Here is a 144179-nt window from a genome sequence, read left to right as displayed (position 1 = left end):
GCCTGGAGACAGATGTAGAGGATAGCAGGCTCGAAAGGCATTCATGAGACATATTGAACCTCGCTGATACTAGCAGAAACATACGGAGGGCCACCGTGGACTGGAGGAAGTTCCTCAATTCTCTGCTCCAAGAACGGGTCCAAGATCCCTGACGTCTACAGAGAAGAGATGGCAGAGATGATAAAAACGCTCATGTTCTTGAAAGAGGTCAGATAATCCACACGACCCAAGGGGCAATTCCAAGCCATTCAGATCAAAGTGCACCAAGCCCAGGTAAGCCTTTTCCCAGGTTTGGGCCTAGCTATCAAGCACTTGCTCTTCCCTCCCCTCCACTCAGGCATCCATTTTGAGGGATCAGTACCTGAGCTGCAATGAAGCCAGTAAGAGAAGAGCAAGCCCCTCCTAGAATCAGAGTTCCTCTAGCTTCATCCTCTGTGAACAACAGGGAACCCCATAAAGGTCAAATACTCTCGTATGAAATAGATAGGAATTGAATACTTAGCTCCCACAAAGAAACGATGGCCTTCCGCTAGATTCAGCAAATGCTGGGATTATGTCCTCTCTGGGGTGAAGGGAGTGTGGTAAGTGAGGGGAATCTTTGACTCAACTTGAATCTGTATTAGGCCTCCGTTTTTCAAGACAGTCTAGGTAAATATTAGAAGTCAGATAGTGAACGGAACTGTAAAAGTCGCCAATGACATGAAAGACACAGCTTATGTGGACCGTCTTTCAATTGAGTCAAGCCCCCGGGGGCAATCTATCATGGGGGTGCAGACTTGGTTGCATTCAAGTGCTTTACCCAACATGATCGGATGATTAAGCGTTCTCATCACTGATAGAAGAACACCTGGTTCTCAGTAGCCTAGCATAGCTGCAGCAGGGTTCTCATAGCTATAATGCCTCTAGGTTCTTTGGATTCAAAGCTAAATGTATATATTTAGTTCGTTTCCTCTTGTATTTTCCTTGAGAGGGATGTTACACCTTGAAATGCCAACATTGACCAGTAGGTGTCATCGGGAGTAAAGGGCACCACATGCACAAGGGAATCCAAGCTTGGGGGTTATTTCATGTTTCCATTAGTTATTTCATGGTTCCTGTTGGTTTCGGAGGCTTCAACAGTAAAGAGCTGACATGACCCCTTTAACAGTTCGGACTGCTAGTTTGCATTCTATCTGTCTATGTTTTCCTTAGAGCTGACAAAATGTTACCGAAATTGACAAGTCTGGCTTCTAGGTCGATTTAGTATGTTTCAGAAACTAACTTCATTTTCGTATAACTCCCAAAACATTTATATCAATTCTATTAAATTTTTAAAGACTGCAAATGAGATATCAACACAATGTCAAAACTGGAGTCTTCGGACAATCCCTCCCACCACGGCTGTATAGAAACAAAGAGATAAAAAAAAATCACATTTCTGTGAAATGTATCTGGAAAGTGTTGATTCATCGATGCCCAGTTGACAGAGAAGCAGTGCAACCTGCGCTCACTCGCTCCCATGAACACAGCAATGGAAACATCCACTCACCCAGCCCTTGGCACAGGACACTTGCCGAAGAGAGGTCTGTTACTTCCAAAGACAGGATGAGGCCTCAGAACACCTGGAAGCAGGAGAAGGAAAAGCAGGGAATGGATACCAGTGCATGGTCTGAGCCCTGTTGATGGAGCAGTAAAGGTGAAACTCTCTTTAACTTGGACGCACACTCTCAAGCGGACAGGAGACATGGGATTGAAGGTGATGCGCTGAGTGTTAGAAGAGTGCACAGCAGATGCTTGGCTGACAGAACTCAAAGAATCCAGTGCAAAATATCCCCACAGTTGATTCTGAGACCAAGCTCCGAGCTGCCAAATTTGAGGTAGCAGAGGCAGCGTTCAGGGAGGGATAGGGCTACGGATGGTGGCACACGCTGAGTCTCAGGGATCTGGAGTGCGTTGTGGGATGTGGTGGGTCCTATCAAGAGAGCAAACCGACCTGGGACCCCAATGAGCAAGCAACCACCCTGGCGCGCGCAGTTGAAATTATCGATATGTCCCATGGCCACACCCAGTGCATCTGCAGGACCAGAGACGAATTTGGCCTTTTGCCAATAGAGCATGTGTGGGGCTGAATCAGAGATATTGTGCATCGGGTCTGAGGGATCCAGGGGGCCTTGGGTTTGAATTCAGAATGAAAAGCCTTAGGATCTGCTACATTCATAACCTGGGCTGTGATTATGGTTTGGTTTGAGGCACAGGGTGTGCAACAGCTCTGTGGTTGCCTTCGTGCACCCGTGCCACAAGGATGAGAGGACAAGGAAGTGTGGTCCAAGACCACAGCGTGAGAAGAGGAAGGATTTCCTTCAGTTTATCTCTCAAAAGCGGATGCTACATTTTGGATGGCACCGGCACGGTTCGGCAGCGAGGACACCAAGTTCGGGCTGCGGGATCATTCCAGCAGGCCCTGATGTGTGACATCCATAGATATGCTTCCACTGGTGTTTCTGTAGACAGAGAAGCTCTTGGAAGAACTGGTTTCAGTGGGACATTCCCGTGGCACTACAAAGCACAAGCGCACTCACACTCTGCTCTTCTGGAAACACTCCAAAATAACAGAGAGTAGAATGCAGAGCTGAGAACCTTGAGAAGCTCCATTTCCACCAGAGGAAGTGTCCTGTGCTCTTTCAGATTTGTGAGATAAGCGTAATCAAAATGAGGTTATCCTAATCGAAATAGTATGGGGGGTTCATCACAACAAAGGCAACACCAGCAATTGGAGATAGACCAGACAACACACACAGGAACAGGACATGGCATCAATGTCTAGGAAAATTTGTCCTCACAGAAATCCCATGCAATTGTGTAGAGCCAAGTGTCTAAAGTTTTCACTTAACCAAGCCCTAGAAGTCTACATTAGATACCTGAAATTACCTGACCAGTAGAGATGAAGAAATACAGTAAAAGGAAAAGGAAGTACCATTTTCAGTTCCAAAGAGATTGAAGGCCCTAAAGATAAGCTTTCAGACAACTAGACTGCAAAACGCTCTCCAGAGCAAGTATTGAAAATGGAGGTGAGGGAAACACTGAAGAACAACAGTGTCTCAGAATCACAAAAGGCAGAATACCAGAAAAGGGGAAGAGAAAGCCTAAAGACGAGCCAAATAATATCAGAAAACTCAGTGGATGAGAAAATATCAGGGCTAACATTCCGTCCTAAGCAGACGAGATATTGCAGAGGGACGCGTGAATGACTTTGAAGACAGGGGAACAGAAATCCCTCGGTCAGAAGCACACATAGGAAAGCAAGTGCAAACCAATGAAAACATTGCTGTTGAATCCTGGTTGAAGACAAGGCATGAAAGACTAAAATTCGAAAGAGTCCCAGATGGAAAAGCAAGAGATAAAGAAACAAACAATGTTTGAAAAGTGATGTGTAGAAAAATCAGACTGAAACTTGCTGAAAGCCAAGATAGAATCATCTAGGCGAATTCAGGAAGTACACAGCGTCCAAAAGAGGTGGAATCCCAATAGACTTAGCAGCAGCTGTATGATCCAAATCAACAAAGTTCATGAGCATCCCAGTGATTTAAAATGCGCCTGGAGGAAAGCAACATAGTCACAAGAGAACCTCCAGAGGGGTTTCAGCTGCTATCTCAGCAGCAATACTGCAGGACAGGGAGGAGTGCCAGGACATAGACCATAGCTTGAATGGCAAAATGCTGCCATCTAGGGTAGCCTATGCCACATGACCACCATTTCTAATAACAGCAGAGCTAGAGAATGCCACAGACCTGCAAATCTTAAAAGAATTCAGCAGTTCGAAACTTATCCTAAAAGAAAGGTTGAGAATTCTCCCCTGAAGGGATAAGCAGCAAGATGAAATGGAAAGAAGAAAACCCGTATTGGAAATGCAAGAAGAGCATGAGTGGAAAAGAAGAAACAAGAAGAAGGCAAGGAGGACATCAAAACCCTAAAGATGGGAGAGGGAAGCAGGAAATCATAGGGGATTGGAAGCACTCTCTTAAGGGAGTCAGCTTATATGACTCTCTGTTGGAAGCAAACGGAGAGATGCATGGCCTGACGTGTTTGCAAAGCAAACGAGAAGCAGACCAAGAAAGAATCAAACAAACAAACAACACAAAAAGGGTAGGGTAACATGAATATTCAAAAGAAATTACTCAAGGTGATGTCAAGGATCATTCAGTACGCATCGACCCAGTATCGCGGCTTGAATGTACTCAGCACACCTGTATTCGGAAATCAGAGGCGTGCATTTATATTCGTAAATATTGATTCATATGAGCATATCGTGACCTAACCCAAATGCCGCTTTGGAATCCAATGGATTCCTAGTCCGTGATATAGACTTGCAAGTCTTCCAACAGGATGAATGAATGCCATCTTCTACACTACGTCGAGAAGAAATGGCACAAGCCTATAACAAGGAAAAGTAGCTCCGCAAAAGTGTACTAAGATCAAAAGAGACAGGCAGTAAAGTGCACATTGGGGATTGTATCAGTCCTAGGAATTTCAGCCCCCTTGAAACAAATGGATAGATGTCCTGTGAATGCGGGTGTTTCAGCAGAAATCAACCGACGGCTATGTATTGCGGGTGTGCCCATATTACAGGAACAATAGTTTCCCTTAGTGGGTCTCTGTGTACTGTGAACTGTTAGAAAGTTTAAAGACGTGTGAAACATTCAACTGAAAATGGACACACTTCCCTCCGTTGCTACAGTGCATACAGATCTGAACAAAAGGAAAGAGGGAAGAACAAAGGCCCATGGGACGCTAGTGGGTAGAATCACATTTACCTTAGGAACCTCTCGTCGGATGCAGCCCCTCCCCCAACACTGACAAGATGCAGCAGCCATTGGGGATGGCAGTTAGCGGTTGGATTCCAGGTGGAATGTTGGTGTGTACCGCGAGGCTTGTTGTGGCTGGTGGATCCTAGGTAACCGGGCAGAGTTCTGTGGGTGGATCAGTGCGATGGAGGGGCTGCCGCCCTCTGTGGAGCTTGGCTTAGGTCTTTGGTCCGGGAAGCTGTGTCAGTTCGAGATACTGCTGCTGCCCAAAGACCTGAGTTCACGGGTCAGTTTCCAGAACCTGAAAGGGCAGACAGTGGAAGATCTGCCTGTCTTCAGCTTACTGGAGAGGCTCCGAGGTCCTTTCAGACTTGCCCAGTCCTGTTGAAGTCGACTTTATGGGAGACACGAAGAGAAGCTGGCCGAAAACATGGCTGCACGGATTGAGGAGAGATGCGAACACATTGATGAGAGATGTTCTGCTACAATAGAGAATACTGGCCTGGAGACAGCTGTAGAGGATAGCAGGCTCGAAAGGCATTCATGAGACATATTGAACCTCGCTGATACTAGCAGAAACTTACGGAGGGCCACCGTGGACTGGAGGAAGTTCCTCAATTCTCTGCTCCAAGAACGGGTCCAAGATCCCTGACGTCTACAGAGAAGAGATGGCAGAGATGATAAAAACGCTCATGTTCTTGAAAGAGGTCAGATAATCCACACGACCCAAGGGGCAATTCCAAGCCATTCAGATCAAAGTGCACCAAGCCCAGGTAAGCCTTTTCCCAGGTTTGGGCCTAGCTATCAAGCACTTGCTCTTCCCTCCCCTCCACTCAGGCATCCATTTTGAGGGATCAGTACCTGAGCTGCAATGAAGCCAGTAAGAGAAGAGCAAGCCCCTCCTAGAATCAGAGTTCCTCTAGCTTCATCCTCTGTGAACAACAGGGAACCCCATAAACGTCAAATACTCTCGTATGAAATAGATAGGAATTGAATACTTAGCTCCCACAAAGAAACGATGGCCTTCTGCTAGATTCAGCAAATGCTGGGATTATGTCCTCTCTGGGGTGAAGGGAGTGTGGTAAGTGAGGGGAATCTTTGACTCAACTTGAATCTGTATTAGGCCTCCATTTTTCAAGACAGTCTAGGTAAATATTAGAAGTCAGATAGTGAACGGAACTGTAAAAGTCGCCAATGACATGAAAGACACAGCTTATGTGGACCGTCTTTCAATTGAGTCAAGCCCCCGGGGGCAATCTATCATGGGGGTGCAGACTTGGTTGCATTCAAGTGCTTTACCCAACATGATCGGATGATTAAGCGTTCTCATCACTGATAGAAGAACACCTGGTTCTCAGTAGCCTAGCATAGCTGCAGCAGGGTTCTCATAGCTATAATGCCTCTAGGTTCTTTGGATTCAAAGCTAAATGTATATATTTAGTTCGTTTCCTCTTGTATTTTCCTTGAGAGGGATGTTACACCTTGAAATGCCAACATTGACCAGTAGGTGTCATCGGGAGTAAAGGGCACCACATGCACAAGGGAATCCAAGCTTGGGGGTTATTTCATGTTTCCATTAGTTATTTCATGGTTCCTGTTGGTTTCGGAGGCTTCAACAGTAAAGAGCTGACATGACCCCTTTAACAGTTCGGACTGCTAGTTTGCATTCTATCTGTCTATGTTTTCCTTAGAGCTGACAAAATGTTACCGAAATTGACAAGTCTGGCTTCTAGGTCGATTTAGTATGTTTCAGAAACTAACTTCATTTTCGTATAACTCCCAAAACATTTATATCAATTCTATTAAATTTTTAAAGACTGCAAATGAGATATCAACACAATGTCAAAACTGGAGTCTTCGGACAATCCCTCCCACCACGGCTGTATAGAAACAAAGAGATAAAAAAAAATCACATTTCTGTGAAATGTATCTGGAAAGTGTTGATTCATCGATGCCCAGTTGACAGAGAAGCAGTGCAACCTGCGCTCACTCGCTCCCATGAACACAGCAATGGAAACATCCACTCACCCAGCCCTTGGCACAGGACACTTGCCGAAGAGAGGTCTGTTACTTCCAAAGACAGGATGAGGCCTCAGAACACCTGGAAGCAGGAGAAGGAAAAGCAGGGAATGGATACCAGTGCATGGTCTGAGCCCTGTTGATGGAGCAGTAAAGGTGAAACTCTCTTTAACTTGGACGCACACTCTCAAGCGGACAGGAGACATGGGATTGAAGGTGATGCGCTGAGTGTTAGAAGAGTGCACAGCAGATGCTTGGCTGACAGAACTCAAAGAATCCAGTGCAAAATATCCCCACAGTTGATTCTGAGACCAAGCTCCGAGCTGCCAAATTTGAGGTAGCAGAGGCAGCGTTCAGGGAGGGATAGGGCTACGGATGGTGGCACACGCTGAGTCTCAGGGATCTGGAGTGCGTTGTGGGATGTGGTGGGTCCTATCAAGAGAGCAAACCGACCTGGGACCCCAATGAGCAAGCAACCACCCTGGCGCGCGCAGTTGAAATTATCGATATGTCCCATGGCCACACCCAGTGCATCTGCAGGACCAGAGACCAATTTGGCCTTTTGCCAATAGAGCATGTGTGGGGCTGAATCAGAGATATTGTGCATCGGGTCTGAGGGATCCAGGGGGCCTTGGGTTTGAATTCAGAATGAAAAGCCTTAGGATCTGCTACATTCATAACCTGGGCTGTGATTATGGTTTGGTTTGAGGCACAGGGTGTGCAACAGCTCTGTGGTTGCCTTCGTGCACCCGTGCCACAAGGATGAGAGGACAAGGAAGTGTGGTCCAAGACCACAGCGTGAGAAGAGGAAGGATTTCCTTCAGTTTATCTCTCAAAAGCGGATGCTACATTTTGGATGGCACCGGCACGGTTCGGCAGCGAGGACACCAAGTTCGGGCTGCGGGATCATTCCAGCAGGCCCTGATGTGTGACATCCATAGATATGCTTCCACTGGTGTTTCTGTAGACAGAGAAGCTCTTGGAAGAACTGGTTTCAGTGGGACATTCCCGTGGCACTACAAAGCACAAGCGCACTCACACTCTGCTCTTCTGGAAACACTCCAAAATAACAGAGAGTAGAATGCAGAGCTGAGAACCTTTAGAAGCTCCATTTCCACCAGAGGAAGTGTCCTGTGCTCTTTCAGATTTGTGAGATAAGCGTAATCAAAATGAGGTTATCCTAATCGAAATAGTATGGGGGGTTCATCACAACAAAGGCAACACCAGCAATTGGAGATAGACCAGACAACACACACAGGAACAGGACATGGCATCAATGTCTAGGAAAATTTGTCCTCACAGAAATCCCATGCAATTGTGTAGAGCCAAGTGTCTAAAGTTTTCACTTAACCAAGCCCTAGAAGTCTACATTAGATACCTGAAATTACCTGACCAGTAGAGATGAAGAAATACAGTAAAAGGAAAAGGAAGTACCATTTTCAGTTCCAAAGAGATTGAAGGCCCTAAAGATAAGCTTTCAGACAACTAGACTGCAAAACGCTCTCCAGAGCAAGTATTGAAAATGGAGGTGAGGGAAACACTGAAGAACAACAGTGTCTCAGAATCACAAAAGGCAGAATACCAGAAAAGGGGAAGAGAAAGCCTAAAGACGAGCCAAATAATATCAGAAAACTCAGTGGATGAGAAAATATCAGGGCTAACATTCCGTCCTAAGCAGACGAGATATTGCAGAGGGACGCGTGAATGACTTTGAAGACAGGGGAACAGAAATCCCTCGGTCAGAAGCACACATAGGAAAGCAAGTGCAAACCAATGAAAACATTGCTGTTGAATCCTGGTTGAAGACAAGGCATGAAAGACTAAAATTCGAAAGAGTCCCAGATGGAAAAGCAAGAGATAAAGAAACAAACAATGTTTGAAAAGTGATGTGTAGAAAAATCAGACTGAAACTTGCTGAAAGCCAAGATAGAATCATCTAGGCGAATTCAGGAAGTACACAGCGTCCAAAAGAGGTGGAATCCCAATAGACTTAGCAGCAGCTGTATGATCCAAATCAACAAAGTTCATGAGCATCCCAGTGATTTAAAATGCGCCTGGAGGAAAGCAACATAGTCACAAGAGAACCTCCAGAGGGGTTTCAGCTGCTATCTCAGCAGCAATACTGCAGGACAGGGAGGAGTGCCAGGACATAGACCATAGCTTGAATGGCAAAATGCTGCCATCTAGGGTAGCCTATGCCACATGACCACCATTTCTAATAACAGCAGAGCTAGAGAATGCCACAGACCTGCAAATCTTAAATGAATTCAGCAGTTCGAAACTTATCCTAAAAGAAAGGTTGAGAATTCTCCCCTGAAGGGATAAGCAGCAAGATGAAATGGAAAGAAGAAAACCCTTATTGGAAATGCAAGAAGAGCATGAGTGGAAAAGAAGAAACAAGAAGAAGGCAAGGAGGACATCAAAACCCTAAAGATGGGAGAGGGAAGCAGGAAATCATAGGGGATTGGAAGCACTCTCTTAAGGGAGTCAGCTTATATGACTCTCTGTTGGAAGCAAACGGAGAGATGCATGGCCTGACGTGTTTGCAAAGCAAACGAGAAGCAGACCAAGAAAGAATCAAACAAACAAACAACACAAAAAGGGTAGGGTAACATGAATATTCAAAAGAAATTACTCAAGGTGATGTCAAGGATCATTCAGTACGCATCGACCCAGTATCGCGGCTTGAATGTACTCAGCACACCTGTATTCGGAAATCAGAGGCGTGCATTTATATTCGTAAATATTGATTCATATGAGCATATCGTGACCTAACCCAAATGCCGCTTTGGAATCCAATGGATTCCTAGTCCGTGATATAGACTTGCAAGTCTTCCAACAGGATGAATGAATGCCATCTTCTACACTACGTCGAGAAGAAATGGCACAAGCCTATAACAAGGAAAAGTAGCTCCGCAAAAGTGTACTAAGATCAAAAGAGACAGGCAGTAAACTGCACATTGGGGATTGTATCAGTCCTAGGAATTTCAGCCCCCTTGAAACAAATGGATAGATGTCCCGTGAATGCGGGTGTTTCAGCAGAAATCAACCGACGGCTATGTATTGCGGGTGTGCCCATATTACAGGAACAATAGTTTCCCTTAGTGGGTCTCTGTGTACTGTGAACTGTTAGAAAGTTTAAAGACGTGTGAAACATTCAACTGAAAATGGACACACTTCCCTCCGTTGCTACAGTGCATACAGATCTGAACAAAAGGAAAGAGGGAAGAACAAAGGCCCATGGGACGCTAGTGGGTAGAATCACATTTACCTTAGGAACCTCTCGTCGGATGCAGCCCCTCCCCCAACACTGACAAGATGCAGCAGCCATTGGGGATGGCAGTTAGCGGTTGGATTCCAGGTGGAATGTTGGTGTGTACCGCGAGGCTTGTTGTGGCTGGTGGATCCTAGGTAACCGGGCAGAGTTCTGTGGGTGGATCAGTGCGATGGAGGGGCTGCCGCCCTCTGTGGAGCTTGGCTTAGGTCTTTGGTCCGGGAAGCTGTGTCAGTTCGAGATACTGCTGCTGCCCAAAGACCTGAGTTCACGGGTCAGTTTCCAGAACCTGAAAGGGCAGACAGTGGAAGATCTGCCTGTCTTCAGCTTACTGGAGAGGCTCCGAGGTCCTTTCAGACTTGCCCAGTCCTGTTGAAGTCGACTTTATGGGAGACACGAAGAGAAGCTGGCCGAAAACATGGCTGCACGGATTGAGGAGAGATGCGAACACATTGATGAGAGATGTTCTGCTACAATAGAGAATACTGGCCTGGAGACAGCTGTAGAGGATAGCAGGCTCGAAAGGCATTCATGAGACATATTGAACCTCGCTGATACTAGCAGAAACTTACGGAGGGCCACCGTGGACTGGAGGAAGTTCCTCAATTCTCTGCTCCAAGAACGGGTCCAAGATCCCTGACGTCTACAGAGAAGAGATGGCAGAGATGATAAAAACGCTCATGTTCTTGAAAGAGGTCAGATAATCCACACGACCCAAGGGGCAATTCCAAGCCATTCAGATCAAAGTGCACCAAGCCCAGGTAAGCCTTTTCCCAGGTTTGGGCCTAGCTATCAAGCACTTGCTCTTCCCTCCCCTCCACTCAGGCATCCATTTTGAGGGATCAGTACCTGAGCTGCAATGAAGCCAGTAAGAGAAGAGCAAGCCCCTCCTAGAATCAGAGTTCCTCTAGCTTCATCCTCTGTGAACAACAGGGAACCCCATAAACGTCAAATACTCTCGTATGAAATAGATAGGAATTGAATACTTAGCTCCCACAAAGAAACGATGGCCTTCCGCTAGATTCAGCAAATGCTGGGATTATGTCCTCTCTGGGGTGAAGGGAGTGTGGTAAGTGAGGGGAATCTTTGACTCAACTTGAATCTGTATTAGGCCTCCGTTTTTCAAGACAGTCTAGGTAAATATTAGAAGTCAGATAGTGAACGGAACTGTAAAAGTCGCCAATGACATGAAAGACACAGCTTATGTGGACCGTCTTTCAATTGAGTCAAGCCCCCGGGGGCAATCTATCATGGGGGTGCAGACTTGGTTGCATTCAAGTGCTTTACCCAACATGATCGGATGATTAAGCGTTCTCATCACTGATAGAAGAACACCTGGTTCTCAGTAGCCTAGCATAGCTGCAGCAGGGTTCTCATAGCTATAATGCCTCTAGGTTCTTTGGATTCAAAGCTAAATGTATATATTTAGTTCGTTTCCTCTTGTATTTTCCTTGAGAGGGATGTTACACCTTGAAATGCCAACATTGACCAGTAGGTGTCATCGGGAGTAAAGGGCACCACATGCACAAGGGAATCCAAGCTTGGGGGTTATTTCATGTTTCCATTAGTTATTTCATGGTTCCTGTTGGTTTCGGAGGCTTCAACAGTAAAGAGCTGACATGACCCCTTTAACAGTTCGGACTGCTAGTTTGCATTCTATCTGTCTATGTTTTCCTTAGAGCTGACAAAATGTTACCGAAATTGACAAGTCTGGCTTCTAGGTCGATTTAGTATGTTTCAGAAACTAACTTCATTTTCGTATAACTCCCAAAACATTTATATCAATTCTATTAAATTTTTAAAGACTGCAAATGAGATATCAACACAATGTCAAAACTGGAGTCTTCGGACAATCCCTCCCACCACGGCTGTATAGAAACAAAGAGATAAAAAAAAATCACATTTCTGTGAAATGTATCTGGAAAGTGTTGATTCATCGATGCCCAGTTGACAGAGAAGCAGTGCAACCTGCGCTCACTCGCTCCCATGAACACAGCAATGGAAACATCCACTCACCCAGCCCTTGGCACAGGACACTTGCCGAAGAGAGGTCTGTTACTTCCAAAGACAGGATGAGGCCTCAGAACACCTGGAAGCAGGAGAAGGAAAAGCAGGGAATGGATACCAGTGCATGGTCTGAGCCCTGTTGATGGAGCAGTAAAGGTGAAACTCTCTTTCACTTGGACGCACACTCTCAAGCGGACAGGAGACATGGGATTGAAGGTGATGCGCTGAGTGTTAGAAGAGTGCACAGCAGATGCTTGGCTGACAGAACTCAAAGAATCCAGTGCAAAATATCCCCACAGTTGATTCTGAGACCAAGCTCCGAGCTGCCAAATTTGAGGTAGCAGAGGCAGCGTTCAGGGAGGGATAGGGCTACGGATGGTGGCACACGCTGAGTCTCAGGGATCTGGAGTGCGTTGTGGGATGTGGTGGGTCCTATCAAGAGAGCAAACCGACCTGGGACCCCAATGAGCAAGCAACCACCCTGGCGCGCGCAGTTGAAATTATCGATATGTCCCATGGCCACACCCAGTGCATCTGCAGGACCAGAGACCAATTTGGCCTTTTGCCAATAGAGCATGTGTGGGGCTGAATCAGAGATATTGTGCATCGGGTCTGAGGGATCCAGGGGGCCTTGGGTTTGAATTCAGAATGTAAAGCCTTAGGATCTGCTACATTCATAACCTGGGCTGTGATTATGGTTTGGTTTGAGGCACAGGGTGTGCAACAGCTCTGTGGTTGCCTTCGTGCACCCGTGCCACAAGGATGAGAGGACAAGGAAGTGTGGTCCAAGACCACAGCGTGAGAAGAGGAAGGATTTCCTTCAGTTTATCTCTCAAAAGCGGATGCTACATTTTGGATGGCACCGGCACGGTTCGGCAGCGAGGACACCAAGTTCGGGCTGCGGGATCATTCCAGCAGGCCCTGATGTGTGACATCCATAGATATGCTTCCACTGGTGTTTCTGTAGACAGAGAAGCTCTTGGAAGAACTGGTTTCAGTGGGACATTCCCGTGGCACTACAAAGCACAAGCGCACTCACACTCTGCTCTTCTGGAAACACTCCAAAATAACAGAGAGTAGAATGCAGAGCTGAGAAGCTTGAGAAGCTCCATTTCCACCAGAGGAAGTGTCCTGTGCTCTTTCAGATTTGTGAGATAAGCGTAATCAAAATGAGGTTATCCTAATCGAAATAGTATGGGGGGTTCATCACAACAAAGGCAACACCAGCAATTGGAGATAGACCAGACAACACACACAGGAACAGGACATGGCATCAATGTCTAGGAAAATTTGTCCTCACAGAAATCCCATGCAATTGTGTAGAGCCAAGTGTCTAAAGTTTTCACTTAACCAAGCCCTAGAAGTCTACATTAGATACCTGAAATTACCTGACCAGTAGAGATGAAGAAATACAGTAAAAGGAAAAGGAAGTACCATTTTCAGTTCCAAAGAGATTGAAGGCCCTAAAGATAAGCTTTCAGACAACTAGACTGCAAAACGCTCTCCAGAGCAAGTATTGAAAATGGAGGTGAGGGAAACACTGAAGAACAACAGTGTCTCAGAATCACAAAAGGCAGAATACCAGAAAAGGGGAAGAGAAAGCCTAAAGACGAGCCAAATAATATCAGAAAACTCAGTGGATGAGAAAATATCAGGGCTAACATTCCGTCCTAAGCAGACGAGATATTGCAGAGGGACGCGTGAATGACTTTGAAGACAGGGGAACAGAAATCCCTCGGTCAGAAGCACACATAGGAAAGCAAGTGCAAACCAATGAAAACATTGCTGTTGAATCCTGGTTGAAGACAAGGCATGAAAGACTAAAATTCGAAAGAGTCCCAGATGGAAAAGCAAGAGATAAAGAAACAAACAATGTTTGAAAAGTGATGTGTAGAAAAATCAGACTGAAACTTGCTGAAAGCCAAGATAGAATCATCTAGGCGAATTCAGGAAGTACACAGCGTCCAAAAGAGGTGGAATCCCAATAGACTTAGCAGCAGCTGTATGATCCAAATCAACAAAGTTCATGAGCATCCCAGTGATTTAAAATGCGCCTGGAGGAAAGCAACATAGTCACAAGAGAACCTCCAGAGGGGTTTCAGCTGCTATCTCAGCAGCAATACTGCAGGACAGGGAGGAGTGCCAGGACATAGACCATAGCTTGAATGGCAAAATGCTGCCATCTAGGGTAGCCTATGCCACATGACCACCATTTCTAATAACAGCAGAGCTAGAGAATGCCACAGACCTGCAAATCTTAAAAGAATTCAGCAGTTCGAAACTTATCCTAAAAGAAAGGTTGAGAATTCTCCCCTGAAGGGATAAGCAGCAAGATGAAATGGAAAGAAGAAAACCCGTATTGGAAATGCAAGAAGAGCATGAGTGGAAAAGAAGAAACAAGAAGAAGGCAAGGAGGACATCAAAACCCTAAAGATGGGAGAGGGAAGCAGGAAATCATAGGGGATTGGAAGCACTCTCTTAAGGGAGTCAGCTTATATGACTCTCTGTTGGAAGCAAACGGAGAGATGCATGGCCTGACGTGTTTGCAAAGCAAACGAGAAGCAGACCAAGAAAGAATCAAACAAACAAACAACACAAAAAGGGTAGGGTAACATGAATATTCAAAAGAAATTACTCAAGGTGATGTCAAGGATCATTCAGTACGCATCGACCCAGTATCGCGGCTTGAATGTACTCAGCACACCTGTATTCGGAAATCAGAGGCGTGCATTTATATTCGTAAATATTGATTCATATGAGCATATCGTGACCTAACCCAAATGCCGATTTGGAATCCAATGGATTCCTAGTCCGTGATATAGACTTGCAAGTCTTCCAACAGGATGAATGAATGCCATCTTCTACACTACGTCGAGAAGAAATGGCACAAGCCTATAACAAGGAAAAGTAGCTCCGCAAAAGTGTACTAAGATCAAAAGAGACAGGCAGTAAAGTGCACATTGGTGATTGTATCAGTCCTAGGAATTTCAGCCCCCTTGAAACAAATGGATAGATGTCCTGTGAATGCGGGTGTTTCAGCAGAAATCATTCGACGGCTATGTATTGCGGGTGTGCCCATATTACAGGAACAATAGTTTCCCTTAGTGGGTCTCTGTGTACTGTGAACTGTTAGAAAGTTTAAAGACGTGTGAAACATTCAACTGAAAATGGACACACTTCCCTCCGTTGCTACAGTGCATACAGATCTGAACAAAAGGAAAGAGGGAAGAACAAAGGCCCATGGGACGCTAGTGGGTAGAATCACATTTACCTTAGGAACCTCTCGTCGGATGCAGCCCCTCCCCCAACACTGACAAGATGCAGCAGCCATTGGGGATGGCAGTTAGCGGTTGGATTCCAGGTGGAATGTTGGTGTGTACCGCGAGGCTTGTTGTGGCTGGTGGATCCTAGGTAACCGGGCAGAGTTCTGTGGGTGGATCAGTGCGATGGAGGGGCTGCCGCCCTCTGTGGAGCTTGGCTTAGGTCTTTGGTCCGGGAAGCTGTGTCAGTTCGAGATACTGCTGCTGCCCAAAGACCTGAGTTCACGGGTCAGTTTCCAGAACCTGAAAGGGCAGACAGTGGAAGATCTGCCTGTCTTCAGCTTACTGGAGAGGCTCCGAGGTCCTTTCAGACTTGCCCAGTCCTGTTGAAGTCGACTTTATGGGAGACACGAAGAGAAGCTGGCCGAAAACATGGCTGCACGGATTGAGGAGAGATGCGAACACATTGATGAGAGATGTTCTGCTACAATAGAGAATACTGGCCTGGAGACAGCTGTAGAGGATAGCAGGCTCGAAAGGCATTCATGAGACATATTGAACCTCGCTGATACTAGCAGAAACATACGGAGGGCCACCGTGGACTGGAGGAAGTTCCTCAATTCTCTGCTCCAAGAACGGGTCCAAGATCCCTGACGTCTACAGAGAAGAGATGGCAGAGATGATAAAAACGCTCATGTTCTTGAAAGAGGTCAGATAATCCACACGACCCAAGGGGCAATTCCAAGCCATTCAGATCAAAGTGCACCAAGCCCAGGTAAGCCTTTTCCCAGGTTTGGGCCTAGCTATCAAGCACTTGCTCTTCCCTCCCCTCCACTCAGGCATCCATTTTGAGGGATCAGTACCTGAGCTGCAATGAAGCCAGTAAGAGAAGAGCAAGCCCCTCCTAGAATCAGAGTTCCTCTAGCTTCATCCTCTGTGAACAACAGGGAACCCCATAAACGTCAAATACTCTCGTATGAAATAGATAGGAATTGAATACTTAGCTCCCACAAAGAAACGATGGCCTTCCGCTAGATTCAGCAAATGCTGGGATTATGTCCTCTCTGGGGTGAAGGGAGTGTGGTAAGTGAGGGGAATCTTTGACTCAACTTGAATCTGTATTAGGCCTCCGTTTTTCAAGACAGTCTAGGTAAATATTAGAAGTCAGATAGTGAACGGAACTGTAAAAGTCGCCAATGACATGAAAGACACAGCTTATGTGGACCGTCTTTCAATTGAGTCAAGCCCCCGGGGGCAATCTATCATGGGGGTGCAGACTTGGTTGCATTCAAGTGCTTTACCCAACATGATCGGATGATTAAGCGTTCTCATCACTGATAGAAGAACACCTGGTTCTCAGTAGCCTAGCATAGCTGCAGCAGGGTTCTCATAGCTATAATGCCTCTAGGTTCTTTGGATTCAAAGCTAAATGTATATATTTAGTTCGTTTCCTCTTGTATTTTCCTTGAGAGGGATGTTACACCTTGAAATGCCAACATTGACCAGTAGGTGTCATCGGGAGTAAAGGGCACCACATGCACAAGGGAATCCAAGCTTGGGGGTTATTTCATGTTTCCATTAGTTATTTCATGGTTCCTGTTGGTTTCGGAGGCTTCAACAGTAAAGAGCTGACATGACCCCTTTAACAGTTCGGACTGCTAGTTTGCATTCTATCTGTCTATGTTTTCCTTAGAGCTGACAAAATGTTACCGAAATTGACAAGTCTGGCTTCTAGGTCGATTTAGTATGTTTCAGAAACTAACTTCATTTTCGTATAACTCCCAAAACATTTATATCAATTCTATTAAATTTTTAAAGACTGCAAATGAGATATCAACACAATGTCAAAACTGGAGTCTTCGGACAATCCCTCCCACCACGGCTGTATAGAAACAAAGAGATAAAAAAAAATCACATTTCTGTGAAATGTATCTGGAAAGTGTTGATTCATCGATGCCCAGTTGACAGAGAAGCAGTGCAACCTGCGCTCACTCGCTCCCATGAACACAGCAATGGAAACATCCACTCACCCAGCCCTTGGCACAGGACACTTGCCGAAGAGAGGTCTGTTACTTCCAAAGACAGGATGAGGCCTCAGAACACCTGGAAGCAGGAGAAGGAAAAGCAGGGAATGGATACCAGTGCATGGTCTGAGCCCTGTTGATGGAGCAGTAAAGGTGAAACTCTCTTTAACTTGGACGCACACTCACAAGCGGACAGGAGACATGGGATTGAAGGTGATGCGCTGAGTGTTAGAAGAGTGCACAGCGGATGCTTGGCTGACAGAACTCAAAGAATCCAGTGCAAAATATCCCCACAGTTGATTCTGAGACCAAGCTCCGAGCTGCCAAATTTGAGGTAGCAGAGGCAGCGTTCAGGGAGGGATAGGGCTACGGATGGTGGCACACGCTGAGTCTCAGGGATCTGGAGTGCGTTGTGGGATGTGGTGGGTCCTATCAAGAGAGCAAACCGACCTGGGACCCCAATGAGCAAGCAACCACCCTGGCGCACGCAGTTGAAATTATCGATATGTCCCATGGCCACACCCAGTGCATCTGCAGGACCAGAGACCAATTTGGCCTTTTGCCAATAGAGCATGTGTGGGGCTGAATCAGAGATATTGTGCATCGGGTCTGAGGGATCCAGGGGGCCTTGGGTTTGAATTCAGAATGAAAAGCCTTAGGATCTGCTACATTCATAACCTGGGCTGTGATTATGGTTTGGTTTGAGGCACAGGGTGTGCAACAGCTCTGTGGTTGCCTTCGTGCACCCGTGCCACAAGGATGAGAGGACAAGGAAGTGTGGTCCAAGACCACAGCGTGAGAAGAGGAAGGATTTCCTTCAGTTTATCTCTCAAAAGCGGATGCTACATTTTGGATGGCACCGGCACGGTTCGGCAGCGAGGACACCAAGTTCGGGCTGCAGGATCATTCCAGCAGGCCCTGATGTGTGACATCCATAGATATGCTTCCACTGGTGTTTCTGTAGACAGAGAAGCTCTTGGAAGGACTGGTTTCAGTGGGACATTCCCGTGGCACTACAAAGCACAAGCGCACTCACACTCTGCTCTTCTGGAAACACTCCAAAATAACATAGAGTAGAATGCAGAGCTGAGAACCTTTAGAAGCTCCATTTCCACCAGAGGAAGTGTCCTGTGCTCTTTCAGATTTGTGAGATAAGCGTAATCAAAATGAGGTTATCCTAATCGAAATAGTATGGGGGGTTCATCACAACAAAGGCAACACCAGCAATTGGAGATAGGCCAGACAACACACACAGGAACAGGACATGGCATCAATGTCTAGGAAAATTTGTCCTCACAGAAATCCCATGCAATTGTGTAGAGCCAAGTGTCTAAAGTTTTCACTTAACCAAGCCCTAGAAGTCTACATTAGATACCTGAAATTACCTGACCAGTAGAGATGAAGAAATACAGTAAAAGGAAAAGGAAGTACCATTTTCAGTTCCAAAGAGATTGAAGGCCCTAAAGATAAGCTTTCAGACAACTAGACTGCAAAACGCTCTCCAGAGCAAGTATTGAAAATGGAGGTGAGGGAAACACTGAAGAACAACAGTGTCTCAGAATCACAAAAGGCAGAATACCAGAAAAGGGGAAGAGAAAGCCTAAAGACGAGCCAAATAATATCAGAAAACTCAGTGGATGAGAAAATATCAGGGCTAACATTCCGTCCTAAGCAGACGAGATATTGCAGAGGGACGCGTGAATGACTTTGAAGACAGGGGAACAGAAATCCCTCGGTCAGAAGCACACATAGGAAAGCAAGTGCAAACCAATGAAAACATTGCTGTTGAATCCTGGTTGAAGACAAGGCATGAAAGACTAAAATTCGAAAGAGTCCCAGATGGAAAAGCAAGAGATAAAGAAACAAACAATGTTTGAAAAGTGATGTGTAGAAAAATCAGACTGAAACTTGCTGAAAGCCAAGATAGAATCATCTAGGCGAATTCAGGAAGTACACAGCGTCCAAAAGAGGTGGAATCCCAATAGACTTAGCAGCAGCTGTATGATCCAAATCAACAAAGTTCATGAGCATCCCAGTGATTTAAAATGCGCCTGGAGGAAAGCAACATAGTCACAAGAGAACCTCCAGAGGGGTTTCAGCTGCTATCTCAGCAGCAATACTGCAGGACAGGGAGGAGTGCCAGGACATAGACCATAGCTTGAATGGCAAAATGCTGCCATCTAGGGTAGCCTATGCCACATGACCACCATTTCTAATAACAGCAGAGCTAGAGAATGCCACAGACCTGCAAATCTTAAAAGAATTCAGCAGTTCGAAACTTATCCTAAAAGAAAGGTTGAGAATTCTCCCCTGAAGGGATAAGCAGCAAGATGAAATGGAAAGAAGAAAACCCGTATTGGAAATGCAAGAAGAGCATGAGTGGAAAAGAAGAAACAAGAAGAAGGCAAGGAGGACATCAAAACCCTAAAGATGGGAGAGGGAAGCAGGAAATCATAGGGGATTGGAAGCACTCTCTTAAGGGAGTCAGCTTATATGACTCTCTGTTGGAAGCAAACGGAGAGATGCATGGCCTGACGTGTTTGCAAAGCAAACGAGAAGCAGACCAAGAAAGAATCAAACAAACAAACAACACAAAAAGGGTAGGGTAACATGAATATTCAAAAGAAATTACTCAAGGTGATGTCAAGGATCATTCAGTACGCATCGACCCAGTATCGCGGCTTGAATGTACTCAGCACACCTGTATTCGGAAATCAGAGGCGTGCATTTATATTCGTAAATATTGATTCATATGAGCATATCGTGACCTAACCCAAATGCCGATTTGGAATCCAATGGATTCCTAGTCCGTGATATAGACTTGCAAGTCTTCCAACAGGATGAATGAATGCCATCTTCTACACTACGTCGAGAAGAAATGGCACAAGCCTATAACAAGGAAAAGTAGCTCCGCAAAAGTGTACTAAGATCAAAAGAGACAGGCAGTAAAGTGCACATTGGGGATTGTATCAGTCCTAGGAATTTCAGCCCCCTTGAAACAAATGGATAGATGTCCCGTGAATGCGGGTGTTTCAGCAGAAATCATCCGACGGCTATGTATTGCGGGTGTGCCCATATTACAGGAACAATAGTTTCCCTTAGTGGGTCTCTGTGTACTGTGAACTGTTAGAAAGTTTAAAGACGTGTGAAACATTCAACTGAAAATGGACACACTTCCCTCCGTTGCTACAGTGCATACAGATCTGAACAAAAGGAAAGAGGGAAGAACAAAGGCCCATGGGACGCTAGTGGGTAGAATCACATTTACCTTAGGAACCTCTCGTCGGATGCAGCCCCTCCCCCAACACTGACAAGATGCAGCAGCCATTGGGGATGGCAGTTAGCGGTTGGATTCCAGGTGGAATGTTGGTGTGTACCGCGAGGCTTGTTGTGGCTGGTGGATCCTAGGTAACCGGGCAGAGTTCTGTGGGTGGATCAGTGCGATGGAGGGGCTGCCGCCCTCTGTGGAGCTTGGCTTAGGTCTTTGGTCCGGGAAGCTGTGTCAGTTCGAGATACTGCTGCTGCCCAAAGACCTGAGTTCACGGGTCAGTTTCCAGAACCTGAAAGGGCAGACAGTGGAAGATCTGCCTGTCTTCAGCTTACTGGAGAGGCTCCGAGGTCCTTTCAGACTTGCCCAGTCCTGTTGAAGTCGACTTTATGGGAGACACGAAGAGAAGCTGGCCGAAAACATGGCTGCACGGATTGAGGAGAGATGCGAACACATTGATGAGAGATGTTCTGCTACAATAGAGAATACTGGCCTGGAGACAGCTGTAGAGGATAGCAGGCTCGAAAGGCATTCATGAGACATATTGAACCTCGCTGATACTAGCAGAAACATACGGAGGGCCACCGTGGACTGGAGGAAGTTCCTCAATTCTCTGCTCCAAGAACGGGTCCAAGATCCCTGACGTCTACAGAGAAGAGATGGCAGAGATGATAAAAACGCTCATGTTCTTGAAAGAGGTCAGATAATCCACACGACCCAAGGGGCAATTCCAAGCCATTCAGATCAAAGTGCACCAAGCCCAGGTAAGCCTTTTCCCAGGTTTGGGCCTAGCTATCAAGCACTTGCTCTTCCCTCCCCTCCACTCAGGCATCCATTTTGAGGGATCAGTACCTGAGCTGCAATGAAGCCAGTAAGAGAAGAGCAAGCCCCTCCTAGAATCAGAGTTCCTCTAGCTTCATCCTCTGTGAACAACAGGGAACCCCATAAACGTCAAATACTCTCGTATGAAATAGATAGGAATTGAATACTTAGCTCCCACAAAGAAACGATGGCCTTCCGCTAGATTCAGCAAATGCTGGGATTATGTCCTCTCTGGGGTGAAGGGAGTGTGGTAAGTGAGGGGAATCTTTGACTCAACTTGAATCTGTATTAGGCCTCCGTTTTTCAAGACAGTCTAGGTAAATATTAGAAGTCAGATAGTGAACGGAACTGTAAAAGTCGCCAATGACATGAAAGACACAGCTTATGTGGACCGTCTTTCAATTGAGTCAAGCCCCCGGGGGCAATCTATCATGGGGGTGCAGACTTGGTTGCATTCAAGTGCTTTACCCAACATGATCGGATGATTAAGCGTTCTCATCACTGATAGAAGAACACCTGGTTCTCAGTAGCCTAGCATAGCTGCAGCAGGGTTCTCATAGCTATAATGCCTCTAGGTTCTTTGGATTCAAAGCTAAATGTATATATTTAGTTCGTTTCCTCTTGTATTTTCCTTGAGAGGGATGTTACACCTTGAAATGCCAACATTGACCAGTAGGTGTCATCGGGAGTAAAGGGCACCACATGCACAAGGGAATCCAAGCTTGGGGGTTATTTCATGTTTCCATTAGTTATTTCATGGTTCCTGTTGGTTTCGGAGGCTTCAACAGTAAAGAGCTGACATGACCCCTTTAACAGTTCGGACTGCTAGTTTGCATTCTATCTGTCTATGTTTTCCTTAGAGCTGACAAAATGTTACCGAAATTGACAAGTCTGGCTTCTAGGTCGATTTAGTATGTTTCAGAAACTAACTTCATTTTCGTATAACTCCCAAAACATTTATATCAATTCTATTAAATTTTTAAAGACTGCAAATGAGATATCAACACAATGTCAAAACTGGAGTCTTCGGACAATCCCTCCCACCACGGCTGTATAGAAACAAAGAGATAAAAAAAAATCACATTTCTGTGAAATGTATCTGGAAAGTGTTGATTCATCGATGCCCAGTTGACAGAGAAGCAGTGCAACCTGCACTCACTCGCTCCCATGAACACAGCAATGGAAACATCCACTCACCCAGCCCTTGGCACAGGACACTTGCCGAAGAGAGGTCTGTTACTTCCAAAGACAGGATGAGGCCTCAGAACACCTGGAAGCAGGAGAAGGAAAAGCAGGGAATGGATACCAGTGCATGGTCTGAGCCCTGTTGATGGAGCAGTAAAGGTGAAACTCTCTTTAACTTGGACGCACACTCACAAGCGGACAGGAGACATGGGATTGAAGGTGATGCGCTGAGTGTTAGAAGAGTGCACAGCGGATGCTTGGCTGACAGAACTCAAAGAATCCAGTGCAAAATATCCCCACAGTTGATTCTGAGACCAAGCTCCGAGCTGCCAAATTTGAGGTAGCAGAGGCAGCGTTCAGGGAGGGATAGGGCTACGGATGGTGGCACACGCTGAGTCTCAGGGATCTGGAGTGCGTTGTGGGATGTGGTGGGTCCTATCAAGAGAGCAAACCGACCTGGGACCCCAATGAGCAAGCAACCACCCTGGCGCGTGCAGTTGAAATTATCGATATGTCCCATGGCCACACCCAGTGCATCTGCAGGACCAGAGACCAATTTGGCCTTTTGCCAATAGAGCATGTGTGGGGCTGAATCAGAGATATTGTGCATCGGGTCTGAGGGATCCAGGGGGCCTTGGGTTTGAATTCAGAATGTAAAGCCTTAGGATCTGCTACATTCATAACCTGGGCTGTGATTATGGTTTGGTTTGAGGCACAGGGTGTGCAACAGCTCTGTGGTTGCCTTCGTGCACCCGTGCCACAAGGATGAGAGGACAAGGAAGTGTGGTCCAAGACCACAGCGTGAGAAGAGGAAGGATTTCCTTCAGTTTATCTCTCAAAAGCGGATGCTACATTTTGGATGGCACCGGCACGGTTCGGCAGCGAGGACACCAAGTTCGGGCTGCGGGATCATTCCAGCAGGCCCTGATGTGTGACATCCATAGATATGCTTCCACTGGTGTTTCTGTAGACAGAGAAGCTCTTGGAAGAACTGGTTTCAGTGGGACATTCCCGTGGCACTACAAAGCACAAGCGCACTCACACTCTGCTCTTCTGGAAACACTCCAAAATAACAGAGAGTAGAATGCAGAGCTGAGAAGCTTGAGAAGCTCCATTTCCACCAGAGGAAGTGTCCTGTGCTCTTTCAGATTTGTGAGATAAGCGTAATCAAAATGAGGTTATCCTAATCGAAATAGTATGGGGGGTTCATCACAACAAAGGCAACACCAGCAATTGGAGATAGACCAGACAACACACACAGGAACAGGACATGGCATCAATGTCTAGGAAAATTTGTCCTCACAGAAATCCCATGCAATTGTGTAGAGCCAAGTGTCTAAAGTTTTCACTTAACCAAGCCCTAGAAGTCTACATTAGATACCTGAAATTACCTGACCAGTAGAGATGAAGAAATACAGTAAAAGGAAAAGGAAGTACCATTTTCAGTTCCAAAGAGATTGAAGGCCCTAAAGATAAGCTTTCAGACAACTAGACTGCAAAACGCTCTCCAGAGCAAGTATTGAAAATGGAGGTGAGGGAAACACTGAAGAACAACAGTGTCTCAGAATCACAAAAGGCAGAATACCAGAAAAGGGGAAGAGAAAGCCTAAAGACGAGCCAAATAATATCAGAAAACTCAGTGGATGAGAAAATATCAGGGCTAACATTCCGTCCTAAGCAGACGAGATATTGCAGAGGGACGCGTGAATGACTTTGAAGACAGGGGAACAGAAATCCCTCGGTCAGAAGCACACATAGGAAAGCAAGTGCAAACCAATGAAAACATTGCTGTTGAATCCTGGTTGAAGACAAGGCATGAAAGACTAAAATTCGAAAGAGTCCCAGATGGAAAAGCAAGAGATAAAGAAACAAACAATGTTTGAAAAGTGATGTGTAGAAAAATCAGACTGAAACTTGCTGAAAGCCAAGATAGAATCATCTAGGCGAATTCAGGAAGTACACAGCGTCCAAAAGAGGTGGAATCCCAATAGACTTAGCAGCAGCTGTATGATCCAAATCAACAAAGTTCATGAGCATCCCAGTGATTTAAAATGCGCCTGGAGGAAAGCAACATAGTCACAAGAGAACCTCCAGAGGGGTTTCAGCTGCTATCTCAGCAGCAATACTGCAGGACAGGGAGGAGTGCCAGGACATAGACCATAGCTTGAATGGCAAAATGCTGCCATCTAGGGTAGCCTATGCCACATGACCACCATTTCTAATAACAGCAGAGCTAGAGAATGCCACAGACCTGCAAATCTTAAAAGAATTCAGCAGTTCGAAACTTATCCTAAAAGAAAGGTTGAGAATTCTCCCCTGAAGGGATAAGCAGCAAGATGAAATGGAAAGAAGAAAACCCGTATTGGAAATGCAAGAAGAGCATGAGTGGAAAAGAAGAAACAAGAAGAAGGCAAGGAGGACATCAAAACCCTAAAGATGGGAGAGGGAAGCAGGAAATCATAGGGGATTGGAAGCACTCTCTTAAGGGAGTCAGCTTATATGACTCTCTGTTGGAAGCAAACGGAGAGATGCATGGCCTGACGTGTTTGCAAAGCAAACGAGAAGCAGACCAAGAAAGAATCAAACAAACAAACAACACAAAAAGGGTAGGGTAACATGAATATTCAAAAGAAATTACTCAAGGTGATGTCAAGGATCATTCAGTACGCATCGACCCAGTATCGCGGCTTGAATGTACTCAGCACACCTGTATTCGGAAATCAGAGGCGTGCATTTATATTCGTAAATATTGATTCATATGAGCATATCGTGACCTAACCCAAATGCCGATTTGGAATCCAATGGATTCCTAGTCCGTGATATAGACTTGCAAGTCTTCCAACAGGATGAATGAATGCCATCTTCTACACTACGTCGAGAAGAAATGGCACAAGCCTATAACAAGGAAAAGTAGCTCCGCAAAAGTGTACTAAGATCAAAAGAGACAGGCAGTAAAGTGCACATTGGGGATTGTATCAGTCCTAGGAATTTCAGCCCCCTTGAAACAAATGGATAGATGTCCCGTGAATGCGGGTGTTTCAGCAGAAATCATCCGACGGCTATGTATTGCGGGTGTGCCCATATTACAGGAACAATAGTTTCCCTTAGTGGGTCTCTGTGTACTGTGAACTGTTAGAAAGTTTAAAGACGTGTGAAACATTCAACTGAAAATGGACACACTTCCCTCCGTTGCTACAGTGCATACAGATCTGAACAAAAGGAAAGAGGGAAGAACAAAGGCCCATGGGACGCTAGTGGGTAGAATCACATTTACCTTAGGAACCTCTCGTCGGATGCAGCCCCTCCCCCAACACTGACAAGATGCAGCAGCCATTGGGGATGGCAGTTAGCGGTTGGATTCCAGGTGGAATGTTGGTGTGTACCGCGAGGCTTGTTGTGGCTGGTGGATCCTAGGTAACCGGGCAGAGTTCTGTGGGTGGATCAGTGCGATGGAGGGGCTGCCGCCCTCTGTGGAGCTTGGCTTAGGTCTTTGGTCCGGGAAGCTGTGTCAGTTCGAGATACTGCTGCTGCCCAAAGACCTGAGTTCACGGGTCAGTTTCCAGAACCTGAAAGGGCAGACAGTGGAAGATCTGCCTGTCTTCAGCTTACTGGAGAGGCTCCGAGGTCCTTTCAGACTTGCCCAGTCCTGTTGAAGTCGACTTTATGGGAGACACGAAGAGAAGCTGGCCGAAAACATGGCTGCACGGATTGAGGAGAGATGCGAACACATTGATGAGAGATGTTCTGCTACAATAGAGAATACTGGCCTGGAGACAGCTGTAGAGGATAGCAGGCTCGAAAGGCATTCATGAGACATATTGAACCTCGCTGATACTAGCAGAAACATACGGAGGGCCACCGTGGACTGGAGGAAGTTCCTCAATTCTCTGCTCCAAGAACGGGTCCAAGATCCCTGACGTCTACAGAGAAGAGATGGCAGAGATGATAAAAACGCTCATGTTCTTGAAAGAGGTCAGATAATCCACACGACCCAAGGGGCAATTCCAAGCCATTCAGATCAAAGTGCACCAAGCCCAGGTAAGCCTTTTCCCAGGTTTGGGCCTAGCTATCAAGCACTTGCTCTTCCCTCCCCTCCACTCAGGCATCCATTTTGAGGGATCAGTACCTGAGCTGCAATGAAGCCAGTAAGAGAAGAGCAAGCCCCTCCTAGAATCAGAGTTCCTCTAGCTTCATCCTCTGTGAACAGGGAACCCCATAAAGGTCAAATACTCTCGTATGAAATAGATAGGAATTGAATACTTAGCTCCCACAAAGAAACGATGGCCTTCCGCTAGATTCAGCAAATGCTGGGATTATGTCCTCTCTGGGGTGAAGGGAGTGTGGTAAGTGAGGGGAATCTTTGACTCAACTTGAATCTGTATTAGGCCTCCGTTTTTCAAGACAGTCTAGGTAAATATTAGAAGTCAGATAGTGAACGGAACTGTAAAAGTCGCCAATGACATGAAAGACACAGCTTATGTGGACCGTCTTTCAATTGAGTCAAGCCCCCGGGGGCAATCTATCATGGGGGTGCAGACTTGGTTGCATTCAAGTGCTTTACCCAACATGATCGGATGATTAAGCGTTCTCATCACTGATAGAAGAACACCTGGTTCTCAGTAGCCTAGCATAGCTGCAGCAGGGTTCTCATAGCTATAATGCCTCTAGGTTCTTTGGATTCAAAGCTAAATGTATATATTTAGTTCGTTTCCTCTTGTATTTTCCTTGAGAGGGATGTTACACCTTGAAATGCCAACATTGACCAGTAGGTGTCATCGGGAGTAAAGGGCACCACATGCACAAGGGAATCCAAGCTTGGGGGTTATTTCATGTTTCCATTAGTTATTTCATGGTTCCTGTTGGTTTCGGAGGCTTCAACAGTAAAGAGCTGACATGACCCCTTTAACAGTTCGGACTGCTAGTTTGCATTCTATCTGTCTATGTTTTCCTTAGAGCTGACAAAATGTTACCGAAATTGACAAGTCTGGCTTCTAGGTCGATTTAGTATGTTTCAGAAACTAACTTCATTTTCGTATAACTCCCAAAACATTTATATCAATTCTATTAAATTTTTAAAGACTGCAAATGAGATATCAACACAATGTCAAAACTGGAGTCTTCGGACAATCCCTCCCACCACGGCTGTATAGAAACAAAGAGATAAAAAAAAATCACATTTCTGTGAAATGTATCTGGAAAGTGTTGATTCATCGATGCCCAGTTGACAGAGAAGCAGTGCAACCTGCGCTCACTCGCTCCCATGAACACAGCAATGGAAACATCCACTCACCCAGCCCTTGGCACAGGACACTTGCCGAAGAGAGGTCTGTTACTTCCAAAGACAGGATGAGGCCTCAGAACACCTGGAAGCAGGAGAAGGAAAAGCAGGGAATGGATACCAGTGCATGGTCTGAGCCCTGTTGATGGAGCAGTAAAGGTGAAACTCTCTTTAACTTGGACGCACACTCACAAGCGGACAGGAGACATGGGATTGAAGGTGATGCGCTGAGTGTTAGAAGAGTGCACAGCGGATGCTTGGCTGACAGAACTCAAAGAATCCAGTGCAAAATATCCCCACAGTTGATTCTGAGACCAAGCTCCGAGCTGCCAAATTTGAGGTAGCAGAGGCAGCGTTCAGGGAGGGATAGGGCTACGGATGGTGGCACACGCTGAGTCTCAGGGATCTGGAGTGCGTTGTGGGATGTGGTGGGTCCTATCAAGAGAGCAAACCGACCTGGGACCCCAATGAGCAAGCAACCACCCTGGCGCACGCAGTTGAAATTATCGATATGTCCCATGGCCACACCCAGTGCATCTGCAGGACCAGAGACCAATTTGGCCTTTTGCCAATAGAGCATGTGTGGGGCTGAATCAGAGATATTGTGCATCGGGTCTGAGGGATCCAGGGGGCCTTGGGTTTGAATTCAGAATGAAAAGCCTTAGGATCTGCTACATTCATAACCTGGGCTGTGATTATGGTTTGGTTTGAGGCACAGGGTGTGCAACAGCTCTGTGGTTGCCTTCGTGCACCCGTGCCACAAGGATGAGAGGACAAGGAAGTGTGGTCCAAGACCACAGCGTGAGAAGAGGAAGGATTTCCTTCAGTTTATCTCTCAAAAGCGGATGCTACATTTTGGATGGCACCGGCACGGTTCGGCAGCGAGGACACCAAGTTCGGGCTGCAGGATCATTCCAGCAGGCCCTGATGTGTGACATCCATAGATATGCTTCCACTGGTGTTTCTGTAGACAGAGAAGCTCTTGGAAGGACTGGTTTCAGTGGGACATTCCCGTGGCACTACAAAGCACAAGCGCACTCACACTCTGCTCTTCTGGAAACACTCCAAAATAACATAGAGTAGAATGCAGAGCTGAGAACCTTTAGAAGCTCCATTTCCACCAGAGGAAGTGTCCTGTGCTCTTTCAGATTTGTGAGATAAGCGTAATCAAAATGAGGTTATCCTAATCGAAATAGTATGGGGGGTTCATCACAACAAAGGCAACACCAGCAATTGGAGATAGGCCAGACAACACACACAGGAACAGGACATGGCATCAATGTCTAGGAAAATTTGTCCTCACAGAAATCCCATGCAATTGTGTAGAGCCAAGTGTCTAAAGTTTTCACTTAACCAAGCCCTAGAAGTCTACATTAGATACCTGAAATTACCTGACCAGTAGAGATGAAGAAATACAGTAAAAGGAAAAGGAAGTACCATTTTCAGTTCCAAAGAGATTGAAGGCCCTAAAGATAAGCTTTCAGACAACTAGACTGCAAAACGCTCTCCAGAGCAAGTATTGAAAATGGAGGTGAGGGAAACACTGAAGAACAACAGTGTCTCAGAATCACAAAAGGCAGAATACCAGAAAAGGGGAAGAGAAAGCCTAAAGACGAGCCAAATAATATCAGAAAACTCAGTGGATGAGAAAATATCAGGGCTAACATTCCGTCCTAAGCAGACGAGATATTGCAGAGGGACGCGTGAATGACTTTGAAGACAGGGGAACAGAAATCCCTCGGTCAGAAGCACACATAGGAAAGCAAGTGCAAACCAATGAAAACATTGCTGTTGAATCCTGGTTGAAGACAAGGCATGAAAGACTAAAATTCGAAAGAGTCCCAGATGGAAAAGCAAGAGATAAAGAAACAAACAATGTTTGAAAAGTGATGTGTAGAAAAATCAGACTGAAACTTGCTGAAAGCCAAGATAGAATCATCTAGGCGAATTCAGGAAGTACACAGCGTCCAAAAGAGGTGGAATCCCAATAGACTTAGCAGCAGCTGTATGATCCAAATCAACAAAGTTCATGAGCATCCCAGTGATTTAAAATGCGCCTGGAGGAAAGCAACATAGTCACAAGAGAACCTCCAGAGGGGTTTCAGCTGCTATCTCAGCAGCAATACTGCAGGACAGGGAGGAGTGCCAGGACATAGACCATAGCTTGAATGGCAAAATGCTGCCATCTAGGGTAGCCTATGCCACATGACCACCATTTCTAATAACAGCAGAGCTAGAGAATGCCACAGACCTGCAAATCTTAAAAGAATTCAGCAGTTCGAAACTTATCCTAAAAGAAAGGTTGAGAATTCTCCCCTGAAGGGATAAGCAGCAAGATGAAATGGAAAGAAGAAAACCCTTATTGGAAATGCAAGAAGAGCATGAGTGGAAAAGAAGAAACAAGAAGAAGGCAAGGAGGACATCAAAACCCTAAAGATGGGAGAGGGAAGCAGGAAATCATAGGGGATTGGAAGCACTCTCTTAAGGGAGTCAGCTTATATGACTCTCTGTTGGAAGCAAACGGAGAGATGCATGGCCTGACGTGTTTGCAAAGCAAACGAGAAGCAGACCAAGAAAGAATCAAACAAACAAACAACACAAAAAGGGTAGGGTAACATGAATATTCAAAAGAAATTACTCAAGGTGATGTCAAGGATCATTCAGTACGCATCGACCCAGTATCGCGGCTTGAATGTACTCAGCACACCTGTATTCGGAAATCAGAGGCGTGCATTTATATTCGTAAATATTGATTCATATGAGCATATCGTGACCTAACCCAAATGCCGATTTGGAATCCAATGGATTCCTAGTCCGTGATATAGACTTGCAAGTCTTCCAACAGGATGAATGAATGCCATCTTCTACACTACGTCGAGAAGAAATGGCACAAGCCTATAACAAGGAAAAGTAGCTCCGCAAAAGTGTACTAAGATCAAAAGAGACAGGCAGTAAAGTGCACATTGGGGATTGTATCAGTCCTAGGAATTTCAGCCCCCTTGAAACAAATGGATAGATGTCCCGTGAATGCGGGTGTTTCAGCAGAAATCATCCGACGGCTATGTATTGCGGGTGTGCCCATATTACAGGAACAATAGTTTCCCTTAGTGGGTCTCTGTGTACTGTGAACTGTTAGAAAGTTTAAAGACGTGTGAAACATTCAACTGAAAATGGACACACTTCCCTCCGTTGCTACAGTGCATACAGATCTGAACAAAAGGAAAGAGGGAAGAACAAAGGCCCATGGGACGCTAGTGGGTAGAATCACATTTACCTTAGGAACCTCTCGTCGGATGCAGCCCCTCCCCCAACACTGACAAGATGCAGCAGCCATTGGGGATGGCAGTTAGCGGTTGGATTCCAGGTGGAATGTTGGTGTGTACCGCGAGGCTTGTTGTGGCTGGTGGATCCTAGGTAACCGGGCAGAGTTCTGTGGGTGGATCAGTGCGATGGAGGGGCTGCCGCCCTCTGTGGAGCTTGGCTTAGGTCTTTGGTCCGGGAAGCTGTGTCAGTTCGAGATACTGCTGCTGCCCAAAGACCTGAGTTCACGGGTCAGTTTCCAGAACCTGAAAGGGCAGACAGTGGAAGATCTGCCTGTCTTCAGCTTACTGGAGAGGCTCCGAGGTCCTTTCAGACTTGCCCAGTCCTGTTGAAGTCGACTTTATGGGAGACACGAAGAGAAGCTGGCCGAAAACATGGCTGCACGGATTGAGGAGAGATGCGAACACATTGATGAGAGATGTTCTGCTACAATAGAGAATACTGGCCTGGAGACAGCTGTAGAGGATAGCAGGCTCGAAAGGCATTCATGAGACATATTGAACCTCGCTGATACTAGCAGAAACATACGGAGGGCCACCGTGGACTGGAGGAAGTTCCTCAATTCTCTGCTCCAAGAACGGGTCCAAGATCCCTGACGTCTACAGAGAAGAGATGGCAGAGATGATAAAAACGCTCATGTTCTTGAAAGAGGTCAGATAATCCACACGACCCAAGGGGCAATTCCAAGCCATTCAGATCAAAGTGCACCAAGCCCAGGTAAGCCTTTTCCCAGGTTTGGGCCTAGCTATCAAGCACTTGCTCTTCCCTCCCCTCCACTCAGGCATCCATTTTGAGGGATCAGTACCTGAGCTGCAATGAAGCCAGTAAGAGAAGAGCAAGCCCCTCCTAGAATCAGAGTTCCTCTAGCTTCATCCTCTGTGAACAACAGGGAACCCCATAAAGGTCAAATACTCTCGTATGAAATAGATAGGAATTGAATACTTAGCTCCCACAAAGAAACGATGGCCTTCCGCTAGATTCAGCAAATGCTGGGATTATGTCCTCTCTGGGGTGAAGGGAGTGTGGTAAGTGAGGGGAATCTTTGACTCAACTTGAATCTGTATTAGGCCTCCGTTTTTCAAGACAGTCTAGGTAAATATTAGAAGTCAGATAGTGAACGGAACTGTAAAAGTCGCCAATGACATGAAAGACACAGCTTATGTGGACCGTCTTTCAATTGAGTCAAGCCCCCGGGGGCAATCTATCATGGGGGTGCAGACTTGGTTGCATTCAAGTGCTTTACCCAACATGATCGGATGATTAAGCGTTCTCATCACTGATAGAAGAACACCTGGTTCTCAGTAGCCTAGCATAGCTGCAGCAGGGTTCTCATAGCTATAATGCCTCTAGGTTCTTTGGATTCAAAGCTAAATGTATATATTTAGTTCGTTTCCTCTTGTATTTTCCTTGAGAGGGATGTTACACCTTGAAATGCCAACATTGACCAGTAGGTGTCATCGGGAGTAAAGGGCACCACATGCACAAGGGAATCCAAGCTTGGGGGTTATTTCATGTTTCCATTAGTTATTTCATGGTTCCTGTTGGTTTCGGAGGCTTCAACAGTAAAGAGCTGACATGACCCCTTTAACAGTTCGGACTGCTAGTTTGCATTCTATCTGTCTATGTTTTCCTTAGAGCTGACAAAATGTTACCGAAATTGACAAGTCTGGCTTCTAGGTCGATTTAGTATGTTTCAGAAACTAACTTCATTTTCGTATAACTCCCAAAACATTTATATCAATTCTATTAAATTTTTAAAGACTGCAAATGAGATATCAACACAATGTCAAAACTGGAGTCTTCGGACAATCCCTCCCACCACGGCTGTATAGAAACAAAGAGATAAAAAAAAATCACATTTCTGTGAAATGTATCTGGAAAGTGTTGATTCATCGATGCCCAGTTGACAGAGAAGCAGTGCAACCTGCGCTCACTCGCTCCCATGAACACAGCAATGGAAACATCCACTCACCCAGCCCTTGGCACAGGACACTTGCCGAAGAGAGGTCTGTTACTTCCAAAGACAGGATGAGGCCTCAGAACACCTGGAAGCAGGAGAAGGAAAAGCAGGGAATGGATACCAGTGCATGGTCTGAGCCCTGTTGATGGAGCAGTAAAGGTGAAACTCTCTTTAACTTGGACGCACACTCACAAGCGGACAGGAGACATGGGATTGAAGGTGATGCGCTGAGTGTTAGAAGAGTGCACAGCGGATGCTTGGCTGACAGAACTCAAAGAATCCAGTGCAAAATATCCCCACAGTTGATTCTGAGACCAAGCTCCGAGCTGCCAAATTTGAGGTAGCAGAGGCAGCGTTCAGGGAGGGATAGGGCTACGGATGGTGGCACACGCTGAGTCTCAGGGATCTGGAGTGCGTTGTGGGATGTGGTGGGTCCTATCAAGAGAGCAAACCGACCTGGGACCCCAATGAGCAAGCAACCACCCTGGCGCACGCAGTTGAAATTATCGATATGTCCCATGGCCACACCCAGTGCATCTGCAGGACCAGAGACCAATTTGGCCTTTTGCCAATAGAGCATGTGTGGGGCTGAATCAGAGATATTGTGCATCGGGTCTGAGGGATCCAGGGGGCCTTGGGTTTGAATTCAGAATGAAAAGCCTTAGGATCTGCTACATTCATAACCTGGGCTGTGATTATGGTTTGGTTTGAGGCACAGGGTGTGCAACAGCTCTGTGGTTGCCTTCGTGCACCCGTGCCACAAGGATGAGAGGACAAGGAAGTGTGGTCCAAGACCACAGCGTGAGAAGAGGAAGGATTTCCTTCAGTTTATCTCTCAAAAGCGGATGCTACATTTTGGATGGCACCGGCACGGTTCGGCAGCGAGGACACCAAGTTCGGGCTGCAGGATCATTCCAGCAGGCCCTGATGTGTGACATCCATAGATATGCTTCCACTGGTGTTTCTGTAGACAGAGAAGCTCTTGGAAGGACTGGTTTCAGTGGGACATTCCCGTGGCACTACAAAGCACAAGCGCACTCACACTCTGCTCTTCTGGAAACACTCCAAAATAACATAGAGTAGAATGCAGAGCTGAGAACCTTTAGAAGCTCCATTTCCACCAGAGGAAGTGTCCTGTGCTCTTTCAGATTTGTGAGATAAGCGTAATCAAAATGAGGTTATCCTAATCGAAATAGTATGGGGGGTTCATCACAACAAAGGCAACACCAGCAATTGGAGATAGGCCAGACAACACACACAGGAACAGGACATGGCATCAATGTCTAGGAAAATTTGTCCTCACAGAAATCCCATGCAATTGTGTAGAGCCAAGTGTCTAAAGTTTTCACTTAACCAAGCCCTAGAAGTCTACATTAGATACCTGAAATTACCTGACCAGTAGAGATGAAGAAATACAGTAAAAGGAAAAGGAAGTACCATTTTCAGTTCCAAAGAGATTGAAGGCCCTAAAGATAAGCTTTCAGACAACTAGACTGCAAAACGCTCTCCAGAGCAAGTATTGAAAATGGAGGTGAGGGAAACACTGAAGAACAACAGTGTCTCAGAATCACAAAAGGCAGAATACCAGAAAAGGGGAAGAGAAAGCCTAAAGACGAGCCAAATAATATCAGAAAACTCAGTGGATGAGAAAATATCAGGGCTAACATTCCGTCCTAAGCAGACGAGATATTGCAGAGGGACGCGTGAATGACTTTGAAGACAGGGGAACAGAAATCCCTCGGTCAGAAGCACACATAGGAAAGCAAGTGCAAACCAATGAAAACATTGCTGTTGAATCCTGGTTGAAGACAAGGCATGAAAGACTAAAATTCGAAAGAGTCCCAGATGGAAAAGCAAGAGATAAAGAAACAAACAATGTTTGAAAAGTGATGTGTAGAAAAATCAGACTGAAACTTGCTGAAAGCCAAGATAGAATCATCTAGGCGAATTCAGGAAGTACACAGCGTCCAAAAGAGGTGGAATCCCAATAGACTTAGCAGCAGCTGTATGATCCAAATCAACAAAGTTCATGAGCATCCCAGTGATTTAAAATGCGCCTGGAGGAAAGCAACATAGTCACAAGAGAACCTCCAGAGGGGTTTCAGCTGCTATCTCAGCAGCAATACTGCAGGACAGGGAGGAGTGCCAGGACATAGACCATAGCTTGAATGGCAAAATGCTGCCATCTAGGGTAGCCTATGCCACATGACCACCATTTCTAATAACAGCAGAGCTAGAGAATGCCACAGACCTGCAAATCTTAAAAGAATTCAGCAGTTCGAAACTTATCCTAAAAGAAAGGTTGAGAATTCTCCCCTGAAGGGATAAGCAGCAAGATGAAATGGAAAGAAGAAAACCCTTATTGGAAATGCAAGAAGAGCATGAGTGGAAAAGAAGAAACAAGAAGAAGGCAAGGAGGACATCAAAACCCTAAAGATGGGAGAGGGAAGCAGGAAATCATAGGGGATTGGAAGCACTCTCTTAAGGGAGTCAGCTTATATGACTCTCTGTTGGAAGCAAACGGAGAGATGCATGGCCTGACGTGTTTGCAAAGCAAACGAGAAGCAGACCAAGAAAGAATCAAACAAACAAACAACACAAAAAGGGTAGGGTAACATGAATATTCAAAAGAAATTACTCAAGGTGATGTCAAGGATCATTCAGTACGCATCGACCCAGTATCGCGGCTTGAATGTACTCAGCACACCTGTATTCGGAAATCAGAGGCGTGCATTTATATTCGTAAATATTGATTCATATGAGCATATCGTGACCTAACCCAAATGCCGATTTGGAATCCAATGGATTCCTAGTCCGTGATATAGACTTGCAAGTCTTCCAACAGGATGAATGAATGCCATCTTCTACACTACGTCGAGAAGAAATGGCACAAGCCTATAACAAGGAAAAGTAGCTCCGCAAAAGTGTACTAAGATCAAAAGAGACAGGCAGTAAAGTGCACATTGGGGATTGTATCAGTCCTAGGAATTTCAGCCCCCTTGAAACAAATGGATAGATGTCCCGTGAATGCGGGTGTTTCAGCAGAAATCATCCGACGGCTATGTATTGCGGGTGTGCCCATATTACAGGAACAATAGTTTCCCTTAGTGGGTCTCTGTGTACTGTGAACTGTTAGAAAGTTTAAAGACGTGTGAAACATTCAACTGAAAATGGACACACTTCCCTCCGTTGCTACAGTGCATACAGATCTGAACAAAAGGAAAGAGGGAAGAACAAAGGCCCATGGGACGCTAGTGGGTAGAATCACATTTACCTTAGGAACCTCTCGTCGGATGCAGCCCCTCCCCCAACACTGACAAGATGCAGCAGCCATTGGGGATGGCAGTTAGCGGTTGGATTCCAGGTGGAATGTTGGTGTGTACCGCGAGGCTTGTTGTGGCTGGTGGATCCTAGGTAACCGGGCAGAGTTCTGTGGGTGGATCAGTGCGATGGAGGGGCTGCCGCCCTCTGTGGAGCTTGGCTTAGGTCTTTGGTCCGGGAAGCTGTGTCAGTTCGAGATACTGCTGCTGCCCAAAGACCTGAGTTCACGGGTCAGTTTCCAGAACCTGAAAGGGCAGACAGTGGAAGATCTGCCTGTCTTCAGCTTACTGGAGAGGCTCCGAGGTCCTTTCAGACTTGCCCAGTCCTGTTGAAGTCGACTTTATGGGAGACACGAAGAGAAGCTGGCCGAAAACATGGCTGCACGGATTGAGGAGAGATGCGAACACATTGATGAGAGATGTTCTGCTACAATAGAGAATACTGGCCTGGAGACAGCTGTAGAGGATAGCAGGCTCGAAAGGCATTCATGAGACATATTGAACCTCGCTGATACTAGCAGAAACATACGGAGGGCCACCGTGGACTGGAGGAAGTTCCTCAATTCTCTGCTCCAAGAACGGGTCCAAGATCCCTGACGTCTACAGAGAAGAGATGGCAGAGATGATAAAAACGCTCATGTTCTTGAAAGAGGTCAGATAATCCACACGACCCAAGGGGCAATTCCAAGCCATTCAGATCAAAGTGCACCAAGCCCAGGTAAGCCTTTTCCCAGGTTTGGGCCTAGCTATCAAGCACTTGCTCTTCCCTCCCCTCCACTCAGGCATCCATTTTGAGGGATCAGTACCTGAGCTGCAATGAAGCCAGTAAGAGAAGAGCAAGCCCCTCCTAGAATCAGAGTTCCTCTAGCTTCATCCTCTGTGAACAACAGGGAACCCCATAAAGGTCAAATACTCTCGTATGAAATAGATAGGAATTGAATACTTAGCTCCCACAAAGAAACGATGGCCTTCCGCTAGATTCAGCAAATGCTGGGATTATGTCCTCTCTGGGGTGAAGGGAGTGTGGTAAGTGAGGGGAATCTTTGACTCAACTTGAATCTGTATTAGGCCTCCGTTTTTCAAGACAGTCTAGGTAAATATTAGAAGTCAGATAGTGAACGGAACTGTAAAAGTCGCCAATGACATGAAAGACACAGCTTATGTGGACCGTCTTTCAATTGAGTCAAGCCCCCGGGGGCAATCTATCATGGGGGTGCAGACTTGGTTGCATTCAAGTGCTTTACCCAACATGATCGGATGATTAAGCGTTCTCATCACTGATAGAAGAACACCTGGTTCTCAGTAGCCTAGCATAGCTGCAGCAGGGTTCTCATAGCTATAATGCCTCTAGGTTCTTTGGATTCAAAGCTAAATGTATATATTTAGTTCGTTTCCTCTTGTATTTTCCTTGAGAGGGATGTTACACCTTGAAATGCCAACATTGACCAGTAGGTGTCATCGGGAGTAAAGGGCACCACATGCACAAGGGAATCCAAGCTTGGGGGTTATTTCATGTTTCCATTAGTTATTTCATGGTTCCTGTTGGTTTCGGAGGCTTCAACAGTAAAGAGCTGACATGACCCCTTTAACAGTTCGGACTGCTAGTTTGCATTCTATCTGTCTATGTTTTCCTTAGAGCTGACAAAATGTTACCGAAATTGACAAGTCTGGCTTCTAGGTCGATTTAGTATGTTTCAGAAACTAACTTCATTTTCGTATAACTCCCAAAACATTTATATCAATTCTATTAAATTTTTAAAGACTGCAAATGAGATATCAACACAATGTCAAAACTGGAGTCTTCGGACAATCCCTCCCACCACGGCTGTATAGAAACAAAGAGATAAAAAAAAATCACATTTCTGTGAAATGTATCTGGAAAGTGTTGATTCATCGATGCCCAGTTGACAGAGAAGCAGTGCAACCTGCGCTCACTCGCTCCCATGAACACAGCAATGGAAACATCCACTCACCCAGCCCTTGGCACAGGACACTTGCCGAAGAGAGGTCTGTTACTTCCAAAGACAGGATGAGGCCTCAGAACACCTGGAAGCAGGAGAAGGAAAAGCAGGGAATGGATACCAGTGCATGGTCTGAGCCCTGTTGATGGAGCAGTAAAGGTGAAACTCTCTTTAACTTGGACGCACACTCACAAGCGGACAGGAGACATGGGATTGAAGGTGATGCGCTGAGTGTTAGAAGAGTGCACAGCGGATGCTTGGCTGACAGAACTCAAAGAATCCAGTGCAAAATATCCCCACAGTTGATTCTGAGACCAAGCTCCGAGCTGCCAAATTTGAGGTAGCAGAGGCAGCGTTCAGGGAGGGATAGGGCTACGGATGGTGGCACACGCTGAGTCTCAGGGATCTGGAGTGCGTTGTGGGATGTGGTGGGTCCTATCAAGAGAGCAAACCGACCTGGGACCCCAATGAGCAAGCAACCACCCTGGCGCGCGCAGTTGAAATTATCGATATGTCCCATGGCCACACCCAGTGCATCTGCAGGACCAGAGACCAATTTGGCCTTTTGCCAATAGAGCATGTGTGGGGCTGAATCAGAGATATTGTGCATCGGGTCTGAGGGATCCAGGGGGCCTTGGGTTTGAATTCAGAATGAAAAGCCTTAGGATCTGCTACATTCATAACCTGGGCTGTGATTATGGTTTGGTTTGAGGCACAGGGTGTGCAACAGCTCTGTGGTTGCCTTCGTGCACCCGTGCCACAAGGATGAGAGGACAAGGAAGTGTGGTCCAAGACCACAGCGTGAGAAGAGGAAGGATTTCCTTCAGTTTATCTCTCAAAAGCGGATGCTACATTTTGGATGGCACCGGCACGGTTCGGCAGCGAGGACACCAAGTTCGGGCTGCGGGATCATTCCAGCAGGCCCTGATGTGTGACATCCATAGATATGCTTCCACTGGTGTTTCTGTAGACAGAGAAGCTCTTGGAAGGACTGGTTTCAGTGGGACATTCCCGTGGCACTACAAAGCACAAGCGCACTCACACTCTGCTCTTCTGGAAACACTCCAAAATAACATAGAGTAGAATGCAGAGCTGAGAAGCTTGAGAAGCTCCATTTCCACCAGAGGAAGTGTCCTGTGCTCTTTCAGATTTGTGAGATAAGCGTAATCAAAATGAGGTTATCCTAATCGAAATAGTATGGGGGGTTCATCACAACAAAGGCAACACCAGCAATTGGAGATAGACCAGACAACACACACAGGAACAGGACATGGCATCAATGTCTAGGAAAATTTGTCCTCACAGAAATCCCATGCAATTGTGTAGAGCCAAGTGTCTAAAGTTTTCACTTAACCAAGCCCTAGAAGTCTACATTAGATACCTGAAATTACCTGACCAGTAGAGATGAAGAAATACAGTAAAAGGAAAAGGAAGTACCATTTTCAGTTCCAAAGAGATTGAAGGCCCTAAAGATAAGCTTTCAGACAACTAGACTGCAAAACGCTCTCCAGAGCAAGTATTGAAAATGGAGGTGAGGGAAACACTGAAGAACAACAGTGTCTCAGAATCACAAAAGGCAGAATACCAGAAAAGGGGAAGAGAAAGCCTAAAGACGAGCCAAATAATATCAGAAAACTCAGTGGATGAGAAAATATCAGGGCTAACATTCCGTCCTAAGCAGACGAGATATTGCAGAGGGACGCGTGAATGACTTTGAAGACAGGGGAACAGAAATCCCTCGGTCAGAAGCACACATAGGAAAGCAAGTGCAAACCAATGAAAACATTGCTGTTGAATCCTGGTTGAAGACAAGGCATGAAAGACTAAAATTCGAAAGAGTCCCAGATGGAAAAGCAAGAGATAAAGAAACAAACAATGTTTGAAAAGTGATGTGTAGAAAAATCAGACTGAAACTTGCTGAAAGCCAAGAGAGAATCATCTAGGCGAATTCAGGAAGTACACAGCGTCCAAAAGAGGTGGAATCCCAATAGACTTAGCAGCAGCTGTATGATCCAAATCAACAAAGTTCATGAGCATCCCAGTGATTTAAAATGCGCCTGGAGGAAAGCAACATAGTCACAAGAGAACCTCCAGAGGGGTTTCAGCTGCTATCTCAGCAGCAATACTGCAGGACAGGGAGGAGTGCCAGGACATAGACCATAGCTTGAATGGCAAAATGCTGCCATCTAGGGTAGCCTATGCCACATGACCACCATTTCTAATAACAGCAGAGCTAGAGAATGCCACAGACCTGCAAATCTTAAAAGAATTCAGCAGTTCGAAACTTATCCTAAAAGAAAGGTTGAGAATTCTCCCCTGAAGGGATAAGCAGCAAGATGAAATGGAAAGAAGAAAACCCGTATTGGAAATGCAAGAAGAGCATGAGTGGAAAAGAAGAAACAAGAAGAAGGCAAGGAGGACATCAAAACCCTAAAGATGGGAGAGGGAAGCAGGAAATCATAGGGGATTGGAAGCACTCTCTTAAGGGAGTCAGCTTATATGACTCTCTGTTGGAAGCAAACGGAGAGATGCATGGCCTGACGTGTTTGCAAAGCAAACGAGAAGCAGACCAAGAAAGAATCAAACAAACAAACAACACAAAAAGGGTAGGGTAACATGAATATTCAAAAGAAATTACTCAAGGTGATGTCAAGGATCATTCAGTACGCATCGACCCAGTATCGCGGCTTGAATGTACTCAGCACACCTGTATTCGGAAATCAGAGGCGTGCATTTATATTCGTAAATATTGATTCATATGAGCATATCGTGACCTAACCCAAATGCCGATTTGGAATCCAATGGATTCCTAGTCCGTGATATAGACTTGCAAGTCTTCCAACAGGATGAATGAATGCCATCTTCTACACTACGTCGAGAAGAAATGGCACAAGCCTATAACAAGGAAAAGTAGCTCCGCAAAAGTGTACTAAGATCAAAAGAGACAGGCAGTAAAGTGCACATTGGTGATTGTATCAGTCCTAGGAATTTCAGCCCCCTTGAAACAAATGGATAGATGTCCCGTGAATGCGGGTGTTTCAGCAGAAATCATCCGACGGCTATGTATTGCGGGTGTGCCCATATTACAGGAACAATAGTTTCCCTTAGTGGGTCTCTGTGTACTGTGAACTGTTAGAAAGTTTAAAGACGTGTGAAACATTCAACTGAAAATGGACACACTTCCCTCCGTTGCTACAGTGCATACAGATCTGAACAAAAGGAAAGAGGGAAGAACAAAGGCCCATGGGACGCTAGTGGGTAGAATCACATTTACCTTAGGAACCTCTCGTCGGATGCAGCCCCTCCCCCAACACTGACAAGATGCAGCAGCCATTGGGGATGGCAGTTAGCGGTTGGATTCCAGGTGGAATGTTGGTGTGTACCGCGAGGCTTGTTGTGGCTGGTGGATCCTAGGTAACCGGGCAGAGTTCTGTGGGTGGATCAGTGCGATGGAGGGGCTGCCGCCCTCTGTGGAGCTTGGCTTAGGTCTTTGGTCCGGGAAGCTGTGTCAGTTCGAGATACTGCTGCTGCCCAAAGACCTGAGTTCACGGGTCAGTTTCCAGAACCTGAAAGGGCAGACAGTGGAAGATCTCCCTGTCTTCAGCTTACTGGAGAGGCTCCGAGGTCCTTTCAGACTTGCCCAGTCCTGTTGAAGTCGACTTTATGGGAGACACGAAGAGAAGCTGGCCGAAAACATGGCTGCACGGATTGAGGAGAGATGCGAACACATTGATGAGAGATGTTCTGCTACAATAGAGAATACTGGCCTGGAGACAGCTGTAGAGGATAGCAGGCTCGAAAGGCATTCATGAGACATATTGAACCTCGCTGATACTAGCAGAAACATACGGAGGGCCACCGTGGACTGGAGGAAGTTCCTCAATTCTCTGCTCCAAGAACGGGTCCAAGATCCCTGACGTCTACAGAGAAGAGATGGCAGAGATGATAAAAACGCTCATGTTCTTGAAAGAGGTCAGATAATCCACACGACCCAAGGGGCAATTCCAAGCCATTCAGATCAAAGTGCACCAAGCCCAGGTAAGCCTTTTCCCAGGTTTGGGCCTAGCTATCAAGCACTTGCTCTTCCCTCCCCTCCACTCAGGCATCCATTTTGAGGGATCAGTACCTGAGCTGCAATGAAGCCAGTAAGAGAAGAGCAAGCCCCTCCTAGAATCAGAGTTCCTCTAGCTTCATCCTCTGTGAACAGGGAACCCCATAAAGGTCAAATACTCTCGTATGAAATAGATAGGAATTGAATACTTAGCTCCCACAAAGAAACGATGGCCTTCCGCTAGATTCAGCAAATGCTGGGATTATGTCCTCTCTGTGGTGAAGGGAGTGTGGTAAGTGAGGGGAATCTTTGACTCAACTTGAATCTGTATTAGGCCTCCGTTTTTCAAGACAGTCTAGGTAAATATTAGAAGTCAGATAGTGAACGGAACTGTAAAAGTCGCCAATGACATGAAAGACACAGCTTATGTGGACCGTCTTTCAATTGAGTCAAGCCCCCGGGGGCAATCTATCATGGGGGTGCAGACTTGGTTGCATTCAAGTGCTTTACCCAACATGATCGGATGATTAAGCGTTCTCATCACTGATAGAAGAACACCTGGTTCTCAGTAGCCTAGCATAGCTGCAGCAGGGTTCTCATAGCTATAATGCCTCTAGGTTCTTTGGATTCAAAGCTAAATGTATATATTTAGTTCGTTTCCTCTTGTATTTTCCTTGAGAGGGATGTTACACCTTGAAATGCCAACATTGACCAGTAGGTGTCATCGGGAGTAAAGGGCACCACATGCACAAGGGAATCCAAGCTTGGGGGTTATTTCATGTTTCCATTAGTTATTTCATGGTTCCTGTTGGTTTCGGAGGCTTCAACAGTAAAGAGCTGACATGACCCCTTTAACAGTTCGGACTGCTAGTTTGCATTCTATCTGTCTATGTTTTCCTTAGAGCTGACAAAATGTTACCGAAATTGACAAGTCTGGCTTCTAGGTCGATTTAGTATGTTTCAGAAACTAACTTCATTTTCGTATAACTCCCAAAACATTTATATCAATTCTATTAAATTTTTAAAGACTGCAAATGAGATATCAACACAATGTCAAAACTGGAGTCTTCGGACAATCCCTCCCACCACGGCTGTATAGAAACAAAGAGATAAAAAAAAATCACATTTCTGTGAAATGTATCTGGAAAGTGTTGATTCATCGATGCCCAGTTGACAGAGAAGCAGTGCAACCTGCGCTCACTCGCTCCCATGAACACAGCAATGGAAACATCCACTCACCCAGCCCTTGGCACAGGACACTTGCCGAAGAGAGGTCTGTTACTTCCAAAGACAGGATGAGGCCTCAGAACACCTGGAAGCAGGAGAAGGAAAAGCAGGGAATGGATACCAGTGCATGGTCTGAGCCCTGTTGATGGAGCAGTAAAGGTGAAACTCTCTTTAACTTGGACGCACACTCACAAGCGGACAGGAGACATGGGATTGAAGGTGATGCGCTGAGTGTTAGAAGAGTGCACAGCGGATGCTTGGCTGACAGAACTCAAAGAATCCAGTGCAAAATATCCCCACAGTTGATTCTGAGACCAAGCTCCGAGCTGCCAAATTTGAGGTAGCAGAGGCAGCGTTCAGGGAGGGATAGGGCTACGGATGGTGGCACACGCTGAGTCTCAGGGATCTGGAGTGCGTTGTGGGATGTGGTGGGTCCTATCAAGAGAGCAAACCGACCTGGGACCCCAATGAGCAAGCAACCACCCTGGCGCACGCAGTTGAAATTATCGATATGTCCCATGGCCACACCCAGTGCATCTGCAGGACCAGAGACCAATTTGGCCTTTTGCCAATAGAGCATGTGTGGGGCTGAATCAGAGATATTGTGCATCGGGTCTGAGGGATCCAGGGGGCCTTGGGTTTGAATTCAGAATGAAAAGCCTTAGGATCTGCTACATTCATAACCTGGGCTGTGATTATGGTTTGGTTTGAGGCACAGGGTGTGCAACAGCTCTGTGGTTGACTTCGTGCACCCGTGCCACAAGGATGAGAGGACAAGGAAGTGTGGTCCAAGACCACAGCGTGAGAAGAGGAAGGATTTCCTTCAGTTTATCTCTCAAAAGCGGATGCTACATTTTGGATGGCACCGGCACGGTTCGGCAGCGAGGACACCAAGTTCGGGCTGCAGGATCATTCCAGCAGGCCCTGATGTGTGACATCCATAGATATGCTTCCACTGGTGTTTCTGTAGACAGAGAAGCTCTTGGAAGGACTGGTTTCAGTGGAACATTCCCGTGGCACTACAAAGCACAAGCGCACTCACACTCTGCTCTTCTGGAAACACTCCAAAATAACATAGAGTAGAATGCAGAGCTGAGAAGCTTGAGAAGCTCCATTTCCACCAGAGGAAGGGTCCTGTGCTCTTTCAGATTTGTGAGATAAGCGTAATCAAAATGAGGTTATCCTAATCGAAATAGTATGGGGGGTTCATCACAACAAAGGCAACACCAGCAATTGGAGATAGGCCAGACAACACACACAGGAACAGGACATGGCATCAATGTCTAGGAAAATTTGTCCTCACAGAAATCCCATGCAATTGTGTAGAGCCAAGTGTCTAAAGTTTTCACTTAACCAAGCCCTAGAAGTCTACATTAGATACCTGAAATTACCTGACCAGTAGAGATGAAGAAATACAGTAAAAGGAAAAGGAAGTACCATTTTCAGTTCCAAAGAGATTGAAGGCCCTAAAGATAAGCTTTCAGACAACTAGACTGCAAAACGCTCTCCAGAGCAAGTATTGAAAATGGAGGTGAGGGAAACACTGAAGAACAACAGTGTCTCAGAATCACAAAAGGCAGAATACCAGAAAAGGGGAAGAGAAAGCCTAAAGACGAGCCAAATAATATCAGAAAACTCAGTGGATGAGAAAATATCAGGGCTAACATTCCGTCCTAAGCAGACGAGATATTGCAGAGGGACGCGTGAATGACTTTGAAGACAGGGGAACAGAAATCCCTCGGTCAGAAGCACACATAGGAAAGCAAGTGCAAACCAATGAAAACATTGCTGTTGAATCCTGGTTGAAGACAAGGCATGAAAGACTAAAATTCGAAAGAGTCCCAGATGGAAAAGCAAGAGATAAAGAAACAAACAATGTTTGAAAAGTGATGTGTAGAAAAATCAGACTGAAACTTGCTGAAAGCCAAGATAGAATCATCTAGGCGAATTCAGGAAGTACACAGCGTCCAAAAGAGGTGGAATCCCAATAGACTTAGCAGCAGCTGTATGATCCAAATCAACAAAGTTCATGAGCATCCCAGTGATTTAAAATGCGCCTGGAGGAAAGCAACATAGTCACAAGAGAACCTCCAGAGGGGTTTCAGCTGCTATCTCAGCAGCAATACTGCAGGACAGGGAGGAGTGCCAGGACATAGACCATAGCTTGAATGGCAAAATGCTGCCATCTAGGGTAGCCTATGCCACATGACCACCATTTCTAATAACAGCAGAGCTAGAGAATGCCACAGACCTGCAAATCTTAAAAGAATTCAGCAGTTCGAAACTTATCCTAAAAGAAAGGTTGAGAATTCTCCCCTGAAGGGATAAGCAGCAAGATGAAATGGAAAGAAGAAAACCTGTATTGGAAATGCAAGAAGAGCATGAGTGGAAAAGAAGAAACAAGAAGAAGGCAAGGAGGACATCAAAACCCTAAAGATGGGAGAGGGAAGCAGGAAATCATAGGGGATTGGAAGCACTCTCTTAAGGGAGTCAGCTTATATGACTCTCTGTTGGAAGCAAACGGAGAGATGCATGGCCTGACGTGTTTGCAAAGCAAACGAGAAGCAGACCAAGAAAGAATCAAACAAACAAACAACACAAAAAGGGTAGGGTAACATGAATATTCAAAAGAAATTACTCAAGGTGATGTCAAGGATCATTCAGTACGCATCGACCCAGTATCGCGGCTTGAATGTACTCAGCACACCTGTATTCGGAAATCAGAGGCGTGCATTTATATTCGTAAATATTGATTCATATGAGCATATCGTGACCTAACCCAAATGCCGATTTGGAATCCAATGGATTCCTAGTCCGTGATATAGACTTGCAAGTCTTCCAACAGGATGAATGAATGCCATCTTCTACACTACGTCGAGAAGAAATGGCACAAGCCTATAACAAGGAAAAGTAGCTCCGCAAAAGTGTACTAAGATCAAAAGAGACAGGCAGTAAAGTGCACATTGGGGATTGTATCAGTCCTAGGAATTTCAGCCCCCTTGAAACAAATGGATAGATGTCCCGTGAATGCGGGTGTTTCAGCAGAAATCAACCGACGGCTATGTATTGCGGGTGTGCCCATATTACAGGAACAATAGTTTCCCTTAGTGGGTCTCTGTGTACTGTGAACTGTTAGAAAGTTTAAAGACGTGTGAAACATTCAACTGAAAATGGACACACTTCCCTCCGTTGCTACAGTGCATACAGATCTGAACAAAAGGAAAGAGGGAAGAACAAAGGCCCATGGGACGCTAGTGGGTAGAATCACATTTACCTTAGGAACCTCTCGTCGGATGCAGCCCCTCCCCCAACACTGACAAGATGCAGCAGCCATTGGGGATGGCAGTTAGCGGTTGGATTCCAGGTGGAATGTTGGTGTGTACCGCGAGGCTTGTTGTGGCTGGTGGATCCTAGGTAACCGGGCAGAGTTCTGTGGGTGGATCAGTGCGATGGAGGGGCTGCCGCCCTCTGTGGAGCTTGGCTTAGGTCTTTGGTCCGGGAAGCTGTGTCAGTTCGAGATACTGCTGCTGCCCAAAGACCTGAGTTCACGGGTCAGTTTCCAGAACCTGAAAGGGCAGACAGTGGAAGATCTGCCTGTCTTCAGCTTACTGGAGAGGCTCCGAGGTCCTTTCAGACTTGCCCAGTCCTGTTGAAGTCGACTTTATGGGAGACACGAAGAGAAGCTGGCCGAAAACATGGCTGCACGGATTGAGGAGAGATGCGAACACATTGATGAGAGATGTTCTGCTACAATAGAGAATACTGGCCTGGAGACAGCTGTAGAGGATAGCAGGCTCGAAAGGCATTCATGAGACATATTGAACCTCGCTGATACTAGCAGAAACCTACGGAGGGCCACCGTGGACTGGAGGAAGTTCCTCAATTCTCTGCTCCAAGAACGGGTCCAAGATCCCTGACGTCTACAGAGAAGAGATGGCAGAGATGATAAAAACGCTCATGTTCTTGAAAGAGGTCAGATAATCCACACGACCCAAGGGGCAATTCCAAGCCATTCAGATCAAAGTGCACCAAGCCCAGGTAAGCCTTTTCCCAGGTTTGGGCCTAGCTATCAAGCACTTGCTCTTCCCTCCCCTCCACTCAGGCATCCATTTTGAGGGATCAGTACCTGAGCTGCAATGAAGCCAGTAAGAGAAGAGCAAGCCCCTCCTAGAATCAGAGTTCCTCTAGCTTCATCCTCTGTGAACAACAGGGAACCCCATAAAGGTCAAATACTCTCGTATGAAATAGATAGGAATTGAATACTTAGCTCCCACAAAGAAACGATGGCCTTCCGCTAGATTCAGCAAATGCTGGGATTATGTCCTCTCTGGGGTGAAGGGAGTGTGGTAAGTGAGGGGAATCTTTGACTCAACTTGAATCTGTATTAGGCCTCCGTTTTTCAAGACAGTCTAGGTAAATATTAGAAGTCAGATAGTGAACGGAACTGTAAAAGTCGCCAATGACATGAAAGACACAGCTTATGTGGACCGTCTTTCAATTGAGTCAAGCCCCCGGGGGCAATCTATCATGGGGGTGCAGACTTGGTTGCATTCAAGTGCTTTACCCAACATGATCGGATGATTAAGCGTTCTCATCACTGATAGAAGAACACCTGGTTCTCAGTAGCCTAGCATAGCTGCAGCAGGGTTCTCATAGCTATAATGCCTCTAGGTTCTTTGGATTCAAAGCTAAATGTATATATTTAGTTCGTTTCCTCTTGTATTTTCCTTGAGAGGGATGTTACACCTTGAAATGCCAACATTGACCAGTAGGTGTCATCGGGAGTAAAGGGCACCACATGCACAAGGGAATCCAAGCTTGGGGGTTATTTCATGTTTCCATTAGTTATTTCATGGTTCCTGTTGGTTTCGGAGGCTTCAACAGTAAAGAGCTGACATGACCCCTTTAACAGTTCGGACTGCTAGTTTGCATTCTATCTGTCTATGTTTTCCTTAGAGCTGACAAAATGTTACCGAAATTGACAAGTCTGGCTTCTAGGTCGATTTAGTATGTTTCAGAAACTAACTTCATTTTCGTATAACTCCCAAAACATTTATATCAATTCTATTAAATTTTTAAAGACTGCAAATGAGATATCAACACAATGTCAAAACTGGAGTCTTCGGACAATCCCTCCCACCACGGCTGTATAGAAACAAAGAGATAAAAAAAAATCACATTTCTGTGAAATGTATCTGGAAAGTGTTGATTCATCGATGCCCAGTTGACAGAGAAGCAGTGCAACCTGCGCTCACTCGCTCCCATGAACACAGCAATGGAAACATCCACTCACCCAGCCCTTGGCACAGGACACTTGCCGAAGAGAGGTCTGTTACTTCCAAAGACAGGATGAGGCCTCAGAACACCTGGAAGCAGGAGAAGGAAAAGCAGGGAATGGATACCAGTGCATGGTCTGAGCCCTGTTGATGGAGCAGTAAAGGTGAAACTCTCTTTAACTTGGACGCACACTCACAAGCGGACAGGAGACATGGGATTGAAGGTGATGCGCTGAGTGTTAGAAGAGTGCACAGCGGATGCTTGGCTGACAGAACTCAAAGAATCCAGTGCAAAATATCCCCACAGTTGATTCTGAGACCAAGCTCCGAGCTGCCAAATTTGAGGTAGCAGAGGCAGCGTTCAGGGAGGGATAGGGCTACGGATGGTGGCACACGCTGAGTCTCAGGGATCTGGAGTGCGTTGTGGGATGTGGTGGGTCCTATCAAGAGAGCAAACCGACCTGGGACCCCAATGAGCAAGCAACCACCCTGGCGCGCGCAGTTGAAATTATCGATATGTCCCATGGCCACACCCAGTGCATCTGCAGGACCAGAGACCAATTTGGCCTTTTGCCAATAGAGCATGTGTGGGGCTGAATCAGAGATATTGTGCATCGGGTCTGAGGGATCCAGGGGGCCTTGGGTTTGAATTCAGAATGAAAAGCCTTAGGATCTGCTACATTCATAACCTGGGCTGTGATTATGGTTTGGTTTGAGGCACAGGGTGTGCAACAGCTCTGTGGTTGCCTTCGTGCACCCGTGCCACAAGGATGAGAGGACAAGGAAGTGTGGTCCAAGACCACAGCGTGAGAAGAGGAAGGATTTCCTTCAGTTTATCTCTCAAAAGCGGATGCTACATTTTGGATGGCACCGGCACGGTTCGGCAGCGAGGACACCAAGTTCGGGCTGCGGGATCATTCCAGCAGGCCCTGATGTGTGACATCCATAGATATGCTTCCACTGGTGTTTCTGTAGACAGAGAAGCTCTTGGAAGGACTGGTTTCAGTGGGACATTCCCGTGGCACTACAAAGCACAAGCGCACTCACACTCTGCTCTTCTGGAAACACTCCAAAATAACATAGAGTAGAATGCAGAGCTGAGAAGCTTGAGAAGCTCCATTTCCACCAGAGGAAGTGTCCTGTGCTCTTTCAGATTTGTGAGATAAGCGTAATCAAAATGAGGTTATCCTAATCGAAATAGTATGGGGGGTTCATCACAACAAAGGCAACACCAGCAATTGGAGATAGACCAGACAACACACACAGGAACAGGACATGGCATCAATGTCTAGGAAAATTTGTCCTCACAGAAATCCCATGCAATTGTGTAGAGCCAAGTGTCTAAAGTTTTCACTTAACCAAGCCCTAGAAGTCTACATTAGATACCTGAAATTACCTGACCAGTAGAGATGAAGAAATACAGTAAAAGGAAAAGGAAGTACCATTTTCAGTTCCAAAGAGATTGAAGGCCCTAAAGATAAGCTTTCAGACAACTAGACTGCAAAACGCTCTCCAGAGCAAGTATTGAAAATGGAGGTGAGGGAAACACTGAAGAACAACAGTGTCTCAGAATCACAAAAGGCAGAATACCAGAAAAGGGGAAGAGAAAGCCTAAAGACGAGCCAAATAATATCAGAAAACTCAGTGGATGAGAAAATATCAGGGCTAACATTCCGTCCTAAGCAGACGAGATATTGCAGAGGGACGCGTGAATGACTTTGAAGACAGGGGAACAGAAATCCCTCGGTCAGAAGCACACATAGGAAAGCAAGTGCAAACCAATGAAAACATTGCTGTTGAATCCTGGTTGAAGACAAGGCATGAAAGACTAAAATTCGAAAGAGTCCCAGATGGAAAAGCAAGAGATAAAGAAACAAACAATGTTTGAAAAGTGATGTGTAGAAAAATCAGACTGAAACTTGCTGAAAGCCAAGAGAGAATCATCTAGGCGAATTCAGGAAGTACACAGCGTCCAAAAGAGGTGGAATCCCAATAGACTTAGCAGCAGCTGTATGATCCAAATCAACAAAGTTCATGAGCATCCCAGTGATTTAAAATGCGCCTGGAGGAAAGCAACATAGTCACAAGAGAACCTCCAGAGGGGTTTCAGCTGCTATCTCAGCAGCAATACTGCAGGACAGGGAGGAGTGCCAGGACATAGACCATAGCTTGAATGGCAAAATGCTGCCATCTAGGGTAGCCTATGCCACATGACCACCATTTCTAATAACAGCAGAGCTAGAGAATGCCACAGACCTGCAAATCTTAAAAGAATTCAGCAGTTCGAAACTTATCCTAAAAGAAAGGTTGAGAATTCTCCCCTGAAGGGATAAGCAGCAAGATGAAATGGAAAGAAGAAAACCCTTATTGGAAATGCAAGAAGAGCATGAGTGGAAAAGAAGAAACAAGAAGAAGGCAAGGAGGACATCAAAACCCTAAAGATGGGAGAGGGAAGCAGGAAATCATAGGGGATTGGAAGCACTCTCTTAAGGGAGTCAGCTTATATGACTCTCTGTTGGAAGCAAACGGAGAGATGCATGGCCTGACGTGTTTGCAAAGCAAACGAGAAGCAGACCAAGAAAGAATCAAACAAACAAACAACACAAAAAGGGTAGGGTAACATGAATATTCAAAAGAAATTACTCAAGGTGATGTCAAGGATCATTCAGTACGCATCGACCCAGTATCGCGGCTTGAATGTACTCAGCACACCTGTATTCGGAAATCAGAGGCGTGCATTTATATTCGTAAATATTGATTCATATGAGCATATCGTGACCTAACCCAAATGCCGATTTGGAATCCAATGGATTCCTAGTCCGTGATATAGACTTGCAAGTCTTCCAACAGGATGAATGAATGCCATCTTCTACACTACGTCGAGAAGAAATGGCACAAGCCTATAACAAGGAAAAGTAGCTCCGCAAAAGTGTACTAAGATCAAAAGAGACAGGCAGTAAAGTGCACATTGGGGATTGTATCAGTCCTAGGAATTTCAGCCCCCTTGAAACAAATGGATAGATGTCCCGTGAATGCGGGTGTTTCAGCAGAAATCAACCGACGGCTATGTATTGCGGGTGTGCCCATATTACAGGAACAATAGTTTCCCTTAGTGGGTCTCTGTGTACTGTGAACTGTTAGAAAGTTTAAAGACGTGTGAAACATTCAACTGAAAATGGACACACTTCCCTCCGTTGCTACAGTGCATACAGATCTGAACAAAAGGAAAGAGGGAAGAACAAAGGCCCATGGGACGCTAGTGGGTAGAATCACATTTACCTTAGGAACCTCTCGTCGGATGCAGCCCCTCCCCCAACACTGACAAGATGCAGCAGCCATTGGGGATGGCAGTTAGCGGTTGGATTCCAGGTGGAATGTTGGTGTGTACCGCGAGGCTTGTTGTGGCTGGTGGATCCTAGGTAACCGGGCAGAGTTCTGTGGGTGGATCAGTGCGATGGAGGGGCTGCCGCCCTCTGTGGAGCTTGGCTTAGGTCTTTGGTCCGGGAAGCTGTGTCAGTTCGAGATACTGCTGCTGCCCAAAGACCTGAGTTCACGGGTCAGTTTCCAGAACCTGAAAGGGCAGACAGTGGAAGATCTGCCTGTCTTCAGCTTACTGGAGAGGCTCCGAGGTCCTTTCAGACTTGCCCAGTCCTGTTGAAGTCGACTTTATGGGAGACACGAAGAGAAGCTGGCCGAAAACATGGCTGCACGGATTGAGGAGAGATGCGAACACATTGATGAGAGATGTTCTGCTACAATAGAGAATACTGGCCTGGAGACAGCTGTAGAGGATAGCAGGCTCGAAAGGCATTCATGAGACATATTGAACCTCGCTGATACTAGCAGAAACCTACGGAGGGCCACCGTGGACTGGAGGAAGTTCCTCAATTCTCTGCTCCAAGAACGGGTCCAAGATCCCTGACGTCTACAGAGAAGAGATGGCAGAGATGATAAAAACGCTCATGTTCTTGAAAGAGGTCAGATAATCCACACGACCCAAGGGGCAATTCCAAGCCATTCAGATCAAAGTGCACCAAGCCCAGGTAAGCCTTTTCCCAGGTTTGGGGCTAGATATCAAGCAGTTGCTCTTCCCTCCCCTCCACTCAGGCATCCATTTTGAGGGATCAGTACCTGAGCTGCAATGAAGCCAGTAAGAGAAGAGCAAGCCCCTCCTAGAATCAGAGTTCCTCTAGCTTCATCCTCTGTGAACAACAGGGAACCCCATAAAGGTCAAATACTCTCGTATGAAATAGATAGGAATTGAATACTTAGCTCCCACAAAGAAACGATGGCCTTCCGCTAGATTCAGCAAATGCTGGGATTATGTCCTCTCTGGGGTGAAGGGGGTGTGGTAAGTGAGGGGAATCTTTGACTCAACTTGAATCTGTATTAGGCCTCCGTTTTTCAAGACAGTCTAGGTAAATATTAGAAGTCAGATAGTGAACGGAACTGTAAAAGTCGCCAATGACATGAAAGACACAGCTTATGTGGACCGTCTTTCAATTGAGTCAAGCCCCCGGGGGCAATCTATCATGGGGGTGCAGACTTGGTTGCATTCAAGTGCTTTACCCAACATGATCGGATGATTAAGCGTTCTCATCACTGATAGAAGAACACCTGGTTCTCAGTAGCCTAGCATAGCTGCAGCAGGGTTCTCATAGCTATAATGCCTCTAGGTTCTTTGGATTCAAAGCTAAATGTATATATTTAGTTCGTTTCCTCTTGTATTTTCCTTGAGAGGGATGTTACACCTTGAAATGCCAACATTGACCAGTAGGTGTCATCGGGAGTAAAGGGCACCACATGCACAAGGGAATCCAAGCTTGGGGGTTATTTCATGTTTCCATTAGTTATTTCATGGTTCCTGTTGGTTTCGGAGGCTTCAACAGTAAAGAGCTGACATGACCCCTTTAACAGTTCGGACTGCTAGTTTGCATTCTATCTGTCTATGTTTTCCTTAGAGCTGACAAAATGTTACCGAAATTGACAAGTCTGGCTTCTAGGTCGATTTAGTATGTTTCAGAAACTAACTTCATTTTCGTATAACTCCCAAAACATTTATATCAATTCTATTAAATTTTTAAAGACTGCAAATGAGATATCAACACAATGTCAAAACTGGAGTCTTCGGACAATCCCTCCCACCACGGCTGTATAGAAACAAAGAGATAAAAAAAAATCACATTTCTGTGAAATGTATCTGGAAAGTGTTGATTCATCGATGCCCAGTTGACAGAGAAGCAGTGCAACCTGCGCTCACTCGCTCCCATGAACACAGCAATGGAAACATCCACTCACCCAGCCCTTGGCACAGGACACTTGCCGAAGAGAGGTCTGTTACTTCCAAAGACAGGATGAGGCCTCAGAACACCTGGAAGCAGGAGAAGGAAAAGCAGGGAATGGATACCAGTGCATGGTCTGAGCCCTGTTGATGGAGCAGTAAAGGTGAAACTCTCTTTAACTTGGACGCACACTCACAAGCGGACAGGAGACATGGGATTGAAGGTGATGCGCTGAGTGTTAGAAGAGTGCACAGCGGATGCTTGGCTGACAGAACTCAAAGAATCCAGTGCAAAATATCCCCACAGTTGATTCTGAGACCAAGCTCCGAGCTGCCAAATTTGAGGTAGCAGAGGCAGCGTTCAGGGAGGGATAGGGCTACGGATGGTGGCACACGCTGAGTCTCAGGGATCTGGAGTGCGTTGTGGGATGTGGTGGGTCCTATCAAGAGAGCAAACCGACCTGGGACCCCAATGAGCAAGCAACCACCCTGGCGCGCGCAGTTGAAATTATCGATATGTCCCATGGCCACACCCAGTGCATCTGCAGGACCAGAGACCAATTTGGCCTTTTGCCAATAGAGCATGTGTGGGGCTGAATCAGAGATATTGTGCATCGGGTCTGAGGGATCCAGGGGGCCTTGGGTTTGAATTCAGAATGAAAAGCCTTAGGATCTGCTACATTCATAACCTGGGCTGTGATTATGGTTTGGTTTGAGGCACAGGGTGTGCAACAGCTCTGTGGTTGCCTTCGTGCACCCGTGCCACAAGGATGAGAGGACAAGGAAGTGTGGTCCAAGACCACAGCGTGAGAAGAGGAAGGATTTCCTTCAGTTTATCTCTCAAAAGCGGATGCTACATTTTGGATGGCACCGGCACGGTTCGGCAGCGAGGACACCAAGTTCGGGCTGCGGGATCATTCCAGCAGGCCCTGATGTGTGACATCCATAGATATGCTTCCACTGGTGTTTCTGTAGACAGAGAAGCTCTTGGAAGGACTGGTTTCAGTGGGACATTCCCGTGGCACTACAAAGCACAAGCGCACTCACACTCTGCTCTTCTGGAAACACTCCAAAATAACATAGAGTAGAATGCAGAGCTGAGAAGCTTGAGAAGCTCCATTTCCACCAGAGGAAGTGTCCTGTGCTCTTTCAGATTTGTGAGATAAGCGTAATCAAAATGAGGTTATCCTAATCGAAATAGTATGGGGGGTTCATCACAACAAAGGCAACACCAGCAATTGGAGATAGACCAGACAACACACACAGGAACAGGACATGGCATCAATGTCTAGGAAAATTTGTCCTCACAGAAATCCCATGCAATTGTGTAGAGCCAAGTGTCTAAAGTTTTCACTTAACCAAGCCCTAGAAGTCTACATTAGATACCTGAAATTACCTGACCAGTAGAGATGAAGAAATACAGTAAAAGGAAAAGGAAGTACCATTTTCAGTTCCAAAGAGATTGAAGGCCCTAAAGATAAGCTTTCAGACAACTAGACTGCAAAACGCTCTCCAGAGCAAGTATTGAAAATGGAGGTGAGGGAAACACTGAAGAACAACAGTGTCTCAGAATCACAAAAGGCAGAATACCAGAAAAGGGGAAGAGAAAGCCTAAAGACGAGCCAAATAATATCAGAAAACTCAGTGGATGAGAAAATATCAGGGCTAACATTCCGTCCTAAGCAGACGAGATATTGCAGAGGGACGCGTGAATGACTTTGAAGACAGGGGAACAGAAATCCCTCGGTCAGAAGCACACATAGGAAAGCAAGTGCAAACCAATGAAAACATTGCTGTTGAATCCTGGTTGAAGACAAGGCATGAAAGACTAAAATTCGAAAGAGTCCCAGATGGAAAAGCAAGAGATAAAGAAACAAACAATGTTTGAAAAGTGATGTGTAGAAAAATCAGACTGAAACTTGCTGAAAGCCAAGATAGAATCATCTAGGCGAATTCAGGAAGTACACAGCGTCCAAAAGAGGTGGAATCCCAATAGACTTAGCAGCAGCTGTATGATCCAAATCAACAAAGTTCATGAGCATCCCAGTGATTTAAAATGCGCCTGGAGGAAAGCAACATAGTCACAAGAGAACCTCCAGAGGGGTTTCAGCTGCTATCTCAGCAGCAATACTGCAGGACAGGGAGGAGTGCCAGGACATAGACCATAGCTTGAATGGCAAAATGCTGCCATCTAGGGTAGCCTATGCCACATGACCACCATTTCTAATAACAGCAGAGCTAGAGAATGCCACAGACCTGCAAATCTTAAAAGAATTCAGCAGTTCAAAACTTATCCTAAAAGAAAGGTTGAGAATTCTCCCCTGAAGGGATAAGCAGCAAGATGAAATGGAAAGAAGAAAACCCTTATTGGAAATGCAAGAAGAGCATGAGTGGAAAAGAAGAAACAAGAAGAAGGCAAGGAGGACATCAAAACCCTAAAGATGGGAGAGGGAAGCAGGAAATCATAGGGGATTGGAAGCACTCTCTTAAGGGAGTCAGCTTATATGACTCTCTGTTGGAAGCAAACGGAGAGATGCATGGCCTGACGTGTTTGCAAAGCAAACGAGAAGCAGACCAAGAAAGAATCAAACAAACAAACAACACAAAAAGGGTAGGGTAACATGAATATTCAAAAGAAATTACTCAAGGTGATGTCAAGGATCATTCAGTACGCATCGACCCAGTATCGCGGCTTGAATGTACTCAGCACACCTGTATTCGGAAATCAGAGGCGTGCATTTATATTCGTAAATATTGATTCATATGAGCATATCGTGACCTAACCCAAATGCCGATTTGGAATCCAATGGATTCCTAGTCCGTGATATAGACTTGCAAGTCTTCCAACAGGATGAATGAATGCCATCTTCTACACTACGTCGAGAAGAAATGGCACAAGCCTATAACAAGGAAAAGTAGCTCCGCAAAAGTGTACTAAGATCAAAAGAGACAGGCAGTAAAGTGCACATTGGGGATTGTATCAGTCCTAGGAATTTCAGCCCCCTTGAAACAAATGGATAGATGTCCCGTGAATGCGGGTGTTTCAGCAGAAATCAACCGACGGCTATGTATTGCGGGTGTGCCCATATTACAGGAACAATAGTTTCCCTTAGTGGGTCTCTGTGTACTGTGAACTGTTAGAAAGTTTAAAGACGTGTGAAACATTCAACTGAAAATGGACACACTTCCCTCCGTTGCTACAGTGCATAGAGATCTGAACAAAAGGAAAGAGGGAAGAACAAAGGCCCATGGGACGCTAGTGGGTAGAATCACATTTACCTTAGGAACCTCTCGTCGGATGCAGCCCCTCCCCCAACACTGACAAGATGCAGCAGCCATTGGGGATGGCAGTTAGCGGTTGGATTCCAGGTGGAATGTTGGTGTGTACCGCGAGGCTTGTTGTGGCTGGTGGATCCTAGGTAACCGGGCAGAGTTCTGTGGGTGGATCAGTGCGATGGAGGGGCTGCCGCCCTCTGTGGAGCTTGGCTTAGGTCTTTGGTCCGGGAAGCTGTGTCAGTTCGAGATACTGCTGCTGCCCAAAGACCTGAGTTCACGGGTCAGTTTCCAGAACCTGAAAGGGCAGACAGTGGAAGATCTCCCTCTCTTCAGCTTACTGGAGAGGCTCCGAGGTCCTTTCAGACTTGCCCAGTCCTGTTGAAGTCGACTTTATGGGAGACACGAAGAGAAGCTGGCCGAAAACATGGCTGCACGGATTGAGGAGAGATGCGAACACATTGATGAGAGATGTTCTGCTACAATAGAGAATACTGGCCTGGAGACAGCTGTAGAGGATAGCAGGCTCGAAAGGCATTCATGAGACATATTGAACCTCGCTGATACTAGCAGAAACATACGGAGGGCCACCGTGGACTGGAGGAAGTTCCTCAATTCTCTGCTCCAAGAACGGGTCCAAGATCCCTGACGTCTACAGAGAAGAGATGGCAGAGATGATAAAAACGCTCATGTTCTTGAAAGAGGTCAGATAATCCACACGACCCAAGGGGCAATTCCAAGCCATTCAGATCAAAGTGCACCAAGCCCAGGTAAGCCTTTTCCCAGGTTTGGGCCTAGCTATCAAGCACTTGCTCTTCCCTCCCCTCCACTCAGGCATCCATTTTGAGGGATCAGTACCTGAGCTGCAATGAAGCCAGTAAGAGAAGAGCAAGCCCCTCCTAGAATCAGAGTTCCTCTAGCTTCATCCTCTGTGAACAACAGGGAACCCCATAAAGGTCAAATACTCTCGTATGAAATAGATAGGAATTGAATACTTAGCTCCCACAAAGAAACGATGGCCTTCCGCTAGATTCAGCAAATGCTGGGTTTATGTCTTCTCTGGGGTGAAGGGGGTGTGGTAAGTGAGGGGAATCTTTGACTGAACTTGAATCTGTATTAGGCCTCCGTTTTTCAAGACAGTCTAGGTAAATATTAGAAGTCAGATAGTGAACGGAACTGTAAAAGTCGCCAATGACATGAAAGACACAGCTTATGTGGACCGTCTTTCAATTGAGTCAAGCCCCCGGGGGCAATCTATCATGGGGGTGCAGACTTGGTTGCATTCAAGTGCTTTACCCAACATGATCGGATGATTAAGCGTTCTCATCACTGATAGAAGAACACCTGGTTCTCAGTAGCCTAGCATAGCTGCAGCAGGGTTCTCATAGCTATAATGCCTCTAGGTTCTTTGGATTCAAAGCTAAATGTATATATTTAGTTCGTTTCCTCTTGTATTTTCCTTGAGAGGGATGTTACACCTTGAAATGCCAACATTGACCAGTAGGTGTCATCGGGAGTAAAGGGCACCACATGCACAAGGGAATCCAAGCTTGGGGGTTATTTCATGTTTCCATTAGTTATTTCATGGTTCCTGTTGGTTTCGGAGGCTTCAACAGTAAAGAGCTGACATGACCCCTTTAACAGTTCGGACTGCTAGTTTGCATTCTATCTGTCTATGTTTTCCTTAGAGCTGACAAAATGTTACCGAAATTGACAAGTCTGGCTTCTAGGTCGATTTAGTATGTTTCAGAAACTAACTTCATTTTCGTATAACTCCCAAAACATTTATATCAATTCTATTAAATTTTTAAAGACTGCAAATGAGATATCAACACAATGTCAAAACTGGAGTCTTCAGACAATCCCTCCCACCACGGCTGTATAGAAACAAAGAGATAAAAAAAAATCACATTTCTGTGAAATGTATCTGGAAAGTGTTGATTCATCGATGCCCAGTTGACAGAGAAGCAGTGCAACCTGCGCTCACTCGCTCCCATGAACACAGCAATGGAAACATCCACTCACCCAGCCCTTGGCACAGGACACTTGCCGAAGAGAGGTCTGTTACTTCCAAAGACAGGATGAGGCCTCAGAACACCTGGAAGCAGGAGAAGGAAAAGCAGGGAATGGATACCAGTGCATGGTCTGAGCCCTGTTGATGGAGCAGTAAAGGTGAAACTCTCTTTAACTTGGACGCACACTCACAAGCGGACAGGAGACATGGGATTGAAGGTGATGCGCTGAGTGTTAGAAGAGTGCACAGCGGATGCTTGGCTGACAGAACTCAAAGAATCCAGTGCAAAATATCCCCACAGTTGATTCTGAGACCAAGCTCCGAGCTGCCAAATTTGAGGTAGCAGAGGCAGCGTTCAGGGAGGGATAGGGCTACGGATGGTGGCACACGCTGAGTCTCAGGGATCTGGAGTGCGTTGTGGGATGTGGTGGGTCCTATCAAGAGAGCAAACCGACCTGGGACCCCAATGAGCAAGCAACCACCCTGGCACGCGCAGTTGAAATTATCGATATGTCCCATGGCCACACCCAGTGCATCTGCAGGACCAGAGACCAATTTGGCCTTTTGCCAATAGAGCATGTGTGGGGCTGAATCAGAGATATTGTGCATCGGGTCTGAGGGATCCAGGGGGCCTTGGGTTTGAATTCAGAATGAAAAGCCTTAGGATCTGCTACATTCATAACCTGGGCTGTGATTATGGTTTGGTTTGAGGCACAGGGTGTGCAACAGCTCTGTGGTTGCCTTCGTGCACCCGTGCCACAAGGATGAGAGGACAAGGAAGTGTGGTCCAAGACCACAGCGTGAGAAGAGGAAGGATTTCCTTCAGTTTATCTCTCAAAAGCGGATGCTACATTTTGGATGGCACTGGCACGGTTCGGAAGCGAGGACACCAAGTTCGGGCTGCGGGATCATTCCAGCAGGCCCTGATGTGTGACATCCATAGATATGCTTCCACTGGTGTTTCTGTAGACAGAGAAGCTCTTGGAAGAACTGGTTTCAGTGGGACATTCCCGTGGCACTACAAAGCACAAGCGCACTCACACTCTGCTCTTCTGGAAACACTCCAAAATAACAGAGAGTAGAATGCAGAGCTGAGAACCTTTAGAAGCTCCATTTCCACCAGAGGAAGTGTCCTGTGCTCTTTCAGATTTGTGAGATAAGCGTAATCAAAATGAGGTTATCCTAATCGAAATAGTATGGGGGGTTCATCACAACAAAGGCAACACCAGCAATTGGAGATAGACCAGACAACACACACAGGAACAGGACATGGCATCAATGTCTAGGAAAATTTGTCCTCACAGAAATCCCATGCAATTGTGTAGAGCCAAGTGTCTAAAGTTTTCACTTAACCAAGCCCTAGAAGTCTACATTAGATACCTGAAATTACCTGACCAGTAGAGATGAAGAAATACAGTAAAAGGAAAAGGAAGTACCATTTTCAGTTCCAAAGAGATTGAAGGCCCTAAAGATAAGCTTTCAGACAACTAGACTGCAAAACGCTCTCCAGAGCAAGTATTGAAAATGGAGGTGAGGGAAACACTGAAGAACAACAGTGTCTCAGAATCACAAAAGGCAGAATACCAGAAAAGGGGAAGAGAAAGCCTAAAGACGAGCCAAATAATATCAGAAAACTCAGTGGATGAGAAAATATCAGGGCTAACATTCCGTCCTAAGCAGACGAGATATTGCAGAGGGACGCGTGAATGACTTTGAAGACAGGGGAACAGAAATCCCTCGGTCAGAAGCACACATAGGAAAGCAAGTGCAAACCAATGAAAACATTGCTGTTGAATCCTGGTTGAAGACAAGGCATGAAAGACTAAAATTCGAAAGAGTCCCAGATGGAAAAGCAAGAGATAAAGAAACAAACAATGTTTGAAAAGTGATGTGTAGAAAAATCAGACTGAAACTTGCTGAAAGCCAAGATAGAATCATCTAGGCGAATTCAGGAAGTACACAGCGTCCAAAAGAGGTGGAATCCCAATAGACTTAGCAGCAGCTGTATGATCCAAATCAACAAAGTTCATGAGCATCCCAGTGATTTAAAATGCGCCTGGAGGAAAGCAACATAGTCACAAGAGAACCTCCAGAGGGGTTTCAGCTGCTATCTCAGCAGCAATACTGCAGGACAGGGAGGAGTGCCAGGACATAGACCATAGCTTGAATGGCAAAATGCTGCCATCTAGGGTAGCCTATGCCACATGACCACCATTTCTAATAACAGCAGAGCTAGAGAATGCCACAGACCTGCAAATCTTAAAAGAATTCAGCAGTTCGAAACTTATCCTAAAAGAAAGGTTGAGAATTCTCCCCTGAAGGGATAAGCAGCAAGATGAAATGGAAAGAAGAAAACCCGTATTGGAAATGCAAGAAGAGCATGAGTGGAAAAGAAGAAACAAGAAGAAGGCAAGGAGGACATCAAAACCCTAAAGATGGGAGAGGGAAGCAGGAAATCATAGGGGATTGGAAGCACTCTCTTAAGGGAGTCAGCTTATATGACTCTCTGTTGGAAGCAAACGGAGAGATGCATGGCCTGACGTGTTTGCAAAGCAAACGAGAAGCAGACCAAGAAAGAATCAAACAAACAAACAACACAAAAAGGGTAGGGTAACATGAATATTCAAAAGAAATTACTCAAGGTGATGTCAAGGATCATTCAGTACGCATCGACCCAGTATCGCGGCTTGAATGTACTCAGCACACCTGTATTCGGAAATCAGAGGCGTGCATTTATATTCGTAAATATTGATTCATATGAGCATATCGTGACCTAACCCAAATGCCGATTTGGAATCCAATGGATTCCTAGTCCGTGATATAGACTTGCAAGTCTTCCAACAGGATGAATGAATGCCATCTTCTACACTACGTCGAGAAGAAATGGCACAAGCCTATAACAAGGAAAAGTAGCTCCGCAAAAGTGTACTAAGATCAAAAGAGACAGGCAGTAAAGTGCACATTGGGGATTGTATCAGTCCTAGGAATTTCAGCCCCCTTGAAACAAATGGATAGATGTCCCGTGAATGCGGGTGTTTCAGCAGAAATCAACCGACGGCTATGTATTGCGGGTGTGCCCATATTACAGGAACAATAGTTTCCCTTAGTGGGTCTCTGTGTACTGTGAACTGTTAGAAAGTTTAAAGACGTGTGAAACATTCAACTGAAAATGGACACACTTCCCTCCGTTGCTACAGTGCATACAGATCTGAACAAAAGGAAAGAGGGAAGAACAAAGGCCCATGGGACGCTAGTGGGTAGAATCACATTTACCTTAGGAACCTCTCGTCGGATGCAGCCCCTCCCCCAACACTGACAAGATGCAGCAGCCATTGGGGATGGCAGTTAGCGGTTGGATTCCAGGTGGAATGTTGGTGTGTACCGCGAGGCTTGTTGTGGCTGGTGGATCCTAGGTAACCGGGCAGAGTTCTGTGGGTGGATCAGTGCGATGGAGGGGCTGCCGCCCTCTGTGGAGCTTGGCTTAGGTCTTTGGTCCGGGAAGCTGTGTCAGTTCGAGATACTGCTGCTGCCCAAAGACCTGAGTTCACGGGTCAGTTTCCAGAACCTGAAAGGGCAGACAGTGGAAGATCTGCCTGTCTTCAGCTTACTGGAGAGGCTCCGAGGTCCTTTCAGACTTGCCCAGTCCTGTTGAAGTCGACTTTATGGGAGACACGAAGAGAAGCTGGCCGAAAACATGGCTGCACGGATTGAGGAGAGATGCGAACACATTGATGAGAGATGTTCTGCTACAATAGAGAATACTGGCCTGGAGACAGCTGTAGAGGATAGCAGGCTCGAAAGGCATTCATGAGACATATTGAACCTCGCTGATACTAGCAGAAACATACGGAGGGCCACCGTGGACTGGAGGAAGTTCCTCAATTCTCTGCTCCAAGAACGGGTCCAAGATCCCTGACGTCTACAGAGAAGAGATGGCAGAGATGATAAAAACGCTCATGTTCTTGAAAGAGGTCAGATAATCCACACGACCCAAGGGGCAATTCCAAGCCATTCAGATCAAAGTGCACCAAGCCCAGGTAAGCCTTTTCCCAGGTTTGGGCCTAGCTATCAAGCACTTGCTCCTCCCTCCCCTCCACTCAGGCATCCATTTTGAGGGATCAGTACCTGAGCTGCAATGAAGCCAGTAAGAGAAGAGCAAGCCCCTCCTAGAATCAGAGTTCCTCTAGCTTCATCCTCTGTGAACAACAGGGAACCCCATAAAGGTCAAATACTCTCGTATGAAATAGATAGGAATTGAATACTTAGCTCCCACAAAGAAACGATGGCCTTCCGCTAGATTCAGCAAATGCTGGGTTTATGTCTTCTCTGGGGTGAAGGGGGTGTGGTAAGTGAGGGGAATCTTTGACTGAACTTGAATCTGTATTAGGCCTCCGTTTTTCAAGACAGTCTAGGTAAATATTAGAAGTCAGATAGTGAACGGAACTGTAAAAGTCGCCAATGACATGAAAGACACAGCTTATGTGGACCGTCTTTCAATTGAGTCAAGCCCCCGGGGGCAATCTATCATGGGGGTGCAGACTTGGTTGCATTCAAGTGCTTTACCCAACATGATCGGATGATTAAGCGTTCTCATCACTGATAGAAGAACACCTGGTTCTCAGTAGCCTAGCATAGCTGCAGCAGGGTTCTCATAGCTATAATGCCTCTAGGTTCTTTGGATTCAAAGCTAAATGTATATATTTAGTTCGTTTCCTCTTGTATTTTCCTTGAGAGGGATGTTACACCTTGAAATGCCAACATTGACCAGTAGGTGTCATCGGGAGTAAAGGGCACCACATGCACAAGGGAATCCAAGCTTGGGGGTTATTTCATGTTTCCATTAGTTATTTCATGGTTCCTGTTGGTTTCGGAGGCTTCAACAGTAAAGAGCTGACATGACCCCTTTAACAGTTCGGACTGCTAGTTTGCATTCTATCTGTCTATGTTTTCCTTAGAGCTGACAAAATGTTACCGAAATTGACAAGTCTGGCTTCTAGGTCGATTTAGTATGTTTCAGAAACTAACTTCATTTTCGTATAACTCCCAAAACATTTATATCAATTCTATTAAATTTTTAAAGACTGCAAATGAGATATCAACACAATGTCAAAACTGGAGTCTTCGGACAATCCCTCCCACCACGGCTGTATAGAAACAAAGAGATAAAAAAAAATCACATTTCTGTGAAATGTATCTGGAAAGTGTTGATTCATCGATGCCCAGTTGACAGAGAAGCAGTGCAACCTGCGCTCACTCGCTCCCATGAACACAGCAATGGAAACATCCACTCACCCAGCCCTTGGCACAGGACACTTGCCGAAGAGAGGTCTGTTACTTCCAAAGACAGGATGAGGCCTCAGAACACCTGGAAGCAGGAGAAGGAAAAGCAGGGAATGGATACCAGTGCATGGTCTGAGCCCTGTTGATGGAGCAGTAAAGGTGAAACTCTCTTTAACTTGGACGCACACTCACAAGCGGACAGGAGACATGGGATTGAAGGTGATGCGCTGAGTGTTAGAAGAGTGCACAGCGGATGCTTGGCTGACAGAACTCAAAGAATCCAGTGCAAAATATCCCCACAGTTGATTCTGAGACCAAGCTCCGAGCTGCCAAATTTGAGGTAGCAGAGGCAGCGTTCAGGGAGGGATAGGGCTACGGATGGTGGCACACGCTGAGTCTCAGGGATCTGGAGTGCGTTGTGGGATGTGGTGGGTCCTATCAAGAGAGCAAACCGACCTGGGACCCCAATGAGCAAGCAACCACCCTGGCGCGCGCAGTTGAAATTATCGATATGTCCCATGGCCACACCCAGTGCATCTGCAGGACCAGAGACCAATTTGGCCTTTTGCCAATAGAGCATGTGTGGGGCTGAATCAGAGATATTGTGCATCGGGTCTGAGGGATCCAGGGGGCCTTGGGTTTGAATTCAGAATGAAAAGCCTTAGGATCTGCTACATTCATAACCTGGGCTGTGATTATGGTTTGGTTTGAGGCACAGGGTGTGCAACAGCTCTGTGGTTGCCTTCGTGCACCCGTGCCACAAGGATGAGAGGACAAGGAAGTGTGGTCCAAGACCACAGCGTGAGAAGAGGAAGGATTTCCTTCAGTTTATCTCTCAAAAGCGGATGCTACATTTTGGATGGCACCGGCACGGTTCGGCAGCGAGGACACCAAGTTCGGGCTGCGGGATCATTCCAGCAGGCCCTGATGTGTGACATCCATAGATATGCTTCCACTGGTGTTTCTGTAGACAGAGAAGCTCTTGGAAGGACTGGTTTCAGTGGGACATTCCCGTGGCACTACAAAGCACAAGCGCACTCACACTCTGCTCTTCTGGAAACACTCCAAAATAACATAGAGTAGAATGCAGAGCTGAGAAGCTTGAGAAGCTCCATTTCCACCAGAGGAAGTGTCCTGTGCTCTTTCAGATTTGTGAGATAAGCGTAATCAAAATGAGGTTATCCTAATCGAAATAGTATGGGGGGTTCATCACAACAAAGGCAACACCAGCAATTGGAGATAGACCAGACAACACACACAGGAACAGGACATGGCATCAATGTCTAGGAAAATTTGTCCTCACAGAAATCCCATGCAATTGTGTAGAGCCAAGTGTCTAAAGTTTTCACTTAACCAAGCCCTAGAAGTCTACATTAGATACCTGAAATTACCTGACCAGTAGAGATGAAGAAATACAGTAAAAGGAAAAGGAAGTACCATTTTCAGTTCCAAAGAGATTGAAGGCCCTAAAGATAAGCTTTCAGACAACTAGACTGCAAAACGCTCTCCAGAGCAAGTATTGAAAATGGAGGTGAGGGAAACACTGAAGAACAACAGTGTCTCAGAATCACAAAAGGCAGAATACCAGAAAAGGGGAAGAGAAAGCCTAAAGACGAGCCAAATAATATCAGAAAACTCAGTGGATGAGAAAATATCAGGGCTAACATTCCGTCCTAAGCAGACGAGATATTGCAGAGGGACGCGTGAATGACTTTGAAGACAGGGGAACAGAAATCCCTCGGTCAGAAGCACACATAGGAAAGCAAGTGCAAACCAATGAAAACATTGCTGTTGAATCCTGGTTGAAGACAAGGCATGAAAGACTAAAATTCGAAAGAGTCCCAGATGGAAAAGCAAGAGATAAAGAAACAAACAATGTTTGAAAAGTGATGTGTAGAAAAATCAGACTGAAACTTGCTGAAAGCCAAGATAGAATCATCTAGGCGAATTCAGGAAGTACACAGCGTCCAAAAGAGGTGGAATCCCAATAGACTTAGCAGCAGCTGTATGATCCAAATCAACAAAGTTCATGAGCATCCCAGTGATTTAAAATGCGCCTGGAGGAAAGCAACATAATCACAAGAGAACCTCCAGAGGGGTTTCAGCTGCTATCTCAGCAGCAATACTGCAGGACAGGGAGGAGTGCCAGGACATAGACCATAGCTTGAATGGCAAAATGCTGCCATCTAGGGTAGCCTATGCCACATGACCACCATTTCTAATAACAGCAGAGCTAGAGAATGCCACAGACCTGCAAATCTTAAAAGAATTCAGCAGTTCGAAACTTATCCTAAAAGAAAGGTTGAGAATTCTCCCCTGAAGGGATAAGCAGCAAGATGAAATGGAAAGAAGAAAACCCGTATTGGAAATGCAAGAAGAGCATGAGTGGAAAAGAAGAAACAAGAAGAAGGCAAGGAGGACATCAAAACCCTAAAGATGGGAGAGGGAAGCAGGAAATCATAGGGGATTGGAAGCACTCTCTTAAGGGAGTCAGCTTATATGACTCTCTGTTGGAAGCAAACGGAGAGATGCATGGCCTGACGTGTTTGCAAAGCAAACGAGAAGCAGACCAAGAAAGAATCAAACAAACAAACAACACAAAAAGGGTAGGGTAACATGAATATTCAAAAGAAATTACTCAAGGTGATGTCAAGGATCATTCAGTACGCATCGACCCAGTATCGCGGCTTGAATGTACTCAGCACACCTGTATTCGGAAATCAGAGGCGTGCATTTATATTCGTAAATATTGATTCATATGAGCATATCGTGACCTAACCCAAATGCCGATTTGGAATCCAATGGATTCCTAGTCCGTGATATAGACTTGCAAGTCTTCCAACAGGATGAATGAATGCCATCTTCTACACTACGTCGAGAAGAAATGGCACAAGCCTATAACAAGGAAAAGTAGCTCCGCAAAAGTGTACTAAGATCAAAAGAGACAGGCAGTAAAGTGCACATTGGGGATTGTATCAGTCCTAGGAATTTCAGCCCCCTTGAAACAAATGGATAGATGTCCCGTGAATGCGGGTGTTTCAGCAGAAATCAACCGACGGCTATGTATTGCGGGTGTGCCCATATTACAGGAACAATAGTTTCCCTTAGTGGGTCTCTGTGTACTGTGAACTGTTAGAAAGTTTAAAGACGTGTGAAACATTCAACTGAAAATGGACACACTTCCCTCCGTTGCTACAGTGCATACAGATCTGAACAAAAGGAAAGAGGGAAGAACAAAGGCCCATGGGACGCTAGTGGGTAGAATCACATTTACCTTAGGAACCTCTCGTCGGATGCAGCCCCTCCCCCAACACTGACAAGATGCAGCAGCCATTGGGGATGGCAGTTAGCGGTTGGATTCCAGGTGGAATGTTGGTGTGTACCGCGAGGCTTGTTGTGGCTGGTGGATCCTAGGTAACCGGGCAGAGTTCTGTGGGTGGATCAGTGCGATGGAGGGGCTGCCGCCTTCTGTGGAGCTTGGCTTAGGTCTTTGGTCCGGGAAGCTGTGTCAGTTCGAGATACTGCTGCTGCCCAAAGACCTGAGTTCACGGGTCAGTTTCCAGAACCTGAAAGGGCAGACAGTGGAAGATCTGCCTGTCTTCAGCTTACTGGAGAGGCTCCGAGGTCCTTTCAGACTTGCCCAGTCCTGTTGAAGTCGACTTTATGGGAGACACGAAGAGAAGCTGGCCGAAAACATGGCTGCACGGATTGAGGAGAGATGCGAACACATTGATGAGAGATGTTCTGCTACAATAGAGAATACTGGCCTGGAGACAGCTGTAGAGGATAGCAGGCTCGAAAGGCATTCATGAGACATATTGAACCTCGCTGATACTAGCAGAAACATACGGAGGGCCACCGTGGACTGGAGGAAGTTCCTCAATTCTCTGCTCCAAGAACGGGTCCAAGATCCCTGACGTCTACAGAGAAGAGATGGCAGAGATGATAAAAACGCTCATGTTCTTGAAAGAGGTCAGATAATCCACACGACCCAAGGGGCAATTCCAAGCCATTCAGATCAAAGTGCACCAAGCCCAGGTAAGCCTTTTCCCAGGTTTGGGCCTAGCTATCAAGCACTTGCTCTTCCCTCCCCTCCACTCAGGCATCCATTTTGAGGGATCAGTACCTGAGCTGCAATGAAGCCAGTAAGAGAAGAGCAAGCCCCTCCTAGAATCAGAGTTCCTCTAGCTTCATCCTCTGTGAACAACAGGGAACCCCATAAAGGTCAAATACTCTCGTATGAAATAGATAGGAATTGAATACTTAGCTCCCACAAAGAAACGATGGCCTTCCGCTAGATTCAGCAAATGCTGGGTTTATGTCTTCTCTGGGGTGAAGGGGGTGTGGTAAGTGAGGGGAATCTTTGACTGAACTTGAATCTGTATTAGGCCTCCGTTTTTCAAGACAGTCTAGGTAAATATTAGAAGTCAGATAGTGAACGGAACTGTAAAAGTCGCCAATGACATGAAAGACACAGCTTATGTGGACCGTCTTTCAATTGAGTCAAGCCCCCGGGGGCAATCTATCATGGGGGTGCAGACTTGGTTGCATTCAAGTGCTTTACCCAACATGATCGGATGATTAAGCGTTCTCATCACTGATAGAAGAACACCTGGTTCTCAGTAGCCTAGCATAGCTGCAGCAGGGTTCTCATAGCTATAATGCCTCTAGGTTCTTTGGATTCAAAGCTAAATGTATATATTTAGTTCGTTTCCTCTTGTATTTTCCTTGAGAGGGATGTTACACCTTGAAATGCCAACATTGACCAGTAGGTGTCATCGGGAGTAAAGGGCACCACATGCACAAGGGAATCCAAGCTTGGGGGTTATTTCATGTTTCCATTAGTTATTTCATGGTTCCTGTTGGTTTCGGAGGCTTCAACAGTAAAGAGCTGACATGACCCCTTTAACAGTTCGGACTGCTAGTTTGCATTCTATCTGTCTATGTTTTCCTTAGAGCTGACAAAATGTTACCGAAATTGACAAGTCTGGCTTCTAGGTCGATTTAGTATGTTTCAGAAACTAACTTCATTTTCGTATAACTCCCAAAACATTTATATCAATTCTATTAAATTTTTAAAGACTGCAAATGAGATATCAACACAATGTCAAAACTGGAGTCTTCGGACAATCCCTCCCACCACGGCTGTATAGAAACAAAGAGATAAAAAAAAATCACATTTCTGTGAAATGTATCTGGAAAGTGTTGATTCATCGATGCCCAGTTGACAGAGAAGCAGTGCAACCTGCGCTCACTCGCTCCCATGAACACAGCAATGGAAACATCCACTCACCCAGCCCTTGGCACAGGACACTTGCCGAAGAGAGGTCTGTTACTTCCAAAGACAGGATGAGGCCTCAGAACACCTGGAAGCAGGAGAAGGAAAAGCAGGGAATGGATACCAGTGCATGGTCTGAGCCCTGTTGATGGAGCAGTAAAGGTGAAACTCTCTTTAACTTGGACGCACACTCACAAGCGGACAGGAGACATGGGATTGAAGGTGATGCGCTGAGTGTTAGAAGAGTGCACAGCGGATGCTTGGCTGACAGAACTCAAAGAATCCAGTGCAAAATATCCCCACAGTTGATTCTGAGACCAAGCTCCGAGCTGCCAAATTTGAGGTAGCAGAGGCAGCGTTCAGGGAGGGATAGGGCTACGGATGGTGGCACACGCTGAGTCTCAGGGATCTGGAGTGCGTTGTGGGATGTGGTGGGTCCTATCAAGAGAGCAAACCGACCTGGGACCCCAATGAGCAAGCAACCACCCTGGCGCGCGCAGTTGAAATTATCGATATGTCCCATGGCCACACCCAGTGCATCTGCAGGACCAGAGACCAATTTGGCCTTTTGCCAATAGAGCATGTGTGGGGCTGAATCAGAGATATTGTGCATCGGGTCTGAGGGATCCAGGGGGCCTTGGGTTTGAATTCAGAATGAAAAGCCTTAGGATCTGCTACATTCATAACCTGGGCTGTGATTATGGTTTGGTTTGAGGCACAGGGTGTGCAACAGCTCTGTGGTTGCCTTCGTGCACCCGTGCCACAAGGATGAGAGGACAAGGAAGTGTGGTCCAAGACCACAGCGTGAGAAGAGGAAGGATTTCCTTCAGTTTATCTCTCAAAAGCGGATGCTACATTTTGGATGGCACCGGCACGGTTCGGCAGCGAGGACACCAAGTTCGGGCTGCGGGATCATTCCAGCAGGCCCTGATGTGTGACATCCATAGATATGCTTCCACTGGTGTTTCTGTAGACAGAGAAGCTCTTGGAAGGACTGGTTTCAGTGGGACATTCCCGTGGCACTACAAAGCACAAGCGCACTCACACTCTGCTCTTCTGGAAACACTCCAAAATAACATAGAGTAGAATGCAGAGCTGAGAACCTTTAGAAGCTCCATTTCCACCAGAGGAAGTGTCCTGTGCTCTTTCAGATTTGTGAGATAAGCGTAATCAAAATGAGGTTATCCTAATCGAAATAGTATGGGGGGTTCATCACAACAAAGGCAACACCAGCAATTGGAGATAGACCAGACAACACACACAGGAACAGGACATGGCATCAATGTCTAGGAAAATTTGTCCTCACAGAAATCCCATGCAATTGTGTAGAGCCAAGTGTCTAAAGTTTTCACTTAACCAAGCCCTAGAAGTCTACATTAGATACCTGAAATTACCTGACCAGTAGAGATGAAGAAATACAGTAAAAGGAAAAGGAAGTACCATTTTCAGTTCCAAAGAGATTGAAGGCCCTAAAGATAAGCTTTCAGACAACTAGACTGCAAAACGCTCTCCAGAGCAAGTATTGAAAATGGAGGTGAGGGAAACACTGAAGAACAACAGTGTCTCAGAATCACAAAAGGCAGAATACCAGAAAAGGGGAAGAGAAAGCCTAAAGACGAGCCAAATAATATCAGAAAACTCAGTGGATGAGAAAATATCAGGGCTAACATTCCGTCCTAAGCAGACGAGATATTGCAGAGGGACGCGTGAATGACTTTGAAGACAGGGGAACAGAAATCCCTCGGTCAGAAGCACACATAGGAAAGCAAGTGCAAACCAATGAAAACATTGCTGTTGAATCCTGGTTGAAGACAAGGCATGAAAGACTAAAATTCGAAAGAGTCCCAGATGGAAAAGCAAGAGATAAAGAAACAAACAATGTTTGAAAAGTGATGTGTAGAAAAATCAGACTGAAACTTGCTGAAAGCCAAGATAGAATCATCTAGGCGAATTCAGGAAGTACACAGCGTCCAAAAGAGGTGGAATCCCAATAGACTTAGCAGCAGCTGTATGATCCAAATCAACAAAGTTCATGAGCATCCCAGTGATTTAAAATGCGCCTGGAGGAAAGCAACATAGTCACAAGAGAACCTCCAGAGGGGTTTCAGCTGCTATCTCAGCAGCAATACTGCAGGACAGGGAGGAGTGCCAGGACATAGACCATAGCTTGAATGGCAAAATGCTGCCATCTAGGGTAGCCTATGCCACATGACCACCATTTCTAATAACAGCAGAGCTAGAGAATGCCACAGACCTGCAAATCTTAAAAGAATTCAGCAGTTCGAAACTTATCCTAAAAGAAAGGTTGAGAATTCTCCCCTGAAGGGATAAGCAGCAAGATGAAATGGAAAGAAGAAAACCCTTATTGGAAATGCAAGAAGAGCATGAGTGGAAAAGAAGAAACAAGAAGAAGGCAAGGAGGACATCAAAACCCTAAAGATGGGAGAGGGAAGCAGGAAATCATAGGGGATTGGAAGCACTCTCTTAAGGGAGTCAGCTTATATGACTCTCTGTTGGAAGCAAACGGAGAGATGCATGGCCTGACGTGTTTGCAAAGCAAACGAGAAGCAGACCAAGAAAGAATCAAACAAACAAACAACACAAAAAGGGTAGGGTAACATGAATATTCAAAAGAAATTACTCAAGGTGATGTCAAGGATCATTCAGTACGCATCGACCCAGTATCGCGGCTTGAATGTACTCAGCACACCTGTATTCGGAAATCAGAGGCGTGCATTTATATTCGTAAATATTGATTCATATGAGCATATCGTGACCTAACCCAAATGCCGATTTGGAATCCAATGGATTCCTAGTCCGTGATATAGACTTGCAAGTCTTCCAACAGGATGAATGAATGCCATCTTCTACACTACGTCGAGAAGAAATGGCACAAGCCTATAACAAGGAAAAGTAGCTCCGCAAAAGTGTACTAAGATCAAAAGAGACAGGCAGTAAAGTGCACATTGGGGATTGTATCAGTCCTAGGAATTTCAGCCCCCTTGAAACAAATGGATAGATGTCCCGTGAATGCGGGTGTTTCAGCAGAAATCAACCGACGGCTATGTATTGCGGGTGTGCCCATATTACAGGAACAATAGTTTCCCTTAGTGGGTCTCTGTGTACTGTGAACTGTTAGAAAGTTTAAAGACGTGTGAAACATTCAACTGAAAATGGACACACTTCCCTCTGTTGCTACAGTGCATAGAGATCTGAACAAAAGGAAAGAGGGAAGAACAAAGGCCCATGGGACGCTAGTGGGTAGAATCACATTTACCTTAGGAACCTCTCGTCGGATGCAGCCCCTCCCCCAACACTGACAAGATGCAGCAGCCATTGGGGATGGCAGTTAGCGGTTGGATTCCAGGTGGAATGTTGGTGTGTACCGCGAGGCTTGTTGTGGCTGGTGGATCCTAGGTAACCGGGCAGAGTTCTGTGGGTGGATCAGTGCGATGGAGGGGCTGCCGCCCTCTGTGGAGCTTGGCTTAGGTCTTTGGTCCGGGAAGCTGTGTCAGTTCGAGATACTGCTGCTGCCCAAAGACCTGAGTTCACGGGTCAGTTTCCAGAACCTGAAAGGGCAGACAGTGGAAGATCTCCCTGTCTTCAGCTTACTGGAGAGGCTCCGAGGTCCTTTCAGACTTGCCCAGTCCTGTTGAAGTCGACTTTATGGGAGACACGAAGAGAAGCTGGCCGAAAACATGGCTGCACGGATTGAGGAGAGATGCGAACACATTGATGAGAGATGTTCTGCTACAATAGAGAATACTGGCCTGGAGACAGCTGTAGAGGATAGCAGGCTCGAAAGGCATTCATGAGACATATTGAACCTCGCTGATACTAGCAGAAACATACGGAGGGCCACCGTGGACTGGAGGAAGTTCCTCAATTCTCTGCTCCAAGAACGGGTCCAAGATCCCTGACGTCTACAGAGAAGAGATGGCAGAGATGATAAAAACGCTCATGTTCTTGAAAGAGGTCAGATAATCCACACGACCCAAGGGGCAATTCCAAGCCATTCAGATCAAAGTGCACCAAGCCCAGGTAAGCCTTTTCCCAGGTTTGGGCCTAGCTATCAAGCACTTGCTCTTCCCTCCCCTCCACTCAGGCATCCATTTTGAGGGATCAGTACCTGAGCTGCAATGAAGCCAGTAAGAGAAGAGCAAGCCCCTCCTAGAATCAGAGTTCCTCTAGCTTCATCCTCTGTGAACAACAGGGAACCCCATAAAGGTCAAATACTCTCGTATGAAATAGATAGGAATTGAATACTTAGCTCCCACAAAGAAACGATGGCCTTCCGCTAGATTCAGCAAATGCTGGGTTTATGTCTTCTCTGGGGTGAAGGGGGTGTGGTAAGTGAGGGGAATCTTTGACTGAACTTGAATCTGTATTAGGCCTCCGTTTTTCAAGACAGTCTAGGTAAATATTAGAAGTCAGATAGTGAACGGAACTGTAAAAGTCGCCAATGACATGAAAGACACAGCTTATGTGGACCGTCTTTCAATTGAGTCAAGCCCCCGGGGGCAATCTATCATGGGGGTGCAGACTTGGTTGCATTCAAGTGCTTTACCCAACATGATCGGATGATTAAGCGTTCTCATCACTGATAGAAGAACACCTGGTTCTCAGTAGCCTAGCATAGCTGCAGCAGGGTTCTCATAGCTATAATGCCTCTAGGTTCTTTGGATTCAAAGCTAAATGTATATATTTAGTTCGTTTCCTCTTGTATTTTCCTTGAGAGGGATGTTACACCTTGAAATGCCAACATTGACCAGTAGGTGTCATCGGGAGTAAAGGGCACCACATGCACAAGGGAATCCAAGCTTGGGGGTTATTTCATGTTTCCATTAGTTATTTCATGGTTCCTGTTGGTTTCGGAGGCTTCAACAGTAAAGAGCTGACATGACCCCTTTAACAGTTCGGACTGCTAGTTTGCATTCTATCTGTCTATGTTTTCCTTAGAGCTGACAAAATGTTACCGAAATTGACAAGTCTGGCTTCTAGGTCGATTTAGTATGTTTCAGAAACTAACTTCATTTTCGTATAACTCCCAAAACATTTATATCAATTCTATTAAATTTTTAAAGACTGCAAATGAGATATCAACACAATGTCAAAACTGGAGTCTTCGGACAATCCCTCCCACCACGGCTGTATAGAAACAAAGAGATAAAAAAAAATCACATTTCTGTGAAATGTATCTGGAAAGTGTTGATTCATCGATGCCCAGTTGACAGAGAAGCAGTGCAACCTGCGCTCACTCGCTCCCATGAACACAGCAATGGAAACATCCACTCACCCAGCCCTTGGCACAGGACACTTGCCGAAGAGAGGTCTGTTACTTCCAAAGACAGGATGAGGCCTCAGAACACCTGGAAGCAGGAGAAGGAAAAGCAGGGAATGGATACCAGTGCATGGTCTGAGCCCTGTTGATGGAGCAGTAAAGGTGAAACTCTCTTTAACTTGGACGCACACTCTCAAGCGTACAGGAGACATGGGATTGAAGGTGATGTGCTGAGTGTTAGAAGAGTGCACAGCAGATGCTTGGCTGACAGAACTCAAAGAATCCAGTGCAAAATATCCCCACAGTTGATTCTGAGACCAAGCTCCGAGCTGCCAAATTTGAGGTAGCAGAGGCAGCGTTCAGGGAGGGATAGGGCTACGGATGGTGGCACACGCTGAGTCTCAGGGATCTGGAGTGCGTTGTGGGATGTGGTGGGTCCTATCAAGAGAGCAAACCGACCTGGGACCCCAATGAGCAAGCAACCACCCTGGCGCGCGCAGTTGAAATTATCGATATGTCCCATGGCCACACCCAGTGCATCTGCAGGACCAGAGACCAATTTGGCCTTTTGCCAAAAGAGCATGTGTGGGGCTGAATCAGAGATATTGTGCATCGGGTCTGAGGGATCCAGGGGGCCTTGGGTTTGAATTCAGAATGAAAAGCCTTAGGATCTGCTACATTCATAACCTGGGCTGTGATTATGGTTTGGTTTGAGGCACAGGGTGTGCAACAGCTCAGTGGTTGCCTTCGTGCACCCGTGCCACAAGGATGAGAGGACAAGGAAGTGTGGTCCAAGACCACAGCGTGAGAAGAGGAAGGATTTCCTTCAGTTTATCTCTCGAAAGCGGATGCTACATTTTGGATGGCACCGGCACGGTTCGGCAGCGAGGACACCAAGTTCGGGCTGCGGGATCATTCCAGCAGGCCCTGATGTGTGACATCCATAGATATGCTTCCACTGGTGTTTCTGTAGACAGAGAAGCTCTTGGAAGGACTGGTTTCAGTGGGACATTCCCGTGGCACTACAAAGCACAAGCGCACTCACACTCTGCTCTTCTGGAAACACTCCAAAATAACAGAGAGTAGAATGCAGAGCTGAGAACCTTTAGAAGCTCCATTTCCACCAGAGGAAGTGTCCTGTGCTCTTTCAGATTTGTGAGATAAGCGTAATCAAAATGAGGTTATCCTAATCGAAATAGTATGGGGGGTTCATCACAACAAAGGCAACACCAGCAATTGGAGATAGACCAGACAACACACACAGGAACAGGACATGGCATCAATGTCTAGGAAAATTTGTCCTCACAGAAATCCCATGCAATTGTGTAGAGCCAAGTGTCTAAAGTTTTCACTTAACCAAGCCCTAGAAGTCTACATTAGATACCCGAAATTACCTGACCAGTAGAGATGAAGAAATACAGTAAAAGGAAAAGGAAGTACCATTTTCAGTTCCAAAGAGATTGAAGGCCCTAAAGATAAGCTTTCAGACAACTAGACTGCAAAACGCTCTCCAGAGCAAGTATTGAAAATGGAGGTGAGGGAAACACTGAAGAACAACAGTGTCTCAGAATCACAAAAGGCAGAATACCAGAAAAGGGGAAGAGAAAGCCTAAAGACGAGCCAAATAATATCAGAAAACTCAGTGGATGAGAAAATATCAGGGCTAACATTCCGTCCTAAGCAGATGAGATATTGCAGAGGGACGCGTGAATGACTTTGAAGACAGGGGAACAGAAATCCCTCGGTCAGAAGCACACATAGGAAAGCAAGTGCAAACCAATGAAAACATTGCTGTTGAATCCTGGTTGAAGACAAGGCATGAAAGACTAAAATTCGAAAGAGTCCCAGATGGAAAAGCAAGAGATAAAGAAACAAACAATGTTTGAAAAGTGATGTGTAGAAAAATCAGACTGAAACTTGCTGAAAGCCAAGATAGAATCATCTAGGCGAATTCAGGAAGTACACAGCGTCCAAAAGAGGTGGAATCCCAATAGACTTAGCAGCAGCTGTATGATCCAAATCAACAAAGTTCATGAGCATCCCAGTGATTTAAAATGCGCCTGGAGGAAAGCAACATAGTCACAAGAGAACCTCCAGAGGGGTTTCAGCTGCTATCTCAGCAGCAATACTGCAGGACAGGGAGGAGTGCCAGGACATAGACCATAGCTTGAATGGCAAAATGCTGCCATCTAGGGTAGCCTATGCCACATGACCACCATTTCTAATAACAGCAGAGCTAGAGAATGCCACAGACCTGCAAATCTTAAAAGAATTCAGCAGTTCGAAACTTATCCTAAAAGAAAGGTTGAGAATTCTCCCCTGAAGGGATAAGCAGCAAGATGAAATGGAAAGAAGAAAACCCTTATTGGAAATGCAAGAAGAGCATGAGTGGAAAAGAAGAAACAAGAAGAAGGCAAGGAGGACATCAAAACCCTAAAGATGGGAGAGGGAAGCAGGAAATCATAGGGGATTGGAAGCACTCTCTTAAGGGAGTCAGCTTATATGACTCTCTGTTGGAAGCAAACGGAGAGATGCATGGCCTGACGTGTTTGCAAAGCAAACGAGAAGCAGACCAAGAAAGAATCAAACAAACAAACAACACAAAAAGGGTAGGGTAACATGAATATTCAAAAGAAATTACTCAAGGTGATGTCAAGGATCATTCAGTACGCATCGACCCAGTATCGCGGCTTGAATGTACTCAGCACACCTGTATTCGGAAATCAGAGGCGTGCATTTATATTCGTAAATATTGATTCATATGAGCATATCGTGACCTAACCCAAATGCCGATTTGGAATCCAATGGATTCCTAGTCCGTGATATAGACTTGCAAGTCTTCCAACAGGATGAATGAATGCCATCTTCTACACTACGTCGAGAAGAAATGGCACAAGCCTATAACAAGGAAAAGTAGCTCCGCAAAAGTGTACTAAGATCAAAAGAGACAGGCAGTAAAGTGCACATTGGGGATTGTATCAGTCCTAGGAATTTCAGCCCCCTTGAAACAAATGGATAGATGTCCCGTGAATGCGGGTGTTTCAGCAGAAATCAACCGACGGCTATGTATTGCGGGTGTGCCCATATTACAGGAACAATAGTTTCCCTTAGTGGGTCTCTGTGTACTGTGAACTGTTAGAAAGTTTAAAGACGTGTGAAACATTCAACTGAAAATGGACACACTTCCCTCCGTTGCTACAGTGCATACAGATCTGAACAAAAGGAAAGAGGGAAGAACAAAGGCCCATGGGACGCTAGTGGGTAGAATCACATTTACCTTAGGAACCTCTCGTCGGATGCAGCCCCTCCCCCAACACTGACAAGATGCAGCAGCCATTGGGGATGGCAGTTAGCGGTTGGATTCCAGGTGGAATGTTGGTGTGTACCGCGAGGCTTGTTGTGGCTGGTGGATCCTAGGTAACCGGGCAGAGTTCTGTGGGTGGATCAGTGCGATGGAGGGGCTGCCGCCCTCTGTGGAGCTTGGCTTAGGTCTTTGGTCCGGGAAGCTGTGTCAGTTCGAGATACTGCTGCTGCCCAAAGACCTGAGTTCACGGGTCAGTTTCCAGAACCTGAAAGGGCAGACAGTGGAAGATCTCCCTGTCTTCAGCTTACTGGAGAGGCTCCGAGGTCCTTTCAGACTTGCCCAGTCCTGTTGAAGTCGACTTTATGGGAGACACGAAGAGAAGCTGGCCGAAAACATGGCTGCACGGATTGAGGAGAGATGCGAACACATTGATGAGAGATGTTCTGCTACAATAGAGAATACTGGCCTGGAGACAGCTGTAGAGGATAGCAGGCTCGAAAGGCATTCATGAGACATATTGAACCTCGCTGATACTAGCAGAAACTTACGGAGGGCCACCGTGGACTGGAGGAAGTTCCTCAATTCTCTGCTCCAAGAACGGGTCCAAGATCCCTGACGTCTACAGAGAAGAGATGGCAGAGATGATAAAAACGCTCATGTTCTTGAAAGAGGTCAGATAATCCACACGACCCAAGGGGCAATTCCAAGCCATTCAGATCAAAGTGCACCAAGCCCAGGTAAGCCTTTTCCCAGGTTTGGGCCTAGCTATCAAGCACTTGCTCCTCCCTCCCCTCCACTCAGGCATCCATTTTGAGGGATCAGTACCTGAGCTGCAATGAAGCCAGTAAGAGAAGAGCAAGCCCCTCCTAGAATCAGAGTTCCTCTAGCTTCATCCTCTGTGAACAACAGGGAACCCCATAAAGGTCAAATACTCTCGTATGAAATAGATAGGAATTGAATACTTAGCTCCCACAAAGAAACGATGGCCTTCCGCTAGATTCAGCAAATGCTGGGTTTATGTCTTCTCTGGGGTGAAGGGGGTGTGGTAAGTGAGGGGAATCTTTGACTGAACTTGAATCTGTATTAGGCCTCCGTTTTTCAAGACAGTCTAGGTAAATATTAGAAGTCAGATAGTGAACGGAACTGTAAAAGTCGCCAATGACATGAAAGACACAGCTTATGTGGACCGTCTTTCAATTGAGTCAAGCCCCCGGGGGCAATCTATCATGGGGGTGCAGACTTGGTTGCATTCAAGTGCTTTACCCAACATGATCGGATGATTAAGCGTTCTCATCACTGATAGAAGAACACCTGGTTCTCAGTAGCCTAGCATAGCTGCAGCAGGGTTCTCATAGCTATAATGCCTCTAGGTTCTTTGGATTCAAAGCTAAATGTATATATTTAGTTCGTTTCCTCTTGTATTTTCCTTGAGAGGGATGTTACACCTTGAAATGCCAACATTGACCAGTAGGTGTCATCGGGAGTAAAGGGCACCACATGCACAAGGGAATCCAAGCTTGGGGGTTATTTCATGTTTCCATTAGTTATTTCATGGTTCCTGTTGGTTTCGGAGGCTTCAACAGTAAAGAGCTGACATGACCCCTTTAACAGTTCGGACTGCTAGTTTGCATTCTATCTGTCTATGTTTTCCTTAGAGCTGACAAAATGTTACCGAAATTGACAAGTCTGGCTTCTAGGTCGATTTAGTATGTTTCAGAAACTAACTTCATTTTCGTATAACTCCCAAAACATTTATATCAATTCTATTAAATTTTTAAAGACTGCAAATGAGATATCAACACAATGTCAAAACTGGAGTCTTCGGACAATCCCTCCCACCACGGCTGTATAGAAACAAAGAGATAAAAAAAAATCACATTTCTGTGAAATGTATCTGGAAAGTGTTGATTCATCGATGCCCAGTTGACAGAGAAGCAGTGCAACCTGCGCTCACTCGCTCCCATGAACACAGCAATGGAAACATCCACTCACCCAGCCCTTGGCACAGGACACTTGCCGAAGAGAGGTCTGTTACTTCCAAAGACAGGATGAGGCCTCAGAACACCTGGAAGCAGGAGAAGGAAAAGCAGGGAATGGATACCAGTGCATGGTCTGAGCCCTGTTGATGGAGCAGTAAAGGTGAAACTCTCTTTAACTTGGACGCACACTCTCAAGCGTACAGGAGACATGGGATTGAAGGTGATGTGCTGAGTGTTAGAAGAGTGCACAGCAGATGCTTGGCTGACAGAACTCAAAGAATCCAGTGCAAAATATCCCCACAGTTGATTCTGAGACCAAGCTCCGAGCTGCCAAATTTGAGGTAGCAGAGGCAGCGTTCAGGGAGGGATAGGGCTACGGATGGTGGCACACGCTGAGTCTCAGGGATCTGGAGTGCGTTGTGGGATGTGGTGGGTCCTATCAAGAGAGCAAACCGACCTGGGACCCCAATGAGCAAGCAACCACCCTGGCGCGCGCAGTTGAAATTATCGATATGTCCCATGGCCACACCCAGTGCATCTGCAGGACCAGAGACCAATTTGGCCTTTTGCCAAAAGAGCATGTGTGGGGCTGAATCAGAGATATTGTGCATCGGGTCTGAGGGATCCAGGGGGCCTTGGGTTTGAATTCAGAATGAAAAGCCTTAGGATCTGCTACATTCATAACCTGGGCTGTGATTATGGTTTGGTTTGAGGCACAGGGTGTGCAACAGCTCAGTGGTTGCCTTCGTGCACCCGTGCCACAAGGATGAGAGGACAAGGAAGTGTGGTCCAAGACCACAGCGTGAGAAGAGGAAGGATTTCCTTCAGTTTATCTCTCGAAAGCGGATGCTACATTTTGGATGGCACCGGCACGGTTCGGCAGCGAGGACACCAAGTTCGGGCTGCGGGATCATTCCAGCAGGCCCTGATGTGTGACATCCATAGATATGCTTCCACTGGTGTTTCTGTAGACAGAGAAGCTCTTGGAAGGACTGGTTTCAGTGGGACATTCCCGTGGCACTACAAAGCACAAGCGCACTCACACTCTGCTCTTCTGGAAACACTCCAAAATAACAGAGAGTAGAATGCAGAGCTGAGAACCTTTAGAAGCTCCATTTCCACCAGAGGAAGTGTCCTGTGCTCTTTCAGATTTGTGAGATAAGCGTAATCAAAATGAGGTTATCCTAATCGAAATAGTATGGGGGGTTCATCACAACAAAGGCAACACCAGCAATTGGAGATAGACCAGACAACACACACAGGAACAGGACATGGCATCAATGTCTAGGAAAATTTGTCCTCACAGAAATCCCATGCAATTGTGTAGAGCCAAGTGTCTAAAGTTTTCACTTAACCAAGCCCTAGAAGTCTACATTAGATACCCGAAATTACCTGACCAGTAGAGATGAAGAAATACAGTAAAAGGAAAAGGAAGTACCATTTTCAGTTCCAAAGAGATTGAAGGCCCTAAAGATAAGCTTTCAGACAACTAGACTGCAAAACGCTCTCCAGAGCAAGTATTGAAAATGGAGGTGAGGGAAACACTGAAGAACAACAGTGTCTCAGAATCACAAAAGGCAGAATACCAGAAAAGGGGAAGAGAAAGCCTAAAGACGAGCCAAATAATATCAGAAAACTCAGTGGATGAGAAAATATCAGGGCTAACATTCCGTCCTAAGCAGACGAGATATTGCAGAGGGACGCGTGAATGACTTTGAAGACAGGGGAACAGAAATCCCTCGGTCAGAAGCACACATAGGAAAGCAAGTGCAAACCAATGAAAACATTGCTGTTGAATCCTGGTTGAAGACAAGGCATGAAAGACTAAAATTCGAAAGAGTCCCAGATGGAAAAGCAAGAGATAAAGAAACAAACAATGTTTGAAAAGTGATGTGTAGAAAAATCAGACTGAAACTTGCTGAAAGCCAAGATAGAATCATCTAGGCGAATTCAGGAAGTACACAGCGTCCAAAAGAGGTGGAATCCCAATAGACTTAGCAGCAGCTGTATGATCCAAATCAACAAAGTTCATGAGCATCCCAGTGATTTAAAATGCGCCTGGAGGAAAGCAACATAGTCACAAGAGAACCTCCAGAGGGGTTTCAGCTGCTATTTCAGCAGCAATACTGCAGGACAGGGAGGAGTGCCAGGACATAGACCATAGCTTGAATGGCAAAATGCTGCCATCTAGGGTAGCCTATGCCACATGACCACCATTTCTAATAACAGCAGAGCTAGAGAATGCCACAGACCTGCAAATCTTAAAAGAATTCAGCAGTTCGAAACTTATCCTAAAAGAAAGGTTGAGAATTCTCCCCTGAAGGGATAAGCAGCAAGATGAAATGGAAAGAAGAAAACCCTTATTGGAAATGCAAGAAGAGCATGAGTGGAAAAGAAGAAACAAGAAGAAGGCAAGGAGGACATCAAAACCCTAAAGATGGGAGAGGGAAGCAGGAAATCATAGGGGATTGGAAGCACTCTCTTAAGGGAGTCAGCTTATATGACTCTCTGTTGGAAGCAAACGGAGAGATGCATGGCCTGACGTGTTTGCAAAGCAAACGAGAAGCAGACCAAGAAAGAATCAAACAAACAAACAACACAAAAAGGGTAGGGTAACATGAATATTCAAAAGAAATTACTCAAGGTGATGTCAAGGATCATTCAGTACGCATCGACCCAGTATCGCGGCTTGAATGTACTCAGCACACCTGTATTCGGAAATCAGAGGCGTGCATTTATATTCGTAAATATTGATTCATATGAGCATATCGTGACCTAACCCAAATGCCGATTTGGAATCCAATGGATTCCTAGTCCGTGATATAGACTTGCAAGTCTTCCAACAGGATGAATGAATGCCATCTTCTACACTACGTCGAGAAGAAATGGCACAAGCCTATAACAAGGAAAAGTAGCTCCGCAAAAGTGTACTAAGATCAAAAGAGACAGGCAGTAAAGTGCACATTGGGGATTGTATCAGTCCTAGGAATTTCAGCCCCCTTGAAACAAATGGATAGATGTCCCGTGAATGCGGGTGTTTCAGCAGAAATCAACCGACGGCTATGTATTGCGGGTGTGCCCATATTACAGGAACAATAGTTTCCCTTAGTGGGTCTCTGTGTACTGTGAACTGTTAGAAAGTTTAAAGACGTGTGAAACATTCAACTGAAAATGGACACACTTCCCTCCGTTGCTACAGTGCATACAGATCTGAACAAAAGGAAAGAGGGAAGAACAAAGGCCCATGGGACGCTAGTGGGTAGAATCACATTTACCTTAGGAACCTCTCGTCGGATGCAGCCCCTCCCCCAACACTGACAAGATGCAGCAGCCATTGGGGATGGCAGTTAGCGGTTGGATTCCAGGTGGAATGTTGGTGTGTACCGCGAGGCTTGTTGTGGCTGGTGGATCCTAGGTAACCGGGCAGAGTTCTGTGGGTGGATCAGTGCGATGGAGGGGCTGCCGCCTTCTGTGGAGCTTGGCTTAGGTCTTTGGTCCGGGAAGCTGTGTCAGTTCGAGATACTGCTGCTGCCCAAAGACCTGAGTTCACGGGTCAGTTTCCAGAACCTGAAAGGGCAGACAGTGGAAGATCTCCCTGTCTTCAGCTTACTGGAGAGGCTCCGAGGTCCTTTCAGACTTGCCCAGTCCTGTTGAAGTCGACTTTATGGGAGACACGAAGAGAAGCTGGCCGAAAACATGGCTGCACGGATTGAGGAGAGATGCGAACACATTGATGAGAGATGTTCTGCTACAATAGAGAATACTGGCCTGGAGACAGCTGTAGAGGATAGCAGGCTCGAAAGGCATTCATGAGACATATTGAACCTCGCTGATACTAGCAGAAACATACGGAGGGCCACCGTGGACTGGAGGAAGTTCCTCAATTCTCTGCTCCAAGAACGGGTCCAAGATCCCTGACGTCTACAGAGAAGAGATGGCAGAGATGATAAAAACGCTCATGTTCTTGAAAGAGGTCAGATAATCCACACGACCCAAGGGGCAATTCCAAGCCATTCAGATCAAAGTGCACCAAGCCCAGGTAAGCCTTTTCCCAGGTTTGGGCCTAGCTATCAAGCACTTGCTCTTCCCTCCCCTCCACTCAGGCATCCATTTTGAGGGATCAGTACCTGAGCTGCAATGAAGCCAGTAAGAGAAGAGCAAGCCCCTCCTAGAATCAGAGTTCCTCTAGCTTCATCCTCTGTGAACAACAGGGAACCCCATAAAGGTCAAATACTCTCGTATGAAATAGATAGGAATTGAATACTTAGCTCCCACAAAGAAACGATGGCCTTCCGCTAGATTCAGCAAATGCTGGGTTTATGTCTTCTCTGGGGTGAAGGGGGTGTGGTAAGTGAGGGGAATCTTTGACTGAACTTGAATCTGTATTAGGCCTCCGTTTTTCAAGACAGTCTAGGTAAATATTAGAAGTCAGATAGTGAACGGAACTGTAAAAGTCGCCAATGACATGAAAGACACAGCTTATGTGGACCGTCTTTCAATTGAGTCAAGCCCCCGGGGGCAATCTATCATGGGGGTGCAGACTTGGTTGCATTCAAGTGCTTTACCCAACATGATCGGATGATTAAGCGTTCTCATCACTGATAGAAGAACACCTGGTTCTCAGTAGCCTAGCATAGCTGCAGCAGGGTTCTCATAGCTATAATGCCTCTAGGTTCTTTGGATTCAAAGCTAAATGTATATATTTAGTTCGTTTCCTCTTGTATTTTCCTTGAGAGGGATGTTACACCTTGAAATGCCAACATTGACCAGTAGGTGTCATCGGGAGTAAAGGGCACCACATGCACAAGGGAATCCAAGCTTGGGGGTTATTTCATGTTTCCATTAGTTATTTCATGGTTCCTGTTGGTTTCGGAGGCTTCAACAGTAAAGAGCTGACATGACCCCTTTAACAGTTCGGACTGCTAGTTTGCATTCTATCTGTCTATGTTTTCCTTAGAGCTGACAAAATGTTACCGAAATTGACAAGTCTGGCTTCTAGGTCGATTTAGTATGTTTCAGAAACTAACTTCATTTTCGTATAACTCCCAAAACATTTATATCAATTCTATTAAATTTTTAAAGACTGCAAATGAGATATCAACACAATGTCAAAACTGGAGTCTTCGGACAATCCCTCCCACCACGGCTGTATAGAAACAAAGAGATAAAAAAAAATCACATTTCTGTGAAATGTATCTGGAAAGTGTTGATTCATCGATGCCCAGTTGACAGAGAAGCAGTGCAACCTGCGCTCACTCGCTCCCATGAACACAGCAATGGAAACATCCACTCACCCAGCCCTTGGCACAGGACACTTGCCGAAGAGAGGTCTGTTACTTCCAAAGACAGGATGAGGCCTCAGAACACCTGGAAGCAGGAGAAGGAAAAGCAGGGAATGGATACCAGTGCATGGTCTGAGCCCTGTTGATGGAGCAGTAAAGGTGAAACTCTCTTTAACTTGGACGCACACTCACAAGCGGACAGGAGACATGGGATTGAAGGTGATGCGCTGAGTGTTAGAAGAGTGCACAGCGGATGCTTGGCTGACAGAACTCAAAGAATCCAGTGCAAAATATCCCCACAGTTGATTCTGAGACCAAGCTCCGAGCTGCCAAATTTGAGGTAGCAGAGGCAGCGTTCAGGGAGGGATAGGGCTACGGATGGTGGCACACGCTGAGTCTCAGGGATCTGGAGTGCGTTGTGGGATGTGGTGGGTCCTATCAAGAGAGCAAACCGACCTGGGACCCCAATGAGCAAGCAACCACCCTGGCGCGCGCAGTTGAAATTATCGATATGTCCCATGGCCACACCCAGTGCATCTGCAGGACCAGAGACCAATTTGGCCTTTTGCCAATAGAGCATGTGTGGGGCTGAATCAGAGATATTGTGCATCGGGTCTGAGGGATCCAGGGGGCCTTGGGTTTGAATTCAGAATGAAAAGCCTTAGGATCTGCTACATTCATAACCTGGGCTGTGATTATGGTTTGGTTTGAGGCACAGGGTGTGCAACAGCTCTGTGGTTGCCTTCGTGCACCCGTGCCACAAGGATGAGAGGACAAGGAAGTGTGGTCCAAGACCACAGCGTGAGAAGAGGAAGGATTTCCTTCAGTTTATCTCTCAAAAGCGGATGCTACATTTTGGATGGCACCGGCACGGTTCGGCAGCGAGGACACCAAGTTTGGGCTGCGGGATCATTCCAGCAGGCCCTGATGTGTGACATCCATAGATATGCTTCCACTGGTGTTTCTGTAGACAGAGAAGCTCTTGGAAGAACTGGTTTCAGTGGGACATTCCCGTGGCACTACAAAGCACAAGCGCACTCACACTCTGCTCTTCTGGAAACACTCCAAAATAACAGAGAGTAGAATGCAGAGCTGAGAACCTTTAGAAGCTCCATTTCCACCAGAGGAAGTGTCCTGTGCTCTTTCAGATTTGTGAGATAAGCGTAATCAAAATGAGGTTATCCTAATCGAAATAGTATGGGGGGTTCATCACAACAAAGGCAACACCAGCAATTGGAGATAGACCAGACAACACACACAGGAACAGGACATGGCATCAATGTCTAGGAAAATTTGTCCTCACAGAAATCCCATGCAATTGTGTAGAGCCAAGAGTCTAAAATTTTCACTTAACCAAGCCCTAAAATTCTACATTAGATACCTGAAATTACCTGACCAGAAGAGATGAAGAAATACAGTAAAAGGAAAAGGAAGTACCATTTTCAGTTCCAAAGAGATTGAAGGCCCTAAAGATAAGCTTTCAGACAACTAGACTGCAAAACGCTCTCCAGAGCAAGTATTGAAAATGGAGGTGAGGGAAACACTGAAGAACAACAGTGTCTCAGAATCACAAAAGGCAGAATACCAGAAAAGGGGAAGAGAAAGCCTAAAGACGAGACAAATAATATCAGAAAACTCAGTGGATGAGAAAATATCAGGGCTAACATTCCGTCCTAAGCAGACGAGATATTGCAGAGGGACGCGTGAATGACTTTGAAGACAGGGGAACAGAAATCCCTCGGTCAGAAGCACACATAGGAAAGCAAGTGCAAACCAATGAAAACATTGCTGTTGAATCCTGGTTGAAGACAAGGCATGAAAGACTAAAATTCGAAAGAGTCCCAGATGGAAAAGCAAGAGATAAAGAAACAAACAATGTTTGAAAAGTGATGTGTAGAAAAATCAGACTGAAACTTGCTGAAAGCCAAGATAGAATCATCTAGGCGAATTCAGGAAGTACACAGCGTCCAAAAGAGGTGGAATCCCAATAGACTTAGCAGCAGCTGTATGGTCCAAATCAACAAAGTTCATGAGCATCCCAGTGATTTAAAATGCGCCTGGAGGAAAGCAACATAGTCACAAGAGAACCTCCAGAGGGGTTTCAGCTGCTATCTCAGCAGCAATATTGCAGGACAGGGAGGAGTGCCAGGACATAGACCATAGCTTGAATGGCAAAATGCTGCCATCTAGGGTAGCCTATGCCACATGACCACCATTTCTAATAACAGCAGAGCTAGAGAATGCCACAGACCTGCAAATCTTAAAAGAATTCAGCAGTTCGAAACTTATCCTAAAAGAAAGGTTGAGAATTCTCCCCTGAAGGGATAAGCAGCAAGATGAAATGGAAAGAAGAAAACCCTTATTGGAAATGCAAGAAGAGCATGAGTGGAAAAGAAGAAACAAGAAGAAGGCAAGGAGGACATCAAAACCCTAAAGATGGGAGAGGGAAGCAGGAAATCATAGGGGATTGGAAGCACTATCTTAAGGGAGTCAGCTTATATGACTCTCTGTTGGAAGCAAACGGAGAGATGCATGGCCTGACGTGTTTGCAAAACAAACGAGAAGCAGACCAAGAAAGAATCAAACAAACAAACAACACAAAAAGGGTAGGGTAACATGAATATTCAAAAGAAATTACTCAAGGTGATGTCAAGGATCATTCAGTACGCATCGACCCAGTATCGCGGCTTGAATGTACTCAGCACACCTGTATTCGGAAATCAGAGGCGTGCATTTATATTCGTAAATATTGATTCATATGAGCATATCGTGACCTAACCCAAATGCCGATTTTGAATCCAATGGATTCCTAGTCCGTGATATAGACTTGCAAGTCTTCCAACCGGATGAATGAATGCCATCTTCTACACTACGTCGAGAAGAAATGGCACAAGCCTATAACAAGGAAAAGTAGCTCCGCAAAAGTGTACTAAGATCAAAAGAGACAGGCAGTAAAGTGCACATTGGGGATTGTATCAGTCCTAGGAATTTCAGCCCCCTTGAAACAAATGGATAGATGTCCCGTGAATGCGGGTGTTTCAGCAGAAATCAACCGACGGCTATGTATTGCGGGTGTGCCCATATTACAGGAACAATAGTTTCCCTTAGTGGGTCTCTGTGTACTGTGAACTGTTAGAAAGTTTAAAGACGTGTGAAACATTCAACTGAAAATGGACACACTTCCCTCCGTTGCTACAGTGCATACAGATCTGAACAAAAGGAAAGAGGGAAGAACAAAGGCCCATGGGACGCTAGTGGGTAGAATCACATTTACCTTAGGAACCTCTCGTCGGATGCAGCCCCTCCCCCAACACTGACAAGATGCAGCAGCCATTGGGGATGGCAGTTAGCGGTTGGATTCCAGGTGGAATGTTGGTGTGTACCGCGAGGCTTGTTGTGGCTGGTGGATCCTAGGTAACCGGGCAGAGTTCTGTGGGTGGATCAGTGCGATGGAGGGGCTGCCGCCCTCTGTGGAGCTTGGCTTAGGTCTTTGGTCCGGGAAGCTGTGTCAGTTCGAGATACTGCTGCTGCCCAAAGACCTGAGTTCACGGGTCAGTTTCCAGAACCTGAAAGGGCAGACAGTGGAAGATCTCCCTGTCTTCAGCTTACTGGAGAGGCTCCGAGGTCCTTTCAGACTTGCCCAGTCCTGTTGAAGTCGACTTTATGGGAGACACGAAGAGAAGCTGGCCGAAAACATGGCTGCACGGATTGAGGAGAGATGCGAACACATTGATGAGAGATGTTCTGCTACAATAGAGAATACTGGCCTGGAGACAGCTGTAGAGGATAGCAGGCTCGAAAGGCATTCATGAGACATATTGAACCTCGCTGATACTAGCAGAAACATACGGAGGGCCACCGTGGACTGGAGGAAGTTCCTCAATTCTCTGCTCCAAGAACGGGTCCAAGATCCCTGACGTCTACAGAGAAGAGATGGCAGAGATGATAAAAACGCTCATGTTCTTGAAAGAGGTCAGATAATCCACACGACCCAAGGGGCAATTCCAAGCAATTCAGATCAAAGTGCACCAAGCCCAGGTAAGCCTTTTCCCAGGTTTGGGCCTAGCTATCAAGCACTTGCTCTTCCCTCCCCTCCACTCAGGCATTCATTTTGAGGGATCAGTACCTGAGCTGCAATGAAGCCAGTAAGAGAAGAGCAAGCCCCTCCTAGAATCAGAGTTCCTCTAGCTTCATCCTCTGTGAACAACAGGGAACCCCATAAAGGTCAAATACTCTCGTATGAAATAGATAGGAATTGAATACTTAGCTCCCACAAAGAAACGATGGCCTTCCGCTAGATTCAGCAAATGCTGGGTTTATGTCTTCTCTGGGGTGAAGGGAGTGTGGTAAGTGAGTGGATTCTTTGCCTGAATTTGAATATTTATTTATCCTCAGTTTTTCAAAACAGTATTTGTAACTATTATAATTCTCTTATTGAAATGAAGTGTAATTGTTGGCATAGATATGTAGTGACAAATTTTTTGTGGACCATTTTTCCCTTCAGGCATGTACCGGGTGCAAATAAGTGGTTGCCATATTTGTCAGGTTTAATTGTGTTTCTCAACATAATTGGATGATTAAACATTCTCATCTTTCATAGAAGAGTACATGATTCTCAATAGCCTAGCAAAACTTTTGCAGTGTTCTCGTATCTTTAATGTCTCTAAGTGCTATTGAAACCAAGCCTATATAAAAATACATTGTTTGGATTTCTTTGTGCTTTCCTAAATAGTAATGTTGCCCCTTGAATCGCCAACATTGACCAGTATGTGCCATTATTAGGAAAGTGCACCACATGAACAATGGAAACCCATGGTTGTGGTTGTTAATGATTCTAAGAATTATTTCATTGTTTTTCTTAGTGTTGGAAGCACCAAGAGAAAAGTGTTGACCTGCCTCCTTCATGACTTTTGGCTGCTAATTTATGTTTTCTGTGTATTTTTCTTATTTGTGTATTTCAAGCTGATACCTAAATATGGCAACTCTGTCTTGTACTTAGATTTAGTATATTTCTAAAACTATCTTTATTTTGATACACTTCCCATAGTATGTAATTCAATTCTGTTAACTATTTGAAAGTCTGCAATGGAGGTACGTACACATTGTCAAACTTGGAATCTTCGAACACATCCTTCCACAATTGATATAGAGAAAAATAGCTAATCAAGGATCAAGTGTCTGTGAGTTATGTCTAAATTGTGTTAATTTATCCATGCCAAACTGGCAGAGTACCAGTGCAAACTTCGCTCACTCTCTCCCATGTATACAGCAAGATAAACATCCACTCTCCCGGCCCTTGGCTCAGGATCCCTGCTGAATAATGGCCAAACATCTCTTACTTCAAAAGTCAGAAAGAATTCTCACATAACCTGGAAAGAGTAGAAGGCAAAGTAGAGAATGGAAATCAGTGCAGGACCTGACCTTTGGTGAAGGAGCAGTAAAGGGAAACTGTGTTTTACTGGGATGCACACTCTAAAGTGGACAGGTCATTTAAGATGGAAGACGATGCGCTGAGGGTTAAAAGAGTGCATAGTGGACGTTTGATTGACATAACTGAAAGCAATAATCACAAAATTTCTCTGCAATTGATTCCCAGACCAAGACTGCATCTGCCAGTTTTGAGCTAGGAGTGCCTGTGGAATCTGTGTTAGGGGTGTGGCTGATGTCACAAATTTATTCCCAGGGGTTTGGAGATTGTTTTGGGCTGTGGTTGGTACTATCTAGAGAACAGATCTGCCTGGGTCCTCTCTTAATATTAAATCTGCTGGCATATGTGTTGTGGATTAGCTTAGTAACCCAGGGACTTTGTCACAGTATTTTCACATCCACAGTATAATTGCTCATTTTCTCCATAAAGGAGAAATGGTCTCAATCAGAGCCATCTTTATCTGGTTTCTAGAATCCAGGGCAATTTAGTGTTGAAATAAGATTCTATAGCCAAAAGATCTGCAACTTTCATAGGCAGGATTGAAATTTCTTATTGTCCAGTGCAGAGGTTTTTGAAATGCTCCATGCTTACCTTTGAGTTCCCATGCCTTATTGACAAAAGTTCTTGGAGCAGAGATCTGATGAAAAATAGGAGAATTTGAAGCCTTTCCATCAACCTTGCCTACCACATGCTAATGCAACTATAGTTGTGGTGCTGACCCAGTACTACACTAAGGACCCAATTGTGGCACTGCAGGATTGTTTCAGCAGGTTCTAATGCGTGACATCATTAGATTTGTTTCCACTTTTATTTTTGTTTGCAGAGAACCTGAGGGAACCCACTATAAAATTTTGACTTTTCCGTGGCAACAGTGAGGACGAATGCACTTTCATGAGTGTGTATTGGAACAATTCCCTCTCCACATATCCAGCCTGCAGCCCAGAAACCATTTGGAAACCTCTATTCCAGCAAAAATTAGTAGTCCCAGCACTGTCAGAGCTATGATAAACATTTAACCAAAATGACACTCTGCTAACCTTACTAGAATAGGTTATATTCACCACAACAAAAACCACAGTAGCAATCATAGATATAACAGGCAACAGACACAGAAGGAATGCATGGCATCATTACATACCAAAAACAATCCTCACAGCATTAAAACTAAATGTGCACAGAAATGATTTCACTTACAAAAGCCGTTCAAGTCTATAATAGATAACTGATAATCCTTAACCCATAGCGATAGAGAGATATAATAAAGTTAAAAGAACTATTCCAAATTTTCAAAAAACAGGAGTCTCCTGAAAGAACATCCAATGTATTAGACCCCCAAAATTTAATAGAACATGACTTGAAAAGGGAGGACATAAAAACATTGAAGGAAATCTTGAGTCTATGAATACAAATGCAGGCTAGTATAAATGGAAAGAGAAACACTTTAGATGAGCCAAATATAATCAGAAAACTCAATGGTGAGAATAGCTAAGCTAAAGACAGTCCAAATCGGACTAGATAATGCACAGGAACAAATAAATGACTTAGAAAACAGGATAACTGCAATCACTCAGTCAGAACATGACATAGAAAAGCAGGTGAAAACCAATGCAAGCCATGCAACTGAAACCTGGGATAAGAGAAAACATACCAGTGTATGACTCATAGGGATCCCACATGGAAAAGAATAAAGACAAATGGTTTGAAAAGGTATTTGAAGAAATCAGACTGAAATTTTCTTAAACCAAATATAGAACCGGCTATCTCAACACAAGCACAGAGCGTCCAAGCATAACGAACCCCAGTAGGCCTACAACAATATATATTCTAATTTAAATGGCAAAAATTGATAATAAGGAAATGATTCTAATTGCACCAAAATAGAAACAAGTGTATTGCAAGAGAACTTTTTAATGTCTTCAGCTGATTTCTCAACAGATAGATTGGTATTTTTTTCTTCCCTCTTTCCTTTTGTGTTGATCTCTATTCCAAGAACTGATGAAAGGCAGATTCCTTCAGTCTAAACAAGATGAATGGGCAGAGATTCTAAAAGTGTTCAAGTTCTTGGAAGAGGTCATCAGAATCAACACATCTCAAGGGGCTTTTTCAGAGAATACAAGAGACCATGCACCAAGCCCTGTTTATCCTTTTCCCAGGAGTGGGCCAATGTATTAAGACTTGCTGTTCCTTCACACTAAACCAGCCATGCAGGTGTACCCTCAGTCTGCTACTGCAGGAGAATTAGATCCAGGTCCAATTTTACCAATACTGTAGGGAGAACCTGAGCCTGCTACTGCAGGAGACACAGCACTGTGTCCCATTTCACCAATCTTTCAAGGAGACCCTAAGCCTACTCCTGCTGGAGACTGAGAGCCGAATCACATTCCACCAGCTGCATAGGAAGACCATCATGCCTTCACTTGCAATGGATCCAGGAATGTGTCCAATTACACTAGCCTTGTAGGGAGACCTTGAGCCTGTTCCTGCAGGAGAAACAGATCTCTGTCATTTTCCACCATCCCTCCAGGAAGATGCAGGGCCTCCTCCTGCAGGAGACTCAGGAATTGGTCCAATTTCACCAGTCCTGCAGGAAGACTCTGAGCCAATTCCTGCAGGAGACCCAGGACTGGGTCCCATTCCATCAATCATGCACTAAGACCTTGAAGTGGGTCCAATTCCACTAGCCTTGCTGGGTGACCCACAAGCCTGATCCTGCAGGAAAATTAGAGATATGTCATATTCCAGAAGCCCTGCAGGAAGACTGAAAGCCTGCTTCTGCAGGAGACCCAGGAATAGGTCCAAATACGCCAGCCTTGCTGGGAGAGCACAAACCTTATCCTGCAGGTGATACACAGTGAGGTACAATTCCAACAGCCCTGCAGGGATATCGTGAGGCCACTTCAGCAGGAAACACATGACTGGGTCACATTCCAATACCCCAGAAGGGAGACCGTGAGCCTGCTACTCCAGGAAACCCAGAACTTCGTCCCATTCCACCAAACCTGCAGTCAAACACTAAGACTGTATCTGCAGAAAACACAGTGCGGGTCACATAACACCAGCCCTGTAGTGAGACTACAAACCTGCTCCTGGGGGAGACCAAGCCATTCACAGAGAATATGAGCCAGCTCCTGCAGAAGAACAAGAGTTGTGTGACATTCTACCAGCTCTGCAGGTAATCCATAGGCTTGCTCCTGCAGAAGACAGACATCCCAGTCCAATTCCATCAGCCTCTCCAGGGAGAACCCCAGCCTCCTCCTGCAGGAGAGCCAGAACTAGATCCCATTCCACCAACCCTGCATGGAAACACTGAGCTTGCTCCTGCAGCATACCCACAGCCAAGTCATATTCAACAAACCCTCCAGGGAGACACTGAGCCTGCAATTGTAAGAGACCCAGGACTGGGACCAATTCCAACAGCTCTCCAGGGAATCCCTCACCTGCTCCCATAGGAGACTAAGAGCCATCAGTTCTGGTGGGGTCCCTGAGCCTGCATCTGCAAAAGAACCACAGGGTGGAGTCACATTCCACCAGCCCTGCAAAGAGAACAGAACCTGCTACTGCAGGAGACACAGGACTATGTCCCATCCCACCAACCTTGCAGGGATACCCTGAGCCTTGGACCAAGGAATGGGACAAATTCTGCTAACCTTCTAGGGAGACCATGAGCTTCTCCTGCAAGAGAACCAGAGATGGGTCATATTACAGTATTCTTCCAGGAAGAACCAAGGCCTGCTCCTGCAGGAGATGCAAGAACAGGCCCAATTCCACCAGCCTGAAGGCAGAGTCCAAATCTGTTCTGGCAGGTGACCTAGAGAAGGGGCCCATTCCACCAGCCCTGCAGGGAGACTCTGAGCCTACTACTACAGGAGACCCAGGAATGGGTCCCACTAAACCAACCCTGAAGGGAGACACAGAATCTACACTTGCAGGAACCACAGAGCCAGGACACATTTCATCAGCCCTGTAGTGACCCCTGAGCTGGGTCCAATTACACTATCCTTGCAAGGAGACTCTGTGCCTACTCCTGAAGCAGAACCAGTGATGGGTCATGTTCCAACAGCCCTGCAGGAAGACCTGGAGCTGCTTCTGCAGAAGACTCAGGACAGGGTCTGATTCCACCATCCCAGCAGTGAGAAAACTAGCCTGCTCCTGCAAGTGACCAAGGTCTGAGTCATATTCAACTAGCCATGCAGGAAGGACATAAGCCTGCTGTTGCAGGAAACTCAGAACCATGTGCCATTCCAGCAACACTGCAAGGAGACTCTGAGCCTGCCCCTGCAGGAAACAGAAACCCAGTCACATTCCACAAGCCCTACAGGGATACCAGAGCCTGTACATGTAGGAGACCCAGGCCTGGGACCAATTCTACCAACCCTGTGGAAAGACCCTGAATCAGCTCTAGCATTAGACTAAGAGCCATGTCACATTCCACCAGCCCTACAGGTAATTTATCAGCCTGCAACCTACACCTTCAAAAGACCCAAGAATTGGACCAATTCCAATGGCACTGCAGGGAGACCATGAGCCATGTCCAATTCCACTAGCCCTTCAGGAAGGCCCCAAGCCTACTCCTGCAGGAGAACCTGAGATTGGTCATGTTGCAACATGAGCCTGCTCCTCCAGGAGACCCAGGACTATGTCCCATCCACCAGCCCTGCAGGGAAACCCTGAGACTGTCCCTTCAGGAGAACCACAACTGGGTCACATTTCACTAGCAATGCAGGGAGACTTAGAGCCTACACCTTCAAGACACCCAAGAATTGGAACAATTCCAGCAGCACTGCAGGGACACCATTAGCCAGGTCCAATTCCACTAGCCCTGCATGTAGACCCCGAGCATGCTCCTGTAAGAGACTCAGCAATGGGTCTCATTCCACAAGTCTTGCAGGGAGAAACTCTTCCTGTTTCTGCAAGAGACCAACAGCTGAGTCACATTTCACCAGCCCTGAAGGGAGACCCCATTCCTGCACCTGCAAAGGACCTAAGACTGGAACAAAATCGACTAGCCCTGTAGGGGGACCCTGAGCCTGCTTCTGAAAGAGAATCAGAGATGGGTCATATTCCAACAACCCAGCAGGGACAGTCCAAGCCTGCTCCTGCAGGAGTTATAGAGCAGGGTGAAATTGCAAAACCTTGCAGGGACACCCTGAATCTGCTGCTGCAGGAGAAAAATGATGGGGTCTCATTCCACAAGCATTACAAGGATACCCTGAGCCTGGTCTTGCATGAGATCCTGAGCTGGCTCCTTCAGGAGACCCAGGACTGTGTCCCATTCTAACAACCCTGCTGGGGAACCCGAGCCTGCACCTGCAAAACACACAGGACCGTGTCACATCCCACCAGCTTTGCAGACTGTAAGACTAGCCCTACAGGAGACCTAGAACCAGGTTACATTACCAGTCCTGCAGGGAGACCCTGAGCCTGATTTTGTAGCTCCCCCTGCACCTACACACATACTTCTATGAGACCCAGAGCCAATTCAGGCATCACCACCCCTACGGGCTGAGATGTCTCTGCAACCACCAACACTGTCATCTAATTCTAAGAATCAACCCACTCTCAGACCCGAACTTTACTTCCCTTCTCCTGGCATCATTTTTGTTTCTTTTTTCTGTCATTTCCTTGTTTTCTTTCATGTCATTTAGAGTACCATCTATTTTTATGTCTTAAGTTTACCATAATAAAATTTAGATGTTTTTCCATTTTAAATTGTGCAATTCAGGAGCATTAAGTGCATTCACAATGCTGTGTAACCATCGTCACTGTCTAGTTTCAGACTGTTTCTTTCCTCAAAATAAAACCCCGTATCCAAAGCACACATTCTCTTTTCTCCCTCCCCCAACCCCTGACAAGCCCTAATCCTCTTTCTCTCTGTGTGTCTTTCCCTAAACTGGATGTTCCCTATCAATGAAATCATACAAAAGATGGCTGTTTGTGTCTGCTCTCATATTTTAACAAGGGATTGGTGTTTTTTTTTTACTTGAAGTAGCATTTTGGTTATTTCAAAGGGAAATCCAGGTGGATTAAATATGAGATATACAAAATGAATATTTTTAGAAACTATGTGCATAATCTCGAGATAGGCACTGCTATTCTATGTGTGAAACCAGAGCCAGGAGGGAGATGCTTAGCTCTTCCTGTGGCAAAACATAACCTAACAAAATAAAAAAAAATAATAATCAAAATCCATGAAAGACAAACCACAACATGGAAATATCATTTTTCATAACCTAAAGTCAGAGAAAGGTTTCACATCCCTGTGGTCCAAAAATATCTTGAAACACTGTGTTCTAAACAGAAACAGAACAAACACATGCAATTCCAACAAGAGGCAATGCAGGTGGCCAGTGTATATTAGAGATGCTCGACCTCTCAAGTGAGAATGCAAGATGTTCACACTTCGGAGACAGCATTGGTCAACATCACACTGGCAGGCCTTTAGCCTGGTGACAACCAGCTCTAGTGACAACATGAGGAGACAGAGGCCACAGTAGATCCCCTGGAGGGAAGAGTGAGCAGACTCTCCTCTCTGGGAGAACAGTATGCAGGATGCATCACAGTTCCACAAGTGCACCACTTTTCGAGCAGTGCTAATGCTTACCGTTGATCATACTAAAATTCTTGCACAATTGTTCAAAGATGTCTTTTCAAGGATGTTCATCACAGTCCTGTTTAAACTACTAGGGAAATGGAAGCAACACTAATGTTCATGGAGAGGGGGTGGGATTCATCAGTTCTGGTTCAGATGGAGGAATGATTGTTGTGCAGCTGGAAAAATGAGTGCTAGGTCTTTACCTGATGTCAAGGAAGCCCTCAGTTTGGATGCCTGTTAATCCATCATCTACATCCAAGATGCCATCTCTATGACCACATATGTGTCAAATCATCATAGATGTAAATGAATCTTGTGGTGTGTGAGAGACAGAGGCAGAGAGAATGAGAGAGATAGAGACTGAGAGATGTTCACCAAACCATTAATGACGGTCACTTCTGGGAGTGGGATTTGCAAATCTCTGCACTATTCCTTTAGGCAACATTTCAAGCGTTTATAATGTATCTATATTGCTTTACTAATTCTAAGGTATTAAAAGCATATGTTACTTGAGATTCATTCATATTTCATCTATAGAATAAAGTTTATTATTTTTATTTTAAAATATTTGTTACAAGTACAATCAGCATTTATGAGAGTAAAATGATAAATTCTAAAGAATTAAGAATCAGATAAAGAACAAAACTTTTTGGTGACTCAGACACAGGCCAGCTATTTGGCAGTAAATGGCAGGGTGGGACAGGTTTCTCCAGAAGGTTGTGTATGTTCTGAATCAGCATCCAATAGAGGCAAGGAAAAATTACAAGACATGTACGCTGAAAACTACAACAGCTTGTTAAGAGTAATTAAGAAAGACCTAGCCCTATTTTAAAATTTGAAGGAGCCAAAATGGCAGAGTAGACAGACTCACAGCTTGACCTCTCCCACAAATACGCAAAGAATTACATCTACAAAAACATTGAATTGCACAGAAACCTCCTGAACTCTGGTAGAGTGTCTTTTATTTTGAAATACAGGAAGATTCTCACAAAATATGGTAAGGAATAAAAAGAGAAAAGAAAAATTCAGTGCAGAACTGATCCTGCAGGGAAAGAGTAGCATAGGAAGAAAGGCACACTCACACTGGGACACAACCTCTCTAGCTGGGAGATCAGCTAGGAAAGAAGCAGAGCTTCCAAGGTTTGGAGGAGACAGTGGCAACTGCATGGCAGGCAGAACTGGAGAAAACTGACACAGAGGGTCCCTGTGATGACCAGCCCTAGACATGAGCTAGAAGGGATGAGCCAGAACTGGCTACTGGAGTCAGTGAAGAGCCCAGGCAGAGGGCTGGGTCACACTGCAGACAGGCAGCCTCAGGAAACTAGAGGGCAGTGTGAGCTCTGGCTGTGTGTGTGTGTGTGGAACAGAACAGACTGAAACTCTCATAAAAAAGCACCGATGTTGGTATAATGGGGGAGGAATGAAACACAGCTGTGCCAAAGTCACTTTCTCCACTTGGCTCCATTGTTGGTGTGTTCTCATGAGAAGAGAAATGGGGCTTGGTGATAGGCAACACTTCTGCACAAAGGCAGAGCTGAATGTTGACTCCATACCCTGTGCCATTGCAACTTCACAGGCAGGAATGAGATTTGTTTACAGCCCCAGGCAGAGAGGGTGGATTTGCTGTATCTGGTCACTTTGTGGATCCACACCTCTGAGACTTACAGGCAGTGAGTGGAGTTCTGACTCAAGAAGGGTGGCCAGTGAGGGTATTTACAACAGGGTGGTGTATGGTTCCATATGTGGGTGCGGGATTAGGGTTTGATCTGAACCTGTAGTGGACCACAAATTCATGTGTGTGACTGCACACTTGCTAAGGCAGGTCCAAGGGACTGACACTGCTGGATCTGCACTGATGTTTCCTGGGGCTCAGAACCTGAGGGGCACCAGAGTAGGTGGCTGACATTCCCATAGCTAAGGCAGGGATAAAGCCAACATCAACAAATAGTACTTTGTAAGTCTGCATAACAAGTGACAGGCAACACCACAGAGAGAACTCCCCAGTGAACATCTTCTGCCTATTCTTCTTCACAACTGAATTGCTCCAACCCTGCCTACTACATATCACAGCTCAGAAACGGGTCTAAAAGAAATACATAGAGCCAGAGAAATATAAGTAAAATAAAGAAGCCGAGGAACCACTTTCAATTAAAAGAACAAGAGAAATCCCCTGAAAGAACAATCAGTAAAATAGACTTTGATAGTCTACTAGACTTCAAAAAGGAAATGATCAACTCACTGAAAGAAATAAAAGAGACTATCAATAGAGACAGAAAACTTTAAAAAGAAAATTTAAACTATAAAGAAGAGCTAGTTAAAAATAGAAAATTCAACTACAGGCAATCAAAAGAAGACTAGATAATGCAGAGGAATGAATAAATGGCTTAGGAGACAAGATAAAAGAAATAACCCAAAAAGAACAGCAGACAGAAAAGTCAATAAAAACCAATTAAAGCAAGATAATATAAAGTGTGCCAGCCTATGCATAATGGTGAGTCCCAGAAGGAGAAGAAAGTGAAAGGGGGATTGAAAAGTTAGTTAAAGAAATCATGACTGAAAACTTTCCAAACCTTAAGAAGGAAAGAATTATCTAACTACAGGAGGCACACAGGGTCCCAAACAAGGAGAAACCAAACAGACCTACACCAAGACATATTATAGTTAAAATGGTTAAAGTAAAATAAAATATTCTAAAGGCAGTGAGAGAAAAACAAAGTGTTTGTTACAAGGGAGTCCCATAAGCATTCAGCAGATTTCACTACCTAAAATCTTCTGGCCAGAAGGGAGTGGCAAGATGTATTCAAAGTCCTGAATAAGAAAAAGGCTGCAAACTAGGATATTCTATCTAGAAAGACTATCCTTTAGAACAGAAAGAGAGAAAGATTTTCACAGACAAGCAAAAACTAAAAGAATTCAGCAGTACTAAATCTATGCTAAAAAACAATTTGAAAGTTCTAATCTAAATAAAAAATAAACAGGAAGCTATAGAAATTAAGAAACCATAATTGGAAATGCGATAAATACAGTGAGTTGCAAGGGAAAACATGAGGATATAAATAAGTCAGTAAGTCAATAAAGAAAACAAGAAGGCAAACAAGAAAGAGAGAATAGCAAAATCATGAAAGGTGGAAGAGGAGAGCAAGAGAATATATATTTTTTTCTCTTTTTTTTCTTTTTTCTCTTTGTCTTCTTTCTTTTTAGGATGCACTTGAGCCCACATGACTATCAACTAAAACCAAACAGATGAAGTAAGGGGTTACCATACTTGAATGACAAGATAACCACAAATCAGAAGTATATAATAGAGTCATAAAACCCAAAAAGAAACCAAGCTAATAGAAAAGGAATTTATCAAACCACAAAAATAAAAATAATTAAAAGAAAGAAACAAATAATTACCAAAATCAACTGGAAAACAAATTTCAAAATAGCAATAAACCCACATCTATAAAATAGCTACTATAAATGTCAATGGACTAAATGTTCCAATCAAAAGAAAAAGAGTGAAGGAGGAGGAAAGATGGTGGAGTAAAAAAGATGCTCAGAGCTCACCCTCTCCCACAAATTCACCAAGAGTGACATCAACAGACACACCCACCACCCAGAACACCTGCTGAACTTTGACAGAATATTGGCTTCTTCAAAAGATAAAATTTTCCACAAATCTGGTGGGAGAACAGGAGAAAAGGAGAAAAAGAAAAATAGTTCTGGACCATTCCAATGGGGAGGGAGCTGCAAAGGAGGAATAGCATTAATACACTGGGTCTCTCCAACTCCAATGGCCAGTTCAGCAGGATGGAGATGGAACCTCAGAGGCTCAGATCTGTATAGAATAGACTTTGACTGACAGAACTAAGTTAATGGGGCACAAAGGGTCCCAACGATCCCCAGCCCTAGATGCGAACCAGCAGGTGTGGGATGGGACAGCCTGCCTGAGTTGAGCAGAGGACTCGGGCTGACTCTACAGAGGAAACCTTGGGGGACTGCAATGTTCTGTGTGTCATGGCTGGGAGAGTATACAGAACAGCCTGGGTCCCCCATAAAATAAAAAAAAAAGGCAGAAAACACTGCTGGTGTGCCCTGGGGGGAAGGGTAGCCATAGCCTTTGTGTCCGCAGACCCACAGTGCCATTATTGGAGACTTCTTGGGAGAAGAGAGTCAAGGCTCAGCCATAGCCACTATATTTTCTGGTGCATGGTTCCCAGATAGAGGAGGGGTCAAAACCCAAATCCCTACCTAGGGGCTCCACAACCTCATAGGTGGGAATGAGATTTGTTTACAGTCCCAAGAAGAAGGGACCATTACACACCGATGCCTCTCTGAGTTGGCTCTTCTAAGACAAATGCACAAGAAGCAGTGTTCTGGAACAGAGCAGGGGTGAGGGCTAGTGCAGCTGTTTCCTCTGAGTCCACCTACAAAGCATGGACCTAATGCGGCAGGGGAGCTACCTGCCAACTACCTTGCACAAGTGTGGTCCTGGGACCAGGCATCTGGTGGGGGGTGCAGACCACCCATTTACAGATGCTGGGACACAGACCAGGGGCACGACTAGACGGCCTCTGGAACCAGCAAGTGGAGTTTTCACAGCAGGATATGGGCAGGAGTGTGACAACCACAGGAAAAAAAGGAGCTCCTGCTCAATAGCCAGGGCAGATTCAGGCCACCAGAACACCAGCCACACCACCAACAAAGGGGATAACAGGCAAAAGGCGTGGAAGGAAGACTTGGCAACCACCCATAGTTAAAAATAACCTTATGACAAAATTATTAAGAGTGTATATTCTTGCAGAAAGGCCAAGATAGTGGAGTAGAAGGATGCTTGTATCTTATCCTCTCCAATAAATTCACCAAGACTGACATTCACAGACACACCCATCCACTCAGGACATCTGCTGAACTTTGATAAAACATTGCCATCTTCAAAAGACAAAATGTGCCACCAATCTGGTAGGAGAAAAGGAAAAAAGAAGGAAGAAAATGCAAAATGGCTTGGGGTTGGTCCTTTGAAGAGGGAGCAGCAAAGGAGGGATAGTGCTGGTTGACTGGGTCTCCCTCTTTCCAATGGAGAGGTCAGCAGGATGGACAGGGAACCTCTGAGGCCCAGATGTGTACAGAACCACCCTTGACTGACAGAATTAAGTTAAATGGGCACAAAGTGTGACAACAACCCCCAAACCTAGAAGTGAATCAGGGATGGGAAGGGACAGGCTGCTGGATCCAGGCAGACTCTGGATGACTGTACATAGGTAACCCTGGGGGACTGCAGTGTGCTGTGGACATCTGCTTGGATTGTATACAGGTCAGAACAGCCTGGGCCTCCCATAAAATAAGAAAAAAAATAAAGCAAAGCAATATTGCTGGCTTGCCTGGGGGAAGGGGTGTTTCATCCTTTGTTTCTGCTGACTCATGGCAACATAACTGGTGATTTCTCAGAATAAGAGAGATGAGGCTCAGCCACAGCCATCATACCCACCCAGGCAGACATGGGGTTGAAACCTGAATATGTACCTGGCAGTTCTGCAACCTCATAGGTGAGACTGAGACTTGTTTACATCCCCAGACATATAGGAAGTTTCTGTCCTGGTGCCTCTACGAACTCACACCTCTAAGACAAATGAACAAGGAGCAAAGTTCTGGCAAAGAGCAGGGACTAGGGCTGGTGTGGCCATTTGCCTCAAGCCCACCCACAGAGTGTGGAACAGATGTGGAGTGGGGAGTTGCACTGAATATGGGAGCAACCAACCCAACTATTGTGGCGGACTGCTGCACCTGGACACGGCATTGGGAAGGGGCACAACCTGCCCACCTACCATGCAGGAGTGCAGCACCAAGATGCAGCACTGGGAGGAGATGTGACATGTCTACCTACAGGCACTGGGAGCAGCACAGACCAAGGGTGTGACCAGAGGGTCTCTGGAAACAACGAGCTGAGTTCATGAAGCAAGGCAAGGGCAGGAGCTGTGACAACCACAAAACAAAGAGGAGTCCCCATTCAATAGCCAGGGTAGGCTCTGGTTAACAGGTTAATGGCCACATCATTAACCAAAGGGATAACAGACAAAAGGCACAGAAGTAAGACTTGGTAACCACACATATTTAAGAAGGACCTCTTGATAAAATTACTAAGGGCACACAATCTCCACGGGAACATACTTTTTCTTTTTCTGTTCCATTTTCTTTTACTTTTTAAATGTTACTTCTTAAATAATTTTTATATTTCTATTTTTAATCCCTTTTAAAATTTTCTTTTAAAATACTTTTATTATTATCTTTCAATTTGTCTAATTTCATTTTTATCCTTGTTTTTTTCTTCTGTTGTGATTATACTCTGTTGTCAAATATTTTTTCTTCCTTTAATATTTTAAAAATTCATCCCAACTCAATTGTTATCTTGTTTCAATATGTTCTTCTGTTATTGATTATACTGCTTTTAAAACTAATTTCTTTGTGCTTAGTTTTATTTCTGCATCCATTTTATATAAATAAGTAAACTCTTAAAAGACCACAGTAGATAATTGATACTCCATAAGCCATAGTGCCAGAGAGACATAAGCAAGATAAAAAAGCAGAGCAACCTGTCTCAATTAAAAGAACAAGATAAACCCCCTGAAAGAACAATCAATGAAATAGACATTGATAGTCTACTAGATGATTTCAAAAAAGGAGTGATCAAAGTACTGAAGAAACTAAGAGATTGTGTATAGAGACAGAGAATATGTCAAATAACGAAATTGAAACTCTAAAGAGGAGCCAGTGAAAATTGGAAAACTCATTTGCTGAGATGAGAGTTGAGGTAAAGGATGTAAAATGTAGGCTGGATAATTGAGAGGAATGAATATGTGACTTAGAAGACAGGACAACAAAACAGCTGAGAGACAACAAATAAAAACCAATGAAAGCAATATAAGGGACCTATGGAATAACATAAAGCATGCCAACCTACTCATAATGGGGGTCTCAGAAGGAGAAGAAAGAACAAAGGAGATTGAAAAGATATTTGAAGGAATCATGACTGAAAACTTCCCAAACCTAAAGAAGGAATCAGATATCCAAGTACAGGAAACACAGAGTGTCCCAAACAAGGAGGACCCAAACAGACCCACACCAAGACATATTACAATCAGGATGACCAGGGTTGAGAATGGGAAATGATTCTAAAGGCAGCAAGAGAAAAACAAAGAATGAGATACAAGGGAACCCCCATAAGACTTTCAGCTGATTTCTCTACAAAAACAGTAAAGGCCAGAAGGGAGAAGCAAGGTATATTCAAAGTCCTGAATGAAAAAATGATGCAGCCTAGGATACTTTATCCAGCAAGGGTATCCTTTAGAATAGAAGGAGAGATAAAGAACTTCACAGACAAGCAAAAACTAAAAGAAGTTAGCAACACTAAACCTATGCTAAAGGAAATATTGAAAGACCTACTCTAAATAGAAAAGAAGCAGGATGCTGCAAAAAGGAGAAAACCATAATTGGAAAGGTGATTGCTACAATGAATTACAACAGAATAAACATGAAATCATAAAAGAGGGCATCTAAATCATTAAGGGTGGGAGAGGCGAGCAAGAAAATATACAGGTTTCTCTCTCTCTCTCTTTCTCTCTGTCTCTCTCTCTTTTTTGTTCTTGGTAGGATGGGTTTGAGCTTATATTACTATCTGTTTAAAACAAACAGATATAGTAATGGGTTAATATATGTACAAAGTAGGTTAACCACAAGCCAAAAAGTTACAAAAGAGTCACAAAACTAAAAAGACACCAAGATAATAAAAAGGAAAATTATCAAACCACAAAAAGAAAAAGTAAGGAACAAAGAGGAAATACAAAATGAACTGCAAAACAAAGTTCAAAGTGTAATAAACACATTTCTATCAATAATTAATATAAATGTCAGTGGACTAAATGCTTTAATCAAAGGACATAGAGTGCAGAGTGGATAATAAAGCAAGTATCTACAATACGCTGTATAGAAGAAACCCACGTTAGGGAGAAGGACACACATAGATTGAAAGTGAGAGGATTGAAAAAGATATTCCACACAAATGGAAATGACCAGAAAGCAGGAATATCAACAGTGATTTCAAATAAAATAGACTTTAAAACAAAGATTATAAAGAAAGATTAAGAAGGATATTTTATAATGATTACAGGAGTCATAGATGAAGATATTTCACTCATTAACATATATGAACACAACATAGGAGCACCTAAATACATAACAGATAACAAGAAAATACTAACAGATAAAAAGGGAAAATTTGATCGGAACACAATCACAGTAGAAGACTTTAACAATCCATTAACATCACTGGACAGATATTCCATACATAAAATTAATAAGACAACATAGAAATTAAATGATACAATAGAACAATTTGTCTTGGGTAATATTTTCAGAACATTATATTTCCCTAAAATAGAACATACATTCTTCTCAAGTGCACATACCACATTTTCTAGGATAGATCATATACTTTGTCACAAAAGAAGTATTAACAATTTGAAGAAGATAGAAAATATTTGAAGCAACTTTTTCTGACCACAATACCATGAAACTAGAAATGAACTACAGAAAAATAAAGGAGAAATAAATGACAGTATGGAGGTTAAACAACATACTACTTTAAAAAAAAATGGGTGGATGATGAAATCAAAGAAGAAATAAAAAACACATTCAGACAAATGATGATGAAAACACAACCATACAGAACCTATGGGATCCAGAAAAGGCAGTGCTTAGAGGGAAGTTTATAGCGAGAGAATCAGGTCTACCTCAAAAACGAGGAACAACTGCAATAAACAATCAAACTTACCACCTAAAAGAATTAGAAAAAGAAGAGCAAAAATAACAAAAGTAAGCAGAAGGAAGGAAATAATAAAGATCAGGGAGGAAATAAATAAAATAGAGATATAAGAAACATTTGAAAAAATCAAGCCAAGAGATGGTTTCTTGAAAGAGTAAACACAATTGACAAAATTATGTTCTATGCTGGAAATTGACACAACAATGCAAACTGACTATAACTCAATAAAATAAAAATTAAAAAAATAAATATATTAACAAAAGAAAAAAGAAAAGGTAGTTTCTACTCACCAGACTGGAGGAGGGGACTGCAACCCATGCGGGGTCACACCCCATGGGAAAGCCTGGGGTCAGGATCGGAGGAGCAGGGTGCTGTGGACATGATCTGTCACAGGGTTTCTGCAGGAGGGGAGTGTGAGGCATGTGAGCAGGCTGAGGACTGGCCATTTGAGTAAGTTCATGGGCTCTGTGGTGGAGGGGCTCCCCCAAGTTTCTGGACTTGACTCTGGGTGAGTTGGGCAGGTGGACAGTGGCTCAGTGTGAGTCCAAGTCCAGTGGAGGAGGTAGTGAGTTAGATCTAGAAGGACTCCTTCTGGGGTGGGAGGGCCCACAAGGGAGGCAGGAGGCCAAGTCCAGGTGACTGAGAACAGGGTGTGTCCTGCACAGGGCTGCAGGGCAGATGAAAGCATCCAGTCTACAGAAGGTGGAAACACGGTCCATACAAGGGCTCAGCTCAGATGTCACCTCCTCAGAGGAGCCTTCTCTGCCTGCACAGTCTACAGGGACAGCCTCCTCCAAGCACATCTCCCCAGCAGACACCTGCTCCATTTCCTGCATAGCATTCAGGACACGGGCCCCTGCTCCGTACCCAGCCATGGTTCCGCTGCCCTGAGGAAAAGCCCTCACAGGAGCCATAAAGCCCTACACGACCTGGGCCCCACCTCTCTGTCTCCTCTGGCACCACTGTCTCCACCTGGCCCTCTTCTCCTCCACTCCTGCACTCCTGACTTCTCCCAGCCTTATGTGGTCTCCAGAGCACAGGTCCCTCCTAACATGCTGTGTGTGCTCACTGTGTCTAATCCACTGCATGCCTCCCACCCAGGTCAGTAACCAGCACACAGTAGGGCTCAGTAAGTAGAGTATGAATGACTCTTACCATGACTGCTGGGAAGGCTTTTGTCTGTGGCCTAGTGATCACACACCCGTCACACAATCTCTGAGGTCCTACTGTGTTGGGTGGGTTCCAGATACCGGGCACAGCAGGTAGTGAAGCAGTCAGGTCTCCATCCACATGCAGCAGACAGCCTGGTGGGGGACACAGAGAAAATTAAGTAAAATATATACAATGTCCGGAGGTGATATGTTCCATGGAGAAAAATAAGGTCAGGGAGGACATTTGAGCAGATTCCTGGAGGTGTTTAAGAAGCAGGGGGAGAGAGAGCCTGGCTGAAAGAGCAGCCATCCCAAAGGCCCTAAGGGCAAAGTGGGATGTATGTGGAGGGTCTTAGTTATCCGTGTGAGTTCTTAGTCCTGCCTTGAGTATGTATGTTGCTTTCATTTGTAAACCTTGATTTCACCTTTATAGCAAATTAACCTGCATCATCAGTCTGCATAATTTAGTCAACTCTGTTTCAGGTGTTGTGGGCACAATGGCAGGCTAATTACTTGGGTTGGTAAAGAATTACCAGCGTCTGAGAAGGGTTTAGGAAAGTTCAATAGGGACACTGCTATAGGCAACATCAGGCCACACAGGCAAGAGGTGCCTACACGAGAGCCAATGTTGAGTGTGTGGGGTCTGTTATTGGGGGGGTGCTGTGCACACAAGGAGGAGGGGGCTGCATGATCAGTTCATGCACAGGTACCTTGTTGGTTGTGAGATCTGTCAGGGGCTTCTCTGAACAAAAGGCTTTACCAATTTAATAAGGGAAGGATGTGAGTTCTCTCTTCCTGGGGCAATGAGGTTTCATAGGGTAAACACACAGCAAGAGAAGATGTTTTATAGCTTGTGGAAATGCAGGTGTGCAAAGGGTCCTGCAGTGGGGAGTGGGAGGTAAGGGGCCACTGGGCTCTAGGCACACAGAGAGCCCATGGGTGAGGGTGTATGACTCTGAAGAGTGCCTGCTGGCTTCACACCAGGGACTTTATGTGGAAAGAGGAGAATCTAGGTTATCGGCACGTGTCTACTCAGTGACCTCCCTAAGCCTAACTCTGTCAGGCACCAGGTGGCTATGAAATGAACATGAAGGTCCCCACCCTGAGGACCCCAATGAATGAACATCTTGATATCCTCAAGCCCCTTCCCCTGCACCACCGCCCCACCACATCTGGGTCTCAGGCTTTGACCCTGACATCAGTGGCATCTTCGTTCCCTACATCCAGCTCCTCTGGACATCTCTGTGATGAGCTGTTCCATGTCAGCAAGCCCCAAACTGAGCTCTGCCTTTACCCCATGTTTGCTTCCTTCCTGTGAAGCCCCTCGTGAAGGAGCCACCACTAGCAGGATCCTACAGCTCTGAGGCTCTGCCTTCCCCACCCCTCCGATGTCTCCCAGCCCATGATCCCCTATGGAGGTCCCTATTATCCTCTCCCTCCCACTTCATTCTTGGGATGCACACCAAATCCCTCTTCACAATCTCCCACAAGACAGGTCCAGGTCCACTTGGGGACACTGAGGTGACACAGGCGGATGTTGCTGGGAATGAAGAGCAGGATACTTTAGCAGAGGAGAGGAAAGGGCTCTAAATCCACCAGAACACACGCTAAAGTGGTGGCAAGACACCCATAAAGGGTGAGGCAGGCATCACACTGCAGCCCCGCCCTCTGCTCCCCCAGGGTGCCCTGTGTTTCCTGCTTTGGCCTAGGGGACTCCCCCCTCACTCTCTGTTAGAGGGGTGCCCATCCATTCATTCACACCCTCATTAACCATGTACATGGGTCCTGCTCAATGCCAGGCCTCAGCTAGATGACAGCTCATCCTTGGGGACACAGCTCAGATCTTACCTCCTCCATGAAGCAGTTCTGGATTCCCACCCCCCCTGAAGCTCCTCTGGCCTCAATTGAGACCACTAGGGCTGTGACCACACTCTGATTACATCCCAAGTCTGTGATCTCTGTGAAAGCCCTGGGCCCAATGTAGAAAGAGACTCAGAAAAATGGGGCCAAAACGGGCTAAGAAAAATGTTACTAGTTCTCTATTACAGAGAAGGGCACTGAGCAGAGAGAGGGCAGTGTCCAACCAAAGCCACAGAGGAGGGTCTCAGTGAGCCCTCCCATGGCCCTGTTACTAGTTCTCTGTTACAGATGAGGACACTGAGCCACAGAGAGGGAGCAGAGCCCTGCTATAGCCTTGGCCCCACGACCTGTGTCCTTTATGACTAGCTCCATGCTGCCAGCAGGGGTGTGGGCCTGGAATGGACGTTGAAAGCAGCCTGACCCCCAGGCCCCCTTCATACACAAAGTCAGTCTCAGGAACACCCCTCAAGACCTACCCTATACCCCTGGGATTGGGACCTGATTGCTGTTCCTGGAAGCTGTCTGGGTTTCCCTGTGAATTGCCCCAGGAGGTGCTTGGGACAGCCACAGGGCCCCTGAGGCTTCCTGTCCCCAGCTGAGCAGCTCTGGTCCCCTTGACTGTCCCTGGCCCAGGCCTGATTACACAACGTTTTGGCCGGGTAGCCAGCTGTGGAGATGAGGAAATGGGGGCAACATGCAGATACACGCAGAGGTTCAGGTATTCACTCAACAATCACTGATTCAGGCTTTGCAGTGTGGCTGGCCTGGGCCCAGGCCTGGGTGTCCAGTAGTGAATACAGTCAACCCCTTGAGCCTTCTGGGAAAGCAGTCCTCAGAGAAACGGGCCCTCAGTGCAACCACCCTGCTCCCCATGAACAATCACACTGAGATGAGGCTGCGGCCATGGGTCCCAGTGGAGGATGAAGGGAGGAGGAAAACCCAGAATGGGCACTTACCATGAGCCTGGACACTGGAACCAGATGACCTGGGCTCTGTAATCTGGGGTGGTCACCTCAGCTGTTCTCTCTGCGCCTCAGTTACTTCTGCAGAAATGGGTGATAATGCCTGTCCCTGCCCCACAGATTTTCATGAGGAGTCAGTAAGCTTCTCTAAGGTGTGTAGGACAGTGCCTGGCTATGGGTCAGGATCCTGCTCACCTCACAAGAGTCTGTCCCACTTTAAAGATGATAAAGTCAAATCTAAGGGGGTTATGAGACCAGCCTGGGCTAGCCCCCTTCTCATGGTCTGCTGTCCATGTCTCCTGCTTTTACATCATACCTCTGCCCCCATATCCACCCAGCAAAGTAGGTGCTGAGAATCTGAGCAAATCAGAGTATGAATGGAGGCACACCCTCTCCGCATCTTGGGCACCTGGTGTGGTGGGCAGGTTGGGGATATCGGGCTCCTCCAGACTGTCCAGGAGGCCCAGCATGTCGGTCACCTCATTTCCACTCAACACGGAGTAGGTGTGTGGCCAAGGGCCAGAGGGCGCTGGAGTAACCCAGGGTGGGTGGATGCTAGGTAGGTGTGGGAGGCACAGAGTGGCCCCTGGAAGACAGTGTCCAGGCAGCCAAGGTGCAATGAATGAGGGTCCCCAAAAGGGGCAGAGGACAGAGTCCAGCCTGGACACCACCCCCTGCTGGACCCTGATCTGGGGTGAGAATTGGGACAAGCCAGTGCCCCTCTGGGACTCTACATCCAGCAAAGAGGTGAGGAAAAGTTAAGGAGACCGTGCTCCCTGTGTGAGGGCGCTGCTTCCAGGATCCTGGAGGTTCCATAGACCCTTGTGAAGTGGCTGCTGTTTGCAGCCCCATGTGGGCAGAAGAACTGAGGCAGGGAGGACAGAGTGACTCAGGACAGAGCTAGGATTCATCCAGGAGTGTGTGCTGAGCCTCTTGCTAAGAGCAGCCTCTGGGCATCATGGACTCAGGAAGTGTCTTGTCGTCCCTCTTAAGGCTCCTGGCATGTTAGGCAGGAAAGGTCCCAGTGCCCATACCTGGGCCTCTCTGGGTGATTCTGACATGTGGGATCATGATGGTCCTGAGAAAGGAGAGAGAATGTGGGCTGGGCGTCAGGTCTGCATCAGACCCTAATGATGCCCCTAATGTTGTGTGACTTGGAAACTCCCTGACCTCTCTGTGCCTGGCTTTCCAGCCCTGACTCAGAGGACTGCTGTGATTGGCACACAGTAGGACCTCAATCAGAGGAAAAAGCCAGCCCTTCCCCAGGAACCTCTCCTCTTACATTCCCAAAGCTAAGCCCATGTTCCACACATCACCAGAGCTGAAACTTGACAAACAGGGCAAGTGAAATCCAGCAACTCCTCCCTCCTGCCTGAGGCCCTTCCCTCCTCAGTGACAGTGGCTCTGAGCAGGTCTCTGCATCCCAGAAGTCTGAACTGAGCCTTGTGACCTGGAGGAGTCCCTGTTCCACACAACTTTGTTTCCAGGTCCTTCCAACAAGACACAAGATCACCTGGTCAGTGTCTTAGCTACAAGGTCCTCCCTTTGCAAATTGCCCCATCACACCCGGGCTAGATGATGTGAGTTCCAGAGCACATGACCATCCAAATGATGACTTCAGGGAAACATCCCTGCCCACACTGCACTCTTCAGAGCCCACCTTCTAAACTAAGGGGTAGTGACCCACGGTTGTGCACACTTTTATCAGAACACAGCCCTCACCCACCCACCATTGGAAACACGTGAGAAGCAGAGATTCCCAAGTGCCTGGACCCCTGTCATCCAGAAAGCAGAGGGTAGGATAACAGACAGAAGGGGAGAAAGTACTTTCAGACTATATATCTGATAAGGGGTTAACACCCAAAACATATAAAAAACTCTTACAATTCAACAGCAAAAAACAAGCAATCTGATTTAAAAAGTGGGCAGAGGAACTGAATAGACATTTTTCCAAAGAAGGCACACAGATGTCTATCAGGTACATGAAAAGGTGCTCAACATCACTCACCATCAGGGAAATGCAAATCAAAACCACAATGAGATACCCCCTCTCACCTGTCAGGGTGGGTGTCATCAAAATACAAGAGATAACAAGTGATGGTGGTGGTGTGAAGTAAAGGGAAACTTGTGCAATGTTGGTGGGAATGTAAATTGGTGCTATCACTCGGGAAAAGAGTAAGAAGGCTCCCCCAAAATTTAAAATTAGAACTTCCATATGATCCAGCAAGTCCACTGCAGGAAATATATCCAAAGGAAATGAAATCACTATGTCAATGAGACAACTGCACCCTCATGTTCACTGTATCATTATTTACAATAACCAAGATATGTAAACAACCTAAGTGTCCATCAGCAGATGAATGGGTACAGAAAACGTGATGCATATATATGTATATAAAATGGAATCTTATTCAGACATTAAAAAAGTGAAATACTGCCATTTGTGACAACTTGGGTGGACCTTCAGGGTATTATGCTAAGTGAAATAAATAAGACAGAAAGACAAATACCTATGATCTCATTTATATGTGGAATCTACAAAATAAACCGAAACACATAGAAACAGAGATCAGGTTGGTGGTTGCCAGAGGTGAGTCAGGGGGTGATTGAAATTCGGGAAGATAATCAAAATGTACAAACTTCCAGTTAGAAGATAAACAAGTCCTGGGGACATAATGTACTGCAAGGTGACTGTAGTTAACAGCACTGCGTTGTGCATTTGTTAGTTAAGAGAGTACTTCTTAAAATTTCTCATCACAAGGAAAATAGTGTGTCACTATGGGTGATGACAGACGTCAAGTAAAGTTAATGAACTGATCATTTCACAATATGCACATGTAACAAGTCATTATGCTGCACACCTAAAGCCAACAAAGTTATGTGAAAATTGTATCTCAGGAATACTTATGTCAGGAAGCGGGGGTGCGAGCCTGGACTACCTACTGCAGGAGCTGCCTTTGCCCTCCAACAGCAGAGGGTGGTAGTTGTGACAGAGACTGTAGGTCCCTCAAAGCCTAGAATGTTTACTGTCTGGACCTTCACAGGGAACGAGTGCAGACCCTGCCCTGGAAGACAGTGGTCATGGCAGCAACAAAGGCCTGCCTGTATGCAGGCTCAGCCAAGACAGCTCCTGTGCTCTGCTGTCACCGCATTTACTTCCCTCCACACCCTCAGAGGGAGAGGCTTCAAAGTTCTCATTTTACACGTGAGAAAACTGAGGCTGATTTGCTCTGAATTATTGACAAAGTGGTGGGGGAAGCTTTGAATTCCAGTGTTCTGATTTCAAAGCCACATCTCAGTCCTGATTTTTAGAAGTTGGAGGTCCAGGCACTGGGGATCCTCCACCTTCCTCACTTGTAGTCGTACTTCAGGGCTGCCACTCCCAAGGCGTCTGGGTGAACACATTTAATCCGCTTACTCTGCACCAGCTGAGCCCTTGGCTGCCAGTCTGTGGTCACTGCCTGAAACCAGCTGAGGTTTTACAAGTGAACCATCACCCCCTGCCAGCCCACCTGCCCTGCCATGTGGAGAAGACCCCTCCTAGCCTGGACATTCTAAACCCTTAGCTCGCACATTTGCACAACTGCATCAAAAGGACCCTACTCCCTGTGTGGAGATACCGACAAGGGGAAGGGAGGGGAGTTTGGGGTGGCCGCTTACTGTGAAGGTGACACATGACAGGGACATGTTCATGTCCATAATGGCACTCAAGTTGAAGCTTAGAACATGGTCACAGCGAGGGGTAAAAGCTGAGAGGCTACAAGGCTGCCTAGAAAGGGGCTTGACTATTGAATTGTAAATGTGTAATTTAATTTAAAAATTAGCCCCCTGGGTGATAAGAATTTGCCCCTAAGGCCAGAATTGGCCACCTGACCCCTGGGAACCCCTCAATTCCAGGATGTAATCATCTGAGCATGGAGGGGGCTTAAATTGGAGTGCTGTCCTCTCAGTCATGGTGCACCTGCCCACGTGTGCACCCATGATCTGCAGTGCTCACACATCAAGGAGGTCCAGGTCATAAGGAAGGGATGACAGACTGTGAGGTCACACGTGTGCCCCTGCAGGGGTGAATGTTGTATAGAGAAGAGCCCCCCACTCTCACCTCCAGGAGGGGTGATGGAGGGAACAGGACTCCTGAGCCCCGAGGCTTAGCAAGCATCCTGGCTGAGGGTGGGGAGGCTGTCCACTCCGAAGTCATAGGTCAGATGGTAGATTGGGGTCCCACCCCCACATCTCACCAGTGAGAACGTCTAGTCTGTTTTCTCTGTAAACTGGAATCCAGTCACCCTCACCCTCAGAACTGGGGGCAGCCTGTGTAAATTACTACACAAAGCCCTGGGCTGTTTCAGGTGCCCGGGGGTGTCCAGCCCCCCCTAGGCCTGGCAGGTGGGAGAGGAGAGTTGTGGGTTAGCAGGTGTGACAGCAGAGCTGAGACTTGGCTGAGTGCATGCACTCTAATATCCAGGAACTGGGAGCTACCAGTAGCAAATCTGTTCACTGAGGCCATGTGTACTCTCCCTTGTCATTTACAATCCCCTGTTTGAACAGAGGCCTCTGGAGTCTATTTGCCACATTGTTGCCTGTCACCTCACTGTTGCAGTTCCAGGGTCTCCATTTAGCCAGCTTGAAGGAATAGTCAAACTTTTTCTTAAAACCAGTGACAGAAAACCAAAGTGGCTTTAAGAAGCAAACAGGGCAGGAGAGAATGACTTACCTAACTGAGACGTCCACAGGGAGATAGCTTCAGGCAGGTCTGTACCTGGTGCTCAGTGACATCAACAAAAGTCATCCTTCCCCACCTCTGGGCTCTGCCACTGGTGTCATCTTCACATGGCTCTGCCTTTATAAAGCAAGATAGTCACCAACTGCCACATGCTGACATCACCACCCCTCAACTCCCAACTGAAATAGAACTTCTCTGCTCCCAGGATTCCAGCAACTAGGCCTGACCTCCGTGGAGCCTGATTGGGCTGGTGCCCAGCCTTGAGCCAATCACAGTGGCCAGGGAGGATGGAAAATGCTGATCGGCCAGATCAAGGCCATGTGACCATCCTCTTCAGGAAACCTGTGAGCTGTTCACCTGTTTCCAGCTGGGGAGAGTGTGATGTCTCCCAGAGGATTCTGCTTCTAGCACAACCTGCTGGTGGCACAATGAGCTGGAATGAGCCTGTCTGCTTGGTGACAAGTGACAGGTCACTTAGTGGTTCCTTGCTCCGGGGAGGGAGGCATGTCCACACAGTATTGGGGCTTCAGAGCCAGAATGTAGTAGAAAAGCCTCCTGGTCTCCCAAAAGGTGGGAAAGTGAGCAGTGACACTGGAAAGGCACTCCTCTCTGTGGCCCTTGGCTTTCTCCTTGTTACAGTGGAGAGTGCAGTGCTGCCCCTGACAGCCCACTTCCCTGCTTGGAGGCCTTTGCAACAGGTGGAGAGTGCTTGGAAAAGCCCATTTATTCTGAGGAACTGTTATTGCTCCTGGTGGGATTATTATTTTCATGTCACTTGTGAGGTGGGCCCTGAGGGGTCCCTGATCTGGGGGCACAGACACCCACACAAACTTGGCCCAGTATTGCTGTTCATTCAACAATGTCTTACCAAGCACCTACTGTGTGCCAGATTCCCAGGGTAGAGCAGTGATGTTGACAGCACAGGTCCCTGCCTCACCTCATCTCTGCATCCCAGGTGGGGTCACCAGAGTGGGAGTTCAGGAAGCAGAGGATGTGGCCGAAGCCTTGTGGGAACCCCTGGGTTTTTCTCTGTGCTGAGGACCCAAGCAGCACACCGGTTGTGGGACTCAGTACCCGCAGGACCCAGCATTGATGGGTAAAGGAGAGGGGCATTTCTACAAGCCCATCCTCACTAACCCCAGGCTCTGGAGGGCAGCTCCAGTCTGCTCAAACCCAGGGGGCATCTTCTTCCATCCTGATCACCCTCTGGTATTACTCCCCGCTCAGATGCAATTTTCCCTGTGGTAGCTACACTCAGAATATGTGTTTGTTTCTCTCCCATGTGGTTAAGTGGACTTCAGATGCATGATAGCGATGGAGTGGCTAAGCCTCTGGGCACTTTGCTGGGTGACCCGTGGAACTTGCTGCACATGGTGAGCTCCCTTCTGTCAACCAATGGGCCAGGCCCCACCACTGTTCTGTCTGTTCTACCTCACTTAATCTGCACAGACACTCTGTGCGGGACATCCTGTTATCCCCCATCTCTGCTAACCGTGGGTGGACAAAGCTTGGGTTTGAGAAAGTTGCCCAGGTCACATGGTTGACAAGTGCGGAGCTGGGGATTTGCACCCTGGTCCCAGGAGTCTGGATCATGGAAAGGGCTGGGTGGGGCAGCTTATTGCAAAGGGAAGTCCTGCCCAAGCCCCTCCCATGAGAGCCCACCCAACAGCACATCTCGGAGAGTCAGCATTTCCTGGACCAGATGGACAGAACCTCAAAACTTCTTTGCAGATAGTTTCCATGTTCTTTTGCAAGCACAGAAAGGCCGCAGACCAGGGAAGGATAAGGCCAAGAGTGTTTTCACTGGGGAGAGTGAAGGACAAGTGTGAAGACACACAGCACTCCCAGCAGCCCTCTCGGCAGAGCCTGCCACTGGGTGAGCAGCTACCGTGACTACCTACCATAACCCTGTGAGGTTCATGCCTGTACAACTCTGCCTGTGAGAAGAGCAAAGTGAAGCTCAGAGAGGTGTGGGGACATTCCAAAAAGAAACAGATAAGGTGGGATCATCACCACCATGCTGTGCAGGTGTCACACTGTCACACTGCTCATGCATGGCCTGCTGGGAGTAGTGAAGGCCTGATAGGAGCACAGGAACACTGTGGTGAAGGTGACGTTTCTACCTGGGACAGCTGGTACCGGGGACTCTAGCTGGTTCTTCATTGTGCCTGCTTTGAGTGTCAGCGTGTTGCAGCCTCATGTAGGGGAAGGGCTGTCTCCTTTCCACACCGGTGCAAAAGGAAGAGCATGTACACACTGGCATCACCATAGACCACCGGCAGGATCAGGATCTGGAGCTCAGAGCAGAAACTGCCAACACCTCAGGAACTGGTGCAAGAGGAGGACCTGAGTGCCCCCTGAAATATTTCTAGTTTTAAAAACATACTTCATTAGGGGGAAGTGATAAACTGTTGATCCCTTCAAAATATTCTGTTATCCAAGGAACAATAGCACCTCAGCATTGTAAGAGGTTTAACTCAGTCATCAATAACCATCACTATAGGTATGAGAAAACAGAGTGTTAGGAGTTACAAAAGGGTCTCAAGATCATGCAGGTCAGAACTGAGAACCATCCAAAGCATGTGCTGCATGATAGCCTCTCTAAGCTACCTGAGGCTTGGTCTGCTCCTGACACAGGGCAGATGGTTCTGAGAAAACCACACTCCTCAGGGGACCCCAGGGAGTTGACAGAGTTGAGTTTGGGTTCCTGGTCATCTTCTAAGTCTGGAATTTTGAGATTCTTCTGCACCTGTCCTTCCTCCAGAACAGAATCTGATTCAGGCAGGATTCCAAGGACTGAGGCATGTGCCAGGCAAGAGAGCAGGCATGGCTGGATGAGAGCATCACCAGTGCCATTAAAAAAGAGGCCAGGGCACTGAGATTTCCATTGATTTAGCATCATGGCTGGGAGGGGTCTTGTGTTCTACAGTGAGTTCCGAGTATCCTGCACCGCCCTCGAGGACCTGCAGGGGGCGAACGAAGCCAGCGTGTCTTAGGTGGCGGTGCGCATGCGCAGTCCGCGTCAGCAGCCAGCGTCTTCCCTGGGGGCGGAGCTTGCTTTCCTCAGGGCTGAGAGGGCGGCGCCAAGGAGGCTCCGGGACAGCGCTGCCTGCGTGTCTGCGGGAGGATGCTCCCCGCTCTCTGTCTGAAGTTACGCCGGTTTCCCACGGCCTGAGCCCGCTTCCTGCCGGGGTGTGTGTGGACCTGACCGAGCTGGGGCCCCGGCCAGCAGGGCAGGAGGGGACGGGTGCGCTGGCGGGCCCGCTTCGACTATTCTCCTCGCCCGCCGGGAGCGGGTGAGTGTCCGTGTCCATCGGGGCCGCTGGGGTGTCCGCGCCCCTGGTCCTCACCGCCCGGGTCCCCCCTTCCCCCGTGTGATCGTAGGTGTGTACACCGCGGGTCAGGAGCGGGGATGCGGGTGTGAGTGTCCGTGTCCATCCGGGCCGCGGGGGTGTCCGCTCCCCGGGTCCTCACCGCCCGGGTCCCCGCTTTCTCCGTGTGAACGGAGGTGTGTACACCAAGGGTCAGGAGCGGGGACGCGGGTGTAATGGGAAAGGGGCTGAGAAAGTACTGAGAGTTAAAGAGAAGTGTGTAAAATTACATTATGTTAATTTTTATATTTTAAGTGTGTCAAAGTCAGAGTTTATCATGCTTTTACTTTCTTGTCTTTAAAGGAATGCAATCATTTAGTTTATACTTAAAATATGCTTCTCAGCTTATCTCATTTTCAAGTCAAAATACTGCCACGGTTGACATTTTCTCATAATACAGTGACAATCTTAAACATGTGTGAATATAAACTCATTGAAAAAATCTTGCAGTATTCCATGGTGAGTTGTCTTCTTAAAAATAATATCCAGGCCATTGCTAAATTATTACAAAAATATAAATTTTTTGAAGCACTTTTAGAAGTTCCACACACAGTGGTATTTTTAAAACACCAACCACTGCATAGTGCTTAAGATCATTTAAGATGAAATATATTCAGACCTAAAACTTTAGAATACTCAAAAGGCAGGGTAATGGCTGCTTTTTCATTGCAAATACATTTTTTTCTTCATAAGTGCAAAATACGAAGGTATTCAGCTAAATTTTGTATATCTTAATTCAAAAGGTGAAATTAGAATATAATCTCCTTATTTTTTATTTTAAGGCTATTTCCCATAAAAATTGGTATTTTTATCTGTAGGACCTTAATTGTCTATTCATTTGTTTTTTTCTTTTCGTTTATTTTCTTTAACAGAGAGTGCATTCTTGTGTCTTGTTAGAGTTTTTAATTCTCCTAACTTATTCCAAGACTTTCTGACACTGATAGTAAATAATGGGAAAGGCCTTATAGTAACTGCATCTTTTCATGTAGTCAGGATTTTTTTTTTTTTTTGGATAACTTTTTTTTACAATTTCCACTTGGTTCACAATATTATCCCATTATGACAACTCAATAAAAAATTGTAATCTGTTTACACCAAGACACTTATGTCAGCACAGTGCTTTTGCTGATATGATTTTACATTAGATTATAATATAATATTTGATTTGATTTACATATAGACTAATACCTATTTTATATATTTACACACATATATGAATATCTGCTAAATGTCATTAATTTGCATGGGGTGGTAGCTGATAACATGTGATCTTTCTGACCATTGACTATTCTTATGTGTGTCTAACGTACTTCTTAGAACAGATACTAGAACATCACACCTCTCATTATACAGTATTTTAAAGGTTATATTTTATTTTATTTATTTTTAAACATTTTTTATTGAGTAATAGTCATTTTACAATGTTATGACAAATTCCAGTGTAGAGCACAATTTTTCAGTTATACATGAACATACATATATTCATTGTCACTTTTTTTTTTGCTGTGAGTTACCACAAGATCTTGCATATATTTAAGATTCCACACATGAGTGATCTCACATGGTATTTCTCTTTCTCTTTCTGTACTGCTCCACCATGAATAACATTCTTTAGGAGCATCCATATCTCTGCAAATGGCGTTATGTAGTCAGTTTTTGTGGCTGAATAGTATCCCATCATATAAATATCCCACATCTTTATCCAGTCATCTGTTGATGGACATTTTAGGCTGTTTCCATGCCTTAGCTGTTGTAAATAGTGTAGAAAAATCAGCTGAAAACCTTATGGGGGTTCCCTTGTAACTCACTCTTTGTTTTTCTCTTGCTACCTTTAGGATCATTTCTTTATCCTTGAATCTGGCTATCTTGATTAGGATATGCCTTGGTGTGGGTCTGTTTCGGTTCTTCCTGCTTGGGACCCTCTGAGCCTCCTGTGCTTGGATATGATTCCTTCTTTAGGTTTGGGAAATTTTCAGTCATGAGTCCTTCCCATACCTTTTCAATCCACTTTGTTCTTTTTCCCCTTCTGGAACTCCTATTATGCATACATTGGCACAGTTTATATTACCCCATAGGTCCCGTATATTGTTTTGTTTTTCATTTGTTTTTCTCTCAGCTGTTCTGATTGGGTGCTTTCTGTTGTCCTGTCTTCTAGGTCACTTATTTATTCTTCTGTATTTTCTTGTCTGCTTTGCACAGCCTTTAGGTCAGCTCTCATCTCAGCCAATGAGTTTACTAATCCTACCTAGTTCTTCTTTATAGTTTCTATTTCATTTTTGATACATTTTATATACCTAAACACTATTTCTTTTAGTTCCTTCAGTACTTTGATCACTCTTTTTTGAAATCTTGATTTAATAGACCATCAATGTCTATTTCTTTGTTCATGCTTTCAGGGGATTTCTCTTGATCTTTTCATTGGGAGTGGTTTCTCTGCTTCTTCACATTGCTCATATCTCTCTGGCACCGTGGCTTAAGGAGTAGCAGTTACCTACTTATCCTGGAGATGGTGTGCCCTTAATGATTTTATCGAGAGGTCTTTGTGTCTTTGCCCTGCTTCATGAACTCAGCTTGCTGTTTCATAGGCCTTCTGTTGGCACCCTCATCTGTGCTGCTCTCAGTGGCTGTTGGCCAGCAGATTGTGCCCCCTCCTAACACTAGGTCAGGAGCTGAACTCTTATCCAGTGGGTGGGCAGGTCACTCCCCCTCCTGATGCCACAGTCAGATGCTGTGCTTAGGGGGAAGCAGGTGGGCAGATCACACCCTGTCCCAGCACTGTGGTCAGGTGCTGTGTTCCTGCCAGGAAGGTGGGTGGCTGCCCACCTGCCCTCTCCTGGTGCTGGTCGCTCCGCTGCTCTGTGCAGCTGCCTGCTCTGCCTCGGGTAGGCGGTCTGTAGGTGGGCTCAGGGAAGACCACGGAACAGCCCCGCCTACGCTCTGTGCCAAATCTGAGCTCCTTGTTTCCCTTGGCGGCACAAGTTCTCTGAGGTGTCAGGGTAGAAAAATCCTCTCTGCCTCAGGCTATAAACAAGTCTCAGTCCTGCCTAAAAGGTTGTGGGGCCCCCACGTGCAGATTCAGGTCTCAGCCCTGCCCCCGCCCTGGCAATATGCACAGGAGGAGATGGTAGCTGTGGCTGAGCCCTGCCTCTCTTCTTGCGAGATGTGCCAGTAATGGCACAGGTCTGAGGAGACAAAGGCTTCAGCACCCCTCCCCCTAGGGCACATGCCTGCTTATAGTTTTGTTTACCTTCTGAGTTAAAATTTACCTGACAATGAAATGTATAAATTAGGCTTTTGAGGTTCATCCTTGTATCAGTAGTTGATTCTTTTTTATTGTTGAATTGTATTCCATTGTTTGAATATACTATCATTTGTTTTATCCATTCTCCTACTGATAAATACTTAGGCTTTGGATATCTTTTTTTGCAAGCAAACATTTTTTTTAAAAAATGCAAATATAATATACATGCTTACATGTGAACATATCTTAAGTATACAGCTCAGTGATTTTTCACAAAGTAAACACATCTATGTAACCTTCATCCAGTCAAGAAACAGAACATTGCTGTTCCACTTTGGGTTTCTTCCCAGATACTATGGCACCCCTTTGATGGATTCACCATCCTAAATTCAGCCACCATGGATTGGTTTTTTTGCTTTTGAAATTTTTAGTCCCGTACATTCCACTCAACATTATGTAAGATTCATCCACTAGTGTTTTCTGTAAACTAGTATATTTATTTTTATTGCTTTAAAGTATACAACTTGTATGCATGTGCCACCACTTATGGTTATGTATTTATTGTTGACAGGTGTTTGGGTCATTTTCTATTTGGGGCTATAACAAATAGTGATTATGAGAATTTTCTGGATGTCCTTTTGTGCTCTGATGTAGAAGCTTCTGAAGGGTACACAGGGAGTGTGTGTTTGTATGTATGTATATGTGTGTGTGTGTACATATATACACACACACACATATACATATATAACTTTCATTCAAAAAGCCTACTTTCAAATTATTTGTAAGAATTTATATTCCCACTGGCCATGTGTAAGAGTCCCCATTGCATGTTACCCTCACCAATGCTTCATATGACTTAACAACTAACTATTCTAGTGGATGTCTAATGGTGTTCCAAGTGTGGTTTTAGTACGTATTTTTATTATTACTAACGAGCTCAGCCACTTTTCATAGCTTATTTGGATTTTTCTTTTTGTGTGTGAAGCACCTGTTCAGTTTTTTGCACATTTTAATATTGAGGTTTTGCCTTTTTCTCCACTGGTTTTTGTTCTCTATATGCCCTAGATACAAGTCTTTTGGTGGATACAGATATAGCAAATATATTTTCGCACCATGTGGCTTTTCACTTTCTTAATGGTATCTCTTGATAAAAATAATTCTTAATTTTACTGAAGTCCAACTTAAAACTCTTCTTTTATGTTTAGTGCTGTGTCCTGTTTAAGAACTCTTTGCCGCTTCAAAGTCATTAAAATATCTCCTACACTATTTTCTAGATGCTTTATTTTGGTGGGGGATTAGGTTATTTTAATGGAGGTACTGGGAGTTGAACCCAAGACCTTATGCATGCTAAGCACACATTCCACCTGAGCTTTACCCTCCCCCAGATGCTTTGCTTTTTGTTTCAAATTTATTAGATTTATAATCTATCTAAAATTACTGTTCATGTATGGTACAGGGTTTAATTCAATACTGTTCCATTGGTCTATATGTCTAACTTTAGGTAGTTATCACATAGACTTAATATTGTTTTATAATAAGTTCTTTAACATTGTTCTTTAATATCAGCTTGGCTATTGTTGGCTCTTCAAGCTTCTCTATGTATTTAGAATCAGCTTGTCAAGTTCTACAAAGAAACAGTAACAACAATTAAGTTTTGGGGATTTTGATGTGCACATATAAATCTTTGAATCAGTTGAAGGGGAACTGACATGTTTAAAATGTTGAACCCTCCAATCCATAAATTTGGATTACCTCCCCTATACTTATTTTTATCACTGCTGTTACAAATTATCACAAATTTTGCAGCTTAAAGCAACACAAACTTATTGTTTTATGATTCTGTAGGTCAAGTCAGGAACAGGTATCACTTGGCTAAAAATCAAGATGTCAGCAGGGCTGTATGCCCTTCTGTAAGTCAAAGGAAGAATTTATTTCCTTGTCTTTTCCGTCTTCTAGTGTTCACCCACATTTCTTTACCCATGACCCTTCCTCTATCTTCAAAGCTAACAGCTTTACAGCTTTCTAATCCTTCTTCCAAAGTCATATCTTTCTGACCACATCTGGGAAAGATTTTCAATTTTTAAGGACTCCTGTTGTTAGACTAGGCCCATGTAGATAATCCAGGCTAATCTCCCTGTCTCAGAGTCCTTAACCTGATACATCTGCAAAATACCCTTTGCCATGTAAAATAACATATTCACAGATTTCAGGATTAGAACATGGATATAGGTAGGGGTCAGTGTGGTGCACTATTCTGTTTATCAAACTGTTTAACATTTGATACTTTCTGACAAACGTATAAGATAGAAGATCCTGGTCATGTTTAGAATGCTTCCTCTGCAAAATATTGGGCACTGAGTTTATTTGAAAGGACTGAAAATAATATTACCACAGGAATGGTTTCCTAATTCTACTGACATTTACTTACTTTATACTTAAATACCCAAAATGGTCAGCCAGGAGTGGGATCTTGGCAAATAAAATAAAAGTATAATTCAAGCTTTTATCACTGAATTTATTAGCTAATTCTATTTTAGAAACAGACAGAAAATAAAACAATTTAGAGTAAGCCTGCTTGCTTATATATTAAGTGAAAATAAAGTTTTAAAAGCATGTCTGAATATGGGATAAAGTGAGCATCATAAAATGTAATGTTAATATTTAGTACCTGGAAATCTCAAACTCCCAATTTATAAACAAGTTCATACTGTATAGCACAGGGAACTATATCCAATAAAGTTTTGTAGTAACTTATGGTGAAAAAGAGTATGAAAATGAATATATGTATGTTCATGTATGACTGAAGCATTGTGCTGCACACCAGAAATTGACACAAAATTGGAAACTGACTACATATATATATATATATATATATATATATATATTTGAAAGGACTGAAAGGACTATATATACCAAGAAAAAAATTAGATTGCTAACCAATAAAAAATCTGTCAGTAATATAATGCTAGAAACCCTGAGACACAAAAGAAAATTTCAGGCATACATCTGTTTATAGAGTCATAGAAAAAATAGTGCCTATGCAAGTCCCTGATAAGCATGAGAAAATAGGAAAGGCAATATAAAAGTTCAAAATGCTTTGCTATGTAAGAGCTGCAACATGACTCAGACACAAACTTCAGTGGTCAAAATATCTATATAATTAATGATAACTTAAAGTAATTGAGGGCATCATTTTAAATGAGATAAAAATAGCTGCTCAATTTTCATATTACTAACCAAGTCATTTCTGTTTATAGTAGGTTTATATTATTTTTATATGTATTTATATTTTATAAAGACATATCAACTTAGATCCTGGCAGATAACTGACAGTGGAGCAACTGATTGATTTAAATGGGCATCACAGGCTTATCAGATTTCATATGCTTTAAATATACATTAGATATTAGCTGTCAGGAAGAGTTCAATTTTCATTTATTCTAACATAGCTGTGCCACAGGCAGGTTACTCTGTATTCACAATGGAGGATCATGATAGATATGAAGATATCAAGCCTTATTGATCTTCATAGGGGTGCTTTTATAAGAAAAGGAGAATAAAATAAAAAAAAAATCTAAAATACTACTTTTTTTATAGTGTTCTAACAGTTATATCTTTTATTTTTTAACTGAGTTATAGTCCATTTACAATGTTGTGTCAATTTCTGGTGTACAGCACAATTTTTCAGTCCTTTATGAATATACGTATATTTGTTTTCATATTTTTTCACCATGAGCTACTACAAATTCTTGAATATATTTCCCTGTGCTATACAGTATAAGCTTGTTTATCTATTCTATATATACCTGTCAGTATTTACAAATCTTGAACTTCCAGTCTGTCCCTACTCACACCCCTCCCCCCTGTAAAATACTATTAAATCAACATATATTTTTGAAGAATTATGAAAAATGGGAAACTATAAGTTGTTTCTTTAAATTGGAGCAAAGAGAACTACTTTAACTGGAAAAATACTTAAAATCTGGCAAGTTTTATGATTTCATGTTCACCCCTGACAGCTTTTCTTTCCTCCTTTCTCCTTCAATCTTTATTGGACCTTCTAAAGAATTAAATTACAAAAAAGAAAAAAAGAAAGAAAGAAAGAAAATTAAGAAACAGCTCTGCATCTAAAATAACCTCCTAACTGGAAAGATGGTATACTTTGTGAAAAATTTACAGCTGCCAACTTATGATCTATGTCTCTGTCCACACTGCCTTACTTGTTAGGGAGGGTCTTAAAAAAAAAGTAAAGAAAAATAGCAAATTATAATGGCTTTTACATTTTAAATGCTTTTCTATGTGTCTACAATCTGCTCTATCATGAGTTATTAAGATAAACATTATCAGCTATACTCTACTTTCCTATCATGCACATTGTGACTCTAAGAAGCACGCATGCTCTAACTTACCATCTGCTGGTGGTGTACAGGTTAATGCAGTTCTTTTGACAATATATGGTTTTGTAGTCTAGTTGTCTAACTACTACATAATGGAAAAGATGTAGAACTACTGGTACCACTGCCCTCGGTCTCTGTCATTTACCTTAAACATACCTGGAAAAGTAGATTCAAAAACTCATTGGCAAGAACATTTTTCACACTCCAGATCTGATATTCTTCTAGAGTTAAGATGGCCATTCTGAAAGAGAAACAATATTTAAGAATATCTTAAATCTTCATTTTCATATATTATTTGAATTAAATTTGTTTTATTAAACTTGCAATGGTCATTTGTCTGAAAGAAAACTAATGATTTAATGTAGATGCTGTGTATTCATCCGAAAGTAGGCCAGCAAGAATAAGTTCAAAAGTAACCAAACTCTGAAGTAGTCACTCATAACGTGGGCAATTTATCACCAAAAATCTTCCTCCAGTAAGACCTGGGAAATAACTCACAGTATCTTCTGGTTCAAGGTGAAGTTTACTAACAGAACCCACAAAAGGTTCTGGGTAGAGAAAAAGGACTATTTACTAACTTTGAAAGCATTTTTCCAAACTCTTTGGATTATGCCCTTTGACCCTAACAATTTTCTAAGATCTTTAAAACATCTGGCAATATTATTAGACTTCTTAAGAGATTTAAAAGAACTAAATATATATAATAAATGAGTATCTATATTAACATTTCCTCAAAATAAAATGTAACATTACTTTCACAAGTTGAGTAAAGCAGTATTTTTTTTTTTTTGGTGTCAAAGTGTACCAAAAATTACATTTATATACAGTAGACAATATTTCTTGGCAGGCAAAAATATAACCAAATGCTTCTTACTTCATGTTTTGAACAATCACCTTAACAATCCTAGATGAATAATAATGTTCTTAGCGTTTATTACTTAATTATATTTTTATTATCTAACGATTTATTATTTAAAGATATTTAATAATATTTACTATTAATGATATTCATGTATTCATTCAATATATATTACCATTTATTACAAGAAAAGATTTTAAAGCACTGTGATGGTAATTAATGGCTTTCATGATGCAACTTCCATTGAAGTATATTAACACCAATGTAATGGTACAAAATAATGGGTAATATTGTCACCGTCTAGTCACCAGTGACTATGGGTAATAGGTTTGGTTGAAAGGTCCAAAATCTATTCTAAATTTTTACCATTTCATTATTATGGTTACACGGAGATGGAGCAGCTAAATGATCTTTTTTTTTAATGTTCAAAAGTACAGCCATAAGAAGAAACTCGGTCTTATATAAAAATAGACAGCAATGATAACCTCCATACTTATCAAACACCCAGAAGAAAGGCGATGGAAATTGTATCTCTACATAAGGTATTTCCTAATAGAAACTTTCCTGTGTTTCTGTTTTCATATATACCAAATAGAAATGGCTACCTTAGTTTTGGGCAGAAAAGTAAATGAAGACGGTTATCTGAATTGCCAAACAAAGATCAAGCCCTGAAAAATTCATTTCTATTATTTATTTCTATTGAGTGTCAGTTAATAAGACTATGATGATTTCTTCTGGATTTGTGATTGAAAAAAATGTTACTTATTTTTCTAAGCCTGTGTAAGGCCACTATGGTCTACATCCTACCATTTGCAACTTGGTGCATGTCAACATTTGAATAGAAAGGGTCAAATTAACTCATATGTGTCTCACATATATGGATTATCTTCAGTTTCACAGGGATACATAGACATTAAGGCAAACCTATTATAATATCTTTAATAAATGTTTTGAAACTAAAAAAATTCAAGGCTTTATTCTTTGTAAAGTACATGCTTGTTTCTGCTATTATACACTTATTCTGGCTGCTATTAAAGAACTTAGGACAGACCCTCACCAATATTATTGAAAAAAAAATTTAAAAACTATATACACCACCCAGATTGAGATGAAAAATAATTTCCATCATCCCAGATATCCTATGCTCCTTCTCAGTTAACTCACCCATCTCCAAAATCACTATTGTAACACTTATTAACATTAGTTCTGTCTCTGTTCTAGAACTTCATATAAATTAAATTGTACAATGTGTTCTTTTATTGTGGCTTCTTTTGCTCAATATAAGTTTTGTCTTACCATAATGTATTAAACTGGGAGAAGTAAAGATTATAAACTACAGATGGCAAGGGCTGTCTCTACTTAATTTTTACAAAATGCCTAGCTTATAAAATATAATGTTTTTATGTAAATAACACTTAATGGAGTTGTTTAAAGGTCGAATGGGCTTTCCTTAGGGACAACTTGGAGTTATTGTAACCACAGGTCCAAATAAGCATTTAGCAGGGATGATGCAGAAGAGATTCAAGTATGTATATGTAACGTATGTATACCAATTCAGAATATAATAGAAAAGAATAAATTAGTCTCTGCTAGACTCACCTTTGTGGTGTCATGTGCATTCTATGTGTCTCTACAATGTTGGATAGATCCACAAGTAATTCCTTTAAAACCAGAAACCCAAATCAGTAGTTAGGAAAGAGAAGGTATCATTTTTATTAGACAGTAGCTGAAGTATAAAATATTTTTTCGGTCAAGTTTTGGTTTTTTTTAATTCCAGAAATAGATTGCTTGTTTACCTTAAAAATTTATGACAATTTTCCAGTGGTTTCATTTTTTTTTTACATAATACATTCAGTTTATTAAATTTTCTAAGGTAAATTCTCTTCCCAATTTTGCATCTTTGGCTATGAATATTTTGAGTAGCATAATATAGAACCTAGAAGTAGTAAGAAATCTTTTTCTCAACCTCTTTTAAAAAATTCTTCACTCTATGTTCCTGTTGGAAGTTTACATGCAAGAAGATGTATACAATCAGACTTTACCAGGGTATCATCGGTGCAGTTGTCCTTCCAGACCTCTGTGCAACCACGTGTCTCTCAGTTCAACCCTACAGAGAACTCCATCACCATCAACATCAAATACCTTGAAGCAAACTAAAGAAAAGAAACTCTTATGGAGGAAAATTACTTTTATATTCTGAAGTATAATACATTTTATTACAACCTGCCCTAGTGAAATTACTTAGTTCCTCAAACAACTACATTTTCCCAGAAAGTTCTCAAAAGCAAAACTTGAATTTGCTATGCACTGACAACTATTCACATATCATTTACATTGTATTTACAAATAATTACATTGTATTAGGTACTAAAAGTAATCTAGAGATGATTTAAATTATACAAGAGGATGTGCATAGATTATATGCAAATACTATGCCATTTTACATAAGGACATGAGCATCCATGGACTTGGTATCTGAGGGGGTCTCAGAACCAATCCTCAGCAGATAATGAGAGATGACTGTATAAAGATTTTGCCTCTCCAATGTAATTAATGTACACCCAATATTTTTGCCTAAGAACAATTTCAATTCTTCAATGAAGTTTATATACAACAAGCTAAAAATCCAAAATATCAGCACTTTGCTAATTAACGTCAATATCAGCAAAATTGCTAGTTAGTCTATTTGGTTAACTTCCACTAGTCCACTGGCAAAAAAATAAATTAAAAAAAAATTTAAGACAACAACGTCAATTGAGAAACAAAGACTTCAGCCTCTTTAATACCAGAACTTTAATGTGAACAAATAATCTATCACAAAGCCAGGTTAGAGTAATGGTATACTATCAGGGAAGATAAAAGAAATCTAAATTTTTAAGATTAAATAATTATCTACTTCACACACCCATGTAATAATTATGCTATTAAGTTAACTGAGTGCATCACAGTACAACATTACTAAAGAATATTGAACTATTAAGTATCATTCCCAAAATATGCAGTATTTGTGAAGCTGTATTTTAGAAAGATGCAGAGATAATGACCCTAGTGAATATGTAAGAATTAGGTTCCAATTAAATGTAAACTGCTGCATTTTCCTAAACAAATATGGTTAAGATTTAGGAATGTAATATGCTTATAAATTATGCCATAATATTTTAGATAGGTTTAAAAGATAAATTTAGTATTTAATAAAATTGTTTTATCATAAATTTAATTTTGCTAATAAAATATCAATATACACAGTGATAGAAAATAAGTTGAAATTCAAGTTAAGCAAGACAAATTTTCTATATAGACTACCAGAAAATATTTTCTATATGCTTAACATTTTCAAACACATCATGACTGATGTAGTTCATTTATCATGAATTGTACATTTATCTGGAAAATCAACCATTATTAATAACAAAGATCTTAAATTACTCCACAGTAAAAAAGAATAGATGATTGAACCTTTACACTGACGTCAGTAAAACCTTAGCAAGAGATTGCTATTTGCAAAAGGGATGAAAATTCAAGCCTTAATCAGATGATTTTTTACATGAATGGATGCTAATTTTTTTCTCTGTATAGCTTCCAAATTTTGTGATGTTTAACACACTTACATTTCTGTCTTTCAGCCAGAGGTCCTCTGCAACAAGCTGACAGCCCACAGGATATCTCCTTAAAATCTATGTGGCTGTCATGATTTTCACCAAAAGCATTAAATAAACCTGTAAAATAGGAACACAGACAGAATAAATCACAGCCAACAAACTTTCTGTTAATAATGACATCCCTATGAAAGGAGGCATGACTCGCATAAACTGATTTAGTTTTTAAAAGTTATCAGTAGTTTCCACTGTCTTAGGAAGTTTTTCCCCCACCCCCTGGCATAATTATAACCAACATTTAACTTCCTAGAAGAAAATACTATCATTTAGTGTTTGGTTTTGTCTGCATACCTGTCTCTATCTTATATTAATTCCAAAAGTCAAAAGTGATTGTAGAATGTAAAAAACAAAAATGTATTTTAAAAATTTAACTGGAAAAAAGTCAGAGACCACAATTATCCTAATTTGGAAAGACTAAGAAGAAAAAGGAAAAAAGAAGAAGAAAAGTTGAACTGTATCAAAGATATACTGTGTTGTTATTAATGAGCTACATACAGCTCCTTCATGAAGCAAAGAAAACTAACACACTATATTATAAGAGACAGAAATTCTGTACTGCAGTCTTCATTGTACCACTTAATCTGTATAACTAAATATATTAAATTTCAGAAATAAAGGGCAATTTATAATCTAATCATGTGGTTTTTAAACTTTTCCTAAAAAATAAATGGAATCATTTTATTTTCAAATGAAATGATTTCTCAATCTCTAATTATAAAAAGGTAAAAACATAACTGCACTGCTGAAGTGGAAACCCTGTCTGTTCTAGCTCCCCTAACAAATAAATATTTCTAAAACACACTAGAAACCTGAAGAATACAGACTGTCTATTTCAAGAATCTAATTCTGTGCCCTCAAAGAGCAGAAAATTGAAGGTAAGAAGTAGTTAAATGACTTGCTAAAAGTAAGAAATTTTTTTTAAAAAGGTCTGAATCAGAAGAAGAACCCAAGCTTTCAGATTTCAAATACAGTTTTTGTGATTATCACCCACAACTGCTCCTTGTAAACCTCATTTAAAATATATATATATATATATATATATATAGTAGTGAAAAGTTTAGAGCTAAGTGGGGACCTTAGAGATGGTCTAGTGGTTTCTTAATTTTTTAAGGGTGGGGGAAGTATACAGCAGTGGAACCTTCTTCTATATAAAAGAAATACAATAGACACTCCTCAGCTGAGGAAGAGGTGGGGTCATGTGTGGAAGCTAGAGCTTTGCCTATTCAGTGTCCACCACCCTGACCCTGCACCAGATGCTGAGGCACCACACCGGAGCACACTTTCATAATGATTGTCTTGGTCAAACTGATTTTATATATGAGAATATTCAAGTGCAGAAAGGTAAACCGACTTACACAAGGCTCCAAAGGTGGAACAAGGCTCAGGTGTTTAGCAAAGAACATTTGTAGAAAATAGAAGGATTCCCACCTTCACTCAGAGATGGACGAATTGGTGGTGAAGCCAATGGGCCAAATGTCTCTAAATCAAATCATCCAGTTCAGGATTGAGCCCTCAGCAACCAATAGCATTTCTCCAGATGAATGATGTCTGATTCTTCCACTGACAATCAAATCAAACAAGATTATAAAATCTCACTCTTCTCTTCTGGACAATTAATTAGTTCATCCTGATAATGTAACTTCTAAATACACATTTTAATTTCCCAGTTAAACTGTTAAAAAACTACCTAAAACAAAAACTCTGAAAGTCAAATATATTGTATCTAAAGTGGCATGAAAATTAAATTCAAATTAATGTAAAAGAGGCTTTAGAATGGGAAAAAATTTGCAATTTCCCATTAAGCAGGCTGTTTAATTCCAACATGTAAAATAATAAACTAAGATACTTATTTTTTGCTTCCCACACTTTTATCTGTGATTTTAATCTCTATCTTGGATTTGAAAATTCTTGATCATAGTCTCTCCTGGCTACACAGGTAACACACTAATAGCAGAAACTATGTTTGATTTATACTGTCACTATGGTAACCACTTACACATTTAATACTTATTAAATAAATGTACAAAGGGGATAGACCTAAGCTTCTCCTTCTTGGCCCTAAAATTCTTACTACTCCTCCTATAAAGGCAGGAGCCTCCTCTGTAGGACAGAGAGTAAATGTATCTCATGAGAAGGATTCCCCAACAAGGGCTGTCTTTTCAGCGTGCTTTTAGATGTTTTTATGGGACATTTCAATAAAAGGATCAAGGACCTAAGCTTCCCAGTATGGTGGGCGTTGTGATGGGCATGGGAGGATGCTCACTTGGGAGGATGAGATGTTAAAGACACTAACAGTGAAAAGGACAGGGCAAGATGAAGGGCGATTGGGAAACAGGACCACAGAGATGTGACATCTACTTCCCACTGTCATCTAAGTGATACCTACTTGAAAGAAACATTTCTACAGTTAAATTCTATAATGGGGGGTTATTTAAATGAAGCACAAATATACTCAATGAGTAGATCACATAATTTTTAGAGATTCAGAGTGCAGTAGCATTTTCAGAGTAGTTTTTACATCAATAACTAGTATTTATAAATTCCTGTGTGCTAAACAAGTATGTGGAATTATTTCCATTTTGCTTTTAGACTTACTACAGCTTAACGTATTCACTGCACTGATACAGAGTAATTTTTCTAATGAATAAAAATGATAATGTACAACCTTGTTAAAGATTCTTTAATTTCACCATCACCAGATTTATGAACATTTAGGCCTATGTGTCAGGCCCCGTTTCTTACCAGCTTTTTCACCAACACCTTACATTGAGGTTATATTGCATTACCCAGAGGTCAGGAAATGTTCTTTCACACATCCACATCTTTATTAGGTCCTGTGTCCTCTGAGGAGAAACATTCTCCCCACTTTCACATCCTTCCATTTTACAGCCTAACCACTAATCCTTCTCTAAACACCTTCTAATGCTTTCCAACCTCACCAGCTACCCTAGGATTTTAACTTCTCTCTTCTGCAACTGTCCTCCACTGTATATAGTATCCAATATTCAAGTGAAGTATGAGTCCTCATTTACAGGTCTGTGGCCTCTCTAGATTACAAAGTATTTGGATTCAGTAACCTTGTCCTTTTATCACTTTTGCTGCTAGAGTTCCTTTCATAGGACCTGATACATAGTAACCACACAATAAATACTTCCTGAATGAATAAATGAATGAATGAATGAATAGCCAAGGCAATCTTCACAGCCAAGGCTTCCCCAACCCAGCTCAGTATTCTTTCTGTTATATCAAAGAGACTCTGCCCCATGAAACAATAGACCCTGCACATTTTAACAAATGTATACAATTATTAGGAACTATTATTAGAACAGAGACTAGCACTACTGTTCTCATAGTTATGTCACATAAGTAGTGTATTAAAGCTCGTTCTGATTTCTTGTTTATACAAATCAGCTATGTCTGTCACCAGTTTAAATGTTAGTAATTTAGAAAACAAAAGTTATTGATTTATCTACTCATCAGAAATCATTACAACAGATCTATTTACATACCTCTTCTGTCAGTTTATATACCAACTGGAAAAGAAGGGGTGTACAGTCAACTCTGAGAGTATAATTGCCTGCAAAATAAATAAGAGAGAATTTTAATACCTCCAAATGGACTACAAACCTGTATTTAATTCTAACTTTATTTTCTAATTATAAACAATATATAACAGATTTCAAATTCAAGGCATCATTCCTGGAGAATTAAAAATAGGGTGGACCTTACAGATTATCATATTCAGTGAAGTATGTCAGACAGAGAAAGGCAAATATCACATTCTATCACTTATATGTGGAATGTAAACAAACAAAAAAATGATACAAATGAACTTATTTACAAACCAGAAATAGACTCATGACATAGAAAAGAAACTATGGTTACCCAAGGGGAAAGGGGGAAGGGAAGAGATATGTTAGGAGTTCAGGATTAACAGATATACACTATTATATATGAAACAGATAACCAACAAGGACCTACTGTATAGTACAGGGAATTATATTCAGTATCTTATAATAACCTATAATGGAAAAGAATCTAAAAACAATGTATATGTATATGTATATGTATATGTATATGTATATAACTGAGTAACTTTGCTGTACACGTGAAACTAATATTACAAATCAAATGTACTTCAGTAAAAAGAAATAAATAAAATTTTAGAATAGACAGATAGGTAGGGAGATAAATAGACAGGCAGACAGTCTGGCTAAAACTAAAACACAAGGTGGAAATAACTATTCAGGAGCCAGAGAGGCTGCAGCACACACTCAGGATAGGAGACTGCAGAGGCGGACTCTGCTGCTAAGGCTGCAGCTCCTGCAGTAAAAGTAAGGGTCATTGCTCATTACGGCAGCAGTACCTAGGGGTCTTTGGCAAAGGAAGTGGTAAGGCCATAATGTTCATGTTTTTATTCATTTATTCAATTCAATATGAAGACTTTAGACTAGAGCATGTCAGTAACTAACATGTGTCCTGTGACACTTACCTAGAAATAACCATAATACGATGAAAGCCTACAGATGCACATGCCACATGTCAGGGTCAAAAGGAAGTTTGTAGTGGGTGCTTATTTCAGAGTTGTTCCAATACATACAGGAACTATTTCTGTATGAAATATTTTAGCCCAACTTTTAAAAATAGCTCCACAGGAAGAATGTCAAAAGTACTAAAGTTTTAAGTAGTAATCCAAGATAGGCAAATGGTAAATATACTAAAGAAATTAGGATCAATAGCTTAGTTATGAATCATATTGATTCATTTGAATCATAATAATGTTCTCTCTGGTAAAATGGAGAAATGGAGGTATTATTGAGGCATCTCATAGAAAGAGGATAATCCTAGTTTATGAGTTGGAGTTGATAGACTTAAATACTGGTATACTATTTAATGACAATCTGAAATAAAATTTACCTTCTGTGTATGAGTCTGCATTGATATATGCAACCTCTCTCTCCTGGAGTGTTTTCACATTCTCCTGTAGTTGAAGCAAAGCAGTCACTTAACTCACAGCATTTACAATTTTGGAAATACAAGCAAAACAAATTAATTCAGTAAAAGAGTGGTTTGCAGATACCATTATAAATCAAACACCTATGCTTTTGACCATAATTTTAAGAAAATGCTATTAACTGGTTGATAATATTAATGCAATTAAAACAAGAAAGAAAAATATTAGTGATGCTGTAGCCACTGTTAATAGCAACAGCAGGGAGACCCAGAGGAAAACTGCCCCTGATCCCCTGCACCATAATATGAAGGGGGAAGGCTCGGAGATGCTCAGCCTCACCCTGGATCTACTGGAAGAGGACTGCTCAAAGTAAGGCCTGGAAATCTGTATTTTTAAAAGGTGTCTCTGGAAATCCTTACAGACATTAAAGTATGAGATCCCTTGATGTTGGGGATCCAAGTAACTTTACCATATTAAAAGTGAGGAAGTTGGAAATTTGATTTATCAAGAATTTTTTGAAAGAGAAGATATTGATGAAAAAGAAAAATATAGGAGGGGAGGATAGAGAAAAAAACTCGAGGGAGAGAAGAGTGGCTATTAGGACAAAGACAAGACATTTCTCACACGTACATGCACACACGCACACACATTCTAGAAAAATACAGCAGAAGAAGACTAATGCCATCACACAACATGGGAATATGCAGAGAGAACTCTTTTCTTCTCTCTGTTTCTCTCTCTCTCTCTAGCTTGCTACCTTATAAAAGCAGTTACAGTAAAAACATTTAAAGCTGTGAGTTGTCATCCCACAAATGAGAATTTTCACCTCTGCGCTTGACCACATGGGATAGATGACAGCTGATTCTGCGGCAGAGTATCCATTATGACAGAGCTACAGTAGAAATAAAAAAGATTCCTTAATTATATGTAAAGGTAAATGTGCTGCTGAATATGATTAAGAAGCTAGTAGAAAATGGGAAACAATATTCAAATTGTCTTTTAACTCACATGAATTTAAATTAATGCAAGGCATATTATCTTGTATCTTGGATTTATTTTATCTGTATTTTAAGCTGCTTAAATTATAAAAAGACACATGTATTTCTATATACATGTGTTCACAAGAAATTACATATTTCTAAAAGTAAATGACCTTAATGAATAAGCTCTGATTCATCTAAATAAGTGTATTATGAAATGCATGTTCATAACAACAACATAATAATGACTTTGCCATATAAATGGAATCAAATGTGATACAAGTAAATGTGATTTTATTCCCATACTTATTTGATTCATATTATTATTTTAAAGTATGCAGAAATGAGTCAGAAGGAAAGCATTTTAAAAACCATTCACAATAATAAGAAAGATATGACATTCTTTAAATCAATTCTATAAAATTTGGACTCATAAATGAACAAAACAGAGGATAGTCACAGGAAAGTGCTTTTTGGTGCGCCTGCCTTTAAAAAAATACACAAGCCTACCTTGAACATGTAAGAACTTAGAGTTACTGGACAGAGAGCATAAGGGAAGAAGATGAAAGAAGGGGGTCTATGAGAGACACTTTAAAATAAAGCATTAAGAGCCAGTGACAAATGAAAATTAATCATAATTGAATTAAAAATAAATCCTTGAAATTTTAGAGTAATTCAATTTACAAAATCATTGTATTACACTCCCCAACCAGGCACTTTTGTAAATGGTAAAATATACCTATGGTTACAATTTAGTGTTGAATCCATAAAGGAGAGACTATAATCAGAGTATAGTCATCTAAAAAGAGCATGTTGTTTTCCTGGATAGAAGAAATCCAAGGAAAGTGTAAAAACTTGAAAATTAATGCCAAGGATCTAAATCAGATTTTCAATAGGCTAATTCACTTGTCAGAAGTAGTTTCCTAGGTTTGACTATTTTCTGAGCTTACAGATTTTACTTACTTATCACAAAACCAATATAAATAGAAACTAAAATATTTTAAAAATAATGAAAAAATTGGTTTGTGCTTAGTAATTAAGAGGTTGTTCTGTTTTGCCAAACTGATGTAAAAGCAAAAACAAACTCTATTTCTTAAATTTTCCTGTTTTTATCCAATTTAAAACAGTATCAGGTAATGGAACACATCTGTGATTACCCTGAGATACATGTTGACCAAGAAGATATGTTTACTGTCTTAGTTACCTCAGCCCATTTGTGGAACCCAGAAGTCCAAATTTTTCTGCATCCCAGCTGGCAAAAATGGCAGTTCTTCTCAGTCTTCAGCTTGAAATCATTGTTAACATACATGGTTAGGTACATCTGCCTAAAAACAAAGGAAAATTCACTGAAGTCACTTTCTGTCATCACTTGCCATGGAAACATTATTTACCTCTACTAATCAGTTTTCCAAAATTCTGGACAACTTCTTATAAATCAGCAGTTCCACTGGTTAGGTCAATACCTCCAAATACCCAGAAGTCCTGATGATCTCCCAGAATAACACATCTGTCTGGAAAGGAAGGCATTCAAAAGAATGACAACTTAGAATGTATTATAAAGAGCAGTAATTTATGTTTTTAAATTAAACTTCCTCCTGCTTGAGTTTCCTCCATAGAAAACATCAAGGTACTGTCTCCTTTTAGAATTTACCTTTTTTCCCCCACATTTAATTATATCACATCAACCAGGAAAAAAATATTAAGAGTTGATTAAGATTTACCTTCTCTTACTCCTGTAATCTTTGTAAAAACAAAATGTTTTAAGACATTTTAAAAAATTCACCAACTCACCAAGTTTCACAGATCCTCAGGTAGTTCTGATTACATCATAAATGCTTGTGACTTTCTTGAAGTTATGAACATGCATTTTAACCTTCCTAGAATTTCACAAAGGGAACAAATTACTTCACATAGAGCATTATGTCTAACAGGTTCCTTCCAATGTTTTATTATAAGTCTCAGAAGTACAGAAAACTGTTTAATAAGATGATAAATTCCCATATGCCCACCACCTAAATTCAATCATTGTTAATACTGTTGAACTATTTGCAAGCGAGTTGTGCAAATCATGACAGTTGTCTCCTATGTATTTAAGAATGCACCTTACGGTGAAATCAAATAAAAAAATCAGTATTTTATATTTTTCCTCCCTCATAGCTCTATTGTTGGTATTTATTTAAACTCCAAAATTATTACTCAACATGAAAAAGAATCTTGTTCTTAGCAATTTTTTAAAAAAAAAAATGTGTATTTGTCCATTTAGAGCTCAAATCAATTAAGGGATATAAGCCCCAGGTGCTTTTTTTTGGTATTTTGACCAGGGAAGATTTCTGTTTCTGACTTTTCTCTTAAACTGTTACTGAAGCTACATGCTCTGTTTTCCTTGTGTCTGTATGTATCTGTTTATAAATCACATTTTTCATTGTGTACCTCTAGAGGGTATTAATACATGAGATAATAAAGTCTCCTATGTTAAAGGAACTCTGTTCTAATTGAGTTAAATAAACACTTTTTAAAAATTCTTATAAAATAAAACTGAACTTCTAATACCTTAAGAGTTCTGAAATTTTAAAACAAGCTTCTTACAGAACTTATAAAATACTTGCAGAATCCAAATTCAAATTGCTAAGGCAAATCATTAATCAACAAGGCTCATTCAACCATTTTAGTTTAATAAAAAACAGCTATCTCCTCTCTGATTCATCAGTGTGAAGTTTCCCTTTCCCTCTACATTTCAAGCCAGTCAAACTAAAGTTCTGATCATGCCATGCTCTTTCCCAGCCCTGCACAAGCTGTCCTCTGCAGCTGGCGTTTACTGCCTGTCTTGATTCCGTGGAAAACTTACTGTTTGTGTAAAATTAAGCTCAATGAGCACATGTTCTGTGGTCATGCCTCCTTAATACCAGAACTGTCTGGGGTTAGTAACAGTAACGACTATGATGGTAGGCGCACTGGGCCATGTAGCAGTTACGCGTTCACCACTGTGACCACTTAACCCTCCCCCGCAGAAGTGATCGGTGAACTTCGCTCCTTTCCCCCTTCTCTCCTACTCCTTCCCTTAAGTTAACCTAGTATTTTGCATGTACAGTGTTTTGACAGTTATCTGAAACACTGTTTTAAACCGTCAGTTGAAAAGGGAAGACAAAATGTTACACCTGGCCCAGAGGAGGAGAGGGGTGGGGAGTGGCTCAGAGAAAGCCGAACAGGACGCGCGGCCCCCGATCACAACACAGCCCTGTTCCTTCCCGAGTTTCGCAGCCGGGAAAGCAGAGCCGTGGGGCCCGGACCGCTTCGGGGCCTTCGTGGGAGGCCGAGGGAGGGACGGAGACCCGCGCAGGGCTGGGGAGGGGCCCGCAGGGACTCACCGTCTGTGCAGCGGCTCCTGACCCACAGCTGGGCGGGCGGCGGTGGCGGTTGAGGCGGCGGTGCCGGCTGAAGGGGCTGAGGCGGCAGCAGTGGAGGTACCGGCTGAGGGGGCCGAGGCGGCGGCGGCGGCTGCGGTGCCGGCTGAGGGGGCTGGGGGGTCGGCGGCTGCGGTGACGGCTGAGGGGGGTGGGCGGGCGGCGGTGGCGGTTGAGGCTGCGATGCCGGCTGAAGGGGCTGAGACGGCGTCGGCGGCCGTGCCTGCTGAGGCGGCATCGGCACCGGTACCGGCTGAAGCGGTGGCGGCTGCGATGCCGGGTGAGGGGGCTGGAGGTTCGGCGGCTGCGGTGCAGGCTGAGGGGGCTGGGCGGGCGGCGGTGGCGGTAGAGGCTGCGGTGCCGGCTGAAGGGGCTGAGGCGGCATCGGCGGCGTTACCTGCTGAGGCGGCTGTTCCGGCTGAGGGGTCCAAGGCGGCGGCGGCTGCGGTGCCAGCTGAGGGGGCTGGGCGGGCGGCGGTGCCGGTAGAGGCGGCTGTTCCGGCTGAGGGGGCCGAGGCGGCGGCGGCTGCGGTGCCGGCTGAAGGGGCTGAGGCGGCATCGGCGGCGGTCCCGGCTGAAGCGGCGGCGGCTGCGGGGCCAGCTGAGGGGGCTGGGCGGGCGGCGGTGCCGGTAGAGGCGGCTGTTCCGGCTGAGGGGGCCGAGGCGGCGGCGGCTGCGGTGCCGGCTGAAGGGGCTGAGGCGGCGGCAGCTGCAGTGCCGGCTGAAGGGGCTGAAGCGGCGGCGGTTGCGGGGCCGGCTGAGGGGGCTGGGAGGGCGGCGATGGCGGTTGAGGCTGCGATGCCGGCTGAAGGGGCTGAGACGGCGTCGGCGGCCGTGCCTGCTGAGGCGGCATCGGCGCAGGTACCGGCTGAAGCGGTGGCGGCTGCGGTGCCGGGTGAGGGGGCTGGAGGTTCGGCGGCTGCGGTGCCGGCTGAGGGGGCTGGGCGGGCGGCGGTGGCGGTAGAGGCTGCGATGCCGGCTGAAGGGGCCGAGGCGGCGGCGGCTGCGGTGCCGGGTGAAGGGGCCGAGGCGGCGGCGGCGGCGGTGCCGGCTGAGGGGGCTGGGCGGGCGGCGGTGGCGGTAGAGGCTGCGGTGCCGGCTGAAGGGGCCGAGGCGGCATCGGCGGCGTTACCTGCTGAGGCGGCTGTTCCGGCTGAGGGGGCCGAGGCGGCGGCGGCTGCAGTGCCGGCTGAAGGGGCCGAGTCGGCGGCGGCTGCGGTGCCGGCTAAAGGGGCCGAGGCGGCGGCGGCGGCGGTATCGGCTGAAGCAGCGGCGGCTGCGGTGCCAGCTGAGGGGGCTGGGCGGGCGGCGGTGCCGGTAGAGGCGGCTGTTCCGGCTGAGGGGGCCGAGGCGGCGGCGGCTGCGGTGCCGGCTGAGGGGGCTGGGCGGGCGGCGGTGGCGGTAGAGGCTGCGATGCCAGCTGAAGGGGCCGAGGCGGCGGCGGCTGCGGTGCCGGCTGAAGGGGCCGAGGCGGCGGCGGCGGCGGTACCGGCTGAAGCAGCGGCGGCTGCGGTGCCAGCTGAGGGGGCTGGGCGGTCGGCGATGGCGGTAGAGGCTGCGGTGCCGGCTGAAGGGGCTGAGGCGGCATCGGCGGCGTTACCTGCTGAGGCGGCTGTTCCGGCTGAGGGGGCCGAGGCGGCGGCGGCTGCGGTGCCGGCTGAAGGGGCTGAAGCGGCGACGGTTGCGGTGCCGGCTGAGGGGGCTGGGAGGGCGGCGATGGCGGTTGAGGCTGCGATGCCGGCTGAAGGGGCTGAGACGGCGTCGGCGGCCGTGCCTGCTGAGGCGGCATCGGCGCAGGTACCGGCTGAAGCGGTGGCGGCTGCGGTGCCGGGTGAGGGGGCTGGGCGGGCGGCGGTGGCGGTAGAGGCTGCGATGCCGGCTGAAGGGGCCGAGGCGGCGGCGGCTGCGGTGCCGGCTGAAGGGGCCGAGGCGGCGGCGGCGGCGGGTACCGGCTGAAGCAGCGGCGGCTGCGGTGCCAGCTGAGGGGGCTGGGCGGTCGGCGGTGGCGGTAGAGGCTGCGGTGCCGGCTGAAGGGGCTGAGGTGGCATCGGCGGCGTTACCTGCTGAGGCGGCTGTTCCGGCTGAGGGGGCCGAGGCGGCGGCGGCTGCAGTGCCGGCTGAGTGGGCTGAGGCGGCATCGGCGGCGGTCCCGGCTGAAGCGGCGGCGGCTGCGGTGCCAGCTGAGGGGGCTGGGCGGGCGGCGGTGCCGGTAGAGGCGGCTGTTCCGGCTGAGGGGGCCGAGGCGGCGGCGGCTGCGGTGCCGGCTGAAGGGGCTGAGGCGGCGGCAGCTGCAGTGCCGGCTGAAGGGGCTGAAGCGGGTGGCGGCTGCGGTGCCGGGTGAGGGGGCTGGAGGTTCGGCGGCTGCGGTGCCGGCTGAGGGGGCTGGGCGGGCGGCGGTGGCGGTAGAGGCTGCGATGCCGGCTGAAGGGGCCGAGGCGGCGGCGGCTGCGGTGCCGGCTGAAGGGGCCGAGGCGGCGGCGGCGGCGGGTACCGGCTGAAGCAGCGGCGGCTGCGGTGCCAGCTGAGGGGGCTGGGCGGTCGGCGGTGGCGGTAGAGGCTGCGGTGCCGGCTGAAGGGGCTGAGGCGGCATCGGCGGCGTTACCTGCTGAGGCGGCTGTTCCGGCTGAGGGGGCCGAGGCGGCGGCGCCTGCGGTGCCGGCTGAACGGGCTGAAGCGGCGGCGGTTGCGGTGCCGGCTTAGGGGGCTGGGAGGGCGGCGATGGCGGTTGAGGCTGCGATGCCGGCTGAAGGGGGTGAGACGGCGTCGGCGGCCGTGCCTTCTGAGGCGGCATCGGCGCCGGTACCGGCTGAAGCCGTGGCGGCTGCGGTGCCGCGTGAGGGGGCTGGGGGTTCGGCGGCTGCGGTGCCGGCTGAGGGATCCGAGGCGGCGGCGGCTGCGGTGCTGGCTGAGGGGGCTGGGCGGGCGGCGGTGCCGGCTGAGGGGGCTGGGCGGGCGGCGGTGGCGGTAGAGGCTGCGGTGCCGGCTGAAAGGGCTGAGGCGGCATCGGCGGCGTTACCGGCTGAGGCGGCTGTTCCGGTTGAGGGGGCCGAGGCGGCGGCGGCTGCGGTGCCGGCTGAAAGGGCTGAGACGGCGTCGGCGGCCGTGCCTGCTGAGGCGGCATCGGCGCCGGTACCGGCTGAAGCGGTGGCGGCTGCGGTGCAGGCTGAGGGGTCCGAGGCGGCGGCGGCTGCGGTGCCGGCTGAGGGGGCTGGGCGGGCGGCGGTGGCGGTAGAGGCTGAGGTGCCGGCTGAAGGGGCCGAGGCGGCATCGGCGGCGTTACCTGCTGAGGCGGCTGTTCCGGCTGAGGGGGCCGAGGCGGCGGCGGCTGCAGTGCCGGCTGAGGGGGCTGAGGCGGCATCGGCGGCGGGTACCGGCTGAAGCGGCGGCGGCTGCGATGCCAGCTGAGGGGGCTGGGCGGGCGGCGGTGCCCCTAGAGGCTGCGGTGCCGGCTGAAGGGGCCGAGGCGGCGGCGGCTGCGGTGCCGGCTGAAGGGGCCGAGGCGGCGGCGGCGGCGGTATCGGCTGAAGCAGCGGCGGCTGCGGTGCCAGCTGAGGGGGCTGGGCGGGCGGCGGTGCCGGTAGAGGCGGCTGTTCCGGCTGAGGGGGCCGAGGCGGCGGCGGCTGCGGTGCCGGCTGAAGGGGCTGAGGCGGCGGCAGCTGCAGTGCCGGCTGAAGGGGCTGAAGCGGCGGCGGTTGCGGTGCCGGCTGAGGGGGCTGGGAGGGCGGCGATGGCGGTTGAGGCTGCGATGCCGGCTGAAGGGGCTGAGACGGCGTCGGCGGCCGTGCCTGCTGAGGC

General features: G+C 45.1%; 1 protein-coding gene across 3 annotated transcripts; it reads right to left on the bottom strand.

The window, feature by feature from the left end:
• Positions 1 to 47412: 47412 nt before the first annotated feature.
• LOC140692806 (uncharacterized) lies at positions 47413 to 140505 on the bottom strand. Of its 3 annotated transcripts, XM_072957083.1 has the most exons (19): positions 140349 to 140505; positions 138775 to 138860; positions 138447 to 138494; positions 138188 to 138308; positions 136830 to 136895; positions 135967 to 136030; positions 134559 to 134626; positions 132478 to 132609; positions 131002 to 131109; positions 129436 to 129546; positions 128993 to 129054; positions 126691 to 126775; positions 117649 to 117893; positions 115517 to 115642; positions 111837 to 111880; positions 110797 to 110883; positions 107985 to 108133; positions 107120 to 107227; positions 47413 to 47678 (listed from the first exon to the last, which is right to left on the bottom strand). In XM_072957083.1, exons 3-8 carry the CDS (start codon positions 138488 to 138490, stop codon positions 132562 to 132564), a joined length of 411 nt encoding a protein of 136 aa, XP_072813184.1. In that variant the 5' UTR covers positions 138491 to 138494; positions 138775 to 138860; positions 140349 to 140505; the 3' UTR covers positions 47413 to 47678; positions 107120 to 107227; positions 107985 to 108133; positions 110797 to 110883; positions 111837 to 111880; positions 115517 to 115642; positions 117649 to 117893; positions 126691 to 126775; positions 128993 to 129054; positions 129436 to 129546; positions 131002 to 131109; positions 132478 to 132561. The 3 variants fall into 3 exon arrangements, with proteins under 3 accessions (XP_072813184.1, XP_072813181.1, XP_072813182.1); XM_072957080.1 differs by lacking the exons at positions 47413 to 47678; positions 107120 to 107227; positions 107985 to 108133; ... (4 more) ...; positions 138775 to 138860; positions 140349 to 140505 and adding an exon at positions 123491 to 123761 and having other exon boundaries at positions 138188 to 138500; XM_072957081.1 differs by lacking the exons at positions 47413 to 47678; positions 107120 to 107227; positions 107985 to 108133; ... (5 more) ...; positions 138775 to 138860; positions 140349 to 140505 and adding an exon at positions 123491 to 123761 and having other exon boundaries at positions 138188 to 138500.
• Between the last annotated feature and the right edge of the window lie 3674 nt (positions 140506 to 144179).

This window comes from Vicugna pacos, unplaced genomic scaffold (assembly GCF_048564905.1).
Source record: "Vicugna pacos unplaced genomic scaffold, VicPac4 scaffold_17, whole genome shotgun sequence".
Lineage (NCBI taxonomy): Eukaryota > Metazoa > Chordata > Mammalia > Artiodactyla > Camelidae > Vicugna > Vicugna pacos.
This window is presented reverse-complemented; position numbering and strand designations above follow the sequence as displayed.

Coding starts and splice junctions, on each gene's coding strand:
- LOC140692806 (XM_072957080.1), bottom strand. CDS start 138,367: ATGTTTCCATGGCAAGTGATGACAGAAAGTGACTTCAGTGAATTTTCC. Junction 136,031..136,829: donor CCATGTGGTCAAGCGCAGAG/GTGAAAATTCTC, acceptor CTTCAACTACAG/GAGAATGTGAAAACACTCCA. Junction 132,610..134,558: donor TATATAAACTGACAGAAGAG/GTATGTAAATAG, acceptor TTTGATTGTCAG/TGGAAGAATCAGACATCATT.